This window comes from Acipenser ruthenus, chromosome 24 (assembly GCF_902713425.1).
Source record: "Acipenser ruthenus chromosome 24, fAciRut3.2 maternal haplotype, whole genome shotgun sequence".
Taxonomy (NCBI): Eukaryota; Metazoa; Chordata; class Actinopteri; order Acipenseriformes; family Acipenseridae; genus Acipenser; species Acipenser ruthenus.
Genome location: NC_081212.1, coordinates 19,728,763 through 19,834,778, shown reverse-complemented (window position 1 = coordinate 19,834,778; position 106,016 = coordinate 19,728,763). Strand labels below are relative to the sequence as shown.

At 37.8% G+C, this 106,016-nt stretch overlaps 5 protein-coding genes across 9 annotated transcripts; 3 read left to right on the top strand and 2 right to left on the bottom strand.

Moving 5' to 3' along the window:
- The first annotated feature begins 14,729 nt into the window (after positions 1–14,729).
- LOC117429752 (transient receptor potential cation channel subfamily M member 1-like) lies at positions 14,730–44,166 on the top strand. The gene is made up of 29 exons (XM_058999174.1): positions 14,730–14,828; positions 15,239–15,245; positions 16,135–16,301; positions 19,088–19,167; positions 21,077–21,281; positions 21,583–21,796; positions 22,527–22,651; positions 23,657–23,828; positions 24,677–24,851; positions 25,095–25,218; positions 28,044–28,116; positions 28,936–29,036; positions 29,764–29,943; positions 30,265–30,399; positions 30,815–30,865; positions 31,451–31,591; positions 31,916–31,945; positions 32,568–32,860; positions 33,177–33,405; positions 33,667–33,798; positions 34,332–34,463; positions 34,937–35,065; positions 35,766–36,017; positions 37,700–37,874; positions 39,252–39,272; positions 39,460–39,604; positions 39,735–39,937; positions 40,281–40,413; positions 41,042–44,166. Exons 1-29 carry the CDS (start codon positions 14,730–14,732, stop codon positions 42,288–42,290), a joined length of 5,172 nt encoding a protein of 1,723 aa, XP_058855157.1. The 3' UTR covers positions 42,291–44,166.
- LOC117429833 (ras-related protein Rab-8B) lies at positions 44,001–67,732 on the bottom strand. The gene is made up of 8 exons (XM_034049691.3): positions 67,458–67,732; positions 51,283–51,343; positions 50,788–50,848; positions 49,373–49,450; positions 48,437–48,526; positions 48,113–48,178; positions 47,742–47,792; positions 44,001–47,522 (listed from the first exon to the last, which is right to left on the bottom strand). Exons 1-8 carry the CDS (start codon positions 67,579–67,581, stop codon positions 47,430–47,432), a joined length of 624 nt encoding a protein of 207 aa, XP_033905582.3. The 5' UTR covers positions 67,582–67,732; the 3' UTR covers positions 44,001–47,429.
- Positions 67,733–69,468: 1,736 nt separating this feature from the next.
- LOC117428434 (small ribosomal subunit protein eS27-like) lies at positions 69,469–71,705 on the top strand. Of its 2 annotated transcripts, none has more exons than XM_034047434.3 (4): positions 69,469–69,591; positions 70,288–70,396; positions 70,531–70,641; positions 71,491–71,705. In XM_034047434.3, the coding sequence occupies exons 1-4, from the start codon at positions 69,586–69,588 to the stop codon at positions 71,517–71,519; spliced, it is 255 nt and encodes an 84-aa protein (XP_033903325.1). In that variant the 5' UTR covers positions 69,469–69,585; the 3' UTR covers positions 71,520–71,705. The 2 variants fall into 2 exon arrangements, with proteins under 2 accessions (XP_033903325.1, XP_058854740.1); XM_058998757.1 differs by lacking the exon at positions 69,469–69,591 and adding an exon at positions 69,650–69,668.
- A 2,422-nt stretch (positions 71,706–74,127) lies between these two features.
- On the bottom strand, positions 74,128–81,499 carry LOC131696515 (dnaJ homolog subfamily A member 4-like). Of its 3 annotated transcripts, XM_034048699.3 has the most exons (8): positions 81,393–81,499; positions 80,942–81,082; positions 78,792–78,972; positions 78,223–78,327; positions 76,393–76,620; positions 75,800–76,030; positions 75,227–75,327; positions 74,128–75,131 (listed from the first exon to the last, which is right to left on the bottom strand). In XM_034048699.3, the coding sequence occupies exons 2-8, from the start codon at positions 81,071–81,073 to the stop codon at positions 74,907–74,909; spliced, it is 1,203 nt and encodes a 400-aa protein (XP_033904590.3). In that variant the 5' UTR covers positions 81,074–81,082; positions 81,393–81,499; the 3' UTR covers positions 74,128–74,906. The 3 variants fall into 3 exon arrangements, with proteins under 3 accessions (XP_033904590.3, XP_058854586.1, XP_058854587.1); XM_058998603.1 differs by lacking the exons at positions 80,942–81,082; positions 81,393–81,499 and adding an exon at positions 77,633–77,697 and having other exon boundaries at positions 78,792–78,809; XM_058998604.1 differs by lacking the exons at positions 78,792–78,972; positions 80,942–81,082; positions 81,393–81,499 and adding an exon at positions 77,633–77,702 and having other exon boundaries at positions 78,223–78,245.
- Positions 81,500–90,349: 8,850 nt separating this feature from the next.
- Positions 90,350–104,567, top strand: LOC131700567 (long-chain-fatty-acid--CoA ligase ACSBG1-like). Of its 2 annotated transcripts, none has more exons than XM_058998600.1 (14): positions 90,350–90,588; positions 92,582–92,682; positions 95,899–96,179; positions 96,676–96,764; positions 97,355–97,475; positions 98,531–98,611; positions 99,471–99,620; positions 99,722–99,898; positions 100,221–100,402; positions 100,565–100,798; positions 101,724–101,941; positions 102,578–102,717; positions 103,078–103,324; positions 103,451–104,567. In XM_058998600.1, the coding sequence occupies exons 1-14, from the start codon at positions 90,509–90,511 to the stop codon at positions 103,525–103,527; spliced, it is 2,178 nt and encodes a 725-aa protein (XP_058854583.1). In that variant the 5' UTR covers positions 90,350–90,508; the 3' UTR covers positions 103,528–104,567. The 2 variants fall into 2 exon arrangements, with proteins under 2 accessions (XP_058854583.1, XP_058854584.1); XM_058998601.1 differs by having other exon boundaries at positions 90,351–90,588; positions 95,902–96,179.
- Positions 104,568–106,016: the final 1,449 nt, after the last annotated feature.

Sequence of the window (106,016 nt, the reverse complement as noted above, 5' to 3'; positions counted from 1 at the left end):
GTTTCTCTGACTAACATGGGTAATGCCATTAGTACATATTAAAGCTATTATGCTGGTGCTTACCTAAAGGAATTACGCATTAACCTAGTCAGCACAGGTGACTTCAATACAATTACAGTGCAGCTTCCTCTGGCAGCAGTCATATCTCCACTGGCTGTGTCGTTTTTCTTATAACAAGATAATGCCTCTTCTTCACAGTTTCGACAGGATGCATAGTAACTGTGACACATTCAAATGACTTTATTACAAGGGGCACAGCTTGATTTGGAACCTTGAAAACACTTATAAAACGTGGTGCAATGGGGGTCCAATGCATGGACTTGGCCTGTTGCATTGAAGCCTGCAGAGGTAAACTTTATGTAATTTTAAAACGTTTTTCAAGCAAGTGTAACAATTGTAACAGTATATTGTAGCACATAAAAGTAGAAACTTGTTGCTTGAAAGTTACTGGAAGGAGCAGTTACATTATTGCTCTGAGTAGTTTATCACTAGTTTTCTGCTGTTAAAATAAATTGATTCCTCTTAAAAATGTTCCTTTGCTTCAAGATCCTAATATGTTGAAGATGAGCTTTTCCTAGTTATGTGCAGATCAATCTAAAGTATCGATAAACAGAAATTGAAAAGATTCATTATTATGCTATTTCATGTGCAGAACATAAAGTAATACAGTCCAGTGATTGCATAGGGTGCAGCATTTAAAAGTGATGTATAGTACAGTACATTTTTCAAATTATTATTTTTGTATTAGTCTTATTTATTTGATAGCTCTTTAACATACCAAACAAACAATTGCTATGCATTGTTAATGTTGATAACAATTTGGAGGGCAAAAAATAAAGAAAAAAAAAAAAAAAAGAAAGGGTAACAACCAGCACCATAGTGCTCTTTTTGTATTGTATCAATATCAGAAATCGTGGTATTGCCCTCACTAGCATTCACCTATTCCAGTGAATACCACCATTTTCAGAATATAACCCTTTTACAAAATGTAATAGAATTTATGTTTGCCATTTATCTTTTACTGCGTGTTTAAGATTCACAGAAATAATACACACAGATACTCACTAACGTATCAAGTCAACCTCTGCTAGCTGTAATGGAATGACTCCAAGAAGTCAATATACTACTTTACTGTAGCTAAACAGAAATAAAACATACCATTACACATGCTATGTGTGTGTGCTTGTCTGTATATATACAAAGTTATACAAGAAGTGTGCATTATATTCTGAAAAAACACTCTGTGACTGCCTCAACAGTCAAAACTAGAGCTTTGTTTGTTCATGCTTTTCCCAGAAAATCTTTTCTTTTGTATTATAAATTGGGGTTAGTTTGTTTTGTTATTTGGTAGTTTGATTGCATGTTTTGTTATTTGGTAGTTTAAAATTGCTATAATTATCATGCTAAATACCCCTTGATTTTGGAGTTGGGGGGCGTGGTGGGGGGGTCACTTCCATACCTGAAATAATAAGGCACTGTGACGGGGTGCGCCCGCCGCTGTGTTTAAATGTATTGTATTGTGTTTTGTTATGGATGGGCTTAAATCCCCATCCCTCTAAACTTATGCGGAATGTGGCCATCTCCAGTTTGATTAAGTGATCACTAATTTGGAGATGGCCACATGTATAAAAGTGCATCAGCTGCTCATAAGGGTGGAGTGGGTTGAGACAGAGACAAAGACAGAGACAGAGAGACAGAGACAGACAGCGAGCCGTCCCGAAGGTAAACAGTTGTTTGATCTGTTAAATAAATACGCGCCCAGCGCTTCACCCACAATACTGTGCTTCTGTTTATTTCCTGGTCTGGGACGTCATCACCCAGCCATCCGTGATAGGCACATACAACAGAACAACCCCAGAAACAGGAACAGACTTCAGGCCCTAATTTACAAGGCAGGCATCCTGCATCCTAGAGCAGACTGTCTGAATCAACTTCTCCACTCTCTTAAGTACAGTTCCAACTCTCCTTGCATCTCCCAGCGTAATAATTCAAACTCGGTTTAAAAAAGCATGGCCGCTACGTTGGTAGCTGTAGTTCAGTTAATTATAAACAGAGTTGCCGTCGACCAGCAAATATTAAAAACCCGGTGACCATCTCCAGATTAATTATTTGATTAATTTATTGCTAGTCTGGAGATGCTAACTGGTATATAAGCCTGCAGCTTTCCTTGTTCAAAGTGGATGTTCAGGAAGGAGGAACTGTAACGAAACAGAAAGTAAAGAATAACAACTTCTACGCATGCTGGAAGCACCAGCACGGTACTTGTTTATTTGTTTGGTGTCAGTGTGTTCGTGATTTGTTTTTGTTCAACTTTTTATTTTCTCTGTAATAAAAACAGTGCCGCAGAGCGCTTTCACCCGAGCCCCTGCCTGTGTTGTCTCTGTCAGCTGTCTGGTCTGGGAACGTCAACCCTCGGCTACCCTGTCACCGAGGGCAAGAGGGGTTAATCCGCTGCCAATCACGCATTTGCAGGAGATGTCTGGCAGGGATGAACTGCTAACAATCGCCCCTGCCAGACCACATCTAAACCAACAATAACAAACACAAAACATTGGGTTTTTTTTTGGTTTTTTTAAATAAACACAAAATAAATTCAAATCATAACACACTAATACCACCTGTTTAAATAAACATAAACAATATATTTCTCTTAAATAACCATACAGTATTTATAATACATTTCATTTACATGCAGGACTTTGCCCTGCACCCTCTGTATCACGTGCAGGCCTTTTCCGCCCTGCCACACCCACCATGAAACCTCTTTTACAGTCCTCATATTGCATTGGTTCTTTGGACTCTTTGATTTACAGAGCTTGGTTTTGTCTTTTTAGTGTGCTACAATAAATGGTGCCTGCATTCTTAAAGCGGATGAGCTTTCTCTAAACAACAGTTGTTTTTACCTGTTTAGTTTATCAGTCTCCACCCTCACAGCCTATACTTCTGTGCTAGCACTGTAGCTTTCCATTATACGTAATACTTCCCTTTTCACACTCTCTCTCTCTCTCTCTCTCTCTCTCTCTCTCTCTCTCTCTCTCTCGCTCTCTCGCTCTCTCTCTCTCTCTCTCTCTCTCTCTCTCTCTCTCTCTCTCTCTCTCTCTGTTTTCATAAAACCATCTAGTTGTTTCAGGTAGAGAGTTCTGGCACTGCAAAATGACTAACTAGTTCTTTTGTGGTGGGGATTAACCTTCATTTGATCCTCTTGTTTCAAGGACTTGAGGGATTGTGCTTCCCAGTGATAACATGATTGTCTCATTTTACTTTTGCCATATTTAACCTAAGATTTAAGTTTAAATGTAACTTGTGGTATGAGAATACAATAATACATTAAATGCTTGTATCACTACGAAATATCGTTTCAAGCCAGCTATATTGATTGCCAATCTGCAGATCATCTAAAAGTGCTTGTAAAGAAGTTTATGATTTTCATGACTCTGATGTGAAATTCCAGTACTATATTGCATAACACAGTGTTAATCAGCACATTCCTCTGCCAACAAGCATAGTTAAGACCAGCTAGTCACAATATTTGAACTATCTAGTGAACACATTTCCTTTTGTATGGCTGACAATAGGCAGTAGTTAATACCTCCTCACTAGATGGTGCTGCCTCTTACAACTATAAAGACAATGTGCTAATCTAGCTTGTGTTACATGGCAATTTGGAAACTCAGATCACAGTACTTTCCCTTATAAAAGTTTACCACTGTATTTTTGCATTGTATTGTTTTGGTTTTGTACTAGGCATTTACAATAGTTTACCCTGGATTGCCATCTTTATTAATATGCTTTACCATAGCTCGCTATTCTTTACAATGCTTGCCTATGCTTTACTATGCTTTCACTATGCTTTATTACACTTTGCTGTGCTTTTAATATGGTCAAATTGTATAAGGGTTAACACAGAGTAAAATACAAATTGAATTAAACACAATATTTGGGTAATTGCAAAAGAACCATTTAGAATGGTACAAGATACTGTAATTAATTAAGACTGCAAGATAACAGTAAAAACATTTTTTAGCTACTTGCTCTTTTATTAAATACTTTGTGAAATTCATGAGGCTGTTCTGTTAAACAACATTTAGATTGCATTACATGAGTTCAATCTTTGTGAATGCTGCCCTGATGTACATAATCCAGTCTGGCAATGCATTTGGTTATTAATTTAGCATTTTACTGTCTCAATATTATTATACTATTTATTGAAATACATCATTTCACAAAAATAAAAATAATTCAAGCACATTTTTTTGTTAAACACTTTAAAAATGTATTCTAATAAAAAATACACCATCTGGACCACCAAATTGAATGTTCAGTATACTGGACAAATGCATCACAGGGTTACTTCCAAGCTTCTAATGCAATTCTTATGCAATTCTACGGAATTCCACTAGGTGGGACTGACATGCTGAAATAAATTAAATTAGTAGGAAGGGAAGATAAATGTTGTTTATTTTTTATTTATTGCAGTTTTATACAAAAGTATCACAAAGCACTGTACAGTACATAGCAGAAAGTGAGGCGCTAGAGAAGCCGCACCTTGGTTGATCCCAGGAGCTGGCAAGCGCTGAAGGCGCATTTATTTCAGCAAAGCTGGTCTTGGCTGGTCCCCACCACTATTTTCTCATTTTATCATGGTGAAAGCTGAGTCCAATATTCGCATTAAGTAAATAACAGCTACTGTCATGTAATACAAAGAGTAAATTAACAAAAAAAAAGGATCTCACATGATTTCTGTGTGGGCATTATTAGGCCTACCCAACTGACGAATGTGCTCTTTGGACCCTAGACTATACTAAATATATTTTATCCACAAATATCACGTTTAAAATCCATCAGTCTGTGGCTACTACCACTTCTCTCATGAAGACCAGCCACAGCTCCCTTTTTCCCTTCCGAAATTCCACCAAGCTTCGCACCAGCCCAGGCTCTACAGACCACCTGCTCTCATTCTCCCTGTGCCTTTTCCCCCCAATATCAAAATCATTTCCATCCGACTAGTCCTATGCTTTTGCGTTTGCATGCTCAAAAACCTTTCAGGGCCACAGCACTCTAAAGTAGATTTACCTTCAATCACAATTTATTAAATCTCCATCCATTAAAAAGTATAGCTCCCAGGAGCTGTGTGGATTAAGCCTGATTATAGAGGCTAGGGAAAGTGGTTATTTTTTCCTGTCTGGTCTGCGTAGCTCATCTCTGAGGCACACTGCAGCAGGAGGTCTTCTTTTTCTTTGTGGTCCCAATTAACCCATCACTTTGCTCCATTCTGCTGAACCCTGGCTATAGGCAGGTGTAGTCCAGGCTGTGTAGAGTCAGCCTCCCTTGCTGACACAGGTTTGGGTGCCACATGGAGGGCAAGGGGATGGGAGGGAAAACGTTTACGGGGTCTTTAAAGCGTTCCTCGATCAAGCGCACCACATCCGGATCGCAAAAGGTAAGGGAGCTGCCTTGTTAATGCAAACTGGTTTGGCTTCATATATCTGTTTCAAGTTGTATATCCTAGCTGCTTGTCTGGGTGCAGAACTGACAATTATCAAATACGGGTTATACTTCCATGTATTGTCAAACCCTTTGACTATCATCATAAATGTTAAAAATAAGTGGCGTTAACTTTATCAAAGGTTAACTAATAACCTGGAAAAAGAACCATTGAAACACTTGTGTGTTGATTCAACAAACATGCCTGTTTTGCTGCTGAACTCAAATATAGTACTAGGTGTTCCCATATTAAAGTGGGGTAGAAATCAATTGTATGACTGGTAAATATGATTAATATTAACCGGAGTGCAATGATAACTGAAATGATGTTATCAGGAGCTTGTCCTTTATAATCCAGCATTATTAGGAGTGATATTAGATGCGTTTGACTATGTCCTGTGCCAAACTGACGCAACCCTTTAATACTGAAATTACTACTGGTATTCATTATTTAATATAGGTCATCCAGATACTTGATCTGCAGAACATACATTAGTAGTTGTTTTTACATCCTGCTTTTGAACGGCTTGTCCCTCATTTTTAGTTGTTTTCAGTACCCACTGGTGTATGTGTGAATAATCCCTCATATTTTTCTAACCAAATCTTCTAGAAAGGACTGGAAAAGGGATATAATAAAAACGGTTGGAGATTTAAAATATTGACATACAAAATAAATGAACAGCATGCACAATAATCAACAAAGTGCTTAATAATTCTTATATGGGGGGCTCCCGAGTGGCGCATCCAGTAAAAGCACTCGCTAGAGTGCAGGATGCGCTCTATAGCCTGGACGGGAGCTTCCAGGGGGCGGCGCTCAATTGGCCGAGCGTCGCCCGGGGAGAGGGAGGGTTAGGTCGGCCAGGGTGTCCTCGGCTCACCGTGCACCAGCGACCCCTGTAGTCTGGCCGGGCGTAAGCTGCCCAGAGCTGCATTGTCCTCCGACACTGTAGCTCTGAGGCGGCTGCATGGTGAGTTCGCAGTGTGTAAAGAAGTGGGCGGCTGACGGCATACGCTACGGAGGACAGCGTGTGTTCATCTTCGCCCCTCCCGAGTCAGCGCAGGGGTGGTAGCGGTGAGCTGAGCCTAAAAAATAATTGGGCATTTCAAATTGGGGAGAAAATAATAAAAACTAATTGGCAACGACTAAATTTATATATATATAAAAAATAATGCTTGTATGAAATAGGACACCATTGTAGTTATAAATAAACAACCCTAAAACCATCATTAAATAACAGTGTGGCAACCTCATGCACCTGAAGTGTCTACACCACTATGCAAGAGTCTGGTTAATCTGCATTCGTGGTTATAGAGCTTTTAATATTATCTCATCTCACCAGCAGGGGGCAGAATCCATAATGGCAGGGCATCACACAACACTGCCTGTTATATTTACAAGTGCCACTAAAATATTATCTAGAAACCCTCAATTCTCCCCAGTGGTCCAGATTTTTATTTCAACCACTACAGCATGTATGCGCATGTAGTTTACAGCACTATTCCTTATGGGTTAGACTAACTCTACATACAATCTAAAGTCTTCATCTGAAAATCATCACAACATCTGTAGCTTCTCACAAACAATAAATACATGCACAACAATGACAATGGTATTTTTTTTTAATCTGGTCGTGTGAACTATTAACTGCTCCTGCAGTAATACAGTACCACTTGAAATTACAGCTACAGATTTAGCATCAAAAGATTGAATGTGTGTGATCTACGTTTCATGAGCAGTGCTGTAGATCATGACCTAGCAGAGAACCAAAAATAAAAACAACAGAGACAGAAGTGTCTCTTTAGAAAGAACATGCTGTGAATATAGGCTAGAGCCAGGGAACTATGTAGGCTTGATAATAAAGGAGGTTCATCTGTGCTATACCCGTGCGTATTGCTTGTGTCATAGATGTTTGGATTTGGTTATTAGGTGGATTATTATGTGTTGGCGTGAAAATAACGTTAGAGTCCATAGTCTCTTGCCAATTTTCACATCTTTTCCCTAAATTCTGGCCTTTCCCATAGACTTTGTTAATAAAGAGACTGGCCTTTACTGTGAGGGTCTAGGTGGTGTCAGAAGCCATTTGCAGGTGTCAGTCTGGTTTAAAATGAGCTTTTTCAGTGACTGTGTTCATTCACCCCAGATTGAATGCTTGGCTATCCATAGTCTCATCAGCAGAGAGCTGTGGAAGGTAATGTAGAGGCATAACAAGTAAAAAGAAAAAATAACAACCTCTAAATACAGCAACAGTCTAAAAAGCCAATGTTGAAGAAAAATGTTTTAGGTCATTATACATTTTGACCACTAGATGGGGATACTTACTGTTTCCTGTGGGTCTGCTGGTGAATGTACACTGACAAATCAACTGTAATCCTTCTTCTGTATTGGTCATCTGTTAATAAACTTGCATAATAGTTGCATTTTATTTCTGTTTTATTTTGTATGCATTTTAAGTGGTATATTTCTCGTCTGGTTACTTTAAGTTTTCCTTACATGTTCTTAAATGCATAGGATTATTATCAGGGATTACCATTTTCTGGGGTTTACCATTTTTCCCCTGTAGGTTGTTGACATAGCATCTTTCTTAACAAACACAGAGCGGATTATTCATGATATGGCTATGGAACTCGTTAAGACTGTTTAAAGCAATGGAACTCGTTCTGACTGTTTAAAACTGTGGCTTAAGACCACTTACTATATGCTATTAAATTGACCTTACAAACTGCGCATTGGGACTTTAGTATGTAGTCAGATCTAGGAACAGTGTTTAACTAATCAGCTGCATATAGTAACTAAGTACTGTGCATAGGGGGGTAGAGGGGTCCAAAGACCCCACATAAACATGTGACCCCCCACCCAAAAAAATCTGATTGTTTAACTAATTATAATATATAGTACACCCTGATATTAATGTGATTTCTGAAATTCCTTTGTATCACAATAGGTTGTGTCCGATAGCACTATATATATAGCATTATATAAAATATAGTTTAGGGTGCTTTACAAGATACAAGCTCTCAGGGATTGGATATCAGCTTGTATCGCACAGCACCCTATACAATATTCTATATATACATAACGCTACTTTTAAGGGGCAAGAAGGTGAAGTTATGGTATTCATGACACCAATGACTGTACATTCTTATTCCAAACATTAATAAAATAGTTTCTGATGATTTATGTATAGGGTTGCACTGTAACAACACTGTAAACACAGCTGAATACAATTAAAATATTGATACCGAATGACATTAGTTTGCTACTAGTATAGCTTTTAAACACACAAAAAATACGTTGCTGCTGCTTCTTTGAAATTGAAACGTGCCAGGAGCTGCTGGTTTCTGAGGTTGACAGTCACTTTGATAGTCTATCCCAATACTGATACAAAGGCATGTCTGTATCACATCTACTGTCTATGTTATTTACTCAGTTAACAAGTGTTTTTATTGTCTGAAAAAAAGGGGTCAAACACCCCCCCACACTACCACTATCCTTTCTTAGTAAGCTCAGTGGCAGCATGTAAGGGCAGCATTTCTGCACTGTGTTTAATCTCTGATAATGTTCCCGTAAAGGACCAACCAGCTGGTGAGTATTAATGCTTCTAAATACCTGCTTTCATTTGATTAATACACTCTGTACCCTTAAAAACTCACTGATGAGAGTGATAGAGGCCTGTATAATCATCCCACAAACCAGTGTAAAGTTAAAAGATCTGAAGCTGCACATTTATAAAGTCTTGGCAGTCATTCTTTTCCAGTTAGAGGGTAGAATAGAGATGGTTTTACGCCAGAGTAAACCAACTACTGTACAAAAACTTGGATTTCGTGATAAGTGTTATTGCTGTTGTTATTTTAGAATACGCAATTCATAGTTTTTCTTCTTTCAAACTAAACAATAAAGGCAATATTTACTTAGAGACAGTAAAATATGGGCCTGATCAAAATGAAATTGTGTACCAAATTATTGAGACTTACCCTGCTAAATACATCTAAATAAAGCAATTGATGCAAATGCAGGTCACTGACCTTACATCAATAACATGACTTAAAGTCTTTCATATCCTGGTAATGAAAAGGGTTATTCATCTGGGCTCAGAGAGGATATAAGAGCACTAAGAGAATGTTGTTTAGAGAAGCTATTTGATTGGAAAAAAATAATTAGGCTTGAAATACTGTATAAAATGCACCCTTGTTATTTTACTATTCGATATAATTCTCTGTTAATTCAAAGTTATGTTTAGAACAGTACTGCTGTATAGTGTACTGTGTAAAGATCCAAATCCCTCTTCAGTACTGCATATATCATATTTATGTGGATACAATAAGTGAAATATTATTAATCTGATAGTTATCTGATGTTACTACTACTACTAATAATAATAAATAATAATAATAATAATAATAATAATAATAATAATAATAATAATAATTATTATTATTATTATTATTATTATTATTATTATTATTATTATTATTATTATTATTATTATTATAACATAGAGATCCTCCAGTTCATCTGCTATTGTTATTAATCTTGACACAGTTCTGATTACAGTCCAATAGGGGGTTCATGAAAACTCGAGAAATTCAGATACACTGTACTGGAAATAAAGTCTTCTGCTAATGTGAGTTTTCAGAACTTCACAGTGTTTCTAATTGTGTTAATGATTATACAGCATGGTACGTGCTTTCATGCATGCACACTAAAGCTATGACTATATATTCCAATATACTAAGTCTGCTGTACATACTACACCCTGTAGAACAGATTTACACATATATTGGAAAGAGAAGTACTGTGGTGGCAATTCATAAAAACTATGAGAACCTGAGACAATCTGTCAAACATTATGGTTTTCATCAGTGCTGCCTGATTTCTTTTTATCTAAAATGAAGACACTGAGAAAGACTTCCAGTCTAAATGTTTGTTAAGGGGTTGTATTAAGTTTCTTTTAGAATCACTTTACAGACTACTTGGTTTCTTATAGTTTTAACCTGGCTTAAAGGCACCCATGGCTGTACAGACTGCACTGTCCCCTGTTAAGCAGCTGCATGATGTAGCCGTAGGCACAGGAGGGATCACAGAACCCTGATACACAGAACCCTGATACACATTAACATTGGATAATTCTCTCCGTAGGATATATGAAGCAGAAGCACAATGTTAATTGATGGCAAGGTCAAATGTGAACCTCACCCTGAGAGATAAAAGGAACACGCATTTCCAGGACAGCAGATTGTTATGTTATTATGTCACCTCTTAACTGCTCCTTCAGAACCTTTCACAATTATTTTAATCAATTTCGGATTCTCTTGTAATGAAATCCTGATTAATGTGAGGCACGGAGGATATTGCATTCTAAATAAAATAATACAAATACAATCAGAGCAGGGGGTCTGTAATTCCTTGAATTAGCCACACATTGATTATTTTACCCATGCAGAAGCATCACATTTTCTGTTTATCACAAATGAATCCAGATTGTCTAAAGCAGAGGATTTTCTGCTTAAGCTTCAGCTGTTACACAAAAGATAGTGCTTTGATTCCTTTTAAGCAGTAATATTTGCCATTACCTGCGGAATGTGAATGTGAATCGGAATGTGATTGGTTGAGAGTTTTATAATTGCCAATTGAAACAGATAAAACTCTGCTTGTTTGGCTAAATAAATGTCACTTTGGAACACCATCACTCGTAAGATAAATAAATGTTGGGTTTTAACAGCAGCTTGAAACAGACATTGTCAACTTGGGAAATAAATAATGCAATACTGGATTCAATACAGCGCCGCTTCATAACAAATTTTGTTTCCCTGTTACCCACAATGCACCTCTGTCTAACAACTCTCCTTGTAATTAAACAGACACAAATAGGGGGTCTTGGTCTAAATAATGCCATATTTAAATGTCAACATACCTCTCTCGCGTTTTATATAAATGCACTAAAGAGACTCATGCACTGTTTGAATAACAGAAACAAATATGTGATTTAGATCTGCTACTGTTTAAAACAACAGAATATAGCTGCTTTGTTAATGTTTTAATAGGGCAGTATTAATGTTTAAACAATATCACATCATTGTGTGTTCTAGGAACCAACTGAAACTCTTACTAATAGCTGTATCTCTTGAAAATAAAACAACCATAGCAGCCTGTGGTCTAGCTTTGTTTGTGTTTTTCACCAGTGGTGTTTGGTGTCTCATAATCACATGGACTTGATGTAACTGATTGAAGAACACCCCATTTTAAACAGTGACACACTGTATATTGTGTGACATTAAAATGCAGCTGATACAACAGCATGCCTATTTGTGCTGTGTGCATTTAAATTATTCTAGTTTAATCCAATTGATAGTGTTTATCATAAAAGCAGCTTGCCTGCTTCCATTCTTTGTTAAGTTAACCTGCATCAGTAATTAAGTTCAGCATGTTAACAGACAGACCCATGTTATTTACATAAAGGTATCTGAGGTATTTTCACATGCTTGAGTGGGTCCAATTTGGGTGAAAAATGGTCAAAGCCGACTTATTATAAAACTTGGAAATTATTCCGTGAAAACAGAGAATTTAGGACCTTGTACAAACATTATGCGCACTAAGTCCAGTAGTAATATTATTCATTAATACAACTTCATTCAGTACAGTTTGTGCATGTACAGCAACACATACTGTACTCAAATGTGTTTTACAAAAATGTCAGGATTTGTAACATGAGCAGGTTTTAATATTCTAGCCAGGATATTTAAAAGCAGAGAGAGTAAACAAGTGAAACAAATATTGAATATGAATAATACTGTACCACACTGATACGGATACAGTATCATTGTACTGCAATGGATTATCAGTATTGGTTAATTCCTGCCATTGTGGTACCACTGGCCCTTAACACAGAAGTGCTGAACTGTCATTACATTGCTATTAAAATATATATTTTAAGGTGAATATTCTCAAGAATTCTGTATTAATCTGTCACCTTTTCACAACCTCTCTTTCCCCTCCAACCTTTATTTTAGAACATGTCTTATGACTTTGTTTAACTCATGGCTGTTCAATGACATTTTATACTCATGTGACCATTGTCTGGCCTTAAAGACCATAAGAACAATCTTCCTTTTTAGAAAGTGTGTGCTATTTAAAAGTGAGACATTTATTGCTTACATATCTTTTGTCAAATTCTCCAAAACCTTGAAACTTTGTGCATTCCAGTTTTTTATTGACGTGTTTTCTAATTTTTCTGAGGAATGTATATCTAATAAGCCATGAATGCAGCCTTAGTCATATAGTAAAAAAGCTATCCTGTCACACTGTATTAAGGCATGATGTAGCTCATCCAATTTAGCTGCTCAATGGGGCAGATTCAATTAGAGATACCTTTTATCTTCGGGTTTTAAATTCCACATACTTCACTTTATCAAATTTAGTTAAATAAAACTCTGATCAAATTAACAAAAAAAAAAAAAGTATTTCTCTGTGTGCTGTACCTGAAGCTGTATCTGTGGCTGATGCAAATAGAGGTGCTGAAGTGATGAGGCGCCATAATGATAACTCATAAATGGATTTAGAAGTATTAAAAAGTGTTCCTTTGTAGCTGAACTATAAAACAAGTCAGCTTCTGCAGAACAAGTGCTTGGTTTATGCTTCTGGAACGTACTTTACAAAGACAATCTGTTTATCCAAATTCTTAAAAAGCCGATTTGGTTCTTTAGACAAACAACTGTTGTTTTGTATTTTAACATTCCCAAGGTCTTAATGATGAATGAAACGGTTTCATAAAAATCAGTTACTTTATGTTATGTTTTTGTAGTGTGGCTGCAAACCCCATTAACGGTGCTCAGGGAAGCTCAGTCTGATTCCTGAGTGTTTCATTTTACTGCTTGGATGTCCAGTCTGCTCAGAAGGGTCTATAACAAGATTACTTGATGCTTGTTGAGTTTCAGTTTTAATTGCTGTGGATAATGAGTTTAAGTAAGCTGAAATAAGTGTGTCATACTGTTCACTTTGCAGGGCGCTCTCTTTGTTTTGTACAGCAGTGATTACCAGACATACACGTGTGTGTCTCATCCAACTCCTCCATGGGCCCACACTGCAGACATGGTATACCTCAGTCTCGAGTTTCAGTGTTCCAACGCCCCCTCTTTTCTCATCGCAGTTGAAAATAATAAACAAAAGAAATAACCCCCCAATAACCCCCCACACAGGACAGGATATCTCAGTTAAAAGCAATTTAGGGGAATTATATAGGGTGAAACAATGTTTATCAGAAAGAACTAGAAAAAGTGTAACTCAGTTAATGGTTTTGACTATTCACAAGGCTTATATCAGGGCCTAGTCACAAAACCTTAAGGACCGTTTTAAGTGTTTCGAAGATTATAAACATCTCAGGTTAAACAGTGCTTTGAAATATGAGAATAAACTCCTAACCGTACCTAAAACAGTTTCATGAACTGCAAGCCAGATTAATTCACCAAAAAACGTAGCACCAGACACCTAATTTATTAGAATGCCAATTTGGGTTGAATTGTGGATTATTAACACAGCATTGAATAATGCCCTGGCTAAAGGAAAAACTCCACTGATCGATGCTCACCAGGTTAATTGGCCTATTTTGTTTCTCCAGTTGAAGTTAGAGTACACTATTCATTGAGATCCTCAGTCTCACATGTAAAGCGTTACTTGGGCTGCTTAGACTGATGTGACCGTATTTCCAAAGCTTTTCCTCTAATTAACTCCTGTTTTTTGAAAGGAGAAAAAAAAGAGTTAATTTTACAAAATTGAGAGTGCTAAAGAGAATTTGAACTATATTGTTTAGGTGTTTGGTTCTGGTTTGTTAACATTACCAGATGTTTTACCTCATTAAAAAAATAGAAGTTAATTAAAGACTGGAGTAAATGCTTTGAAAATATGGTCCATGAGATCATAGTCTCAAAGATCAGAACAATGGGTTGCCCAATAATGTATTATTAAGAACATTGTGTGAAGGCGATCAAGTGACTTGCCTAAGGTCTTCTGTAGCCTTAAAACAAAACCTAGATTCTGGTCTTCCATTTTTGAAACTTTTTCTCAAGTGTTGGACACACCCATTGATCCCTCATCAAGTGTTGCTCTCTTAGGAGTTGCACCCGAAGAAACTGGTCTGTCTAGGATGCAGTCTGACACTCTGGCCTTTGCAAGTTTAATAGCTAGATGCCAAATGTGATACTGTTGGAAGGAAGCTGCCCCTCCTCTGTATGTCCATGGGATTAGGGATCTCATGCAGATGCTCCAGTTGGAGAAAATTAAATTCTCAATCCGCGGAGTCAGTGACAAATTTGACTCTGCCTGGCAGCCTTTCCGATTGCACTTTGAGGAGGTCAGATTTCCCTCTCTCCCCTGACCTCTCCACACCGCCTTCTGGGTGCTGAGCTCAACACACCTAGCTCTCTCTTTTCTTTTTCTTTCTCTTTTCTCTCTACCCTTTTCCCCTAAATTTAGTTATGATTTATATAATGCGATATTTTTGTGCTGCATAGATCCACATATATGCACATGTTTTGTATTTGAGTCTGTATACGTGTGAAACCCTCATAATGAGCAAAACAGAATTAGTAGCTGGGCCCTTGCCTTGCCAAAAGGCCTTTATAAACATTTTATTTGAGTTTTAAGTCGACTTATTGTCATTCTTTCTAAAGCACTTTGAGGTGGTGGTATTACTAAAATGTAACCACAAGCAGGCATTTGCAATTATTGCCCAGTTTCTTCTTTTTGTTGTCATTTCTAAAGATTTTCTGTAAGTGTATCTGTTTGAACTACAATGAAGTTTTGAATGCTGGTGTGTTTGTTTTTGGTTTCATGCTTTTAGAAGTGGCCCAGTCTTGGAAAAGTTTGGGAAAGTGGGCTACTGCCTGCAAGATGTTAAAAACATGTTAAACCATTAAAAAAAAAAAAACAAACTATAAATTATACATTCCTTAGGCCTGTAGACAATCATGCTGGCTTTCCTGCCTATGTCAGCATAGTATTCTTAAAAATATACATTTTATTGTGAAATCATATTTCAGTCAAGTAGTTTTCTTTTCACCTGCATAAGGAACCTATGCAAGCCTTCTGTCAATGAGAAGTGATGAACAAATATCTCAAATATGCTGCATGTTACAGAGTTAATGTTTAACTGCATCGACGATAATGTGGCCATTTGAAGAAATTAAAAGATTACCTACAATTAGAGTTGTGTGACCTCACTTCTCCTGGGGCCCGGGAGTACTTAATTTCCAAAGAATGAAGAACTATAATCTTAATAAGGGCTTTTTGAAAAGAATGCCTGTGTCCAATTGCTTCAATTATGCAAATAGACTTGATACCGCAGCGGTGTGTGTGTGGGGGGGGGGGGGGGACATTTCAAATTAAAACTTGGGCATTTTTTGATTTTTTTTTTCTGTACAACTGGACACTGTTGAGCTTTAAAAAGGAAATGCAAGTTTATCAAATTGGAGATTAGAGAAGCTATCAAAGTAGATTTGTTGTGCTTTATTTCCACCATGGGATGAAAATACCCTCTGGGCAGTGGAGATAGGTCATGAGACTCCCAAAAGGATTACCCTCAACTGGAGTCATGGGACTGGCCTGAACAAAGAGCCTGCTCACATGCACATCATGACAACTGCTCTTCATAAAGTGAGGGAGCCCCATCTTGAGCATCACAGACCCCAGGAACAAGCCAGAGGAACCGGCGACAGAACAAGAGAAAACAAGCACACAGCCAAAGCCACAGTTCAATATTTTCACAGTCAGATCCAAATGGGCTTCTCTTTGTACTCCACAAGGTCTTCCTCGTGTTGCCATCCAGGTAGGGCACTTCAAAAGTTCAGTCAAACTGGGATCTACTGCCAATAGGGTAACAAATAACAACATTAACAAAGTGGCCATTCTGGGAGACTGTTGGTTTCAAAAGCAGTAGGAGACTTTTGAAAAAAAAAAAAAAAGTAATGTTTATTGGGGTTATCAATGGAGGATAAATTAGGATTACATTAGGTTTTAACCATGTTGTCGTAGTGTCAATATCTGTTCAAAGACAATTAACATGCCACTTATAATGATACACAGGAAATCAGAATACTTTTTGTATTACATTGATGGTAGTTATGAAGCACAAATGGGACCAGAACAGTGCATGTATTAATGCTAAAAATGTATCTTGTCTGAAATCCAAATAGCTCAATCATTAACTGCTGTTTTAAAGATGTGATTGCTGAATATATATATTTTGGAAACTCTATGGGAAGTGATGAGTGTTGACTATTCCTTAAAAATAGTTTACTACAGTTTACAATGCTTCTACCATGTTTGCCAGGCTTTACCGTGTTCAAACAACGTTATTATCAGTGATTAATGTACTTTTATTTAGCTTTACCACACTTTTCTATGCTTTTACCATTGTTACCAAAAAGTCTGAAAAGTATAGGAATTTGGGGCCCACAGTTTCCTTGTTGAAATGGGTTAGAATAAAAACATTTGTACTTGAGCTGTCGCAGGAGAAAAGTGGCAGGATTTGTTTTTTTTTTTACATCAAAACCAATTTAGCAGAAATATATTTTTTTTAAATCTTATTTAAGAAAAATTAAAAGAACCTTTGTTGGATTTTAAATACCAACATTCCTGAAAAAAGAGCATGTATTTTAATAGGCAACTGATGTATTATTATGTTTTTTTTAGAGTCATAGTTGTATACATTTCTCTTGAACAAAAAATGAATTGACATCTTTAAACTTGCTGACCAAGGTTTTTGGATCTCAAAGTGTCTATCACGAGGTAAAATGTAATAATAAAATAAATACAAATTTAACAAATGTCAGGAAAAGGAATGCTGCATTTCTGTTACGTTTATGGTCTAATTCTGCAATACCCAGTCTGGTCTGAGGAACCTCATTGACGAAAAACAGCTGTATGTACAGCTGGTAAATCATTTCTGAAGCTCCACACTACATAATGTGTTTTCAGAGTTCATTCTTATATGGAGAGAATGGGCCCTATTTACAAATCTTGAAATGTTTTTTTCAACAATTTTTTTTTCCAAATTATCAAGCACGTGACATTGTAATTTGTATTCTAATTATTGACAAATAATAACATTTTAAAGTTTTCTTACTAAATCTATTCTATATCTGTATCGACATTGGGCAATGTTTTGAAGTGAGTGTGAAAGATAACTACCACCAACTGAATTGCCTTTTGTTGGTTTTATACTATTGTTGTTTTTTCTCACTTTTAGACCAAACGTAATTCTTATTTCCAATTAGTTAAAATCGCCTGTACTGGTATGTCTAGAGATTTTAAAACACTGGTGTTTTTTGTTTTTTTTTCTCACTGATATTAAATTGAAATAGTCCTATACTATATTAGGTAAATAATGTTGTGTTGTTTTCTCTTTACAGATTAATATAGTGTAATGACTTCTAACACCACATAACACTCCTAAAGCAAGAACAAAAAGCCTTATGTCTGTAATACCTGTGACTTTTCTGTATGTCAACAGTGTGTAAACATTTTTTTTCTCTCAAACTAACCATTTTAAGTTGCCCCAAATGGAGTTTGACTTTCCTAAACCAAACAAACATACAACTTAAAGGTATACATGCTTACCATAAAACTAAACATTGATATGGTTTAAGACTTATTTCATTCATTTTTTTAAATAGCTGTCGACAGCTTGGCTACATTTTGCTATTAGTAAAAAAAAAAAAATAAGATCTCCCGTAATCTACAGTGCCTGATGTTTTCAAAGTGAGCATCGCGGAGAGCTTGTACAGATCATGATTGCATTCTTAATCACCATAGCCTAATACCTTAAATAAGCATATGAAGGTATTGAGCTTTGCACTTATATTTGTTCTAGATGTAGACATGCAGTATATATATATTGTATATATATTTGGTAGTACGTATGGGAACATACGCGTCTACACAGGATTATAACCAAGCTTTGACTAAGAGGATTATGTGATCAAGGGCACTGAAACTTTTATGGCTGTGCAACTATCTGGAGCTCATTTCTAGTGATAACTTGGACAGAGATATTTTTTATACTATCCCACTCCCCACAGACCTACAAATAAACACACTTATTTTATCTATAGAAACGTATATGAACCCTTACCAAGAAGAGAATGTCTTCTATCAAGGTTTTATTGTCATTAGAAACTGGTAAACAGTGCCTTTATTGTTATTGTGTAGCTAAAGTCAATGGCACACAATTCAAACATGAATTTACAGTATTTTACTACGATAGATTAAATTGAGTATGTTTAAGATCTACACATTTGCATTGATGTGTAGGTCTTATTGGTTTTGTTTTGTGTAACGCCATTTACATCCCTTTTATGTTACTGTATTACTGTAAGTAGATATATGTGGGTACTCCCTTCCCCGTATGTCTTGCGAGCAGAAACTTTTATAGTTATCCATCCGTGTACAAAGTTCAGTTCAGTCCAAGTGGGAGATCCTTTGGGCTTACAATGTATTTATATTGGAGCACAGGCAGCACACTCCTGTTTCTGCTCAATCTCATTCATTCCCCTTCAATTCACTTGAAGACTCTGCAATAACACAGCACTTTCTCTCTGTATTTTCTTTCAGACTCAGAAGGCTTGGATAGAGAAGACCTTTCACAAAAGAGAATGCATTCATATTTTTCCAAACAGCAAAGACCCGAGCAGGTACGTAGACCCCGATTCCAAAGCCATGCAAAGTTTAGAGGGGGACAACTTTAATCTTTTTTAATGTCTTGTCACGTTTGTTTTTTTATTCTGTTTTTTGGCGTTTGATAACTCAAGTTTATAGTACAGTATGTCCTTTTGCATGTGGGGGGAGGGTCTGGTGATCTAGTCTAGACGCCTATCAGTTTTCAGGGCTGTACCCCCCATAGGTCAGGGCAAGGTTGATCCATTGATAACATTAGGTGGCACTGTGGTACTAAGAATATATAAGACAGCGATTTGTTTTGACAATAGTGATATTGTCTGTTCACAAAAAATGTTCTTAATATTTATTTCAAACACAGGGCAAAGTATGTGTAATGCATATTAATGTTAGCTAGGAAACTACTACATTTCTTATTTACAATCTAACAAGCAACCTTTAGATACCTATTGTTCACTATTTGACTAAGTGTGAATCTTACCTAGATTCCCCCACAAAACGTTACAGTATATTATTTTTCTAGTATATATAGATGATATACAGTTAGTAGCGTAAACTAGTTATATTAACTTTAGATTAATTGTTATTATATAAAACAAAAAATGATTTAAAAAGCGTATTGCCATTAAGTGTTATTATTTATCAGCATAATCTATAACTGTTCATAGTATAATTAATAACATGTATAGATTGTATGTAATGGATTTAATAAACTAATGTGTTACCTAAATCATTCAAAAACACAGATGCAGTGCCTTACTCATCATAGTATGTGCCAAATCTGAAATGAAATTGAACTATTAGTAATACAGTTCCCTAACACGTAAGACAGTCTCTTTAAGAGCTGCCAGAAGGTGTCAGAATTTGATATAACATATGTAAAGACGCCCCTTCCTAATAGGTCTAAGAATATTCAAAAGCTGGCCATTAATTAACACTGCAAAACACCTAGCTGCGACATCAGCACAGTGGAGACGTCTTAGCGATTCCAGTGGAGCTGAATATAAATGAAACTGCTTAAACTGTTTACTTCTGGAATAGCCTATTTCTGATGCTTGCTGGAAATGTTAATGTCTTCCTCACTCCCTTTGAAAGCTGCTTACCATTATTTCACTTTGTGAGCTTATTCAGCTTTCTCCCTCCTGTTACTACTACATTAAGCAATACTGAAGAAAGTTATGAAGTTACTTTTTCGTTAGGCTGTAGCTTGAGAAACAGAAACTAAACGAGAAGACGTTATTATTTTCAACATGGGCCTACAAGGTTAAAGAAAACAACAGCTATTTTGTATGGAGAAACAAGAGAAGATACTTCACAAATGACAGGAAGGAAGTGTATTTATAGGTAGGCACAATTAGGATAAAGTAATTCATGCCACAATGGGTGAGGTGGGCCTGCTGCCAGCTGCCGTGGTGATGAGTGCATGGCAGCACGTAACTGCTGTCTATGGCAGGAACAAAAGAGATGAAAGGGGAAGCTCTAATTGGCGAGACAGGGACAGGAGAAGGGCTTAGTGGAGAGACTGTGAAGTACTTTTATTGATGTTCCCCTCTCATTTCTGTCTTCCTAGCTGTAGCCAGTGCAAAACATGTACATTGCAATATGTAGAGTACAATGCATAATGTGTGGGTCAAGGTGGGCAAAATCTGGCTTTAACTGGGAGTTCATAGTAAGCGCCCTGTCGGCAAATGCTTCCAAGACTGCTCAAATATTTCACCAGTATCAAAAGGGAGGACTATATGGGCCATTCTGGAGAACCACAGCTCTTTTCCTTACTCATCATCCCTGAGATATTGTCATCCCTATCCCTTCAAATCAAACGCCTTGCGGAATCAGTGTCGTCGTGGTTTATGATTCTTCTTTTTGAACACATTGCTATGATGAGCAAAAGAACAAAACTGTATCTAACTTGCCATTCACTTTTAGGTGTTGCTGTGGCCATTTAATAGGGCAGCATGTGGCCATCCTTCCCGGCTGTACAACTAATGAAAGTGCAGAGGAGAGCAGCCAGCTTGTGCAAGTGGAGCCCCAGCCAGAGAAATGGTCCGTCAGCAAACACACGCAGACCAGCCCCACAGACGCCTATGGAATCATCGAGTTCCAGGGAGGAGGCCACTCCAACAAGGCCATGGTAGAACTGTTTCCCTCACAGCTAACCCTAGCTATGCCTAGGGACAAAGTACACTAATGTCTTTTTTACGATTAGTAACTAGACCTGTGTACAAGTGGTAGGTAAACAGAGAATACTGTGCAAACCTATCTAGCCAAGCACATTTTAAAAGTAGAAAATAGACAGTAATCCAATAACAGAAAAGTTTTACACTTGAGAAACTCCCCCAAACTACGAGGCCAACATTATAGATGTTTCTTAAGGTTTCAAGAGTTGTATTTCAACCACAAAGTTGACTATTCTTTTTGGTAATCTTTTCTAGTATATCCGGGTATCATATGACACCAAACCAGACAATCTTCTTCATTTGATGGTCAAAGACTGGCAGCTGGAGCTTCCCACCCTCCTCATCTCAGTTCATGGAGGCCTACAGAACTTTGATCTGCAGCCCAAACTCAAGCAGGTGTTTGGGAAAGGCCTGATCAAGGCTGCCATGACAACTGGGGCCTGGATATTCACTGGTGGAGTCAGTACTGGTAGGTCTCTACTTATCTACTTCATTGTTTGTGATTAAAAGCCCCTTTCACTGATCCTGAGAGGAATCTGAATGACAGAAGTTCTAAGTTATTACATTTTCATGAGTGGCATAAAACTGACAGAACACAAAATTCCAGGCAGTAGGAAAGTAAGATTTAATTCGAAACAGTACACTATGACAAACCATAATAATATAACACATAGTAATATAAAGAGAGGATACACAAGATGGGAATGCAAAAATCATCAATAAGTGATTATGAATTAATCATTCCTTAATGATGACAGATTTAGTTAAGTAATGTATTTTTATTTTTTTGATTAAACATTGCCATTGCTGTGCAGGGCTCTAAATCGGAAGCCATTATTTTGATGTCATTGCTACAAGCTGCCCATTTAAATATGGAAAATAAATATGCTTTGGGAAACCCACACACTTAGCATAAACAAAATTTATGCAAGGATTTTCACCTACCACTTCTTAACAACAGAAATCCACATTACTCAGTGACAATTCAAGTGGTACTGCAATAGGAATATCTTCTAGTTACCATTGGTGTACTTGATTGGTGTACTTGATTGGGTGTACTTGGGTTTATTTAAGGTCTAGTTTATAGTTTAAAGGTTAGTAAGCATACCTTGTTTTAGATGTTTTGGAGGAATATATGTGCATTATTATATAACTGCCTTTGAATAGGAGGATCCATGTGACTCTTCTTTGTTTTGCAGGGGTGATCCGCCATGTTGGAGATGCCTTGAAAGACCATTCCTCTAAATCAAGAGGGAAGGTCTGTGCCATAGGAATAGCACCCTGGGGCATAGTGGAGAACAAAGAGGACCTCATTGGAGCAGACGTACGTGCCCAAGCAAAGAGAGGCGTGGTATCAAATCGTACGGGCTAATAAAAGGTGTTGGGGAAAGCATTTGGGTTACACTTTAACATAATAATGACAAATTCCTATGGATTCCAATTGATTAGCTGTTTTTCCTATTGCAATGTTATAAATGATATAAAAGTTATTCAGATGTTACTCCTATGGATTCCAGTAGCTCTGGGTCAGGTTAATGGTTAAACTCTGGAGTACCAGCTGTACTTAGTGGGATGTTTGAGTGGACTTTTAAGAACCGTACCAAGTTGCTCTTTAACATCAGGTGTAGAATAACAGAATGACTGTGGAAAAACATAAGCTTAAAATCTCAGCAGCTTGCAGCTTTTCTGGACTAAAAAACAATTGTTACACCTGAGGGCTTTTTTAGTAACTGTGAACTTGTTTGTACTTTTATTTCACACGTGATGCTCTTGAAAGAATAGATTGCATTTTTATAGTGTGTGCACCAATAACTTGTAATAAGTGAAAAAATGAGGATAGTATTGGGGCTCGGTGGAAGGACTGTTGTTACAATAGTGTATTCATAGAGGGCTGCTTTTCACTGTGAGTACTGATGTTGGGTCTATGGGAGAACAACTATCAGAGTTGTTGTGTTTGAAGATGAGCTCATTTATAACAGACTTGTTTAAAAAAAAAAAATCCCTGCTGCTGAAAACTAACAAACTTTTCTACAAGCGTCTTTTACTCCACCAAAGATAAAACTGTCAAGATGCCTCGGCGTGTTATTTTCAATATCTGACGTTGTTGAAACGATTGTCTACCAGTTTCTTTAGTTAAGTTTTTAGTGTTTAAGTGTATTTCAACAGCATAAAAAGACTTAAAACACAGTCTTAAAACACAAATATTTCCACTAAAGACAGTGACAAAGCCACTTGCTTCTCTGCAGACTAAGACGTTTCTTTAGTTTTGCTCAGATTTGTGCCTAAGTGAATGATAACACACATTCTTACTCTGTTCCTGTCCTCTCAGGTAACAAGGCCATACCAGACCATGTCGAACCCCCTCAGCAAACTCTCTGTGCTCAACAGCAGTCACTCCCACTTCATCCTGGCTGACAACGGCACTGTGGGGAAGTACGGGGCTGAGGTCAAACTGCGGCGGCACCTGGAGAAACACATCTCCCTGCAGAAAATCAACACCAGTAAGAAACCTCATTTTACCAACATGCTTGGACACCTAGGACTGAATGGAAGCCTTATATATGTACTGCAGTGTACCCTTATATTATCCAGTAAGACAGACTCAGAAACCGTACTGTAAGCATATAAATAGGCAACACAGAAATTAAAAAACAGTGTTGAAAGCACTATCCAAAATGCTTTACTTTTTTTCTTATCATATTGAGTATTTCTTACGGATCAGTGGACAACCAGACATCAAACACAACCTTTTTATTTAATTATGAAGACCATCGTCTCATGTAGTGGAAGGTGAGGGTGGACATTGATCCTGCATGTGACCTGTGGGTTTCCCTTTGTCATCCTATGCCTGGAGCTAGTGATAAGGCAGGGACAGCAAAGGGATGCTCAGCTGTCATCTCCAACATCAGGCAACACTATCACTGCAGACTCTTAACGAACTATACTGCACCACCGATGCAGTGTTACTACAATAAACTGCAGCTGATTGGACAACTTTGTAGAACCATATTTTTTAAGTTATGGATCTACAAACAACCAGGCAGCAAACACAACATTTTTGTTCGTTTAAAATAAAGAATGGTACGGTGAAAACATATTTTGAATTGCCACCGGTGTCACATGAACCAGTACAGTAAATGCAGGTAATTCATTGCAGTACCATGTGCCATATCAGTAACAGTGTTTCAAAATACTTTTTTTTGTAGGTAATGCTTTTATCTACAAATGGTTATGCAAAGGTTTCTTCAGAGTAATGCTATTTAAATGGTACTGTTTTTTTTGGGCACTTTCAATGTCTTTGGCCCGTGCTCGTCTCTCACCTCTCACCGGTTGTTTCTCTGTGTTGCAGGACTGGGGCAGGGAGTGCCTGTGGTGTGTCTCATAGTGGAGGGGGGCCCCAACGTGATATCCATTGTCCTGGATAGCCTGCGGGAGGACCCCCCGGTACCTGTGGTGGTCTGCGATGGCAGCGGCCGGGCCTCGGACATTGTGTCCTTTGCTCACAAGTACTCTGAAGAAGCAGGGTGAGGCTTTCTGGGCCCTGTTGTCCGTTGTGTGGTATTGGCAAGGCCTCACTGGTCTGGATTGAGCGATGGTGCATCACTACAACTTTTCAAGCTACCCTTCAATATAATTCCTTGCCTATTTCCTTGTTTATGTCTTTTTTTCCCCCTCCTCATATAACTTTTCATTTAATTGTCAAATACTTTATATGTAAATAATTCATGTTTTCAAAAAAGCATTATAATGTTTTCCTTCTCATGCAGGATAATTAGTGACAGTGTAAGAGATCAGCTCCTTGTCACCATTCAGAAAACATTCAACTACAGCCGGAACCAGGCTCAGCAGCTCTTCATGATGCTGATGGAGTGTATGAAGAAGAAAGAGCTGGTGAGTAGGAGGTCTCAATGGCTCTTCATTAGCTGTGCAAGCCAAAGCTCAAAGGGGTGCTCACCAAGGCATCTTAATAGCAATATTGTCACTAGTCCTTGTTTCCTTGCAGTGTTTTACAGAACCATGCTATAGTTTTAACTGTTGTTCCCGTTATCCTATTAGTTCCTGTGTCAGACTGTGACCTTTGGCACCAGAAGTATAAGGAAACCCTGAAGCAGTTGTGAAAATTATAGTGAATACTGTATCCTCAAAGAGCACAACAGTAAGGGGACCAGTGGTTGCAAATGCTAATAAGATGCAATAAATCAAGGAAGCAATGTTTATCTTAAATCTCCAGTATTAATCCTAGATTGGCAAATACAACATTAGACCAACATGATATTCCAGGTACGGGCAACTTCTGGTCCTTCCTGACTAGGTCTTGCTTGAACCAAGTCCTACAATAAGTAAGGACTTAAACCTGATGTAGAATGCCCCTCCAGGACCAGCTTTGACCATGCCTGCTACTATCACAAGATGAATTATCAGCAGGAAGAAAACGAATGAGAATTTGTGCAGACCTTCAGAAGAATAAGAGATTGCCTATACAAAACTCAAGCCAAATTCTGTTTCCATGGTTTTCCATATAAGTGAACACGCTGGTCTACAATTTAATGAATACATGCAGAATACATCTGTAACAACTTCACAATAAATGTGTTTTGGAGAACCTCCTTGTCTTGTTGCCTTTTTCATTCCTGTGTTGTTGTTGTTTTTTTCCGTGCATCATTTTCTTGTTGGGTTTGTTCATACCACTTCCTGAAGCTATTTTCCTCACACACTCTAATCCACTTCCCTCAACCAGCCAATGTACAATACCAAGGGGTAAAGAAACATCCATCCAGCTGCAACATGTTAAACATGGAGTTACTCACCCCTGAAGTAGACAAACGTTTCAGTACCTTCATCAGCCTGTACTGTGAAGGCACTAGTCGGAAAGAGTGTCTACTTGCCTACCGTATGCATCTCATCACCAAGACATATATATATATATATATATAAATATATACACACACACACAATCTAGCTATCTGCCACTTTAGTGATTAGAATCACAGATGTAAATTGCCAATGTCTTTTCGTATGCTATGTGTGTCCAGTTTGTTTATATACATTAAATGAAATTACAGTAAAGTGCCTCTATAAGCAGACAGCTTCATTTAAAGAGCAACTTACTATTCAGAACTCTTGACCTATCTTGTCTTTTGAATTGCATGCAATCTGAAGATACCTGTATTGGGACCAGCGCTACTATTGTCAATCAGTGCTAAATAATCCAGGAATAGCCAAGCTTTGCTTGGCATCTATTGTATAAAGAATACTATTTTAAGACTGAAGACTAGGGGTCAGTTATTCAAGAGTAATTCCATCATGATTCTGAACTCATGTATGTATTTTTGCATAGAATTATTTCAAGACAGGCGGTCTTCAGATCCACCATAGTTTAGATCCTTAAAATATACCCCAACAGGGTTTTTCATAGATAAATGTGACTAGTCTGCAAGGAGCTTCATTAGGGAGAGAGGTGTGATTCAACAACACATTTAAATAAGATGAAGTACAATTCATGATCCAATCCAAATGTGCTCATATTGGCCATATTGTTACCTTAAATCATATTATTCAGTCTTTTTTTTACCCCTGATAGTTCTAGCTTGGATCCCATTTGTAATGACAAGGGTCTACCATGACCCTCCACTGTTGAAACATATATAGTAAACTGGAAATTAGAGATGTGCCAAGTAACAAGTTCAATTGAGTATCAGTAATTAGTACAGATTCTAGATTATTCTCATTATTCTGAGAAAAAATAGGTTGAAGAAATGCATTGAATCAGCTCCTGGCTCTAATAGAGCTGTGCCGACAATCTGAAGTCTAGAGATAGAGAGCCAATCCAGGGGGGAAGGAGGAGGGACCAGTGTCACAACCTTTCTGAAAGATAATCATTTGGAAATGCATTGTATTATTTGATGAATTTAAAACAACCCTCTATAAAATATGAACTGCAAATGACTGTAACCAGTACATAGTGGAGTCTCCCTGAACAGGTACAAAAAAGAAAGAGTTTACCTGTGTGTGTTTAAAAAATGTGATAAATCAATCAATCAATCTTTATTTTATATAGCGCTTTTCATAGTGGACCACCATCACAAAGCGCTTAATACTCTATTGTAATGCTCTATTGTAAAATCAATAGGTATCATGCACAAATCCTATATACTGTAGATTACTGATGTCTTATTAAAAACCACTAAAATATCTATGATATACAGTATTGTGCTAACTGATATATAACACAACCACCAGACATCATGAGATGGAAATTACATGACAATAATGTTTCAAATGATAATTCTAACAAAACAAATTGAAAACAAAGAAAAAATAAAACTAACCTAAACAAATAACCAATTTTAAATACATAGCAGTTGAGGTAAAAAAAAAAATCTCAAATTTCAAAACAAAAAAATAATGTATAAATCATGTATTTGCTAAAGTCTGGTACTCTATTTCTGAATGTACTGTTAAGTAAGACTTTGCTGTTTTTGCACTGTATTTTAAAACTACTTGGCATTAACTGCAGTATTGTTCTGAAATGTAATTTTTATGTTAATGGATTGAAAAACACAACTGTGATACCGTTCATTTGAAACCACGCTCTTCACAAATACTCTACAATGTGATGCAAGATTAGTCAACTACCCGTTTCTGAGGTCAACTATTAAACTACCCCTACTATATACTTGTGTTCATTGACATAAGCTGTCCATTCCGTACCTTAGATAACAGTGTTCCGAATGGGCTCGGAAGGACAACAGGACATTGAGATGGCGATTTTGACAGCTCTGTTAAAAGGTATGGAGTGAGAGATTATGATTCCGCTGGGGGATTCCTGTCGTCTTTATGTAGCTAGAATCATGTAACATACAAAGAAGTCTTATTAATTTCACAGAATTTGAAATAGATCTGGAAATCCAACTGCAATGAACACGAATGTTCATTGTGTACTTTGCAAAAACCTAATTATAATGACAAGGTAGTTAGCATTTCATTACAGTGCTGTTTATGGAAGATAAAAGAGTATGGGAAACCATGTCTGATGTTTTATTGTGCTACAGATAATCAATCTCTCTACGACAAAACATTCTTTACTACAAACACAAAATGACAGTTAATAATAAGATTAGTCAAAAAAGTAAAGCCTTGGTCGTCTAAGGACTGATGCCTATTCTATGTATCTTTATTAAAATGGTGTGGCCTCTTCTGGCTAATTACAGCTTCTAAATGGCTCTGTGTAGCATGGACAAGTTTGCACACTATCTTTTGCCATGCTTCATGACAGATCTGTTTCAACTGCTCAATATTTAGCCACTTTTCAACAGCATCTTCAATTCAATCCAGCACTGCCTCTTTACAGACATAACAGGAGCTTGACTGAGTCGTAGAGCCAAAAACCCTTTCTATCTCCCTAGTCAATTTATTCAAAATCAGCATATTGCAGGCTTCTCTGAGCAGTAACACTGCAATAAATAAAAGGAGTCAATACTCACTGTATATAGCTATACATTATAGAGCAGAGATGTTGGCCCTGGTCAAATGCTTAGTTAAATAACAAAATAAAGCAGTGCATAGTTAAACACACACTTAGGGTTTATTCATTGTTTCCATGTACAGGTACCAATGCAGCAGCCCCAGACCAGCTGAGCCTGGCTCTGGCTTGGAACAGGGTTGATATTGCATGCAGCCAGATCTTTGTGTATGGGCATCACTGGCCGGTGAGTTCTCTGTTTGCGTGGGATATCAGGGTGCTTATCAATAGTAATCTAACACAGTTTTTTTTTTTTGGGGGGGGGGGGTTTAGGTTGGTTTGCTGGGACATTAAAGTAAAATTTTGAACCCAAGAGTAGTTTTAGTGAAATGTGATATTGGTGTGTAATTTGAAAGCCAGTTGCAAGTTCAAAAGACAACTGGACATTTTCTGAGAGGACTGGAAACCGTATTCAATTCTAAAGAAACAATGAAGTTGGGAGAAGGAGCAGTTCAGTTATTGTTTTCATTAGTTTATTGGTAGTTTCATATCAGTAAAGTAATTGAATTAATTTCCATCAAAATAGGGCCTTTTATCTTGTAAGTTGAGAGCATTTCTAAATGTTGTTACTGAAGCCTTATAAATATATATTCCATACAATCTTTTCAACATTTACAGCATTTTAATACAGTAAAACATGTATTTACAGTCAGCTAAGCCAAGTGGTTGTCACCTGGTTTTACCAGTCAGTAAATCCTAGAATAAAAATATACAAAAAGAGACAATGGCACTTTGAATAGGCAGCCATCTGCTGTTTAACAGCCACAAGCATTTATTCTCTTTGGTGATACCTTAATTCAGTTGTGACTGATATAAGTGATACCTTGTGTAGATGGTGGTGGAGTAGCAGGTTGCCATAACAACACCATCAGGCAACCACATAGACTGCAATGACACATCTTCATTTGTTCCAGCGTCTGAACACCCTCTCAGCCACTGGTACCCCCATTCAGGAGGAGAAGAGCCCAGCCGCCAGCACCAGGGCAGCCAAGGGGCCAGCCAGAGGCAAGGGCCGAGGAAAGAAGAAGGGCGGGAAAGAGAAAAAAGAGCCGGAAGAAGAGACCGATCCCAGAAAGTTAGAATTACTTAACTGGGTAAAAACACGAATATCAACAATTGCTCCTGCGTAGACATTTGTTTTCAAAAGTACCTCTATGTTGTTTTGTTATGTCAAAATCACATGATAAATGATCTCAGGATCTCGACATTTCAATCCGTTATGTCAAGATCACAAGATGAATGATCTCATGATCATTATCTTGACATGATTATTTGAAATGTTTATCTCGTCATCCCCACTGAACACATTTTTGTTTTTATTTTGCATATCCTCAATGATCCACCGTACATTTGAAATGCTCTACAGTTTCCTAAGGGTTCGTTTAAGGCTCTGCGCTCGTGGGCTGTCTCCACAGGTGAACTCCCTGGAGCAAGCCATGATGGATGCGTTGGTTTTGGATCGAGTGGACTTTGTGAAACTCCTGATTGAGAATGGGGTGAACATACATAACTTTCTCACTATTCCACGGCTTGAGGAGTTATACAACACTGTGAGTCTGACCAGTTTTAAATCAGCGTTTCTTAAGGGAAGGGCAATTAGGCTTATTTGGAATGGAAACTAGGCTGACTTCAGCAAGCGAGCGAGTACTGCAGCAGGAGAATGTGTAATGGTCTGTTATAAAGGTCCTGGAGCTTGACTATTTTCCTCAGTTTCTGAAACAGGTTGTGTAAAATATAATCATGTTTTTTCTCCTATCGGACAGCTTCACTTTTGTATTAAATGGCATCCTGTTTGAATCTGGGAGATATCGATTAGCTCTTCCCTGAAACTTACTGTATATGTTTGTATCAGTACTATTAAATACATATTACATTTATTCTATGTGTCTTTAATGTGTTATGGTAGATAACTCAATATTTTGTGCACTTGTTCTAATGTGAATGTGTGTTTGTTCTTTATTTCAGAGGCTAGGTCCTCCGAATACTTTGCATTTTCTAGTTAGGGAAGTTAAAAAGGTAAGACCAGCACCCTTATTATTTAATTAAAGATCATCATTAGTATTATTATTAGATTACATGACTGTCGTGTTGTTTACTGTCATATTCATGATGCATGTAAATAAGTATGTGTGTTTGAACATGAGTGAGACAGGCTCTGTTCTATACTGCTATTTTTTTTAAAGAAGGCTAGGCTTACATTTTAGTTATCCTTATAAAAAGTATCAAATAACTAAACAGACAGAACCTGTGAAAAGACTGTTACTTTTAGTTTTTTGGTTCTTTTAAAACATGCTGTATAAATATATTAATAGCAGCTCCATAATTACAGTTGTATTATAGTAGGTACGTAGTTCTGTACAATTCCAAGGTTTCTTTTTCCTTTCAGAAGTAAATTACAGATATTAAGATGCTTGTAGAATAGGCCCCAGAGAGACACTTGCCTACCATTTGGTGGTATTCCAAACAACACCAATAGACCAGTAATTTAGACTAACCCTTTTCTATAATTTATAAGAAGAACTCTTGAACTCAAGTCAAAGCTAAAGGAACATGCACCAGGACTAATAGGTGATTCAAGTTGTGTCGCTTTGTGAATCGTAGGGAAACCTGCCCCCAGATTATCACACCAGTCTGATTGACATCGGGCTAGTTCTAGAATACCTCATGGGTGGAGCCTACCGGTGCTACTACACGCGCAAGAGCTTCCGCATGATCTACAACAACCTGTTTGGACCAAAAAGGGTAAGGCAGCAAAGCAGAGTTAGACTTAAGTATGTTTATGTGTTTGTGGCTTGACAGCTATAGATGAAAAGCCAATGATTCTTCTCAGTACCGATCTCATCATGCATGTGTTAAAGGTCAAACTCCAATGGTCTAGCTGCAGCCAAGCCATGTGACCTAAAGCAATGAAACCAGGTTGCAGTAGTTTATCTATAGTGTTACATTTGGAATATATGATGTAAAACATGGAAATCAGAAATAATGCTAATAAAAAGATATATCTGGAACAAGAAATTCTATCATTTTAATTCTAATTCTAACCCCTTTACTTTTCATTTTTTTCAGCCGAAGGCTCTTAAATTTTTGGGAATGGAGGTAAAATATTTTTGAAGCGTGATATTCTCTGTTCTGCAGCTGCTTTTGATATATCTCATTGACTGTGTTCTTTGCCATTCCCACCAGAACCTTTACTCCCTGTAGCATACTACTCTGGTTCTTATGTCCCACCGTTACCCCAGTGTGTACAATGACCCTTCACCCTTTTCCTCCGAAAGAGAAGATAATGCACATTCACATCAAAGGTGATCACTACTTACATAAAAACCTTCGAACTATAGTGTTGTAATGGCAATTTTTTGCATACTTTCATTTAAGAGATGCATTTTAATGTTCCCTTTTATATGATGTTTGCAATCACTTTGAGTGGTTATTGCAATGACTCAAATATTGTGTTTGCCATAGACTTGATCAGCCAAAATGTGTGTTACTGAGTTGCTTTTAGCTAATCCAAAACTGTGCATTTATTCTGCTTTTAACAATCAAGATTCATGAAAAATCCAACTGCAACAAATGTTCCTTGTTGTCCTTTCTTTGCACCTGTCATTTCCATGAAAGCTAGGTTGTTCATCTCAGTGTAGGCTCAAGTGCTCGCACAGTAAGCAGTAGTCAATAGCAGCCCCCTGGTTATTCACGTTTCATGAACTCTCCTTTAACCCAGGATGAGGAGACTCCTTCTAAAGGGAGGAAGAAGAAGAAGAAGAAGAAGGAGGAGGAGATCGACATCGACGTGGATGACCCAGAGGTCAGCCGCTTTCAGTACCCTTTCCATGAGCTCATGGTGTGGGCAGTGCTGATGAAGCGCCAGAAGATGGCGCTCTTCCTTTGGCAGCGGGGTGAGGAGGCCATGGCCAAGGCCCTGGTAGCCTGTAAGCTCTACAAGTCTATGGCCCACGAGTCTTCTGAGAATGTAATGGTGGACGATATCTCACAGGACCTGGACAATAATTCAAAGTAAATAGAAGATTTTGTAATTCTTTTTTTTTTAACTAAGTTGCAGGAATGTTGTTGTGTCTTGCTTGTTTTATAGCATAAAAAAGATTTTAAAATGTGATCTTTCACTTGCTTCAACACAGGGCTCAGGTTGTGTTAGATTTTTTACATTTTGCACCCCCAGATATAAATGCAGTATGCTGGTATGTGGCAGTCCATCCTGTGTGATATTTAATTTCATTTGCTAAACTAAACGTGTTGAGACAGGACTGAATCCCAGGTGGCTGAGAGGCAGTCTATGACAGTGTCAGTAGCTGTGCTATTGATTTCCTTGCAGGGAGTTTGGTCAGCTTGCCTATGAGTTGTTGGACCAGTCTTACAAACATGACGAGCAGGTGGCCATGAAACTGCTGACATACGAACTAAAGAACTGGAGCAATTCTACCTGCCTGAAGCTGGCCGTGGCAGCCAAGCACAGAGACTTTATTGCACACACCTGCAGTCAGATGCTGCTGACAGACATGTGGATGGGGTGCCTGCGAATGCGCAAGAACCCAGGCCTGAAGGTACAGCACCCATGCAGGCCCCCTCCCTGTATTTATATAACATATATCACTGGGAAACTGGATACACGTTTCAATTACAATTAAGTCAACTGTCTTGAATTTCAATCTATTGTTTTCCAGAGGGCAAAGGATAACTGCCACTATAACTTTAAATCAATGAATGTAGTCATAGCTTACTGTAGGTAGTTAAGTACAAAAGGTGCACACAGCAGCATGCTTGAAGCCTCGCTTTCCTCACCTGTGATTGGTTTTCTGTTTCAGGTCATAATGGGAATTGTCTTCCCGCCTACCATCCTGTTCCTGGAGTTTCGAACCAATGAGGACCTCTCTTACCAGACCTCTGAAGAACAGGAGGATGGGAAGGAGAAGGAAGAAGAGAACACAGTCAGTAAGGTAGATTCTAGTGCAGAGCAGCACAGTGTGAGGGGCAACGTGTGAGGTGAGGAGTCGAAATTAAAAAACGACACTCTTGCAAGTTGCAGGAATGAGAAGATCTGTGTTGTTGCTGACGAGTTTTAAAGCATTCAGATTATTCCGAAATGAGCCTTTTCACTTGCCTTAGGTTTGGACCCAGATTGTTTTACAAAAAAGGAATTTTAGATCAAAGATTAAAAAGTATGTTTTCTATAATTTAACATGATACACCTTCACGGTCGCAACATCAGGGTGCATACATTTGCTACTGTTAAAATATGTTTTACTGTATTTGTTAAGTAATACGGTCGTGTAGTTAAAATACATATATAAAAAGGTATCTAATTTCATAGCACAGTGTTTAATTTGCACTCTGGCCTAGTTTGGAAATGTCTGACATTTAGGAATTAATAGTGCTATCTTGTGGAAACTTGAGTCGACTGTAAATCTGAAATCTCACATAAGTAAGGAAAACACTACCAGCCCGTGATAATAATATATTCTGATGTCAGGATGGGAATGTGGACACTAGTTCCAAGAAAGGAGATGAAGAGCAAGGAGACAAAAAACAGAGAAGAGTTCCGATTGGGACAAAGATCTATGAGTTCTACAACGCTCCCTTCACCAAGTTCTGGTTCTATACGGTGAGTGACAAAAGAACCTTCACTGCTTTGTGAGTCCATAAATCTGGGTTATCAAATCCATTAAATGAATAGATTTCCCTTGATGAAACAGCCTAATAACTAGCATGCAACAACGTCCAGAACAAGTTATTCTGTTACACTGTTATATAATAGACAATACTGAAACCTTATCACAGTATAAACTTTAAACATGCATCCTATATTTACCTCTCAATTGAATTATACAGTACATATTAACGTGATATAAAATAACAAAGAAGACAGGCTGTTTATTATAACACTATATCTTGGGATCCAACTGCATAAATTCAACAGCATTCTATACAATATGATTTGTATGTATTTTTTATATTTGTAATGCATTCATTACTAAGATATTGTTTTCAGCATGGGGTTACTGGAATGCAATCCATATTGAAGTTTAAATGAACTGCGCACTGCTTGAGCTCATTTGTGCTGGTCTTTATCTCTAGATCTGTTACATGGGCTATCTGATGCTTTTCAATTACATCATTCTGGTGAAGATGGAACGCTACCCAACACTTCAGGAATGGATAGTAATCTCATACATCTTGACACTGGCTTTAGAGAAAATACGAGAGGCAAGTCAACACATTTAGAATGACCCAACGCAGGCCTCACTTCAAAAAAATCTATGAACCTCGTTGTTCAATCCATGCTGTAATCTGGGTACATGCTATACTTTGGGGGTAATGCTTTCAGTTATATTGATAACATATATAACTACATTGGCATTTCCTTGCCATAGTAAAAGCATAGCAAAGTGTAATAAAGCATAGTGGTAAAGTATAGCATTGTAAAGCACAGAGAGGCATGGTAAATCAATTCTCCATAACTATTAAACATTGGATTTAGAAATACTAAAAGAAACTTAATTCAATTACTTCAATTGAAGACATTGACAAAGACTGTCATTGAATTAAGCATATTAGAAAAACATGGTAAACTATGGTAAATGCATAGCTTAACCATGGGGAAAGCATGGGGGACAACTGCAAAAAGACTGTGGTAAACTTTTATAAGGGGATAGGGGGAAGAGGAAAGACTAGAGAGGTCCCTTATAAACAGTTCCCATAGCAAAAGCATAGCTAAGTGTAATAAAGCACAGTGAAAGCATGGGGAAGCACTGTAGAGCACAGAGAAGTATGGTAAAGCATATAAAAACATGACAAAGCATGGTAAACTATGGTAAATATTATAAACATGGTAAAGCATGGGGCAAAACTGCATGTTTAATACATGAATGTATTAAATTCATTTAATGTGTGCCCTGTTTTCCAGATTCTGATGTCTGAGCCAGGCAAGCTAAAGCAGAAGATCAACGTCTGGTTGCAGGATTACTGGAACATCACTGACATGGTGGCTATCTCAGTGTTTTTGATGGGGCTGCTCCTCAGGCTGCAGAGTCAGCCATACATGGGCTACGGGCGCGTCATCTACTGCGTGGACATCATCTTCTGGTACATCCGGGTGCTGGATATCTTCGGGGTGAACAAGTACCTGGGGCCCTATGTCATGATGATTGGGAAGATGGTGAGAATTGAAACACATATCAGATTTTCCTTGGAGGCAAATTGCATAATTGGCATAAAGACACTGAAGATAAGCCATCAATGTTCTAGAAGAAGTGTAGCTATGAGGAATGTCAAATGGGTTGTACTGCAGCTGTGAGCAAATAACCACAGCACTCCATGAGTATTCTGAGTACAATGTCAAGGAGGCTGTGTGGTCTGCTGGTTAAAGAAAAGGGCTTGTAACCAGGAAGTCCCCGCTTCAAATCCCGGCTCACTCACTGACTCACTGTGTGACCTTGAACAAGTCACTTAACCTCCTTGTGCTCTGTCTTTCGGGTGAGACATTGTTGTAAGTGACTCTGATGTGTATTTCACATACCCTAGTCTCTGTAAGTGGCCTTGGATAAAGGTGTCTGCTAAATAAATAAATGATAGTAAAGAAAGTATGTTTAAATCCTAGTGCAGCACTTTAAAATTTGAAGAGCAAGTACAGTGCTCCTGCAGTATTTCACAAAATTGGTTACTTCACGGTTACTCCATGTTGACAGTGAACTGCACATGTGCTATCCTTTACTGTATAAGTGCCCAATACTTTTTTTCCATGTGTAAGTCAGATAGGAAAATAAAAAGGTTGTGGAACATTTACATTTTGGTGACCTTTGACTACACTTTTCTGTTGTCACAATGCAGCGTCATGTATCCCAAGTGATTATATGTTTCAGTGGTGCTATTTGGTTCTGCTAATCCTCGGGTTTGTTAATAAATCTTATAATCTCATCATCTGCTGCATGCGGCCCTTTTTTTACCCAGAGCTTCTCATAAAAAAAAAAAACTATTGGAAGCACTTGTGTGTAATCCGTCCACATGGAAGTCTGTATTATGGATGGATTACATGTAAATCTCATGAAACACAGAGTCATATGCTATAGCAGCATGCTTGCATTGGGAGCTCTGAAACTGTGTCTGTCTGTTGGATGATTTGGGGGAAATGCCTGATAATGGAAATGCCAATTGAAATAAATCCTATTCATTTGGTTGACTAGTGTGAAAACCAATATCTCTCAATACAGAGTTGGAGTAACCTGTAGTGAAACAACAGTTTCTTATGGCCCTAATATAGAATGCATGTGAACGGTTTGAGTGGCATTAATACATGTTTAATTAATGTGCAATTAACAATTGGCTGAAGTTTAGTTACATGTTAATAAACAGTCAAAAGATATGCCATGCATGTGTGTATCTATCAATAGGCTGCCATTTGAGCTCCTGTTTCATATGTATGTTTGAGACTTAAAAAAAAGACACAAAAAGACTGGTATGTAATAACCTATTAACACAATCATCAAAATTTGAAAACGTGATCTGAATGGCAATCATGTGGTTTAAATGCACATGATTTAAGTACTGTGGATAGCTTATAGAATAATATCTAGTATTATGGTCAGAAATGTGGTAAATATATAAAACGACTCTTGTGTATAATGTTGAAATTTAAAATAATGAGTTTATTTAGCCTTTATTTTATTGTAGGGGGTATGCAAATGGTTTCCGATTGGATATATGTTGATTGTTCATTAACAGGACTTTTAGTACTTCTGTAATTGCATACAGCGTCAATAAAATATGTCATGCAAAACAAAGCAGAATGGGGTAGCCAGAACGTCCTATTCTGCAGCACTGATAAGAGGACTGTGTTTGCAGATGGTGGACATGCTGTACTTCGTGGTGATCATGCTGGTGGTGCTGATGAGTTTCGGCGTGGCACGGCAGGCTATCCTGCACCCAGACGAGGAGCCCACCTGGAGGCTGGCTCGGAACATCTTCTACATGCCTTACTGGATGATCTACGGAGAGGTGTTTGCGGATCAGATAGACCGTAAGACTAGAATTCATAGTAAGATTCGGTTTCCTGTTTCCTAGGCAGATGATCACATCCAAATTAGACTCCCACGTGTGTCATTTGAATTCGGTTTTCTTTTAGGCTGTATATTGCTGATTCTGGTCCCAGTTCTCTTTTGCTCCCAGTTTGTCCTTCAAGGATTTGAAAAGAAAAATGTGATAAACCAACAAGGAACAATTTAGGAATAGCTGAAGCTAAGCTGTTTCTTGCTAGACATTCTTTACACCCTGTAAATGCTATTAATCTTTAAAGGACAAGGGACTAGAAGATGGGAATTTTACAAATCACGAACAAAAATATTTACTGTGGAAGTTGTTTCACCTTTAACGGCCATAGGGGGTATTTGCAGAAATTATCTTGCTCATTTTTCCTACTTTGCACCCATTTCTTTAATGTGAACACCCTCTACAGTATCATCTTTTAAGATTTATCACATCTCTTAATCTTTAACAAAATACTGAAGATTGAAGTTGTTTAAAGTTGCGCTTGCATTAGAAATGGGTACAAAGTTAATTTCTGCAAAAATAAGCTATGGTAGTTCCATTCAAACCACTTCCATTGTAAATATATCATTTCATCGGCCGTCACTTGAAGGCACAATTCCCATCTTACTGACCCTTGTCTTTTCTTACCTGTCCTGTAACCCCTGACATGCGTTCTCTTGGCTTCTTTGTTTTCATGTTTTATAAGTTGCTCCTCTGAATACAGCAGTAACTACATCTTTTTATTTCACTAATGAGCTCAGTCGTGCAAGACATTATCAGATTGTTTGAATGCCAGTCTGCTTATGTTTTACTACAGATCTAGACACTAACTCTAAAATATTCTTGTTCTTCTTGTTCACGTTGTTAAAGACGCAAAATATATAGTAAACGATACAAAAAACAGGGCTAATTGGGGCACTTTTGTTGGTATTTATAGACTATATTCTATCATTTCTCATTATTATAACTACTGTATTAGGTCATAACAGACGGTAGTACAGTAAAACACAATAGATAAATGACTGGTAAATGTAAATCTTTAGATTTTGATTATGTTGTTATTCCCTCTAGCACTCACCTGATACTGTTAACTAGGAGCTGGTTCTACAGTGCAGCCCTGCTCCACACGACCAGGTTCATTTCCCATGATCATCTTCAGTTTTACAATGTTTGCTTGACTGTCCTATTAACACAGATTTAAAATGACCTGCAATACATTCAGCAAACATTTCGGAATTATCTCAAATGTGCTTCTTTAAAATGCCTCTTGATAAGACCATGTCAATAAGGCACTCCTTCAGCTGACAGCATATTTGACTGCTTTTTCTTTTGTCTCTTTGTTTGGTTGATCTACATTCGTGGACTCTAGTATACGCTATGGAAATTAATCGTAAGTGTTTGCTCATTTATGTATCCTACAAGCCTCTTTTTGGGTGCTGTTTGGTGTCTAAAATGTAAATTAATTAAATTTGCTTTGCATTACAAATTAAACAGATGTTTCTCTTTTTTTCTAATGGCTGTTTGTCGAATGGATTTCTATACGAGGGCTGAGTGTGTTAACGTTGTTTTTTTCCTAGCTCCATGCGGAGACAATCTGTTCGATGAGGACGGAAAACGCTTCCCCCCCTGCATCCCTGGAGCTTGGCTCACTCCTGCCATCATGGCGTGCTACCTGCTGGTGGCAAACATCCTGCTTGTAAACCTACTCATCGCTGTCTTCAAGTAAGAGCCTTGCTCACAGGATTGCATTGCAGCATGTTCGCTATGTAGATCTCTTCTGTGCAGTCTTGAAAGGATCACCTCTTACAGCAAGCTTCACTTTAAAGCACATGTCTTGCTTTGTCTCCTACAGCAACACCTTCTTTGAGGTCAAATCCATCTCCAACCAGGTGTGGAAGTTCCAGCGTTATCAGCTGATCATGACCTACCATGACAGACCGGTGCTGCCTCCCCCGCTCATTATTTTCAGCCTCATCTATATTGTAATTAAACGCATTTGCTGCATCTGCAAGCAAAGGAGCGAGAGAGAACTGGATGAGCGGGACAGAGGACTAAGTAAGTGGACTGGCTGGTAATCTGGTTTTATAGTCTATTAGCCTCTACCCTTTATCAAAGGGTTCAGTTAGAATATGTTAAGACTCCCAGAACTTTTAGCTGTCAATGACAAGATCAGTAGACGTACTAAAAGTCTTTGGCAGTTCCTTTTGTATTATAATATTATAGTAAAAGCAGAGTGAAGTGTACATATGGTTAATGATATAGAATCATATAGAATACTACATTCTCTCTCATGGGGTATTGTAACATCTTATATATAACAATTGTAATTGCAACAAAAATCACTCAGAATGATTGGAAATGTCATGAAAAGCTAAGATGAGTCTTTTTGTTTCAACAGAGCTGATCCTGTGTGAAGAGGAACTAAAGAAGCTGTATGAGTTTGAAGAGCAGTGTGTGGAAGAATACTTCCAAGACAAGGAAAACAAGGAACATTCATCCAGCGATGAGCGCATCAGAGTGACATCAGAAAGGTGCAGTTATCAGTACAGTTGGTTTATGTGTGGAACCATGTATGAACTGTGACATTGTATTTGCTTCACTTTGGTTCTAGCTATCAAAAAAAAAAACCTCTTACCTGTGTTTACTTTAACACTTGGTAAACATATACAGTGTGCCTTCTTTATACTGTAGAATATAGTATAGCAAGCAAGCAAGTAAAGTAGTGCTGCACTTCCTTGGTCAACAATCCAGTCAAATTTATCCCTGAATGACCACGAATGTAATTATGAGGAGTGCATCGTAATATGGGCAGACTGCCTGGTGAAACCTAGGTTTAATAATGGCCATCCAAACATACTTTCCAATTGGCAGACTCGCAGTTTGGAAACCTAAGGTATGCTTCCCCTGCTGTAGTCCAGTGAATGCTCAGATGCATTCTTAAAGTCATTGGAACAGCACAATGCTCTTGTAGAATTGTGTTCAGAACAGGGTTTGTGGCACTGGAAATACAGCTTAAATGGATCTTAGTGGAGCTGGGTACTGTGGACAAATGTTCAGTTGAACTGTAGAATGAATCAACGAATATCAAAAGAATGACAGATTTCGTTTGAGACAAAACAGTTTTTCTCCAATAATCTCTACATGTACTTCTTTATCCAGGGTTGAAAACATGTCAATGCGCCTGGAGGAGATAAACGAGAGGGAGCACTTCATGAAGGCATCCCTCCAGACAGTGGACCTCCGCCTAGCGCAGTTAGAGGAGTTCTCAGGAAGGATGGTGAATGCGATGGAGAAGCTGGCGGGTATCGACAAGGCTGAGCTGACCCACACACACTCCAGAGCCTCTTCAGAGTGTGACCCGGCCTTCCTCCTCAGACAGAGCAGCATCAACAGCTCCGACGGCTACAGTATGTACAAGTACTACCTCGATGGAGGAGAGGACCACCCCTGCGTGGAGATGGGAGCCACCTTGTCACCATCCATGCAGAGGAAATCTTTTAAAACCAAGGAAGAGAAGGAAGCCATAGGTCAAACGATGCAGCTGACCCCATCCAGCGCTACTGCTGTGACCACAAAGGACACCAGTCAAACCTCAGAAATCATCCAAGATACTAAAAGACCAAGCTCCTGTGTGGACATTGTGATTCCTACATCTAGTGACCAGGAAATTCAGTCAGGGACTGAAGATCTGCAAAGACAACCAAAGCCTCCAGAAGCCATAGCAAATGGCCAATCTGCTCTAGTGTCAGGGAACACAGGCTTGACTGTAGAAAGAGCAAAGCTGGAGGCCACCATCTCTTACCCCTTGGAAAGGTCTAAAGCCATGTGGTACTATCCTTCTCAAACCTTTAGCACCTCACCGGACACACTGAAGTCCAGAAGTAGTTTTATATTCACTCCAGCAGAGGGCATATCTGGTGGAGGAAGTGATTGGACAACAGACTATAGTTCTTTAATGAACCAGATGAGTCAATCAGCCGTTGGACAGTGGACAGCTTGTTTGGAATATAAGCTTCATTCGAGTCCCTATGGCCAGCCTCCAAGAGTCTCCATTCAAAGGCCGGTTGACGAGCCAGAGTTTGTGTCAGATTCTGAAAGGCAGGTTAAGCAGCCAGTCACGGACACAGAAGATGAGACAGGTGCCAACACGCCTTTGGCCGATAGGGCAGACCCAGATAGTTCTCTATTGGTGGTAGAGGACAGGATGTATCCATCACTCAGGTCGAAGAGTTTGAATAGCAAACCTGTAAAAGTGAAATGCATGGGGGACAGCAGGGATAAGCTCAGACCTACCAGCAGCGTCAAGGACATTGTGGTGGCATGCGGCAGTGCAGCAGAAGATCAAGAGGCAGAAACCAAGACAGAGGACGGTCTCAAGGAGAAGCAATCAACAGAAACAGATTGCTAATTCAAAGTGTGGCTGCTCGGTCATAGTCAAAACCAATATGACCATGTTACTGAAATATAACAATACTGAAGTGGTAACACTCCTTTGGATAATACACTATAAATAGGGACCTACCTAAATCGCGATTTCGAGGATTTCGCGGAAATCGTGAAATTGAGGGGTCACCGTGAAATTCACCTCTTAGGGAACAATGCATACAAACAAGTACAGAGAGGAAAAAAAAAAGAAACCGCGTTTGAACTACTGCACAACGCAAGTGACGCAAACTACGTATCTTCCTTGTTTAGATAGCCCGTTTTTATTCCTTCGCCATCCCATGTGCATTGCACTTAAGCAAAAAACAAACAAACAAAAAACGTCCACAAATAACATTTACACAAAAAAATCTCCAAAGCAGTTAACGTTCTTGTTTACTATTCAAATGACAAAGTTTTAATCAGCCTATCAGTGCGTCTTTACTGCTTTTATGTGATCTGTAGTACTGTGCAGTAGGGGATGGGATAAGGTTGGTGCTGCATTGTTTTGATTTATGTTGCTTAAATCTAGTTTTCAGCATTGGAGGTAAAATAGTAGAAATGGACGACAAAAAAAGCAAAGCATATTTCGGATGATGATCGTTTCAAGATATTTCCCAGAGAAACTGTACATGCAGACTGAGGTAATTGTTTTCCATATCTTAATGTGTATTTGGAGAAAATACGATCGATCGCTATTTAGCTTCAGAATCACACATTAAACAAAAGGCTACCACAGAGGCTGCTGAACAGAACGTAAAATAAACAGCTTTCAGAAACCAAACTGGAAAGTCAGCCCAGACAAAAAGTATTCCTGTCTGCAAGTTAATTCAGTACTAAAATGTATGGGCAAGTCAACTGCAGGGGGATGCTGCATACTCGCCTTTAACAAATGACAGCACTCTGTTTTAGTACGGAAGCAAGTACCACTATCTTTAGGCTTTATAGTGTCATGAAATACCGTCTACTTAGGTTTATTTAATGTTTAAACATGTCCGCGAAATCCTAATTTTATTCCGCAACATACCCGTGAGAAATACGTAAATTTACCGCGATGTAAGTAGACCACTAACTATAAAAGTATACACATTGAGAACAGATGTATAATGGAGACAATGTGTCCCTTCTTTAACAGCAAATTCTGCTAACAAGTATATTTTATTGAAGTTTATCTCTTAAAGACAATTGAAATATGCCTTTGTTTGACTTCACTTTTACAGTTTTTTGTAAAAAAAAACCAAGCAGAACAATAACTGCAAGAGCTAATTTCACCAAACACATTAATTTGAATAGTGTTATTATATTTCAGGAGGGAAATGCAGCTTTTGCCTTTACCCAAAAAGGATCTCACTAATACAACAATACATTACTAAATGGGTCTGTGAAAACACTCCTTAAAGGCATCAGCTACAGCACCAGCAGGGACCTACGGTGGTGATGGCACTAGGATGTTATTGCATATCATTGCTATGGTTACTAGAGTACAAATGTTACAGCGCCACCTGCTGACCAAAATAAGTCTCTCATGATCTGTTAAAGAAACTCACAAAAAGCATGAAGTGTGATGTGTTTATAGATTATGGGGGAAAAAAGAAAAAACATTTACAACAAATGAAAGAAATACATTACAAAGTACATTTCATTATGCATTCTTTACTTGAGATGCACATTAATGCAGAAAAAAAAAATTCCACACTTAACAAAACCAAGATTTATTTATTTCTTACGCAATATCAGTACACATTATGAACAGGTTTGTGTGTTAAACACTTGACACGGTCTTTAATTCCATTCATTTTCTGGCGCTTTCTGGAACGTCATGATAACAAGCTGCTAATAAATGTGCTTTAAAGAAAAAAAAAGGTTGAAACGGATCTCTTTGTAGGCAATAAGTCTTCTAGTGGAGTGCTTTTGTTGTTACATTACATGTAACCTGGTCCCAAGTAAAACTGTAATTTTACAAACATTTTATGGTAAGGCCATTGGCATATACAGCTACAATCTTATCAATGGTCTATGCACAATACAATTATACTTTCTCAAGCTCACCGATTCTATAAATCAAATCCTTTACATATGGTAAATGTTCACTACTGGCAAAATATTGTCCCACTACATATCTGCAACAGTTAATATGACCGTCATTTCCACTGGGTTGTACAACAGAAGGCCTGATTTGATGATGGCCGCTTGCTCATAACTGAGTAAAACGAGTAGGCCTGTGTGATTCATCTAGGAAGGGGCTCAAGGTTCTACAAGCAAATTAGATCTCAGCAATTCTTAAGAAGTTTAAAGACGATACTGATCTTTTACAAGGTGTCACTACAATTGAACACAGTCAAGGATATTCTCTCATACCCTTGAAATAAAACAAAAATGTAATCATACATAAAAGTAAGAGAACTAATAAGTCACATACTCACGTGACAAAAAAAAAGTACTGTTTCATTGATTCCTACAGTCTACACAACAGCTGACGCAAATTTACCCTTCTCGGTGTTTCATATTCACTTGTATTCAAAGATGCACCTTTTACTCAAGAAAACACACGAGAAATACAGTGCAGCTAATGAGACAATTAATACTGCTGCAAATGTTTGTTTTTTCTTTGTAAACAATACACAATAGTTGTATTAAATTTAAATTCTTAAAAAAAATGTATAGGCGAATAAAACATATCCACTGCTGTGCATAACTCACATATATTTAAAAAATATGATACAATTATCAGTAACGCAATATTATTCAGCAATGCAGTAACTACAAGAATTTTAAGCGTGCATTAAAGTGGTTTTCCTATGGTCTCACTTAAAATATATATCTATATACACAATCTAGCATAATGAATTGTAAGAAATTAGCATTAATGTATAGACGCTCCATCTTGCTGCTGCTTCAAGAAGCACTTGTACAAATATCTGCTCACACGGTCTCAGAATGTACTAACTGGACACTAACAACAGAGGAACAGGTTCTAAAAGGAAGGCAATTTTCAGTGAACAGCTTAATAAAGACATTGAAATAACAAAGTGTGTGCTTGGACAACTAGTTAGTACTAAAATTCTTAATTTAATGAAAGAAAGAAAGAAAGAAAGAAAGAAAGAAAGAAAGAAAGAAAGAAAGAAAGAAAGAAAGAAAGAAACCCAGTAATTAACTAACATAAAACAAAACAAAAAAAGGCTTAAAAAAATGACGTGTGTAAATATTCACGCCTTGGTTGAGTGACAAAAATACCCTTGGTCTATAATCTTCATGAGCTTTGTTTTGGGTTCAACAACACTGCTTTACATTTGCCACCCAATTTAATTTGACTGCATACAAGGTGTAACAGAACAGAGCAGACAGATTTACAAAGCAGGGGAGAAAAAAGCCCTTCAACGGTAACATTTCACTAAAGAGTTCTGTTTTTAGGGTGTATTACATTCACCAAGATGCTCCTTTCTTGTGCTACTGCAGTAACAATCATTTGAACCGATTCCTGGGTTTATGTGACCAGGCATGTACTGTTATACCTTGGGAATCTCGCCTCCACAAATATAGAGGAATCTAAATATAATGTTGTAAGATGACAGTTCCCATGATTATACTGCCAACTGTATGTGTCTTCAAAAAATTCAGCTTTCCAACAGTAGTGAATGACTCACGTAGGCAAACTCACCAGCTTGCAGATTCAGAGCTTAAATCTAAGGAAAGCATTTCTCTGCGTTCAGCGGTTTAAAACGTGGGCATATTTTCTTTTTCCACATTGCACTACATATAAAGAATACCCCATGAATGTGCATGGATTGCTACAGTTATTTCACTCATGAGGATGGCACTCGCTCATAGAATAATTACAGTACTCTATGAACGCTTATGGAGTCTCTTCTATATAAACCCTGTATGTTTTAAACTTTCCAAAACTTTTACTATCTCAAAAAATGCATTATTTTCTTACACAGCTCACTGTGTAGCTCAGACCTGTATGGATTAAATCACACATTTGAAAAGGAATTTGAAATTGAATACTAAGCCACAAGAACAGCCTTCATCGTTGCCTGCTTTTCTTAATGTTTTACTACAACTGAACTAAGCACAGCTACCAGCCCTAAAACCACCCTTCATTTAAAACAAGAAGTACAAATGGGGGGCAATTGGCTTTTGGCATATTAGAAAGAACATACCCAAGACTTCAAGTCAGTTAGCCCCACTAGGATGCAATACCCTTTTTGCCCAAATTTTACACATTGAGCAGTACACAATATAGTAATGTGGGCCATTGAGCAATGCAAGATTTATTAACTTGGCCAGCTAAAAAAAAAACCCAAGTACATTTTAGATGTTGTTATTTTTGCAACTGCTGTCTGCAAGGCTGTAGTTCACAGGCTGTCAGCTTCAGTACAAGTGATTGATGGGGATGCCAAGAGTTTGGAGCTTACTTAAAGTTGAGAATTACATGGCTCAGTGGACTTCTTACTGTGAACATTAAATACTCTCTTGCACTCCAGTGCTATAGCTCCTCCTAAACATGTCCTTCATTACCAAACTGTGGCTCTCTTCATGTTGTTTATTGGCTTGATATTGTGGAGATTAGCGCCAAAGCCACGTCCTTAAAAAGGGTTTTCTAGCCACAGTTTTCCTTCATGGTGAGCGTCTTGGTTTAAGACACATTTTGTTTCATAAATATTCTAGAACACGTATGCTTAGGAAAACAGAGAACATCTTTCACAGAAAGGAAAATGCAGACAGGAACATACAGGGACACAGATACAGCATCAAACCACGCTGAAACAGGGCACAACCTTCTTCTCCGAGACTCGCAACCAATGTGCAAAGTTAAAAACGACAGAAGCCGCTGCTGTAAAAAGGACACACATCCTGGTTACAAAAAGACACAAAAAAAGACATTTCCAAGCACGAGCCTCCACTTCTTACTGTAGATTCCAATGGTTTATGATACTAACTGTCCAGTGGGATTTTGAACCTGTTATTGTTTCTTGCAATATTAATATGAGATTTTAGTTGTTGTGGTCTGCAGAATACACAGCTCTCAGCAGCAGCCAATGGAATTTCATTCTTAGGCCGAGCAATATTGTGCTTTCAGAGAAGCAGAAAAAGGTTGTTCTAGTCTATTGTAAGACATTCATCAGAGTAATGTACATCGGAAGAAGCTGCTCTTCTTTGACCGGCTCTCTGTGATTTTCACAGGACCTCCTCCACCTGATGCGCTGCTGTCATTCTATTAGGAAAAAAAAGGAAATATTAAAACAAAGGCCTTAGATAAAAGCAATAGAGAAGAAATTATCAGAAATTAGATCAGGGCTTTGCTGCCTTAGCCTAGATGACATTTTATAAAACTGCTAGCTAGTTGCATACTCTCCAAATAAATTACAGGATTGACAAACCCAGTTCTTCACTTTTAATATAAATATATTATTATCCTTCACAAAACACTTGCCATTTTTCTGTTAAGTCTCGTCATGATGTCTCTTCCGAGTGTGTAGAATCCCTATGAAGAAAACATACAGTTCACATCATGCAGTGCATTTTAAAACAGGACAAGGACATTCAATAAATGTTTCCAGCGACATAACCCTGGAGACAAGGCCCAGTTCAGATGAGGCCTCTGAGGTAAAACACCTGCAGCCGACACCATGCAGGACAATTTGATTTTAAAAAGCCAAACAGAGTCAAACAGTACACAGTGTATTATTCAGACAGAGAGATGTAATCTTGATGGAAAACACAAGGCTGCTCAAGCAGGCAATGAAAAGGACAGTGAAGTCACAATTGGGTGCGCTCAGTTTTGATGACCACCACCTTTCTTACCTCTTCCACATTTATGCTTGATTTGGCGCTCGTTTCCAAGAATTTAATCCCGTAATCTATTGCTAGCTGTAAGAAACACAAAAGAACAATGGTTAGACAAAATCAATGCCTTTATGCAACTAGGTAAAGAGAACCCATTTACATTGATGACCTGGCCAGAAGGCCAACAAGCTGCAACACTACCCAGAATCTTCCAACCCCCATCCAAGAATATCAGCACAATGAGATACGGGCAGGGGATAATAAATATAGCGTAATACTAGCACCAGGGATCAAAAAAGAAACAGCAGCACTACAATAAAGCAACACTTGAATTCACCTTACCTTTTCTCCTCTTTCTTTTGACACTTGTCTTTTGTCGTTCATGTCGCATTTGTTACCCAGGATCATCCTCTCGACATCTGAAGATGCATGCTGTCGGGGGAGAAAAAGAGAAAACTGATTTTACTGCTCTGAGCATCCTCTCATATTCACAGTTTTTTAAATGTATTTGCATAATGTAAAAAAAATGTAATGTTTTAAAAGAATGAATGCTTGGAATGCTTGTAAATAAATCGGAAAACCCATAACGAGAAAAAAAAGACATTGAAAACATTTTGAATTTGATCATCTACACATACTGCTGTATAAATTTTACACTTGACTAACATCTACATTTGACATCCAACAGTCCTAACAAATTTCAAATTTTACAGGCTTCGTTTATCTTTGACATGCAAGCCAAAAATGACACACCATTGATCACTAAGGAAGCAACGGATTTGAATCTCAGTCAATGTGAAAAAGGTCCCCCTGGACTGAACAAAGCACTACAACACTAATACATACAGAACAATTCTGGACACAAACTTAATATCTGTATGTTACAGGCTGAAGAGGTCTTTTTCTAGCACCATCTTCTCTGAAACCTTGCTGTTACGGTTTCAGAGCTTCTCACAATGAAAATGAACTGCAATACCATTTGAAGGCAGCAGGTGGCAGCACATTGCACAGTGGCACTGATCACAGCACAATGCAATATAATAAAGAAGCTAAACATAGATCAACAAACATCTTGAACGGCTACATTTATTTTTTATTTCTTCCTACCATTACCGGTATATGTTAATTATGTTAATGCCAGGACATTATAATGTATATTATGTGTTTTAAATATATTATTATTATTATTATTATTATTATTATTATTAAATTTAGTATTATGCTTTATTTTAGTCAGTTTAAATCTGATTGGAGTGTATTTACAATATAGTTACTCACCTCTTCAATATTCCTTATCCAGTTCTTTATGTTCTCAAAAGACTTCTCATTTGTGATGTCATAAACCAACATGATGCCCTATAAAAACAAGGGATATCACCACTGACTTAAATTATTTATTATTTAACGACATGTTATCAAACTCAGGACAAAGGTAATACAGCTTTTCATCATTCAAGTTTTTATACATCTAGTAAAACCTTAAAATGTTGACAGAGAAATACGATAGGTACAGATTATCAAATCTAACCCCCATTTTTACAATGGAACGGAAGCAAAGCATCATTCATTTTAATTTTAACAGCATTTCAACAGCCAGGCAGGTCAACAATTGTCATGACATCTAACTGCATTCATCTAACTATTATTAATGGGGTTTGGAGAACAATCAAGATTTGGGTGACTGGCAAATATGAAGCCTGTAGTATGCTATTGTTTCTTCATGATGGATTGTTGAGTGACAACCAGCAGCACTAACATATAAAAAAGGTTTAAATGTAGATTGCTTTGCTTTACACTAGATAATCTGTGCTGAAACTCTCTGCTGGCTAAGTATGAAGCATTGCAGTGTGGCATAATCAAATGTGTTGCAGTGTCCATACAATCAATTTCATTCAAATAAAAGGCTTTTTTTTTGCCAAAGTCCCTTCAACAATTGCTATGGTCTGGATTCACCCAGAGTGATCACCATTTCAAAAGTGCCCATTTAAAACTGGTACTTACTGGTCATAAATAGCTTTTAGTTAGGCTTGAACTTGGTTGGACTCTGTAGATGTAATATAATTGACTTTAGCTGACTTAATACCCATCTTCAAGCTAAATCAGCAAACAAGCTTTAAAAATTTACTGCTGCTACTTGTCAGCATTTTTGCTTTGCTTTTCCAACAGATCACGTTTGAAAAATAAGAGCCAGGATAATCCCATTGTTGACAATGAGATGGACTGCAAAGGAGTGTGTATACAAAGACACTGTGAGCCACTCACTTAATGGGCAATGCCCTTGCCAAGGGGAACATAATTCCGTCACAGTCTAGTGGATAGTAAGCAGTTTGTAGTGTGAAGCCCCCAAACAAAGATTGCTGCAGGCATGTGTTGCCAATACTTAGTGACTTCATAATCTCAGATTCCTTACACTCAAAATGAACCTTTCAAGTGCCTGGGCTTTTCTTCAATTGTTTAAACCTCTAGGGTTCAACTATATGCATGTGCCAAGAGCTTGGTTGCAAATAACTACAAGATCTGGGATCTCACCAGGAGAATAATCCTTCCACAACTGCATTCAGTTTTAAATACTGTAGAGATCTATGAAATAATCATTGGCAATCATTAAGATAAGCATGATGTAATTAGAAAAAAAACTACACTGTACACTCTTTTGTTCTAAATCTACATCATGGTACATGTTCATCTCTTACCATGGCTCCTCTGTAGTATGCTGTTGTGATTGTTCTGAACCGCTCTTGTCCTGCTGTGTCCCTAAATAAAAGTTAAAGAAGCAATTTCAAATTGTCCATGTTTTACTAAACTGGTTTACAAAACCTTTTTTAATGGACAGATAGTAATTATTAGATATATATAAAAAAACTAATTAAAACATTAACCCAAAATGGGATTGCAAAGGTTATAATGTTTTTAGACCGCCACGGGCCCAATTACAATCCAATGGAATTACAAAGCACTTTAACTCAAGCAAGAAGCACCTGATTTGACATTAGGGGGGTTAAGAACTAAAAGGAATATCGACCCTCTTGTGTTGCTTTGAAAAACAAAGGGAATAAGCCCTCCCGTTGCAATGTGTCTTTTCTTCTATGTCATTGATACATGAAATAAGGATGACTACCTGTAAGAAAGAAAGACTACCAGTAAATATTCCCTCCTATTTTTATTATATGGAAGACAGTTTTACTTACCAGATCTGAAGCTTAATTTTCTTTCCGTCTAATTCTATCGTCCTGATTTTAAAATCAATTCCTGAAAATGAAAATAAAATAAAGTTTATCATTAAAATTCTATTGATGGTTCGTATTTATACTCAAAAATAGCACCACTGTTTAAATAATCAATAAAGGGCCGATAGTGCATGTTAGAAATCAACAAGAAACTGCCTGTACAAATGATAACAGTATTTAGATCCACCTTTGTCAATTGAATAGAACCCCTGTGTCTACAATTGTGGATCCTGGAGTTCTATTCGATCAATGGAAATGATCATTTCAAAAAGCTAAATTTCACACAAAAGAAAAAGGTCTAGATGTGAAATATACAAGTGCTTGTAATAAAACTTTTTTCTAAGGTACAGTATAACTGGCAAAAAGCCCAGTTGTTAAGGAAAGTACAACATAATTTGATTTATCTTGATATAAAATGCTTGGCGCAGAACTGTGGCGATCATTTATTCTGCAGAGGTCACACACCAAGACGAGTAACGTTGGAATCATATACAGTAACAATGTGATGCCATTATGCTGGAATAAATGTATCCTGAAGACAACATCTTTTTGCTTACTGTGGTTAAAATATTTCACTGAAGCTTTATTGCTTCGCAACAGCCAAAAAGTAGAAAATGTTCCAATGAAAGTATTACAAAATAATTTCAGCTTCTCAATTAACAAAAAAATAAATGGTTCTAATTCAAGTCACAGTCAAGCTAACATTCACCCAAAAGCAGTTCAGTTACAAATGACCTTAAAAGTCAAAAAGGTCAAATGAAATAGATTTCTGCCCCCACCCCATGTAAAGCATAGTATTGAGTCAACAGTACTGCTTGTATTGTACTTAAGCATGTATCACCTGATGAATTTCAGGATGAAGACTACACCGGTCAGCACTTCAATTTATAACCACAGACATATTAGCAATCAGCAGGCTAGGCTAAGACAGACTCCTCAATCTTTTAGACACTGGTGGTTAAGTGTGCAGCTGCACATGCACTGCCTCCACATTTCAGTTGAAGACGCATGCAAACTGCAGCATTGGTATGCATGACACATCAAGGTAAATCTTAAGTAGCGCTATAGCAGGTATCCTTGAATGTCCAAACACTTTGAGATCTAATTACACCTCCATTCATTGCAAAGGTGGCTGAATTGCATCAGGAGAAAAGGGTGCTCCGCCCCGTGGGAGCTCCCGTCCACGGTCGGCTGTGGAATAGCCTAGACTCGAACTCGCGCCGTCCAGACTATAGAGTGCATCCTGCATCTCACTCCCACGGAACACTGCCTTACTTTAATTATTATTATTTATTTCTTAAGCAGACCTTGACGACAGCAAGTACTATTATTATTATTATTATTATTATTATTATTATTATTATTATTATTATTATTATTATTATTATTATTATTATTATTATTATTATTTATTTCTTAGCAGACGCCCTTATCCAGGGCGACTTACAATTGTTACAAGATATCACATTATTTTTACATACAATTACCCATTTATACAGTTGGGTTTTTACTGGAGCAATTTAGGTAAAGTACCTTGCTCAAGGGTACAGCAGCAGTGTCCCCTACCAGGGATTGAACCCACAACCCTCCAGTCAAGAGTCCAGAGCCCTAACCACTACGCCACACTGCTGCCCCTGTATGCAGATCATTTATGATTTGTGTTCAAAAGTTGGTTGTTGGGTGTTTTATTATTTTGTATGTGTGTGATCATAGCCTTTGTATCTAGTGGGTGCATCTCCAAGGAAACAAAATAAACAACCTTAATGAGGTCCTGCTAGCAAATCATTTTAATCAGCACAGGTTTCAATCAGTATAGCAGTACTACTGGAGGAGCTAGTCACAGCTTCTGATAATTATCTTACACCTGTCAGTATTCCTCTACCAAGATTCATAACCAGTGAATAAAGGCCAACTTACTATCAAGACGACTCCGTGTCAGTCAGACAAAATCCGAGGACCTCCCTCTATTAAACCCCAGATCTTTATTAAGGAACATTTTGCCCAGTCCATTTGGTAGCTGTATACAGTAAATGGGTTTGATGGTAGTGTTTCGCAAGAAAACCATTGCTTTTGATTACCACACACGACTTCATAACTCTTGATCTGAATAAAATGCCACTTAAATACATTGTTGCAAAAACAATGAATACTTAATGAGGTTCAGGTACTTTTTAATAATCTCTAACATTTTATTTATTTCTCAACCATAAGTTTCAACACTACGAAACATAACAAAAAATCACTCTAAGATAACTAAATAGTTTCTGGGCATTATAGTGAAAAATAAATAAAACCAGGTATATGGGTCATGGAGCTGGGTTTGCTGTTTTGAGTGGAGCTATAGTTCCTATAGACCTTTATACGGGGGCCCTATCCCACAGCATGCAGTTTCTAAGCAACCGTAATTGTAAATTCATAACATACAATACATTCAACCACGCAAGAGGAAACAAACAAAGAGACGAAATTCATGTGTGCTAATATAAGATACTGAAAGGAAGTGGTCAAAGCTCAACGTGACACAATGTGACTACTGCACCACTTCCTGCATGGAGGCAGCACGGCTACAGTGCAGCATTGCGTAGGGCTTGCGTATTGTGTGTGTGTGTTCAACTGCATACTTTTGTAGGAGTTATAAATCAAGCATCACGTAGTTGGGGAGTGAGTTCATAATTACAAACTGCAAGATTTCAAAGTTTCCCCATTATCAACATTAGACAGACAGACAGACAGACAGATATAGCGCAGAGTCCTCCCCTACAACACCAAACCAGCTGACAGTCACACAACTGAGAAGCAGCCGGCAACAGAATTGTCTCTGTTCAGCTATTTACCATAGAAGCCTTGTTCCTTCTTTCCAACATCAACATGGCAAAACAATTAATGATGGTCAACATGCTGCTAAAGTTATGCAATGCAGCATCGACACTACATATGGTACATAATTTACAAAGAACTAACAAAATCATTCCATTAAACCATCACTTCATACATCTCACATTGCTCTCAATCACAGAAGCACACATTATGGTAAACATGCATTCCAGAAACCATGACAACAGATATCTTAGTTTGGTTTTGAAAAATAAATCTTTTCATCTCCGAAAATGCTGTTTAGCTTATCGTCCTTCCCGTCTTAATAAGGGACAGCGTTTTAATATGATGAATCAGTCACTGAAGCTTGCACAATGAAGTGAAACAGGGATCTGATGAAAGCCTGTTGCTGTTTGAGACAGCACACCATTGTAATTAAAGAACTGCTGTCATCATATAGCAGTGTCAAGATAACCAAACACTTCCTGTTTTACAGACAAGCTGCAGAGTATGCTGCATAAATATTATGAGCTGTTTTATACAAAAGACAATGAGAAAAAATTAAATCGCATCTAACAGGCAGGAAAAACACACAGCAAGTCTGTGACCTACAGTACAGGTGGTGATTAAACCTAAAAGACAATGCTACAAGCTCCAGTGTCAAAAACCCAAAAGTTCACAAGTTCGTGTTTTAAATATTCACTTGTAGCTTTTAATCAAGACACTGCACAGTAATAGGACTTTATTCACGTTTGCATGCAAGCAGCTACATTAAAAGTTATACAGTATATTTCTATTCTTTCAAGTACACTTACTGCCTAATTACACCCAGGAGACAAAATTTTACAGATAATTTAAAATATTTCTTGAAAAACATTTTTCTAATTGTTCTTGGTCTGGTTACCATGGTATTATAACAATAACTTATTGATTTTATTGATTCCTCCACTCCAAAGGCACATAATCAAATCGTATAGCGTCACCAAAGTACAATTTTAATGAATATTTTCCAGCAATCTGAAATTGTTCCATCTATTTTATTTTCTTTTGAAGGACGCTGGAGAAAGAAATAAAAGAAACAAAGCAAGCATGAAAGACACAGTCTATAGATTACAGTAGTCTCTGCGTATAGGAACACCTCCTAAGAGAACACCCTTGTGGTGAAACTGATTTTTCCCATTGTAAATACTCTGCCTAAGGAACAGGAACTTTGCTTAAGGGAACACCTTTTTGGCATCACTAGTGATTCGTTCACAACTGATACAGTACTGTTTTGTAACCCGATAACTCACCTTCATCAAACTTGAATTCAAATGGTTTATTCAATCTTTCCAAATGTGACTTGTCATCGCGAGAGTGTCTTGAGGCACATTGACTGGTTTATTAAATCTTTCCAGAACCGCCGTCATATCATTGCCTCGTTTTGTATTCTGATTTCCACGAGTGCACCACATCGCTACAAAATGGCATCTTAACAAATGGCGAAATGCGCCACTGTTTCTCTTGTTACAAGTTGGAAATTTGGTGTCTTCCGTTCTGGTGAGTTGCTTCACTGTTCTGTTAAAGAATTTTGTGCATGTCCTGAACATTGCTCCTCTACAGGTATTCATAATGAATCTAGAGCTGCTGCTGCATTTTATAACATGTGTAGGGGTGCTGTGTTAAAGTTAGTTTGTCTGTTACTTTATTATTATAGTTTATTAACATACACTTCCTATTGCTTTTCTCTTATTCTATTCATTTCATGTGCATCATGACAAGTAATAAATATTTATTTATGGATTCACATTGTGTCTGGTGGTCAACTCTGTCTTAAAGAACACTTTGCTTGCTTCCCGAGAGGTGTTCTCGTAGCCGGAGACCATTGCATACCTTACACTGCAAGAAAAAATAAGAATCTGCAAAAATATATTTATATATTTAAAATATATTTATAGATTTTAAAAATTGCAAAGGATTAAAAAACAAAACAAAAAACCCCACAGCACAGTTCTCATTCCAAGGCAGTAATCAAGTAATCAAGACCATTTGCTAGTACAGTATTTCAAGTTAAAGTTGTCTTATCATGTAAGCCAGTAGTCTGTCTAAGAACAGTTACAGTACAATAGTATAGTAGCTAAGGTCAGACCATACAAATGAGTATTACTTAGGAGTGAGATTTAGTAGAACTGCTAAAATATTCTCAAAACCAGTGGGATTTCATTAGCATGTCTGCAGTATTCTCGCACGGTTTCCCCAGTGTTATCCACTCTTGTTGCAATCAGACATCAGCACCCTAACAATACACCCTCTACCTGTTCTTGGCCCAGACTGTCTATAATTCCAATAAGATAAATGCATTTGTTCTAGAGAAATTTGCCAAGAACAAAAACCTACTGTACATGACTGGCTTGTTCCTGTCTATACTTCTCTCCAAGTTTCATGTGAGGTTACCACAAACAAAAGCCTATTATCTTTGTGCTTTGCGGAGTGAAACATGCTGGACCTACAATCTTTCTTTCCAGTTGACAAACTCAATTGTATGAAGACACTCATGAGATTGGTGCCCAAGGTTCAAGCAGTCCAATAAAAACACATTTTCTACAATGGATAAAGATGCAACACAGTACATTAGATTAAAACATTATTTCTGTTAAAATTATTTGTGATATTAGTTATTAGCATTACAGTAGTATTAGTTATAGCACCCATAACTTAAAACAGTGTAGTGGTACAAAAACAACAACCTTACAGTAATAAGTACAGACAAGCGTTTCTACAAGAAGTCCTTTGTCTACATTACAATATATAAAGACATCGTCTCTTCACAGCAAGCAGTTGCTGACATTAAGAAGGAATGGCTTGACTGCTCCTCAAATCTGTCGGCTTTTCTTTGCCTCTGTGGTAAGCAGCAATCAGCACAAACTCAAGCAACCGTTTAGTCTTTGTTTCCATAGCAAAATATCCACATTCTTACCATGGTATGATCACTTGCTTGCTGTTGAGAGCTCTCTGAATAACTAAATAAGTCTGTTCATGCAGCTCGATTAGCTACACTGACAAATCATCCACATCAGCCAAATGGCAAGCCTCTGAGGATTCTATTCTAACAGACACAGGCTATCGTGTAAGTCTTGGGTTTGATGCTGCTTTTTAATGGATTGGGCATAACTTAACAAAATAATGCATGACCACAACAGTCAGATTTGGCAACATTGGTTTTGGAAGACAAAAAATGAATGTTTCATGCAAACTAGAATAAAGGACCTTAGCAGCACAGCCTTAAACCAACAGTACTAAGCAGAATGTATTATAGTTTTGGACAGAACTGCATATTACATTTATCCTCACATCCTCACATACCGAAAGCCATCTGTGGATAACTGCTTTTGGCAGGCACATTCATTAACCCTCCAAAGACTGATACCAAAGTACAGCCGCCAATCCCTTACATGGTGTAGATTTCCAAGTTTCAACTTCTTTCCTAATCCAAACAACTCTTAAACCTGTTAAGAACAGTCTATGAGGATCAGTGATGAACTGTAGAAGTAATGTTTATTGGCAGTCACTGCAAGTTCACAGATTTTAGTATAATCAAACTTTTAACGCTTTCAATCAGGAAGGTAAAGAAATTGGGCAATTACGTGTGAAGCTAGCAAATTAAGTGTCCGACGTTCCCAGCAAGAGCATTTACATGATTAGGAACTCCAGCAATAAAATATTCTCAAAATGGATTCCCTTATACTACAAGTCTATTGGTGCATTAAGTAAGTATGAAAATAAGTATTTATTAGTGTATTTTGTCTAATTGACAGGCTTCAGACTTTGACCAAGTTTCAAAGTATAGGGCAACATTCGCTCAGTTTTATTGACTATTGTCAAAAATACATTTTTGGCTGAGCAAACAATACATTTCCTAACTCGTATCTTGAGCTTTCAGTTTAGTTTCAAAGGTCAGTCTTGTTGGTGTGTTATTGAAGATGTTTAAGCACCGAGTCTGAAGTATTATCCGTGGGATTGAACTGATTAGGAAAGTATTTGAAAGCATGAGTTCTTAATAGTCACATTTAAAATGTTTATACAAAAACAAATATGGACAGTGCATGATGACCGACATTCCTGAACTACTGTATACAGACTCTCAGCTAAAATACTGCTCACCAAATAAAGGTCATTCCAGGTCACTGGAAGAGAGCAGGCGGTTCAGTGGTAAAACTACTGGAGCTGTAGACAATAATAGCTCTTTTCCACTGTACAACCGAGCCAGGCTGAGCCAGCCCGGTGCGACTTTTTTAAAACTGCAGCGCCCGAGCCATGCAACTGACGTCACATGCAACGAACGTGTCGAGTCGCACGCAGTATTAAGAGGCGCCGTATTTGAGTTGAGAATCGCGGATCCAGAGGGTTTCATTGTGTTTTTCTTCACTTTCGTTCTTCATATATTACTGAATACAACTCTGCACCTGCTTGGCTCCGAGCCAGATTCAGATGTGTTGTGAGGCCAGAGTTTCATATTCCTCTAATGAAAAAATATATTAAGTTGAAATATATTCATTCGGTAGGCTTACACCATAGAACACTTTACATGAATTATAGGACACCGAATTCCTTCAAAGACAACACGAAGATATGCGGTTCCATCTGCAACTGGACAAGGTCATAGATCAGCTGCTAGCATCTCATTTTTGTATAATCCTCAATCATAAATTCTACCCCCAATATTTCCACTACCCCACTATGTTGTTTTTCTGCAAACTGGATTATCTCTGTCTGCTGCTGATGAAAACTACTAGAACTGACTTCAAGACGTTTTAATCTTGGTCCCACTTGGAAATCCCACCAATCACAACTTTATAAACCACGTATAAGAAATCAACTGATCGTTGTTATGGAATTGTAAAAATTCCTGTACCTTTCCTGAGATGTCAGATGTCTTCCTGTGCACAGAACACATGCAGTAGTTCTAAATGTTAAAAAAACAACACTGTTTTCTTTCGTACAATCTTCATTTGTGATTGATAAGAAGTTATAATAAAATACATCATTTTGCACAGTTTGAGCAGCCAGCTTCGCTTTGAGGTGCTCTTGCTCTAAACTGCATGAGATGGCAACTCTAATATAATAACATACACCTTACACACAACATATAACTGACAGTACAAGCTAACTGCCAACATACATGCATGTTTTGGGGTTGTATGTTATTAATCAGGTATTGTAGGCTACAATGGATGATGTGCAGTGATGCTTTTCAGTGACAGCTGCACAGAATAACCAAATCGCTCTTTCATAACCGGTCTCCCATTCATACAGCAGCCTCCTGCACACTATTAATAGAGGTTCAGTTGCATGGTTCAGAAAGAAAAAAAATACAGCTACCCACTTGGAAAGGCAAGGTATTTTCACAAACAATGTGGGGCTAAAATGAACAAGGTGCATCATTAACACACACACACACACACACACACACACACACACATCCCCCGCATTACATCTGGGTCATTCCACTGGGTTGCTTGTCTGCAATGTGTCTGCAACAGTGCTCTGTAGTAGCAGGGATGGAAATAAGACTCCCACTGCATAACAGTTTGATCCATTCCTGGTTTAATAAGACAAACCTGAGCTTGTTACCTATGTAAAGCTCACTGTAAAACCTGGAGTACTGTTGAAAATCATTTATTTTTGGTTGTCAAAATCATGTGTCAAGAAGCACAACAATTAAGCAAAAGCTAATCTTTAAATCTTTGGATGTTGCCAAACAGGGGGAATATTGGTTCAGACTGGAGAATGCGGTTTACAGCTATAAAACACTTTCCTGTCATCGTAACTTTGTTACAAAAGACCTGAAATAGCCTAACCTTTTCTGCTTGATCCTAATATCATATAAAAACAAGAGGACAATAACTGCTATAGGAGGTATTGAGAAAATGACGATTCATGATAACAGTATGTTTTTGTATGTTGGAATATATATTTTATAGCCCCTTTAAATCACATAACTACTGTATAAGAGATAGCACATCAAGCCATACATCACTGTGTGTGCATATTAAAAATGCTATTTTTCCCCTGATAACATTTAAAATATATATATAATATAATAGATGACAGCTTTACCATATAAATGTGCACTACAGACATGATTCCATGACAAACCTAACATTTTCAACAGCTTTGTTAAATCCTGCTCCAACAGGCAATTGTTGATAGTGATGACTCATTCTAAGTTGATAACATTTTTGGTATACACATGTATCCCATGACAGCACTCAAAACAGTAAAACACTCACATTCAAGGCTAATTTGTATTGCTTATAGGCTTAATTTGAATAATGTCACCAGTTCGATATGAGAATTACCTGTGGACAGTTTGTACAACAGAAAGATATCACATTGATCTGTTTAATAAGTGACCCATCAACCCCTTTTGAAACAGACTTTCACTCGCTTACCAGGGCTGGAAATATTTGACACTTGATCAGCTGCTCCAGCACTGATCCTTATGTTGGCATTCCTAAAGTCCACAGCAGGCTTATTAAAAAGGTTCAGTTCTGTGGGAGGGGTGGCTATTGTTAAGCAACGGACCTCAGTATGCATCGGTAAACTCCATTACAGACAGATCCATTGGGAGAGGAATTTGGTGCATCCCAGAGATCAGGATTCTTACAGCCTGCACTGCAGTTTATTCTATGTGAGTGTTTTGAATTGACCGCATTTGTTTTTGAAACATAAAAAGGCTTTGCATATATTTTAAAGTAGGATCAACAGACAGCATGATGGCACTCTTAAATCTTTCTTTAGTTGCATCTACAGACTATATATGGAACCATGACATTTACAGAAAAGGTATAAAAAGGTTCAAGGCTCTTGACTTATTAAAATGGTATTTTTGTATCTTCAGTGTCTTTACCTTATAGGGGTATTCCACTGTTAGCTTGTCAAAGACCAGACACTTTGCAGAACTTTTTTGCTGTACCGGTATGTAGTGTATCAGAATACTTCCTTATGTTCCCTAATAACACCATTCTAGAATAACTGAAAAGTAAATCATATATGCTTCATTAAACGGTTTCTGGTTAAGGAGGCTGTGTGGTCCAGTGGTTAAAGAAAAGGGCTTGTAACCAGAATGTCCCCGGTTCAAATCCCACCTCAGCCACTGACTCATTGTGTGACCCTGAGCAAGTCACTTAACCTCCTTGCGCTCCGTCTTTCGGGTGAGACGTAATTGCAAGTGACTCTGCAGCTGATGCATAGTTCACACACCCTAGTCTCTAAGTCACCTTTGATAAAGGTGTCTGCTAAATAAACAGATTATAAGAGAATATATATATATATATATACAGATTTAGGTGCGAATCAATCCACAGGATGTCTGGCAAATAACCAAATGAACGGTCTCTCTTAGGTGATAATGAGCAGGTGCTGTGTAACAGAGGTATGTGTTCTTCAACAGGGAAGAGGGTTTCCTTACTTTGCTTAGCGCTTGTCTTATAATGCACACCCTGTATGTGTCATGGATGGGATTTCCTCTATACACGATTTCCCAGCAGACACCATATGACACTTCATTTCTTAAAAATATGCTGTAGCAACTTTAAAAAGCTGACTAAGATGAAGCACAGGGAGGTAAAGCAATTTGCCCTGGGTCACAAAGTCATCAGCTTTACTTCGATGTACAGCCAGAACTCTGTTTCCCGGGCCTCTTCTCCAAACAACAGTCAAAACTTTGGCTGGCTGAAGCAGTATGAGCTTCTATCCTTAGTACAGCTACAGAGTAATAGTACCAACAGTCAGAAACAACGATCTAATCATTTTGCTTAAATTAGCATTTGAATGTTGATACAAGCGGCTGCCTTCCTCTGGTTCAATTTGGATTTTAGGCCAAGATAAAAGAAGACTGCTCCCTGCAGAGCAGACAGCTGAAATTACCCTCATCTCTGCTGTAGGCATTTTTATCATTGCAACAGAATACATACATCCCATTGTGTCAAGAACTGAGCCTGAATTTACAGACTGATTGTTTCATCACCAAGTCACATGCAGTTAATTTAAGCAACGCTAATGCAAATCGAGCTGATTCAGTGAATTTCAGTTTCAAGTTCAACACAATTTGCTTGTTCTTTTGAAATATTATACAGTAAAGGAATATCTTGTGAGTTTACAAAATCCTATTCTAAATAGATACAGGTCCCATGCCCCTACAAATGAAGGCATCTGACTGGCTGCTACATTGAGGTTAAAGTTGCATTGATTGGATGTGTGACCTAGTATGTGCTAGTCTGGAAATGTCTCTTCAGGCTGTTCAAAGAGCAAACAGAACTGATAAGCTAAAGTAATAAAATGAACAAATACCCACAGCAAACCAGGCATTCCACGCTTAACCCATCAGGCCTCTTTAACCCCAGCACACTGGCACTTCCACAGAAAGTTCCATTCAAAGCACTTGTAAAGAAGATGAGCTTACACTTTTAACCTAGTGTCTGAACCTGGAAGACTTGGAACCATTGGCTACTTATGGTTACAATACTGAAATAGGCCAAGCTTACAACCCAAGAATAAGAAAGAAGTGCACAGGAACAACTTTTGAATTCACAACTCATCACACTGCAGTACGGAGTTGTGGTCTGGAAATGTGCAAGGTCTGATAGAAGCAAAACGTAGGAAACTAACATGAAGAAATGGGACAACACTGGTTCCTGATGGGAGAAATTAGATTTGATTTCAAGTTAAATCTGCTCAGAGAAAACATCTCAGCATCCTTCTTTAAGACAAGACATACAGTAAACCATAGGTGGAGATATAACAAGACAGACACAGAAATCTCCATAGAACTAAAAACCATGATGTTTTAAAGACACACGTGGGTTAAATGCCACTGTTTCTTCCCAGGGTTCTCCCCAGACCTTTTCAGTGGGCGGGCCGCCTGGCAACGTGGCTGTCGCCGCCCGGCTGAAATAACTGGATCTGCCCGTCTTGCAGATGCTACGGTGCCTTTACCAATAAGGATTGATTTTGCTTCTAGCAGACCGTTGCTGCGTGAAAAAAAAAAATCTTGGAACCACATGACAGCTGTGTTACGTCTTAACACAACATTTAACCAATCAGAGAGTTGAATGGGCAGGTTTTCTGTGTTAAGCACTTTGAGAGGCTAAAAAATAACCAATTATTTTCAACCAGTCTGCGTTGTTGCAGATGAAACTACAGATGGGAGAGAAGTGTCCTGAACATTGTATTTAATTTGCAATTTTATGAAAATGGTATATTTTTGTAGTAATGTCCCTCGTTTTTGACTAGTCTGTATATTGTAATGCCAGCAATAAGCTGTTTTTTTCAAAACACCTTTATATGTTGACTGACCTACAGTACATTGTTACTAGTGGACTGCTTTAAGAAAGATTTTCCCTGAAAACTGAAGCATCTCAGGGATTTAAATTAAAAAAAAAATGAATTCAATAGATTTTTAATGTAAAAATGTTTTTAATAAATTGCTAAAAACTGAAAAAATGGAATTGGTCATTTTGAAAAACAGAATTGATCATTTTAAAAAACTGACTTTGCCATTCCCAAGAATGGAACCTCAGGAGTCCTATATGTGGTGATGTGACGTTATAGACCTAAGCTGTGTGCGAGTCATGTGCAACTATTAACTATTAAGAGCTCAGTGACTTCACAATGGGCAATATAAAAGCACCACCAAAAACAAAAATCTGGTCGCAAGAAGGTCATGGATCAATCCTGTAGACATATGCAACGCATTGTGACAACATAAGCAATAAATGTGGTCCAAACCAAAGAAACAATGCACCATAAGCTGCGTGGCCCTATCCAGCATTAAGGCCGTTCACTAATGTATCGGCCAGTCAGTGGATTTGCATGCTTTAGGAGGCAGTGCTGTAACTAACATGATTTTTTATAAACAGCTTTTAAATAGGAGACAGAAGCTCTAAAATGATTCAAAGGCCACTACACAGCAAGTGTTCTGTTACCCTGAGTAAGAACACCCACTGTAAGTCATCAGGTTTCATCATACAAAAAGCAACGCTTCATTTTTTTTCATACCGACCTTTAACCCAGATCACTAATAACGAAATGATCCCTCAGCCTGTGACACCTTATTTAGTGTAGCTTGCCATAATATGTAGAACTTATGAGGACTACAAAAATAAGTCATTCCCTCTGATAAATTGTATTTAAATATGAAGACGTTTAAAATTTAGAAATTGCAAGTGCTGGTAGACATTTGGGATTACAGGGCAGCAGTGTGGAGTAGTGGTTAGGGCTCTGGACTCTTGACCGGAGGGTTGTGGGTTCAATCCCCAGTGGGGGACACTGCTGTTGTACCCTTGAGCAAGGTACTTTACCTAGATTGCTCCAGTAAAAAAACCCAACTGTATAAATGGGTAATTGTATGTAAAAATATCTTGTAACAATTGTAAGTCGCCCTGGATAAGGGCATCTGCTAAGAAATAAATAATAATAAATAATTATATTTCCCAGAAAGAAATCTTTGGAAACTAATGTTACAGGACTACCAAGAAACTAGAAATGAGAGTTTCTGAGAAAAAAAAAATTCATCCCCAGGGGCATGAGGTAAGTGGAATGGCATATCTGATTGAATGGTTTGTAAACTTAAAAAAAAAAAACTATTTGTGAAAAAAGATCTGCATCATTGCTATGGCCAGAGGTTAAACATGGCAGTGAAACCAGTAAATGTAACAGAGAATAATAGTGTAAGATGTGTTCCAGCTTCAAAGGCACTGGGGTTTATTAAATCAAAACTGTGGCAGTCCTCATTGTATTACTGTACAGGCAAACACTAACTACAGAGACTTGTAGGGACTGTTGGGTGTTTGATTTTCATAACTATAGTAATTCTCAGTGGCAGTAATTCGATCTGATTCGAAACTGAAACATTTCAAAAACAGAAAAGCATATGACTCAATTATTTTCGTTGGAAACTTTTGTAATTTCAAACGCGGAAAATCTAAGATCGTGTCACAAGACTTTCCCTTTTATTGGGGAAATTCCCATTAAAATGCTAACAAAACAGCAGTCTAACCAAGCCACTTCCAAAGATATTTGTGAGCGATCTGGTTCCTGTTTGCTTAGCAGGAAACCACTGCAAAGTTATCATACCATTGTGGTCTTTCCCATTTGTAGCAGCTAGGGAATTCCATCCAATTGGTAGTGAATTGCTTACAGTCCCCCAGTGGTTGTACTGCAACAAAATAATCTCCTAAAATGTAGTTTGCTGCCAGGCAGTTTAAATTTTTTTTGATACCCACTTGATTAAAGAATAGGGCCAGGACTTCTTGTGGCATGTGCAGTACACACAAAGCAACTGAGTAAATGTGAAGAGGGGTGCAAACCTTAAATCCATACAAGCATTAGACCATTAAAACACCTGCAAGAACACTCAGGACGGCTCTGAAACGACATGTGGAATCTGCAAGGTGTATGAACTGTTCTGAGGTAGGCCTCCACTGTACATGACCATCCTTCACAGATTACATATTATAATTCATCAGGGAAGACGGAACGGAAATTAATCTATCAGGAAGTCGGTTTTACACAATGGAACTTGGGAGTCATCACTTTGAGACTGCATTTCTAAACATCAGCAATCTTGGATAAAGAAGCTCCCGCTATCAACTCTCTTCAAAGATAAATCAGGGTTACACTCTTAGAAACTTGAAAGGCTGATATTTTAGCAGTTTTTTTCACATTTTGGGAGCTTTATTACACGTTTCTTATACAATTTTGTGTGTTGACACTTCAATAGGAAGTGACCATTTAAGTGGCCACACCCTTGTCAAGAATCCATACTGCATGGTTCTGATTGTTACTGCTTGATCACTACCTGCATTCAGCACATGGGTTAAATTTGACTGACACTTTTCAGATATCATAATCCTCTGCAGTCCTCAGCTTCCATGGTCACTGTTCGCTTCCAACTGCATGTATACAGTACAGATCACTTGCTGTTTTCTGACATGTATGCCCAGTATAGATATAGGCCTTGATGCCAAGGCCACTCCAGCCCCACATAACGCACTTTTACAGTCATAAATCTTTGTTTAGAGCCATTTTAAAACAAACCAACATCTAACTGTTCTAGGTCACGCCACATTCCAGTGTTAACTGATCGTTGTATAGAATTGCCTCATTATGAGCTGTCTTGTTATTTATTTCCTAATATTTCCTAATAAAATGACCGCACCCTGTGTGACTAGTTCATTTAGTTATCTGTCACATCACATCTACACCACGTTAAACCCTGGGTTGCTTACTAGTCTAGACTATACTTACTGTAACTATTTTTCGTCACTTCATTACTGTCAAGACAACTGTTGAATCCATAAATCATAGGAATTCCGTTATTATAACATTAAACAGATGATTTTTCACATGGCAAGTGACAGATTGTTTAAAATGCTTTTGTGATTTAATACACGTATTCCTTTCTTTCATATATATAAAATCAAACTGCATGATGCACTATGGAACCGACTGCAAATGGTCTCAATGGCCAGCCAGAAATATGTGCCTTAGGCGGGATACCTGTCTGGATTAAATGCTGCCTTCACCGATGCCAAGAGATTTTCCTCACAGTACTAAATGGCCAGCACAATTAAGGTGGAGTGATGTATTACGAGTGTGATAGCATCGCTACCGGAATATAGTAAACTGATAAAAAGGATTCTAAGTCATTCATAATTCAGCGCGAACAAGCTATTCCCTTTGGCAAACTGTTATTATTATTAGTTAACTAGCTGTTGTGTTTGGGTCTATATCAGCCCCAATGTTGTAGCTGGATCAAACTGTTTCCACTGCTAATTAAATATTAAAAACGTTAACACAAAGGAGTACAGCAACGAAGTGAATAAATTCAAGACTAAATTTTTGAAAATAACGTTAATCAGTCATTTTTATAGAGAAGTGAATTAACAGTTCATCAAAAATGCATCACCCTTACGAACATCCTGTTTTTAGTAAGCTGTTTCGCCGCAAATTAAAAATTGTATAAAAATACCGTACTGTTACCTGCTAAGCATTCTATTAACAACGACAACAAAACAATAAATTAGCACGGACCCCAATGGTTATGTCAAGTGTAAAATCTTCTCAGCAGTGTGTGTGTTTTTTGTTTGTTTGTTTGTTTTTTACGATAATTGCCGTGCAAAAGCCATTTACCGTGTCTTAATTTTTTTTAAGTAAGATGATGTTTGTTTCAAGGCCTTTTCCTGTGTCAGTGTCCTAATATCTCTGTCTTGCTGCTTTACTCGATTACTTTCTGTGGCACCCCCAGCCCCAAAAAAGAAAACCCAATTAAATAAACTGACCTATGGTAGATATGAAGGTGGTGTTGAATGCGTCTTCGCTGAATCTGAAGAGAAGACACGTCTTTCCGACACCGCTGTCTCCTATAAGCAAAAGTTTAAAGAGATAATCGTACGTTTTCGCCATTTTCCCTCGGTTGCTTTTCCTCCTGGTAAGTGACAATATAACAAGAGCCTCGCTCGTTCAGTTACTCTCCAGTTCTGACACTCTGTGCCACCACACAGCGAGAGGTAGGCAGGGCCTCTACGGTAACGTCTTGAGAAACATCGCTGGGGACTGGCCAGGGCCAGAAGACGGCCTTCAACCGCTTGGCACTCTGGGTGATGTAGTTTTTAATGGCAACTACGCACCACCGTATTGTCATTGTGGGACTTTCTCTTTCATTCTGTGTGTCCAGCATGTGATATTGAATGTCATTGCAGGATATGTAAAACTGGAAATAAAAATGTACACATATGAATTTACAGTATACAAAAGTTCAAATGTTCTCAATAGGAAGTCAAACACTTGCCATTATTTTCACTTTTGAGCTGGATTTTTGCATCACCATTTGGCTGACCTTTCTAAAGCTGTTCAAATGTAATAGAGCATGCTCATGATGGGCAACTGCGCCAAAAAGCTTCCATTGGGGCAAGCTAGGGTTACTAATGGCATAGGTAAATGATTTGTTGTTTGGTCACCCTTGCTTGTTTGATAAAATACATTACAGTACAACATCAAGTATATATTACAACAGCGGTGCAAACTGTCTGGTTAGTTTATTTACTGTTTAATTGTTCCACACTGAAACTACACCCTGTAACTAGGACGCATTGCAGCACCGAAAACTACCATTATCTGAAATGACTGCAAGAAGGAAGCTAAACAAATTTAGAAATTAACGTTTAGTTTGCAAGGAAGCATGTTTTTTTGTACTGAAAAAGTTAACAAAAAAAAAACATGCTCCTGGTTTTCCTAGAAAAGCAAATTTGGACGTTACATCAGTTCATAGACTGCTGAATTATCACACATTGAAATAATACATTGATTAAAGTACGTATTTTCTCTTTAAGAATAAAATACCTGGCTGTTCAATTATTTAACAGCGGTCTGAAACTGTTTCGTGAATATCAAACTATGATGTTCTTTATAAAAGCAGAATAAATAAATGCGAGACGCATAATCTCGGCAGTACTTATGCCACTATTTATCACCTACTGCTAAAGTGTTTCAGAAGAGTGTTGTGTCAACGGTTTATAAGTGTGTGAAGTCGAGTTTACAGAAGTCCACAGTTAAGTGATTAGCTGCAGTGCAAGTGAGTGGCAGATCTAGTATGGATGCAGTACAGTACACCTTTTGATCATTATTGCTAAATTCTACCGGGAGTCCCGCTTGGAAAGCGTTGAACTGAAGCAGCTGTCAGGTTTCTTTTAATACCGGTCCCAGCACTGAGCACTTTGCTCACAACTATTTAGCGGAGTCCCCAGCGCCAACCCACACCAATAACAGACAATTGTTTTTAAACCTAAAATACGCACATTAGAGTAACTGTTAACTAGCACTGTGATCTTAGTACTTTGGCATGTTTCCACAAATTACAAAAATGCAATTTGTAGCATATGCTTTTGTGTGAATGGGCTACCATTCACTGATTAATTAATTATACAATGTATTGTGTAATATATGAAAGCTGCATCTCCTATTTTCAAGTCAGTTTTGTTCACGATGTGCAAGATCTGAGGACTTGTAGGAGAGTGTGCAGGTCTTTGTGATGCTGCAGAGGAACAGTCCCCAAAGGGATGACACTGTGGACAACAGATTATTACACAACACGATTTTTTCTAATTATTCTAATACCTTAGCAACTATGTTTTTTTTTTTTAGAAAACTAGATTGCATTTAAGTGTAAGGTTAATTCATTTATTTATTATGTGTGTTGTTTTTTTTTTTAATCATATATACTCAATCATTTGCTGGCTTCAAGTAGAAGCACATAACACAGAAGATAAAGATAGAACCTGCCCCTTTAAGATATCGGGGAAGCGGAAGCGGCCTGTTGATAATATATTCAGCTTTTTTCCCCCCTGTGCTTCTTAGTCCTGACTAATCAATCTCTCTCTCTCTCTAAAGTAGAACACGAACGTAAGAAACATGCCTGTAAGTTACTATAAACACATGGAATTTTATCGACTTTAATCATCTTCCCGAACATTGACAACCGACTGAATGTAAACGTATGGAAATTAAAAGGCAAATTCAAGGCTTTTTGTGAACGTCGCATTCGATGATACGTATTTATAAAGTTTATTGCGATGTAACACATGGCAATTCTAGAGCAGAGTAGTAGTATGACATGCACGGGCCTAGACACATTTGCTTTGCGATTGAAGTTGTGACGTATTTGTATTTGTTTTCACGTAGTAAGCATAAATATCTCTTCAGATTGTTGTGTTTGAGAATTGAAATTGCGGCAGTTTAATTTAATTGTTTCATTCGCGAGATCTGCACCCACCTTTGACGTTTGTGTAGCCGGAAGGTCTGCAAATGATCACGTAGTTGTGAATCAAATGGTGTTGTGTTGACAGTGTCTTTAATAATATACAGTTTAAAATACTACAAATAGGGTTGATTTTTCAAGATATTATACATTCCTAGATACAAATAAATAAAAGCAAAAACAAGAATGGTTATTGAAGCACATTATTATCAAGTGCAAAAAAGAAAAGAAAACAACCCTGCGATAGTTTTGCAGATCCATTCAGATTACAGTTGCAGTAATTGTGTTTCAGTTTGTTTTTGGTTAGTTGTTTAATAGGGGCCAGTAAATAAATGTGATTTGTTGTTTCATTTCAGCTGGCAAAAGACTTGCTGCATCCTTCTCTTGATGAGGAAAAGAGGCTGCACAAAAAGAAGAGGTTGGTCCAGAGCCCTAACTCCTACTTCATGGATGTTAAATGTCCAGGTAATAGAAATATATATTTTTTTCTCATGCATGTTTTTGCATCATAAGATTACATGCCCTGCTTCATTTTTCCTTGTTTGTTTTACAATGCACGTCTGGTTTTGTAGTCATGTTTAAACATTGTTTCCCCATAGGCTGCTACAAGATCACCACAGTGTTTAGCCATGCCCAGACAGTAGTACTGTGCGTAGGCTGTTCCACAGTACTCTGCCAGCCTACAGGAGGAAAGGCCAGGCTGACAGAGGGTAGGTGGGGGAATTTATCAAACAAAGCACAATCATTCTGAGAACAATGAGGCCACTTACTGACCTAAACAACAGTGTTGTTTGTTTCATAAAATATATACCTATGCAGTTTAGATCATACAACACGGTAGTTTAGATCACCCAGAGTCCCTGCACTGAATAAATAGGTGTAAAAGATTAATTGTGTGTCAAGATGGTTTGCGATACTTGAGATGATACTGGTTATTAAATGCTGTAGACCAGGGGTGGCCAATCCTGGTCCTGGAAAACCGCAGAGTCTTCTACACGTTCCACCTGAGTTATCAATTATTTTCTTAAATGGTTCACACTAAAAAATAATTCCAGGTCTTTAGCCATTGATGATATAAAAATTGTGGCTCTCCAGGACCAGAGTTGGCCTCTCCTGTTCTATACAAACACTAGCTTTCAAGACCTGTTTGTGTCTGCAGCTCCATCATGATACAATACATTATGTATCACAGAAAGCTCTACATGTGTACTTGTAGTCCACCAAATAGTTTTTTTTTTAATAATGTGGAATGTGATTTATAGTTGACATGAGTACCTGCTCTTTTTATTACTCAACTCTTAAGACTTCCTAGCTGTACCCAGTGCATTCTCACAATTGGTTTGTTCAGAAGTGGTCAATTGAAGTGGTTCAGAGACGGCATAAAATATGATGGCTCTGTGACAGTATAGGCATTTCACACAGACCAAACTGCTGCATCAGTGCCGGTTCTGAGCCGTCATAACTCATCTGTGTGAAAGGGGTACAAGTCTATCCATTGCCTTTTCTATCGAACACTACATTTCTGTGAGTGTTTCTGAAGTTTTCTGTTTGTCTTTCAGGTTGCTCATTCAGGAGAAAACTACACTAAAGATGATGAAGATCAAACTGTCACATTCTATATATAAATCATGTAATTCACATCACTGATAAATGCTTTATATACTGTTCATTGATTCCAGTGAATGCCAATGTAAATTTGTATTCGAAGGATACATGGCAGTTTGTATCTGTTGTGTAATCTTCACGGTTTTCTGAATAAAAGCCTTAAAATGTCTACAGATCTGATTGGAATTGTTGTTGTGGGCACTCGCTGAATGATACAGGCGCTGGGGAATATTGTTCTTTTGACTGATTTCCCGCTTTGTGTGTTTTTGTTTCTGTGTAGTTATGGTTTGGATTTAATGCTTCCCTCCAAACTGTGTTTTAACTTGGCCTAAAACAATTAAGCTGCTGCACCTTCAATTTTGAATTCTCTGTAGTTCTCTGTAGAGATGTTGGGAATCAGTGTCACCTAAATTCTCTGCACTTTCAGGCACTTTTTATATATTGCTTTTCCTTTTTGTTCTATGATTAGTGTGAATGACGTAACCCTATTAGTGCTTTAACACAGAATTCGACTCAGTTCCTTTTTTTATTATTGTTTAATCAGGACCAGAACCTTTTAAGAGGGGCCTGGAAATCAGCAGCCCACAATAATGCTAGACAAATACTACATGCAAATGAATGACACTGTAGCACTGTGGTTCCCAACCTGTGGTCCGAGAGTAAACAGATGGTCTGCAAACAAACCCATTTCTACACAATCACACGATGTGCTACTACTATTACTAAGCAACACAACAGACAGCTTTAACCACAGGATGTATTATTAGATATGTATGTAGTCTGCATTTTCTAATGTGAAACAAATACTAACTAAATAACTTGCACATTATGAAGGCACATTTGTCTTTAGCCGGTATTATTACACTGCTCGGGGAAAAAAAACTAATCTGGTCATCCCAGCCTTTTCGGTCTGCATAAAAGTAACGCAAGGCATTGAATATTCCTAACTTGGATGGAATGACTAAATTAACATACAGTGTTGGCAGGGATATAGGAATATGCCCGTTACTGCCATGTGTTTTTGGAGAGGTTAGCTACATATAGTAACAGAAGTCCCTCCTGCATTGTCTTTGTATTCCAGTGTTTTTATATGTGCATCGAGTGAAGTTTGAGACTCTGTGAGTGCAGTAAGTTGCATTAGATATGTATATATTAATTTGCTACACAAGGTAACAGTTGAGGGGACCAGCACGTATTTACATTTACTGGATCCAAGGACGACCCAAGACCCAGTGCATTATTTGTCAGGTTTTGTCAAACAAAACAAACCTTCAAAATTGAGACGCCATTTATCTACAAAGCATTCAGAATTTGAAAAAAAAGAAACAGGAATTTCAGCAACTTTCAATGCGAAAATGACAACATTCCTTGCTGACCTGGTAGTGACGATCCAGGCCCAGGAATCTCCTTAAGTCAGGTACCTTATATAAATACTTTACTTTCTACATGTACTTGTACATATACACATACAAGTAGTTTCGAAATGCTGTTGTGAAACAATACGTGGCAAATGGTCCATGGGAAAAATCCAGTCTCCAAGGTGGTCCCTACATTGAAAAAGGCTGGGAACCACTGCCGTAGCGCATTCTAAAACAATATTTCGCTCAAAACTACTGATATCTACAATTTCTTGAGTTTTAGCAGTTTAATGGCCCTTGTTTAAGTCAGGTCCATTGTGAGCAAAAAAGTGTTTTTGTTCCAAGTATGAGTGGCTAACCATGCTTAGTGCTTAAATAGAAAGCGCAAGCTGTAGTGTCCCATAGTCCTAGTCCATTTTAAATATAAATCATAGTTGGTTGTTTAAAACATGCAAATAATATTTCCTTCTGTGCTCTGTACTTCATTATAAATGGCATTCTGGACAGAACTGGAATAGTTTTCATTGCTACTATATTCTATTACTTCCAGCTTCTATTTCCCCATCTTGGTCAGCACCTGAATTCTGAGCAGACATGGTCCAGTATGAAATGGAGAACCAGTGTGCTATTACTGTGCAGGAACAGCTTCACACTGAAGCTAGGAAACAGTTGATTCAGCAGTTGATTTGGAAAATGGACAACAGCCAGCTATCATTTGGTGTGGAAGGCCTAACAAGGTTCTAAGGGACATTTATAAATGTAAAACATGTCATAGTTTTTCTTTAGTTATGCAGTTAGTTATGTTTTGGTAATGTGTTAATAACATTGAGATAGATAGAGAGTGAATATTTTACAATGTTTTTGTTCAGGTGAGCAGAACTAAATAAATATGTTTCCTCTGATCAAGTTTTTTAGTGTGCTAGGGCAGGACCTTTCAGCAGCATGTAGTGTAAATCGATAGGTTAATTCAATCAATTGCATATTGTAATCGCCAATTGCATTCCCTTTGTGGTTTAACTATTACAAAACCTACATCTTTTATTAAAGCAACTGGTTTATGTGATCAAAATGAAGGTGTACAAACATGAACACATTAAGAGGTCTTCACTGTATCTGACAAAGCACCCTTTCGTTGTATGAAGCTACTCTTCAAAGTCTTACCATTAGACGTAGCACAGGTACAATTGCTGAAATGCGGGGTTGTCATCCAGTGATGTAAAAATCAAATCATCATTGGTCAGTTAAATTTTTTATTTATGTTTTCTTCACTTTGCAAAGTATATTTGATGCATTTTAAAGTATAATGAAATGAAAATCTTCACAAATTAATTTTGTTTACAAAACCACTAATGGAAGATTCCAAATAATAAATAAAGTGATAACCATGTAGTACTTAAATATGTTCCAATTAAACTTTTCTTCCCCCGTACACATTTTCAGTAGGACACTTAAAGTGATCGGTACAAGAATATGCAGTACAACATGTATATACAGTACATGCACACACAAACCAATGTTTTTTCACATAAAGGTACATACACACTTATTGTGGCTCATTGTGGAGATCGGAAAGTATCTTGTAACTAAAATACATTGTGTTCCACAGTTTAGCGTGTTGCTTTTGGTTTCCAAATTTCCAGTTCTTTGGTTCTTTTCCACATTTAAATTGTTGCTAGTTGGCTATTTTGTTTTCTACTGTGACATTGTGCCTGTTGCTGTAAAATTTGCAAAATGTTCTAAAACATAGGTTCTGTCTTTCTGGGCAACACAAAGGAATACCAAGAAGTAACAAACACTCCTTCAGAAATAATACATGAAACAAGAATACATTTTAAAAACACGTGGTAGAAATAGGTTAGTGTCTGGAATCTTGTGTTCTATCAGTCTTATGTCACGCGTATTATCAACCTTTTCTGAACAAAAGGAGATCCTGAGAATTATCTTGCAATCTTCACAATGAGCCTCTATTGACAATCTTGCGCTTGAAGTTAACTGAAGGTTCTGAAGTTCTTTTATTGAGTTTGGCATTGAACACCTGAACTTCGTGGCATTTCTTCATCTTCTGCTTCGTATGCCTCTCCTCTATATTTATGACTATGACGGGAGCCGTGTTCCACTTCAGTTAGGTCAACCTCCTCCATGTCATCTAGAAGCATCAAGTCCTCCCTTGGAGGAAGCAATGCCTCCAGCTGAGGGAGCATGTGCTTTGGAAGCCAACCATTTTCTGGGAATGTTACCTGATGAAAGATAAGAAAGGTTAGAAGGACTGTGAAACACGGTGTACAGAAATCAATTGGGGGGCAGGGGCAAAATAGTTAAAATTTGTTCTTACCAAAAACTGTATGATTAGCTGTCCTTTCTCATATGGAGCTCTATGAATTGGCATCCCTTCATTCTGGACACATTTTATGTCATTGTGTTTTATCACCTTACCTGTAAAGGAAGACAGACACACAGGTAAGCTATATATAGTATTAAGCTTTTTACATATGCTTTGTAAATTTAACATACCTAGAGGTGTATTTTCTAGAACATATGGCCAACTTTTACAAGTAATAAAATAGATCTGCATATATACTGAACAAAAAAAGGTTTAGTTACATGTGATGGTTTGGTATAAATTGTAAAATCGGTGGGTAAACTTAGGCGGATCTACTGGGTGAGCTAACTAACTGATGCGGTGTATATTCTAAAAAACTATAGATACTGACTAAATGATCCTTTTGCCGATTGGTTTTGGGATCTGCTTGACTATATGGGTAGGTGTGTGAGAGTAAAATCCCTTCAAATAGAAATCTGATGTTCTGCAATCAATCCAGGAATAGATTTGAGAAAATGCATACCACCAGAAAACCAGGTGTGCAGGTACACCCTTGCATTTGAGATGGTAGAATGCCAGTGTTACCTGGACTTGAGTTAATCAAGAGTATTCTGTTGTCAAGGGTTTTGATTGTCTTTTTGAAACCGCAGAGTGCCTCCACAAGCTGGATTTCCATGTTCATGATCAGATTGTCTCCGTGCCTCTGAAACACAGGGTGCTCCTTCTGATCAAGGACAATGATGACATCACCAGGCTCTAATCCTGGTTCCTGATCCCCCTCTCCATGGAATGTGATTTTCTGCTCATCCTTCATACCTAGAAGAGGGTGCACATCATTTTTGTTTAGTTTGAGCACAGCACAATAACACAACTTCAATCTACTGTAATGCTCCTTCTGATAATTACATTCACAGTCTAGTATATAAACATTTAGACAGCAATGTATTTTAATCTTTGATTTAATTCAGGCCCCTTTATATTATTATGTTGCAGTAATGAAGACCCATGATCCATGACCCTTCATCAAAATGTTCAAAGGTAAGTCACCATGACCCACTGAGACACTCATGAGCGCTTCCAAGATATAACTAAAATGTAAAGTGTGTACCAGCGCCTCCTTCACATTCTCTCCTCAGTTGGATATGCATACCAGTGGGGGATTATAAATAAATAGTCACCTTTGTCTACATGAACTTCAAGTATTTTTTTTTTCCTTTCCACTTTGTGACCATTGCACTTTTTGCATCTGTCTTTAGAGCTGAACCTCTCCCCTTGTCCTTGGCATTCTTCACACATTGACTGGATCTGCTGAATCATTCCAGGTCCAATCTGTTTGACCTGGATCTTAACACCTTGTCCTTTACAGTCACAGCACTTCTCCAATGTTCCCTTTTTACCCCCATAACCTAGCAGAAACAGGGAAAGGGAAGGTTTGTTTCTAGGTCTTCACATCTATTAAAATAGTGATTATTCACACAGCATTAAATCAATTTAAAAAATACACTAAAAAGTTTAAATAAAACATGAAATACAAAAAAGTCAGTGCTTTCATAAATAGCTTACATCAGTTAAAAAAATGCATTTACAGAAACATTTGTATTGGTCCCATAATGTAAAAGTTTTCACATAATGGGGATTCTACAATATGGATCATTCCATCAATTGAACAAATGTTTATAATCAATTTGAAAATTCTTAAGATTTAAGATCTACTTATTTTAAGAATGACTAGAACTCATATAATGAAACTAATAGAACCCACCATACAGCGTTCTATTTTTTGCATGATACAAGTCATCTAATGAGGTTTCTGGCATCACTAAGGGACAGCTTCCCTGGTATATAACTAGACTAGCTACTTTGATATTAAATCAGTAAAGCTCGTTAAATGTCGAATTCCCAAAAAATATGAGTTCGAATGAAATAAATTTATATACGATAAACGTCAGTAAAACCACTCGCTATTTTTTATTTTCTTACCAAAAATAATCATTTCGAAATCCTCTCTAGTTTGTGTAGTTTTTATACTTGCTATCTGTCCCGTCTCCGTTCCGCTCTGAATGGGTGGGGATCGCTGTCAGTCATCTCAGTGGTCCGTTAGTACTGTAGTTTCACTCTGTTCTGACAGATCTCGTTGACTGAAGCAGCGCTAGAATGCTCTTATTTGCCAGCTACAGCGCCTGTCATTCAAAGCGCCTACTTTGAAATGAGTGGATTAAGGTGTATGTAAGCTTTTGCTATAGGTATACGGTGACAAGAGCGCTGGAACTAGGGGTGCTGGGGGTTACAGTATTGTTCAAAGGCTTTCAGCACTCCCACTTTAAAAATGGTTCCAGTGTCACTGTACGGTGACAGTTACTAGTTTGATTTGAAAATGGGGCGCTTCGAGAAAAACTTAATGAATACTGTGCACAATACCCTGCCGACGGCTGAAGTCTCCACGACAGGACAAAGCAGGCCCATCTGCCTTCCAGTGACTCCGGCTGTGCTAAAGCAGGAGAGGGAGAGCTCAGACTCCGAATTATAAGTGCAAGTTAGTTGTGTTCAACTATCTAATGTTTTGTTCTGTGAATATTATTTTTACACGTACATGTATGCTATAAAGGTGTAATACACTTTTATATGCTGCGTTTACTACAGTTTGAGACTATTTTTAAATGTATAGCTCAGCTGTGACCAAACGTTATTTCAAATATAATGTTGGTAACCATGGTTTTGTTGCATGTTGAATATGATAAAGGGGTTTCGCTAAATTAGATGTTTTTCAATGGCATAAAAAGTCTTTTTTTTTAAAAGCATAAAGGTCAATTTCACACATTTGCTGGTTGAGTTGAAAAATAAGATAAAAAACGGTAAATTCTTTGTAAAATAAACCTCGATATTAATCGTCGATTAGGAAAAATAAAATCGAATAGTAGCAGGCCTATATATAACTAGTTACTTGAGACTCAATTTATGTACACATACAAAATGAATGTAAAGGTGTCTCTGAACTATAAAGTAATTACCATTGCATTTCTCACAGATGACCTTCTTTTGGAGTTCAAGCTTCCTTGTTGTACCATTGTACATGTCCTCCAGTGACACAGACAGCTGGTGCACAACATTCTTTCCTGGAGCAGACGGTAACCAGTTATGAAACATTTATTAAAATGAAAAAATACATTCCAACTGATTAAGGTTGAATTCAATTGCTTATTGTTATAAAACTGTTACAGCAATAGTACTAGAGTGGAAGATTATGTATCTGTATAAAAGCATATGAATTTCTTTATGAAATTATTGTGACATAGCCATCTCTGCCTAACAAGTGTTCTGTTTGGGAATTCCACAATGCAAAGAAACGCTCTTTTATATAAAACACAGGGTGACTCTAAAGTCACAAGTTTCAGTAACTTCCTTGTTTATCTTCTAAAAAGATGTGTTCCTAGAATTTTTCATTAGTATGTTATACATTTGATATTATAAAATGACCCTTATATGCATGTATAAATGTGGACACCTTCACAAATTTTCCTGGCAGCCATCCTAATAGTTTGTGTCAAGGGAGTAGAGACATCTGTCAGGAATAACTCACCTCTTCTCTCCCTGTTCATCCTGCCTCCGCCCCCAAAGAACATGTCGAAAATGTCCATTGGGGAGGAGAAACCCCTTCCTCCCATTCCACCTTCTTTGATAGCCTGTTCTCCTCCCTGGTCATAAAGGTCTCGCTTCTGTGGGTCTGACAAAACCTCATAGGCCTGAGATATAAGTTTGAACTGCAAAAGAGAGAAACTGAAATCAAATCTCCACAACATTTCCAAGCTAATTTCAACACTTAAACTGTGGGTTTAAATTATGTTTTGTGAAGTTACGAGTTCTAAATAATGCTAAGCGTTTCATTTTTTAAGAAAGAGAAAGTAAAGCCTTATAATACAGGCTAAATAACATATGGCAGGATCTGGTAATTGTATTCCTGTTAGGGCAACACTACTACAAGTGACTAGCATTTGATATAATTTAAATATAGTACTGCACGTGTGACTGTGATGCTGTATAGTTAAACAGGTAGCTTGTTGTATTTTTAGGTACCGTTATCACGCGAAATGTGGTCTTCCCTGAACTAAATTTCATAAATCAGCATATATGGGGATCATATTTCATAGGCTGACCTATGAAAAATAGTGGGGGGGGGGGGGGGGGGGTGCAGTTGGGGTTGCGTTGTTGGTCTGTCTTCTGCAACGCTGCCCTTTATCGACTTACTGATTCTAAAGTCATTAGAGAAGTGGACAAGTTTCAGTAAGTTCTGTGTTTATTTAAAAAAAAAAGTTCTTGATATTACAAAAATACCCTCACATGCATGTATAAATGTGGTCATCTTCACATGAGAAAGGACACACATCTTAATTGGGTGGTACTAAAAGGAAGATCCGGAAGATGGGATGATTGCCTGCAATAAGTCCCCCCTTTCACGAGATGGCAATGCCTAGTTTCTGTCACATACAAAAGAACACAACAAATCACTGTTTTCTAAGTGTATCTAGATTGCACCTGGTATTAGAAAAAGATTAGGGAAGATGGCTAGTATACACTGCCTAGTTACTCTGATCACTGTTTTAAAACTGTTTTTAGTGGGAAGATGGCTATAGCACACACTTATTAGGGAAGAGGGGCAATATACACTGTCTAGTTAAATATTTCTGTCAAAGCTCACTATATAGGCTACAGTACACCCACTGTAAAAGTAACAGGTTTCAGCCGGTTGAAGCTTGAGTGAAAAGCACGTAAAAAGTTGAGCATCTTTTTATTTTTTTGCGCTTTTTAAAACCATTGCATGATACATCAATAATCATCAACTTGAATTTTGCTTAATATTATAACAGGAAAATTATAGTTGAAATGAAGAGTTTTGCATAGCAATGCCATTTTATAATTTTCACTAAAAAACTACTATAACAGCCATCTTCCCAGTAAAAACAGTTAGAAAGCTGCTCAGAGTAACTAGGCAGTGTATATTGCCCATCTTCCCCAATAAGTGTGTGCTATAGCCATCCTCTCAGTAAAAACAGTTTTAAAACAGTGATCAGAGTCACTAGACAGTGTTTATTGTCCATCTTCCCTAATCAGTAACAGTTCCCAGTAACAGTTAGAAAACAGTGCTCAGAGTAACTAGAGTGTATATTGCCCATCTACCCTCAAAAGTGTGTGCTAAAAGCCACCTTACCATTAACAATAGATAGTTGTACAGCAGTTTGTGAAACTACAGTGTTTTCCATAGGCTTATACCAACATATATTTTATTACCTATGTTAACAGTATCTTGACAGTAAAGTGTTTTTTTTTTTTTTTTTTTGCCATTTTCCCACTGCAGACTGTATTCGTAACAGCATTTCTCCAGAAAATGTATATTGAACTGCATAGAAGAATTTATTGCAGTGGCCCCTATTGTCTGACAGAGTATTTGCAGGCAATCATCCCATCTTCCCGATCTTATTTCAGTACCACCCTATAAATTTCCTGAATACCTGTTGTTTTAAACTATTTTATGTACTGAGTCAGAGTTTTTGAAAGTTATTTTGCGTTGTTATGGTCTTAAAAGTCTACTTTTTGTACACTGCACTCCACAATAAAGTAAAAACACATGCTTCGATCAATCAATGGGCCCCTGGAGTATGACTGCCCCCCCACCCCCTGCTACTTTCCAGAAAGTTCAAAGTAACACCGGCATTTACAGATCTTTAAACTTACCCTTTCACCTTCGTTGGGGTTCTTGTCAGGGTGGAATTTTAAAGCAAGTTTTCTATATGCCTTCTTTATTTCTTCTGGTGACGCGCTGGTATTTACACCAAGAATGTCATAGTAAGCAGTTTCTCGAACCATCTTCCCGGTCTTTAAATAAAAATACAAAAATCAGTTTTAACAATTTATTATTATTATTATTATTATTATTATTATTATTATTATTATTATTATTATTATTAATTAAACAATGTCAAACGTCATTTGTATCAGCTATCTATCGGTGCGGTATTAATAGCCTGTATAACATAAAAAAAAAACAACAAAAAAACACTAATACAACAAATATCCTTTTTATTAGAAAATATAGTCTACTGTCAGACCTCGTACATCATCTGATTAATAACATGATTGCAATTAGTTAATATGAAAAATAAAAACCCATTCACCATCCCCTTACTGTGTAAGTGCAGCGTTACCGGTTCAATTCAATACATGTATTATCAGTTGCTTACTGCTCGCTAGCCGGCTGTCTCGGATTCTATTTATGAGCTGCGGCTGTACAGAACTTTCTCGAGCTGCAAGGCACCACCCCTACACTGTGACGCCAGAAAATTCTGTAGCTATATATGCCTGCGGAAATCTGGCACTTTCTAGAAGGGGGGGTTGAAAGAGGAGACTACCTTTACATATGATTCTGTGTTTTCATTTTGTTAAGCACTAGGTACAAATGCAATGTATGGTAGGTAAATGTATATGAAAATTGGGAAATACACTATACCGCTACTGTATGTGGGCATTTGAATGAAAAGAATATTTGAAAAAAAAAAAAGTCCTGTCCACGAACCGTCAATCACAAGCCTAGTTACTGTACTAATACTGTATGGCCATTAACAATGTTGGGCCAGTTTATTAAGAACAGCTGTCTGTGCACAAGGCTCCAACTTCAGTAGCTGTTTCTTTCTGGAAGTACAGTATGTCACTCCTTGAAGAGACACACAGCCCAAGTTCTTCTAGATGCTGTTGCTGCAGTCACAGACGTTGAGGCACTAACTAGTGAGACAAGATGTTTTTACAGATTACACAGAATTTCATATACTTCCACTTGGACCACATGACTCTGAATGTGATGAAGCTACTTTGCATTAATCCACATTGGCGGTATTCCTAAGAAAGTGCCCAGGCTCTATAGAACATATGTGCTATTAATTTGAGATAATAATACATACATGCGATATACAGTACAGGGACTGTATGTAACAAATGGTAAAATGTGTTGCAATTAAGATTCAGTCAGGAAGCTGATATATAAGGCTAAGAAGTTTGTATAAGACCAAATGTATGGCCATTTTAAGTCAATTTTGTTTTTAGACATGGGTGAATGAACCCACCTTTTATTTACAACCAACCATTACAATCGGTAATACTGTAAATAGATTTGATTATGACAAAATGAACATATTTAGCATATCAGGAATTTACAGTTAGTAGTGTAAGAGCCGTATTCTAAAACACCTTGAGCAATCGTGCTCACTAAGTGTACATTCGGGAAATATTTGATCTTTAAATGGTAACTTTGGTAATTAACTGCAATTGTAATAAAGGCCAGCCTTCAAAGTATCATAAAGTAGGTTCGACTAAAGTGTTCTGAGCTAATATGGTACATTTGTTTCAGAAAAATAAATTGATTAGCAATGTGTCAGTTATCAACTTCAATTGAGTAGGTATACATAAAAACTAAATTATTGCTGGTGTTTAGCTTATGTACAATATAGATTGCAATCCCCCACTGTAAGATTAATTCACTTTGATGTAAAAAGAGAACAGTTGTTAAAATAATACAATATTTATTAATTCTATGCAGTACTTAAAAACAGTTTACATAAATACTAAAAAATCTGCACGTAGTTAAGGACATCACCTTATTATGGTATACATTTAATACAAAAAAAAATAATGGTGCCTAATGGTAAAACCTTTGAACCCAATGAATTATGATATGGTTTAAAATCTCATTCACACTATTTTTAAAATGGCCAGATGTTTTGCTGTGTTTCAGCACAGTACCAACATTTAACTGTAATTTTACTCTTCAGTCCCTTAAAGTTTCTTCCAGGCAGAGTAGGTTTGCATTGAACACATTTTCTTAAATGCCTTTAGTGCTGAATGGGCACCAAATTTAGCTCGTTTAGCCATGAAGCCTATTCTTTGATCTGAAGATGGACTGGCTAATCTTTTGCTTTCTTTTGAAGGAAGACATTTTGAGTTTTTGGTGGAAAATTGTTCTACTTTTGAATTTTCAACAGGAAGTAGTTTTGCTTTGGGGTTATCAATTGGGGTCCATTGTGGTACTGAATTTTCCTCAGGAAGCTGTTCTGGTTCAACCTTTTGAGCCAAATGATAACTGGATTTAGCTCGCTTAGCCAGGTTTTCCATTCTTTTACCTAAAGATTGAAATAGTTTCAGTGTTGGTTTTTCTTGTACTTCTGTTGAAAGTTGAGAACTTTTCGGCTCTGATTTTTTTCTTTTTGGTTCTGAACTTTCAGATGGGCGGCATTTTTTTTTGGAATGTTCAGCTGGGGACCATTTTGGTTTAGTATTCTCAGGAGGAAGTTGTTTTGATTTTGAATGTTCAGTAGGAAACCATTTTGTTAACGAATTTTTGTTAGGGGCCCAGTTTGGCTTTGAGTTCTCAGAAAGAAGTTCTTGCGGTTTTGAATTCTCGGCAGGAGGCAGTTTTGGTTTTGAACTTTCAAAATGATTTGGCCTCTTTGCCCTGATACTGCTCCAGGTGATTTCAGCTTGGTGTGATTCATTGCTTCTAAACGAGTTTTGGTTTATCTGGTAGGGTTGAGTATTCCCAACAAATTGATCGTTGTCACAGCATACATCAAAGGTGCTAACTTTATAAAAGAAATCCATCCCTGAGACAGCATCTGTAACTTCAGGGCTATCATAGTCAGGTGTAAAGAGCTCTTCAGGAAGTGATAGAAAATTCATGGGATTTTTTTCCTCCGTAGTTTGGCTGTGCTCACTAGAAACTTTGTCCATCTGAACTTTGTTCACCACGTTACTGTGCTCTTTTTCTGCAGTGAAACACATATTCTTGTCCAAAGTATCTTCAAAATCATTGTCAGGGCTGGAATACGAACCAGTGCTCTTGTCCAAAGAATCTTCAGAATTCATGGTCACATCATTCAACATATCAGGACAGTTTCTTTCAAAAGGGTTGGGACTGTGGCCCTGGTCTGCAGAGGATCTGTAATCGGAGCTGCTATTCTTGAATGAAAAATCAAAGGAACAGCTGTCTGAGTGAGAGTGAGAATCTAAGTTCAACATTTTCACAGAATCCTCCGTGAAGGGGCCAAGGGATGAGGAATCAGAAGTATTGTCATCAACCATTAAGGCATTACTTGGCTTGTCGCAATCACAGGTTCTCTCTATTCCTTCTGCAATCTCAGTCACAATCCCAGCTGGTTGAAAACTGGGACTATTGGGATCCAAGGAAACTTTACGGCTTTGCTCCTCCTCCTTGGATGCATGAATAGGCATGTCATTTCCACTGGTGAAGCTCATCGATGATGGGCTGTTCGGAGGAAAATCTTTATCTTCAGAGATGTCTAGAATGATCACAGGAGATGCGTGGGCCTCCTGTGTAGCAGTTAGTGGATTGCCTAGAGGAACCTGGGGTTCTTCTCCATCCAGTCCACATGTATTTGAGTCCCCACTTGTTTGATACCATCCTTGATGTACATTTTCCATGTATTGGGTTCCTTGGACTGGGTAGGTCACATTGTTGGGTGTATATGTTTGATTGTAGTACACATGAGTGGAAGATGGAATGGGATATGCAGTGGGATAGGCAGGTAGGTTTTGCTGGTTGGTGTTGCCTGTGATCTGGTAGAATCCTCTTCCAGATCCAGGTAGTGGAGAGTAGAAAGGTTGCAGCTGCAGAGAAGAAGGTTGCTGGGGGAGTTGCATTGCTGCTTGAGCAGGGAACGCAGTGGTGTAGTATGCGTTTTGAACATTTCCAGACTGTAAATGCATCCCTGCCTGGTACATGTTGGAGTCATAGTAGTAATTATAACTCTGTGGATCTGAAAAAATAAATACAGGTTATGCTATACAATTGTAACTAAATCCCTTACAGAATTTACAGAATTATCCTGCCACTGTTTTTTTTTAAGAACATTGTGATTACAGTCTTATATACAGTATAGATAGATAGATATATAGATAGATTTAGCTAGTCTTTACAAAAGCCTTGAACAATGTGTAAATAATAATCATTTTACAAAAATGCAGGAAGGCTCCTTCCAAAATGTAAAATTTTAAATGCAATATTATTGTTTTCTTTCCACACCTACTTGTGCATACTGAAGTGGATAAGAACCTCCTCCTTGGACAACAGGGATCTGATGACCTGAAACACAAATTCATAGATGATTGATATAAAATGTAAATAAACTTTTCTACATGTCACAGAATGCAGAGGTGGGAGTATAAACAGAAGAAACAAAAAATCTGTGCTATGTAATAAAAGTACAGGCAGTACTAAACTGAAACTGACAGTACAGTCAAAAACAATGAAACAACAGTGCTGTATCTACAGTATGTACAGGTAATTATGTATGTATGTATGTATGTATGTATGAAACCTGACATACCTGCATGGTCATATTGAAACTGGTACGGGCCTTTTATCTCTAATACAGGGAGCTGGTATGCTTGATGACCTGTAATAAATATGAACACACTTTAAATTAAAAAATATAACATGTACTTATTTATTTATTCATTCAAATAATGAATACAGTAAGCACACATTTTCAGAAATGCATGAAATGATCAAAAATAGACAGTTCTTATGTAAAATTAGGCAACATTTTACCACTGTACAAAGCAAGCGTAGACCGGAATCAATGTTCAGCCTTACCTGAGTGCACATTTTGAAGCTGGTATGAACTTTCTTGCTGGATTACAGGTAAAGGAAGTCCACTCTGACCTGTAATACAGATTCATGATTTTATCTCTTTTAGATAACACATCATAATGTCATAAAAAATGTTCCTAAAAGGTGCATTGTCATTACTGATTTTCAATTAATATTAGTAAAAAAAATAAATTAAAACAAAAAAAAAAACGTAAAACATAAACTATTACAAGACATGTTATAGATTATGATTAATACTCAATAAACAATTACTAATCTGGTTGTTTGGTTGGTGAATTATCTAAGATGTGATACCTGCAGTTGGATTCTGAAGCTGGTAAGAGTCTCCTGTCTGGATAACAGGGATGTGAATCTCTCCCTGGCCTGAAATAGAAGTGTATAGTTCACTGCATGCTTAGAAAAGAGGGTTCCTGACCTCTAAGTTTCTATAATAAACTCTTAAATAGGATTGAGGATTTTGGTGCATGGTGTTCATATCAAAAGTTTATTTTACAAGACTTTTCACCTCAGCATATTTAAAGATATTGAACTGGTTAAAAGCAGCATACCTGCGTATCGAAGTTGGTTTGAACTTGTTCCCTGGATAACTGGGATCTGAATCTCTCCTTCACCTGACATATACAACACAAGTTCACTATAAAAACATGCGTTATAGAAAGAAAAGTACATAGCAGCAAAAAACAATTACTTTGGTAATAAAGCTAATAATCTGCTGGTTAAATAATCAAACCTGCCATACCTGCATACCACAACTGCTCTCCCTGGATATTGTGGATACCAGGAACTGAAATAAACAGCAAATTCACATTTACTATAGACATGGGTCTGTTTAGACTGTACTAGAACATGTGGTTAAATAGCAATTACAATGTAACTACACAACACATTCAAGGCTTAATGAGCGACAATATACTGCTTACTTAAAATACAATCAGACTAGTTTAATTGAACTCCTGTTAATGTCATCCACATTTACTATTCAGATTATAATGTCCCATACAGATTACACTATGTAACACAATTTTTTGTTCCTGGGTAGTAAGTGTTATTTCCTAATTGCTTATGCCTCAAAAGTATAGAAAATGGCTATTATTCCCCACAAACTTTGCTTTTTGTTACACGGTTGTTACACTGTGTTATAAATGGGAAAAGCTCCAGGGGTCCCCGAGTGGCTCACCTGGTAGAAGTGCCGTTACGTGATGCGCTGGGTGAGTCCTGCAGCGCAGGTTCGCGTCCTGGCTGTACAAAGTTGGCCAGTCTTTGCTGGGGACTCTGAAGGGAGTGTTGCATTAGCTCTGGCACTCAAGTGGGTTAGGGAGGTAAACTAGCATTGCTCTATAGCGGCCCCTGCTGGCCAGGCACCCAGTGAGCACAGAGACGACACCTGCAGTGCTGGCCTTTGTCCTCTAGAGGTCAGTAGCTTGCTGACATCCACTCACTAGTAACTAGTCCTTGGGATCAAAAGGACTAGATCAGAGAACACCCACTGAATCTTTGGGTCTCCCGAGCCATGTGAGCAAGCGATTGGGCATTCTAAATTGGGGTCGGGGGGGGGGGGGATTATAATTGGACATACTAAAAAATGGGAAAAGCTCCTGATAATGGAGGCTGTGTGGTCCAGGGGTTAAAGAAAAGGGCTTGTAACCAGAAGGTCCCCAGTTCAAATCCCAGCTCAGCCACTGACTTATTGTGTGACCCTGAGCAAGTCACTTAACCTCCTTGTGCTCCGTCTTTCAGGTGAGACGTAATTGTAAGTGACTCTGCTGCTGATGCATAGTTCACACACCCGAGTCTCTGTAAGTCGCCTTGGATAAAGGCGTCTGCTAAATAAACAAATAATAATAATATAACTATAATAATTATCACACTTTGGTAATATCATATTTAACAGTAATAAAACAGATCTAAACTCCACTTAATATCACTTTGGGAAATAAAACACTTAGAAAGTATATGTACTTGAGTTGCTGTACATACAGTATTGAAATGCTCTGACACAGTTTTTAATTATTGAAAGGAAAAATGAAGAATGAACACTGTGCTTTAATTCCTATTTCTTCACGCTATCCGTCATCTTATTGTCAACATATTTGTACATTTAAAAAATATATTATTCTTTGATACAACTATTTGAAAACTATAGGATAGTTTGGGATTGATCTGTTTTCTAGTTGACAGAGTCATTATACAGAGTCTCCAGAATATTATGCAGACAGTTCCTGCAAGTCCCTTTATTGCTGGTTCTATGATAGTGGTTCCTGTAAGAGGAAAGGACGCCTGTGTGTCCAACGACTGTGAAACAATAAGCCTACATGTTACAAATACATTGTTAGTAAAAACAATAATGTATTCAGCAGCATACCAGCACCATTGGAATATTACACATTATGTTTAATAAAGAAATGCTCTCAAGAAGTGAAAAATATGAAGCTATATATAACACAGGTGAGGTATATGTGGCCAATTAAAATATGTTATACTTAGGGCTTCACTGCAACAAGAATCCAGTAAAAGGGTCAAAATTAGATGTAGTGTCTTCATAAGTGAAACTATTTACTATATCCATGGTTGAAGAACAAAAATGTCTATAAAACTATTTAGTATAGCCAAAAAACAAAAGTATTCAAAATATAGATACATTCAATTACTTAAATGTATAGGTTAAATGACAATCACTTTGTGACGGAATCAGAATAATATTAAAATAGATTTAATTTAAAACAAACTCGTAAGAATATATTTGATATATTTTCATAAAGACTGACAAGTCTGTGATTACTTCACTTTTATGAAAAACTACGACCTTTCAAGCATTAAAGCAATATATAATGTAAGACATGCAGGCTACTAATGTAGCGGTACGTTACGTGTATTTATTATTATTATTATTATTATTATTATTATTATTATTATTATTATTATTATTGTAATTATTTAAAAAAGAGCTGTACATTTTCATTCCAAATTAAACATACACTTAATTTCCCACCTTGTCTAGAAGATTGTTCCGCCTGGATGATATATGTAGGAGTCTGATAGGGTGTAAACTGCCCAGGATAAAGTGAGTTTGATCCATTTGGAAATCCATTTGGAAAGCCCGGATAATTATTTATATTCATTCTGGATCGAAAAAAAACGTGTCTGCTTTCAAGAAATGTCTGAAAACATCTGTTTAAATTTGTTTTAAAATCCTATTCTGTTTTCAAGATGTTTCTTTGGAGAAGGTGTTCTGTTTATCAGTATTACTGGGATAAAAGATCTAAAGACAATTGCATTTCTAATCTGTTAAACATAACATTCTGATGTTGTTGCCAAGCGCTTTTATTACAACCCCAGGGTTCTAATTCCTCATTTCAAAACCATACAAATAGGACAAAATATATCGCAACACAGGACGCAATGCAACTATTATTATTATTATTATTATTATTATTATTATTATTATTATTATTATTATTATTATTATTATTATTATTATTATATGTTTTATTGATGGGCTGCCAGTTTCACTTTCTATTTTAGAAATTATTCATCAGAGTTCAGTTTTACATCAAAAGTTATCAAGGTTTAGTTATGATTCATCAAGCACCGTCCCTTTCAATAGCAGACCCTCGTAAATGCATTAATTCAACAGACGTAGCCCCGACGTTATACTTTATACCTCCTGCAGATGTCAGTATAACCACTTTTATTATAAAATGTGTGTGTTTGTTTGATAACTTCTTGGTATGAACTTAAAGTTAATAAACTTAACATAATATTTCTTTACATTCTCAGAATTTAAATCACATAACTGCAATTTCAATTCACTGAAAACTAAGTGTTTAAGAATAAAAAAGAAAGCTGGGAACAGATTATAAACATTGTTTATTTATTTATTTATTTTTCGAAGTAACGTTTTGTACTACTAATGCAGTTTATTTGGATCCACTTCAAAATCACAGATACATTCATTACACTGTAGCTACACTTCTGTTACATTATTTAAAACATGTATTTAAAACAAAATACGATATTGTAATATATGGGGTCACATCCTCAAAACCACAGCATTGTGTAGAAAAGTGTATGTAGTAAATATTCGTAAATGGAAAGGGTTGTTAGTGTACCTGTATTTGGAAGGGTATCTGTAGTTCTCCTGGTTAAACTGAGTTGAAAGAGATATGCATGTCCAGAGCTTTAGTTAGGGGATAAAATCATGGGAAAAAAATGTATCGAGAATGAAATTCTGGGTTTAATTTGAGGAAAACACGAATTCATTCGCATTCCTGGAACCCAAAAGAAATTTGCACGTGAAAGAGCTTTGGTCTTATTAAGATGCGTTGCAGGTTTCGGTTGCAAGAAAGAAATATCTATGAATATGTAGCATTTTTAAGCACGATATTGAACAGCCTTTGCTGTCCAGATTTCTTTGCATGTGTTATTCGTGCTTAGTGCACGCATCACATATTCCGCCAAAATGTAAAAAGCTGTGTTATATGACACTTCCTGTGCTACTTTATCCCTTGCTGGCACGCATTATTTACCGTTCTAAGTCATGCCAGAAGTAGACTCCCAGGCCTATTCATTCCCAGGCATTTCATTATACTCCATGGTTTAGAAGCTGTCACTTGCCAGCCAGTATGCCTTGTAGCAATGAGACAATCAAGAACGGGCACTGCAATGAAAACCACACAGATTCAGCACAAAACTTTGGAAACAGGTAAGAAAATGCTCATAGCCACCTTGCTGAAGGCAGTTTATATTATTTTCTATATTCAGTGTGTTTAGCTTTATTGTGGGAGTGTGGGTGAAGTTATACAAAGCAATGATTTTTAGTGAGTTTTTTTTTTTTTTTTAGATTGTTGGTAAAACTGATGTTTATAAAGGATTTTATTTTATAATCCATGATACAAATGTTTTCATAATTTGTTTTTACTTTCAATAACTCCCTTTTGTAAACACTGTGTATGGAGTCTAGTTGTACATCTAGTACTGTATCATGTAGTCTGTATAGGTCTTTTTTTTTGTAGACTAACACAAATGTTAATAAGAATCCATTGCTTATTGAATGAGAACCAATAGTTAGTGTTTAACAATCAGTAATTTGAATATTATTTTTTTTAATTGTATGCTGATTTTATGTATTTTATAAAATGTTTATATATGTGCACTGCTGTGCAAAAGTCTTAGACATGTTGCATTTTTCTACTCTGATGCATTATGAGCATCAACAATTTACTCAAAGCCTCCACTAGTGTTTTCTACTATCATAACAACCTTGACTTGCATAAAGAAGGAAAAACATTGAGTGAAGTAGCTCACATCACTTGATTTTCAAGGTGTGGTATCCGAAGCATAATCTACAAGTACAGAGAAACATCATCTGTAATTGACAAACCCAGGACTGGAAGACCCAAAAAGCTGTCTAACAAGGATGAGCAATATTTGAAGATAATATCCTTAAGGAATAGAAAGAAGACAAGCATTGAATTGACAACAGAACTGGCACAGGTGTCGTTGTCCATCCATCAACAGTCCAAAGCACCTTTGACCATTGTTCCATAGTCCAATTTCTGTGTTCTTGTGCATATTTTAGCCTTTTAGTCTTGTTCCCCTTTCTTAACAGAGGTATTCTTACTGCAACACATCCTTTAAGTCCTGATTTCAAGAGTGACCTTTGTACTGTTGATTTGATGGACAACCATCTTTAAAAATAATGTAAAAGAGTCATCTTTAATGGCTTAATTTTCACCTCATTTTTGCGCATCGATCTTCCGGGGGTAACAAAGTAAAACTTTTACACTTACACTACAAAACAATTTTTTTTTTTTTTTTTTGCCAGTTCTTTATGTTCAAGATCCCTGACCAATCATGGGATGCAAAGTAGTTCAACAGAACATTTTAAACATGCAGAGAAACCTTTGTTGGTGTTGTGGGTCTGCAGCCAATTTCACTGTGAATAAATAAGGAGTCTGTAGTTTCGTTTGTATAGTGTTCAAATCTTCAATTGAAATGAGGTGATTTGTAGTGACACATTTGGCACACTACCTTTGAATAGGCTCGCTGTGAAAAAAACAAGGAGAAACTTTCAATGCCATTGTAATAGCTTTTATTTTTTTTACCGTACTATTTTGGGTGTTTACATTACAGTCATTCAGACTGGGGCTCCAGTATCATTCTTCTGTAAATTTAACTGAACTCAGTTTTCATTGAACTTGTTTGGAGAAGCGACTTTCTCTTCTGACTGCCCCGCCACTGTGCATACAAAGTGGACGGATATACATATTTATATATATTATTGTACTGTATTATCTTATAGATTTGTTACTGCATATGGTATGGTACACACGGTCACAATATGTTAATGTAATGAAAAAGGCTGTTCATTGTTATTTAATGGACATTTTTGTTTTAGTATTCTGTGCAGAAGAATTTAACACAGTTTCTGAAAAAAATCACTTTTGGCAACGGGTAGTTGGAGCTCTAAGCCTATTGGTTTGTGAACTCTTCCCTCTGACAAAGCAGCTTCAGGGCAGTTTCCACAGCCCAACGTTGTTCCAAACGAACAATGCTTCTGAACTCCACCATGTGACCCCCTCGGGGCTCAGCTTTAGTGCCAGCTTGAGTTTTGAAGTTCAGTTTGGAAAAGTGAAGCATGGTGTCTTCAAACAGTGAATCTGCGCTCCCTTACTAACTGTACCTTTATCTTTCAGTGTGTTGTCAGCTTCAGAGGGATCCGCACTATATCTGAATACAGAACAGATGTCAAACTGTAACAGTGAGAGTAACAAACAGGCTATGGGGGATCAGTCGGGTGAGTAGGCCTTTGCAAAAACTGGTTTACTATCTGTGGCTAAGTGGGTGAGACCTCAGTGCACTTACCAAGCAATCTTCAATGGCAATGCAATGACACTACAATGGAGCTCAGAGGCAACAGCAGCACCAGGGCAGCTGCAGTGGTAACTTACATTGATAAGTTTTTCATATTTTGGTATAATGATGATGATTAGAAATCTCTAAACTTTTATCCACCAATCAGCACCATTCCAGTGCACTACCACGACATTCAAAGATAATACAATCTGAAAGGGTTAACATGTTTAAAATAACAGCAAAGGCACTGTTTACTGGTTGCTAATAAAAAAAAACCTGATTATTGGGTTTTACCTTGATAGTTGACCATGCTTGCGTGGTAGTGGTCAAACACCAGACTAATGCCCTTGTATCTTAGTTTTTAGTTCATGGTAATAGCCATGTTTGTTCCTGGTAATCCTGCTCCTAATGCTTATTCAAAGGTTTATTCAGAGTAATGCACTGACATTATAATGGTGTTCAATGGAATTTTATTACATTGAGATACCTTATTGTTTTCTCCCATTTGTTTGAGTGAGCCACTGTAAGATTCTGCTTTTCAAGAATATTGCGTTTGAGTTTAAATCACATGTGATGTGATTAATAGGATTATATTAGACAGTGTAATATCAGTTATCCTTGCTCCCAGCAGAGTAAAATCAGGTGGCATTAATTTATTGTAGCCATTTTAAAATCCTGCTGGCATATTTCATCAATGGCCTATCTTCGCCTTACTTCTGGCTGAATTCACTCTAGTCTTGCTTGGTAACACTATGTAACACAATTTTTGTTCCTGACTGAAGCTACACTGCTGTTTAAGGAGTTAGTGTTCTTGTACGGTTTTAAAAATGTTTTTACATATTAAAGCTGACCTTTATAAATCTGTGTTGAAAATATCAGCTTTGCAATCAGTGTGACAAAAACACAATTAGGGAAAAAGGTCCCCTTTTAAATGTCAGTTTTTCTTCAATTATCACATCCTACCTCTGCACGTAGCAGCAGGAGCATGCTTATTTAGTAGCAGCAAGCAGGGTTTTGGTAGATTTGGTTTAAACTTCTTTTGGGGACTGTACATAAACCCACCAAGATTTGTTCAGATATTTGTTCAGGTATTGCATGCAGGCAATAAAAATGTGCATTCACTATGTAACACAATTTTTGTTCCTGGGTAGTAAGTGTTATTTCCTAATTGCTTATGCCTCAAAAGTATAGAAAATGGCTATTATTCCCCACAAACTTTGCTTTTGTGACCAGACAGTGATATTTTGAAATTTACCTATTTCCAATGAGAAAATGGGCGAATTTGTGTCTTTTCGTTCACATAAAGTCAGAAAAAAACAACATATGAATCCAAATTAACATGTATTTATACTAAAGTAATACAAAAATGACTACAAAAGATTTAGAAGCGGGTAGTTTTTCGAGATTTACGATTATACTGTAAATCACTTTCACGAATCAGCCCCCAAATGTAGTCTCCCATTATGTTCTCGTTATACTGTCCTTGGTATCGGCGTTCAAAGTCCAGTATATCCTGGTGGAAGCGCTCGCCTTGCTCCTCCGTGTACGCTGCCATGTTCTCCTTGAATTTATCAAGATGAGCATCAAGGATATGGACTTTGAGGGACATCCTACAGCCCATTGTGCCGTAGTTCTTCACCAGAGTCTCAACCAGCTCCACATAGTTTTCGGCCTTGTGATTGCCCAGGAAGCCCCGAACCACTGCGACAAAGCTGTTCCAAGCCGCTTTCTCCTTACTAGTGAGCTTCTTGGGGAATTCATTGCACTCCAGGATCTTCTTTATCTGTGGTCCGACGAAGACACCGGCTTTGACCTTTGCCTCAGACAGCTTAGGGAAGAAGTCTTGAAGGTACTTGAAGACTGCCGACTCCTTATCTAGAGCTCTGACAAATTGTTTCATAAGGCCCAATTTGATGTGCAGTGGTGGCATCAGCACCTTCCGGGGGTCCACCAGTGGCTCCCACTTGACGTTGTTCCTCCCCACAGAGAACTCGGTCCGCTGTGGCCAGTCCCGCCTGTGGCAGTGCGCCTTGGTGTCCCTGCTGTCCCAAAGGCAAAGATAGCAGGGAAACTTGGTCAAACCGCCTTGGAGACTCATCAGGAATGCCACCATTTTGAAGTCTCCTATGACCTCCCAGCCGTACTCATCATACTTCAAGGCGTCCAGCAAGGTCTTGATGCTGTTGTAATGTTTGAGGTGCACCGAGTGAGCCAGGGGAAGAGACGGGTACTTGTTACCATTATGGAGCAGCTATTTATATTACTGGAAAGTTCTAGAAGTTACTCCAAGTTTACTCAGCACTGAATCTATCTGGAATGTTCTGGAAAATAGGTAAATTTCAAAATATCACTGTCCTGGTCACAAAAGCAAAGTTTGTGGGGAATAATAGCCATTTTCTATACTTTTGAGGCATAAGCAATTAGGAAATAACACTTACCACCCAGGAACCAAAAAAAAAAAAAAAAAATTGTTACACGGTGTAATTAAATACAATTTCCTCACCATTAATTTAATTTCATGTTTAGCTTCTTTGAGTTTGTGGTAACGCTGTTTAGGCTAAGTTAATTGTCTAAGGATTTCCAGATCTTAGTAAAGCATTTCACTTCGCCATTGCACACTCATAATAAGTAAGTACATAATAAGTGTGGCATAAGGGGGTCTATTTTACTGTGAGGAAAAACGGTAATAAACATTCAAAAGTAAAAATGCTTGTCTACTGCAATCGAAAATCCATGTTTTTAAAGCCGTGCTTATCTCCAAATTCCCAATAGTTTCTTATAGTTTCACCTCTCTGAGAGTTTAAAATTGATTTTGCAGTATTTGTATTGCATGTTGTAATGTTTATAAGTTGGACAATAAATGCTTAGGGGGGGGGGGGGGGGGGGAACCTAGGTACTGCCTATTAACAGCAATACAAAAAATAAACTGAATTCATTATTCATTAGACCGTGCTGGAAATGAAACCTAAACAGACACTTTGCTGATCTAGCCTGTGTTACATATGTCTATGGTGAAAGAGAGCCAGCTACCTCAACAAAGATTGCATATAAAAAAAAGATATCATATTTGAGTAACTGCAAAAAGAATCACTGACTGCAAACAGCATAAAGGTAAGAGGACAATACATATAAATAAATGTGTTTTTCTTTTTTCAAGAAGGTCAGGCTGATAAAACCACTGAATCAATGGTAGCCAGTGCAGTGAATCTGGCCCCTGCCGATTCACTCTGGAGCACGCTTGCTGATGGCTCGGTGCAGCTCAGAATAGACGAGTCCTGTCCACAGACACCAATCACAGTTCACCAGATGTTCAAAGCATCCGAAGAAAAGTACAAGACCCTATGCGCGTTAGCCAGCAAGAAGAACGATAAACTGGAGAAGATCACCTTTGCAGAGTATTATCAACTTTGCAGAAGAGCAGCTAAAAGTTTTTTAAAGGTAAGTACGTTTTTCTTTTTATTTAAAACATTGACAGTTTGTCGTCACCAATTCACTGACACTTGCGTCCAAGTCAATTCGAAGGAAACAGCTGACATGCATCACAGCATTTTGATTTTCTTGGCTCTGGGGCCTGGCCTTTCAAGTTCAATAGTAATAATAATAATAGAAAAGTGGCAGTCCACCTCAGAAACTGGCAGTCGACTAATCGCATGTCATGTGTTATGAAACAGAATAGTCACAAACTGAGCAGCAGCCATTATCAAATACATGATTTATTCATATTTTGTTTCAACTGTCTTTACCTCAACTATTGCCAGCCCTTGGTGGTGGTTGTAGTTTCACCTTGTTGGTATAATGTTGTGTAGCCTTGACCTCTTGTAGTCCTTGTGAATATCTGCAAGGACATGGATCCCTCAACAAAGCACAGCTGAACCAACAGATGCTATGAAGTCTAGCTCTTAGGGCTAACTGTCTGGTGTTTTTCTGAATATAGCTTTGTTTGGAACGGTTCCACGGTGTCGGGATCCTGGGATTTAACTCTGCAGAGTGGTTTATTTCAGCAGTCGGAGCTATATTTGCTGGGTAAGAACCTGCTCTTGAGTAGAACAAAATCAACCAAAAAAAGTTGACGTGCACTGTCGTTCCCTAAACAGACGTGTCCTGCACAAGGTTAAAGAAATCTTCTTTGCAAGCCTAGCTTTCTGTAGGGTCATTTCACCTGGAACCCTGCAATGTCTTCCTTCCTAACATTAACCAATGAGATGCTTTCCTATTGACTGACATGCTTTGCAGCCAGTAGTCTGCTTTGAACACAAAGACACTGCTGAGGTGGAATTAGACTTCTTGATAGTAAGACAGTAAGAAAACTGTGAACTTTCTTTAACCTGGTTTGTGCACAACGGGTAAGATTAACAGAATTATTTTTCTTCAAACAGAGCAGTTACTGTTAATTGTGCCATGACAATATTTACTGTCTATTTAACTGTCAGTGTTTTGTTGGATTGGTGCATCCCATTTGTGTTGGGTAAATAATTTAATCTAAATATTAAAGCAAGGATGCAATCTGTATTATTACCTGAATTAAGTCAGCTAAGGAATGAGGCTCCTTGGAAAAATCTCAAGCAGCCTGAAATGTCCATTTGGTGTTAGTAGGTGTCTGTTTCTCTTTACAGGGGCATTGTGTCTGGAATCTACACAACCAACTCTCCAGAAGCATGTCACTACGTTGCCCACAACTGCAAAGCAAACATCATTGTAGTTGAGAACCAAAAACAGCTGGAAAAAATCTTGCAGGTAGGCAGAGCTCATCTTACTCGCAAAGTCTAGGCAGATTTTAGACCCTAAAACCTGAATACTGGTCATTGTAGTATCAATTACAACTGCATTTACCCAAAGCATGATCGTTTTCTTAGAGGTCATCATAATTAAAGAAAGCAAATTGTGACTCTTACTCTGTGTTTTTAATAGGAGGGCTTGAATGATCGTTATTGGTTATTTTGATTACAAAGAAAAGAGACAATCAAACACAGGGCAAGATAATGGTGTAATGTACTGATCTAAACAGTGGTGGATCTAAGTGCAGTCATCCTTATAGGACACCACCCACCTTTAATACACAGGGAAATCACAAAGCCTTCCATGGACACCACAGCATAGTAACCTTTAGCTGAGTAGCTGATTTAGTTGAAGCTAGACCACCACTTTGTGATATTAGACCTATAACTAGAGGATGCATCAAGTGCACTTGAAAACAGCAGGTGTCTCATGGGTTTTATTTACCTTAAAGCCTGGTATCTCATAAGTATAGTATATGAATGGGGCTCCCAAGTGGCGCATCTGGTAAAGGCGCTCCGCGTGGAGCCCCATAGCCTGGATGTCGCCGGTTCGAGTCCAGGCTATTCCACTGGGGACCGTGGATGGAAGCTCCCAGGGGGCGGCGCACAATTGGCCATGAGGAGGGCTTAGGTTGGCCAGGGTGTCGCACTAGCGACCCCTGTGGTCTGGCCGGACACTTGCGGGCTTGCCTGTAAGCTGCCCAGAACTGTCTTGTCCTCCGACGCTGTAGCTCTGGGGTGGCTGCATGGTGGGCCTGCAGTGTGATAAAGAAGCGGTGGGCTGACGGCACACGCTTCGGAGGACAGCGTGTGTTTGTCTTCACTGCTCCCAAGTCAGCGCCTAAAAATAATTGGCTATTTCAAATTGGGGAGAAAATGATAAAAACAATTGGCGACTACTAAATTTATAAAGTATAGTATATGAAATACTCTTGCCCATGTATTGCACACATTCTGTTTTTTCGCACAGTATGCCATAGTAGCAGCATTCTCCTTTTGTTGTTGTCTTTTCAGATCCGAGACAGGCTGCCCCATTTGAAAGCCATTGTACAATACGATGGTCCATTACAAGAGAGACATCCCAACCTGTACTCAGTAAGTTAGGCTTTAATTGAATGCTTTCCAGAGTTCTCAAATACGATACTCTGAAACTGTGTTCCTGTACATACAGACACACAGCTGACGCAGTTAATTCTAGATGCACACCCCTAGTGGTTATTTCTAAAATGACCTCACTTTTGGAATTCAGCTTGTAGAAGTCTTCACTGGTACAGTAATTAATGATCTAAACAGAACCGACAATATAGAATGAGAACAAATACACACATAAGGATATTACACAGGAAATGCATTTAATATTAATGCAAACGGTATAAAATAAGTAGGATCTGTCAGTGCTAATCTATTATAGAGAATTGAAAAATGTATACTGGTAGTCTATGTGTCTGCGTTTTGTGTCTGACAATACTGTCTGGCTTCCTGTTAGTATAATTCAATAGTTTCAAATCAGTTGAAGTCAATATCAGGTTCTGTGTATTAGCTGTATAAGATTTTGCTCACCTTTACAAAGGTATTCCCCTGCAATGGAACAATGCAACCATCTATTGGTTTTATAGTCTTGTTGTTTCTGGGCCAGCTTCCATAATCATGCAGGCTTTACTCATTTTTATGCAGCAGCTACAGTACTGTAAATAGTGGTTGTTCTTTTCAGCGGACACCAGTACAGGCCTGGCATCAGTTATGCGTACTGGAAGCTAGTGTGTCGATGAGGAAGTTTGTTCAAGTTGTCCCGGAACATAGGATACTCCAGACAAGCTGAAAGTCAAGTAAAAACAGATATGAAAAAAAATATTATCATAACTCAATATTGGAACAACAAAACCTAGAGCCACTTAGATAAAAATGATTTAATTATTGGTTCATCTTTTACAGTTTCTTTTCATTTGTTTAACAGTGGGAGGAGTTCATGGAACTGGGATCTGATGTTTCTGAAGAACAGCTTGACGATATTATTAGCAGCCAAAAACCAAATCAGTGCTGTGTGCTAATTTACACATCCGGGACTGCAGGGACACCTAAAGGAGTGATGCTCAGCCATGACAATGTACGTTTAAAAAAACTGCATACACATGTTCTTTTACTTTGCAAGACGTAACCTACGCATTATTTGACATTATCTTATCAAACCATTGCTACTATTTTCAGATTACATGGACAGCAGCCCATGCCAGCAGAGTAGGAGGCATAGAGCCAGGAGAGATAAAGCAGGAATCCATAGTGAGCTACCTCCCTCTCAGTCACATTGCAGCTCAGCTTTACGATCTGTGGACTGGGATCCAGTGGGGGGAACTGGTGTATTTTGCACAGCCTGATGCTTTGAAGGTACTGTATGGATATATGATATGAAAATGCTGTATGCCAGTCAACGAGTTTAATTTGATTTTTGATGTTGCTTGCTTGGCTAATCTAGTCTGTGCTATACAGTATTTCCTATAACCAGTGGTTTAATTAAAATCCGGAAACATATTTTAAATACAACACTATTACCATTGAAGTGAGTTTGAATGGCAACACATGATTAGGTACCATTCACTACTTTTAAATCTATAGCATTGGCTTAGAGATGTTACACTCATTTTACCCTGGTGCACAATGCAACAAATACATGCTTCTTTAATTTAAAACTTTTCTTAATGTGTTTTAGGGAAGCCTAATCAATACTTTGAAAGAGGCTTGCCCTACTTCACACATGGGAGTCCCACGCGTGTGGGAGAAAATAATGGAGAAGATAAAAGAGGAGACCGCTCAGGCTGGGTTTCTGAAAAAGAAAACGTTAACATGGGCCACATCTGTCAGCTTAGAAGCCAACCTGAACTGGGCCAACAAGTGAGTGAAAATGACAAGCCTGGCATTACATATACACTTTTACATACATTGTAGACCATGGTATTTGTACATTCTCAACTGTACATTTTAACAGGTTATGCTAGTGGTGGCCAATCCGCTATGCAGCAGCATTATCCCCCTTTGTGTTTGTTTATTTCTCAGGGATGAAGCCAAACCCTTTCTGTTCACGCTGGCCGATCACTTGGTATTAGGAGCAGTCCGTGCTGAGCTGGGGTTCTCGCACTGCGTGAAGTACTTCTCAGGAGCAGCGCCGATCACACTCGAAACTCTCGAGTTCTTCCTGGGTCTCAACATCCTCCTTTATGAGGGGTATGGAATGAGCGAGACGACCGGCCCACACTTCATGTCAGGACCAAACGTTTACAGGCTACAGAGGTGAGTTTGTAGAACTGGCAGAGGACTTGTTGTAGTGCACTGGCATGGTCCAATTAAGTAATTTAGGGTACAGTTGGAACTAAACCAGGAGGGACACCGGCCCTCCAGGACAAGGATTGGAGACCCCTGTTCTAGGTGGTTCTTAAAGGAAGATTTTTTTGTTTTGTTTTGTCTGTGTAAATGTGCAGAAGCAATAGTCTTTGCCATAAAAAAACATATGTAACACAGACTAGATTGGCCAAAGTGTATTTACAGTAGTATGTTGGGGCAGCAGTGTGGAGTAGTGGTTAGGCCTCTGGACTCTTGACCGGAGGGTCGTGGGTTCAATCTCAGGTGGGGGACACTGCTGCTGTACCCTTCAGCAAGGTACTTTACCTAGATTGCTCCAGTAAAAACCCAACTGTATAAATGGGTAATTGTATGTAAAAAATAATGTGATATCTTGTAACAATTGTAAGTCGCCCTGGATAAGGGCGTCTGCTAAGAAATAAATAATAATGTCTGGTAACTAGAATTGAAGAGCAGATCCTGAACTCAGGCCAAAACACCTGAGCACAGTGCCGTATGAAGACAAAACAAAACCTGAGTCATTGCAATAAGAACGATTCAGAATAATTGCAAGCATAATAAAAAGGTAATAGAGCAGTAAAAAAATATTCAAATGTAATTTGAAGCTTGACAGTTTCTCACTTTCCCTTTACCTTGGGCAGGATTTATATTGTAATCTGGCATTTACTGTTTCTGTCTTGTTGTGTGGGAAGTGAGACACCCGTGCAGTAAATTTGTGGCAGTACGATAACTTGAAGACTGATTCCAGTAAGCAAAAAGAGAGCCCAATGTTGTATATGAAATGTTTATTTCAGTCTGCAGAGACGGATAGAAGTAGTTCATTTGAAGTACTCTTGTCTTTGCTTGTTCTGTGCAGCTGTGGAAAGGTAGTACCTGGGTGCAAGTTCAAACTGGTTGATAAAGACCCAGAAGGAAACGGTGAAGTCTGCTGCTGGGGACGAAACGTCTTCATGGGCTATTTAAACATGGAGGAGAAAACTAAAGAGGCGTTTGATGAAGAGGGCTGGTTGCATTCGGGGGATTTGGGCAAAACAGACAAAGATGGATTTTTTTACATCACTGGAAGGATAAAAGGTGCCATTCCAAACCCCACAGTATCACCCACACAATATTATTCCTTTTTCTTTTAAATCTGCCGTAACATTCAGGCCTATTTTGAAGCAAAGCAACATTTTCTGAAAGGGATACACAGTAAAATAAGATGGAAACAACTTTGTTTCAGTGCTCTGGGTAGAGTCTTGCTAGTTTATACCATTTGCACTTAAAAATAGGGCCCTATAAGTCTGCTTCCTGTGTTACAGGTAATAGGACCCCAAGGGAGCCTTACACATGTGCTATGTATTATCTAAAAAAAACTAGGGACAGGGCATGGGTTCACATTATCTGTAACACAGGAAGTAAATGAGGAAAGGAAACAAAGTACTTTCATCAAACTTACAGTGTTGTGGCAGGATAAATGGGCTTCATTGGGGTAAAAGTGAATACAAACAACATAGTTTTTAAACTAATAAAGGCCCTGCATGAATGTTGTTATGCTAGCGAGAGGCAAGAACTCTTAATTGGTTATTACACCTTGAATTCAACTATTCCCTGTATTTAATGGTCTCAACCGAGACTATTGTATAATATGTTTTTATGTTGAGGAGGTTGTATGATGACAGGTCTTCGTGTTACAAACGTGTCTTGTCTTGTAATGTGTTTGGCATGTAGAACTGATTATCACTGCGGGCGGTGAAAACGTTGCTCCAGTGCCAATTGAAGACCTTGTGAAAAAGGAGCTCCCCATTATTAGCAATGCCATGCTGGTGGGGGACAAGAGAAAATTCCTATCAATGCTGCTTACTTTAAAGGTAAATCATCTGTAGCTTCAAAACAGAATTCTAAGGTAAAAGTGTAAGAAACATTTGTCTTTGTTCCAGCTTAATGAATGTTCAATAATACACACAGGGGTTCTAGTGCTAACACTGCGTAAAATACCAAAAAAAACGTATTGTTTGTTTTGTTACTTTTTAAAAGATGCTATTAGGATAGCAGCGCCATAATTCAGATTTAATGCTAAATGAAGTGTAATCCTACTGCACAGTATCTAGAAACGGGACTCACTGAGATACCATTACAGACAGCACAGTGCAGCATTGTAACGGTACACACTTGACCGATACCAGCCGGTCAAGGATATTACTGAATGGTTTCTCTGTTTGGCTCTTAAGTGCGTCTGCAATCCGGAGACAGCGGAGCCCACCGATGAATTGAGCCTTGAGGCAATCGCGTTTTGCCAGCAGGTCGGCAGCCAAGCCACTAAAGTGTCTGATATAATTGGAGGGAAAGACAGAGCTGTGTACCAGGCCATACAGGAAGGCATTGCCAGGGTGAACAGGAAAGCCATTTCTAACGCTCAGCGCATTCAGAAATGGACGGTCCTGGGGAAGGATTTTTCTATCCTGGGTGGAGAACTGGGTAAGGAAATAAGTTGCAGCAGTATGCGATATGCACCAAAGCTCATAAGTGAAGAATTGTGTGCTTCAACCTGTACCACACTGATTACCAAACTCAGCTAAGTTTGTGTCTTTTGTTTGTTTTTAGGTCCCACAATGAAGCTCCGGAGACAGTCAGTTCTCGAGATGTACAGTAATGAAATTGAGAGTTTCTACATTAAGTAAAAAATAATTAAAAAGAACAGAACTACAGCACTGCCGTGTTACTTTTTCAATCTGAAATCGTTATAACAATTGATAGACCTTGTATAGCTTGTTGTACTGTACCTGGTAGTTTCAATTTTAATGTAATTGTATATGCAAAGCTTGACATAGTATTAGCATCTGACAGTTAAATTATGACATCATGAAAATAGCAGCTGCTTACCACATAGTCACAGTTTTTATTTTTGGTATTACAGTAGAAGTATATTAGACCAAAAAAGAAAAAAAAATTGAATTGGAAAAATGTTCCTTTGATTTATTTCTGTATTGAACTGTAACTAAACATGGTTTTATTGATTAGTACCTCCATCTACAATGCTGGTACTTTGTCGATTTACGTTGTCTTGTAGATTATAATATTAGTTTTGGCATAAACCTTACTCTTATTTTACATTACGTTTAACTTTAAGAGTTATCCATTCATTTAACAAACTTCTACAATCTTATATTTTGGATTATTGTACAGTACACATATTGTAAACCCCAATGACTGGTTTCACAGACCCTGATTAGCAGTACTGTTGAACTACCTAATGTTACCTTACATAAGGTAGTCCAAGAGTAGTGTTAATTGGGGTCTGTGAAACCAGCCATAAATCACTTTATCTACAAAAAAAAATTCATTTTCATAATATGCAGAAAACTTTGACACCAGCACTAATTAAAACATAACGACCTGCTTGTGGTGATGTATGCACTTAAAAATAGATGCTTCTGGTGGCTAAACGGTTATTAAAATACTTGAAGACTTTCTGACAAAGCAGCTTTGTATCACAACCAAACACTCTCCAGCTTCCCCAAGAATCTACCACATCTCAAGCAGCAAGGGACAAACCAGGCTCACCTCCTTAACAGAAGAAAAGCCTTGGTGGGACTTTCCATTGTGGGAGGACACGCCCCTTCCTAATTTTCCAGAAAGACTGTAGGCATTGTTCAATAAGATGTAACACTATAAGCACTATGGATTAAGAATTGTTATTAATAAATGTGAAATTGCATAAGCTTCTGATATCTGGGACGTCAATTATTTTCCTGGGTTCCTATCCACAATAAAAGTATGCCTGGTGGATAGATATACTCCTAACACTTTCTAACATTGTATTTGACTTGTTAGACTGCTAGATAAAAGATTTAGCAAACCAATCAAGTCATTAAAACTGATCAATTGCTTTACTGACCATATTGTGGTTAAAATATCATTCTATACAAATATTTTTAGCAACATGGTCAAGATGTCACATGCATTACGACTGTAATTCATTTCAAATTACACACATTTTTTTTTATACAAGCCAGTAATAAGTTGACACAGTATTGTAATGCATGTGGAAAGCTGTGAGTAAATGATCCTGAAACCATTAGGATAAGCTTCTACCTGCCACTGGGATTGACTTGAAAGCAGTTTGAAATCAGACTTGTTCATTTCCACAAGCAGCAGATCGAGATCAAATCGACTTCAGCTGGGACTCACGGTGGAGATTACCGATGATCGTCCAATGCAAGATTTCTGGTGTATTCAGAACGTACGTTGAACATTAAGTCAGAAAATGTATTAGAATATCAGTGAAATATTGGAGATTGGCAAATTCACTTAGAAACAGCAGTTATAAAAAAGATGTAATACAAACAGGTGAAATTAGACTCGTGTAATATCTGATTGCAGATTGCAGGCTGCAGATTGAACTAGCTGCCACTTGGTTGATACTGGAACGAGACAAGAAATGACTACCACTTACATGTTGCCACTTACTGGTAGGAGAGTATTGAGAACCTAAAAACAGTTACAAGAAACTCTCCTTCAGACAAACTCTACAGTATGTGTATAAAAAGACCACTCTGTCAGTCCCTTTCAGATTATAGACAGACCTTTCTAAAGATTTGACCACCTCAATATGTAGACCACTTCCCTAAGCCCCACTGGTGCTCTTTTTAAAATTATTTCACTGTACAGTAATCCATCGAGTAAGGGCAGATATGTAAAAAGTCGGCTAATTAATCCTGTTTTGAATACCATTATACACAGCTGTAACAATGACAATATTCACACAATTATTATTTTGCGATTCAGCTTTTATTAGGGAGCTCCCCTAAATCCCTTGTTTAGAAAAATACAGGGTATTAATGCTTGTGACAGGGTAGCCATCTGCTGTGTGGGTGCGTGCATTCGCTGCTTAGTGACAGGCAGGAGATCGAGACGGATATTGATGATGATACACCCCGCAGGCAAACAGGACTTATTTACATATCAACACACTGAACAGCTCACGCGACATTACCAGCACTGGCAGTGCAAAGAATATATACCACAGTGTACGAAAACTTTGGTAGAATCTACAATCTCTGAACTAATCTTCTCTGTTCAATAATAAACTAACATTGGTGAAGAGCTTGATCATGTCGGATAAACAGTTAGGGTGGACATTTGACGGGCGGATACGCGACAGATTACT

Bases quoted from the DNA above. Each gene is read 5' to 3' on its own strand.
- LOC131696515 (XM_034048699.3), bottom strand. From the start codon at position 81,073: ATGGTTCGAGAAACTGCTTACTATGACATTCTTGGTGTAAATACCAGC. The intron at 78,973-80,941 runs GTAAGTTTAAAG...TCTCTTTTGCAG, and splicing joins ACCCCAACGAAGGTGAAAGG to TTCAAACTTATATCTCAGGC. The intron at 76,031-76,392 runs GTGACTATTTAT...ACCCTCTTCTAG, and splicing joins TGAAGTTCATGTAGACAAAG to GTATGAAGGATGAGCAGAAA.
- LOC117429833 (XM_034049691.3), bottom strand. From the start codon at position 67,581: ATGGCGAAAACGTACGATTATCTCTTTAAACTTTTGCTTATAGGAGAC. The intron at 50,849-51,282 runs GTAAGTAAAACT...ACTTTTATTTAG, and splicing joins AAAATTAAGCTTCAGATCTG to GGACACAGCAGGACAAGAGC. The intron at 49,451-50,787 runs GTAAGAGATGAA...TTGTTTTTATAG, and splicing joins CATACTACAGAGGAGCCATG to GGCATCATGTTGGTTTATGA.
- LOC131700567 (XM_058998600.1), top strand. From the start codon at position 90,509: ATGCCTTGTAGCAATGAGACAATCAAGAACGGGCACTGCAATGAAAAC. The intron at 101,942-102,577 runs GTGCCATTCCAA...TTTGGCATGTAG, and splicing joins CATCACTGGAAGGATAAAAG to AACTGATTATCACTGCGGGC. The intron at 102,718-103,077 runs GTAAATCATCTG...TTGGCTCTTAAG, and splicing joins CAATGCTGCTTACTTTAAAG to TGCGTCTGCAATCCGGAGAC.
- LOC117428434 (XM_034047434.3), top strand. The intron at 70,397-70,530 runs GTAATAGAAATA...GTTTCCCCATAG, and splicing joins CATGGATGTTAAATGTCCAG to GCTGCTACAAGATCACCACA. The intron at 70,642-71,490 runs GTAGGTGGGGGA...TTTGTCTTTCAG, and splicing joins AAAGGCCAGGCTGACAGAGG to GTTGCTCATTCAGGAGAAAA.
- LOC117429752 (XM_058999174.1), top strand. From the start codon at position 14,730: ATGCAGATGCTCCAGTTGGAGAAAATTAAATTCTCAATCCGCGGAGTC. The intron at 21,797-22,526 runs GTAGGTCTCTAC...TTTGTTTTGCAG, and splicing joins CACTGGTGGAGTCAGTACTG to GGGTGATCCGCCATGTTGGA. The intron at 39,605-39,734 runs GTAAGAGCCTTG...TGTCTCCTACAG, and splicing joins CTACTCATCGCTGTCTTCAA to CAACACCTTCTTTGAGGTCA.